Source organism: Symphalangus syndactylus, chromosome 1 (genome assembly GCF_028878055.3).
Source record: "Symphalangus syndactylus isolate Jambi chromosome 1, NHGRI_mSymSyn1-v2.1_pri, whole genome shotgun sequence".
NCBI classification, from domain to species: Eukaryota; Metazoa; Chordata; class Mammalia; order Primates; family Hylobatidae; genus Symphalangus; species Symphalangus syndactylus.
Genome location: NC_072423.2, coordinates 121,999,667 through 122,143,845, shown reverse-complemented (window position 1 = coordinate 122,143,845; position 144,179 = coordinate 121,999,667). Strand labels below are relative to the sequence as shown.

At 40.7% G+C, this 144,179-nt stretch overlaps 1 protein-coding gene across 1 annotated transcript; it reads right to left on the bottom strand.

Moving 5' to 3' along the window:
- Positions 1-32,045: 32,045 nt before the first annotated feature.
- Positions 32,046-129,623, bottom strand: SCN11A (sodium voltage-gated channel alpha subunit 11). Its single transcript, XM_055294803.1, has 26 exons — positions 129,357-129,623; positions 125,732-125,850; positions 124,354-124,455; positions 111,963-112,091; positions 110,572-110,666; positions 106,229-106,408; positions 104,816-104,882; positions 94,955-95,096; positions 93,903-94,100; positions 92,853-93,026; positions 90,120-90,249; positions 88,790-89,028; positions 84,833-85,012; positions 81,795-82,172; positions 79,483-79,914; positions 71,310-71,423; positions 70,473-70,587; positions 68,414-68,568; positions 65,130-65,303; positions 58,135-58,236; positions 57,387-57,650; positions 56,641-56,694; positions 53,273-53,414; positions 49,149-49,249; positions 35,886-36,156; positions 32,046-33,094 (listed from the first exon to the last, which is right to left on the bottom strand). The coding sequence occupies exons 1-26, from the start codon at positions 129,621-129,623 to the stop codon at positions 32,046-32,048; spliced, it is 5,373 nt and encodes a 1,790-aa protein (XP_055150778.1).
- Between the last annotated feature and the right edge of the window lie 14,556 nt (positions 129,624-144,179).

Below are 144,179 nucleotides of genomic sequence, written 5' to 3'. Positions count from 1 at the left end.
TGAAAGACCCTTTACCACCATTTACCATTACAGACCATTCTCAGCTTCCTTTTTCATTTCCTTCTGTTGATTGTTATCTCAAAAATCATCCTTACAGGTATGTGCTCTTTCATATGCTTGGGGCAAAAACAGGCTGATGTTTCCATTTATATGCTTGTTTATTATTACTATTATCACTACCATTATTTGACTGAGTGGACAGGGAACTAGGAAATTACTTTTTAAGGCCACTCTAAAACCTTCCTAACATTCCAAACCAACTTTATGCCATTTCAAACCAAAAATTTCCACCAGTTTAAAAGCAATTCATTTATCTGTCTCATTTCAAACTTCCTCCCACAACATGTGGCTAGAAAGCTCAACCTTTGGCTTCTGTTACTTAAAATATATACATGTGGTTGCTTCTCCCTGCTTCATTCTGCAAGTCCAGTAAAGCTGATTCAAACTACGTTTTAAAATCATAGCAAGTGTTTTCTCTTTTCTGGCACAAATCTAATCAGGTAATCTCGAAGAGCAAAATCATGATCAAGAATCAAATTTACACTAAGTGTGCTAGAGGTATGGGGAAAAAAAGCCAAACAAAGCCAGAACCACAGAAATTTCTGAATGAGGCATTCTGGACTACAGATTTGGGGTTAAAAACAAAGATTAGGTGGCTTTGGTCCTGCCTGTTGTCACCTCTCTGAACATGTATAAATGCTACACTGAAGGTTGAATAATACCCTTGGATACCTGGGCTTGTCTTTTTTTCATCACAATATCTGAAAACAAAAGTTTCTTAACCTTGTTGTCCATCCGAATTTTCTGGAGAGCATTGGAAAAATACAGATTTCTGACTCTCACCCCCTAGACATTCAGAGTCAATAGGCCTGGAGTGGGGTCCAAGAGTCTGTGTTTCTAAAAAGTTCTCCACTTTATTCTGATGTGTGACTGAGAATGAAAACCACCGCTCTGATCCTGATCCTTACTTCTCTAACAAGATATCTTGTTGCCTTGAGTTTGAGGCAAAATGTCTTGCTGAAGCTCTGTATCACCACTGACCTGCAGACCATGCATTCTTTGCTTTCTGTGCCCCTTTTCGTTTAGTTTTAACAACTTCATCAATACTACCAGGACATTTGACCTCTGTTATCACAGTTTTTGTTAAATGTCTGAAATCACATCTGCTAATAAAACGTCTTTTTATATCAACACAACTCTTTGAAGAGTATAAACTTGACGTTGATGTAGCATGTAGAAATTGATAGCTTTTGGATTTAGCTATATTTTCACCCTTATCCTTCAGAGGAAGAGATGCAGTGGGAGTCTTCTATGCATATAGATTAATAGTATTTTTCCAAGAACCATGGGTGTTTGAGGAAGGTCCTATATTAAAACATCCCACAAAACATGCTTTGTTTTTGGTCTATGAATAAAATCTGTAATCCCCCTCAAAATACCCAAGCACATATCTTTACACTGTTAGCCACAGACTAACAAAGTCGCACAGCCAAACCTTTGCTGCTCAGTCTTGCTTGTCTTCTACGTAAGAAATATCTTCTCTTCTATCCCAGATTGCCTCTACTGGAGACCACGAGCTCCTGGAACATACGTTCAGCTTAACATTCAGGCATAGCAAGAAGAAACTCCATCTGATGTCTGTTCTCTAGCCAAGAGGCTAGTGTGTGAAGCAAGGAAGGAGAGGCAAGTCTGAGATGCTAAGCTTTGCAAAGATGCAAAGCTTTGCACTTGTTTGTCCTCCTCAGTGACAGTGGCTCAGCTTGTCTGATGGGAGCCTTGCTGTCATTCACGAAACTATAGAAATCATGCTTTCTTGGGTGCCATTCCCATTTCCCGTCACGAGTTCCACCCTGGTTGCTGGTGCTCCAGAAAGTGCACTCCTTGGATGGAAACAGGGCGGGGGGAGTGTGGGGAGAGGCTTATGTGTGATTAGATGGTAAAATAGCAAATGTGATTTTAAATGATCTCATGGGAAATGCTGAAACCTGAGGAAGCAAAGAGGCTGCACTTAGATAACAATGCCTCCAGCATCCACGATAGACTCATAGCCTGGGCAAGGCTGCCTTGACTGTGGGACAGGCTGTTTCCTACCATTGACCCAAGAGAGCAGAGGTGCACCCATTCACATGGTACCTTGTTTGTCTCTATATTCCCATTCTGGAATAAACACTTTCATTTATTAAAATGTTTTTGTTCCCCTTCTTCCCCTGAAATTTTAAAGTTTCACTTTTTGCATCTTGAAAATTTCATTTAAAAAAGTTTTGGAGTAATTTTCATATTCTGCCTGCATACTCAGTAATAGGCCAAGTCTTATAAAATAATAGTTTGAAATGAAATTACAAAAAAAAAAAAAAAAGATCTGAAACCTCCGATGAGATTAAACAAAACAAAGAGCAGGATAAAATAACCTGTCCACAGGGCCATAGGACCAAATGGGAGGGGTAGGTAGAGGAGGTGCTGCAGGGGGTCCCAGGACAAGCCAGCTCCCCTGCAGCTGCTTGATTCATCTTGTCTCTCAATGCCAGTTAGTAGAGGAGGAAACTGGCTTGGTGCTTTATTACGTTACAACTCTGTTTACTCAAAACCTCTCAAGTCAAGCAAAAAACAGCTTCTTTGAGTCAAGGTTCCATTCTTGTGAAGCCTTGGCCTTTTCCTTAAGGGACTGCAATTTGTGAGGGGACAAGCCAAGGACAGCCACATCCCTGCTCCAAGGCACAGCTCAGCAGAAAGGGTAGAGGTCAGAGGGTATGGGCATCAGAGAGCTCCATGGAGGGTAGAGAGGAGGAGGAGGAGGAGGGTGCTTCCCCAACCCTGGCAAGCTTTTTAAGGTGCTTCTGCTGTCGGTCTATCCACACAATGAAAACTGAACTGCCTCGAAAGGTGATGGTTCTGAAATATTTATGGGTAGAATGACTTGAGGTCTGGAATTCACTGCAAAATAATTTATTGGCTCTGAGTAGATAATTGTAGAATTGGAGTAGGTAAGAATTATTATATTATTTTTTCTACTTTGGTATATTCTTGAAATTTCTGTAACAAAGTGTTTTTAAATTGTGATGCTCATGCAAAGGCATTAACACTGGGCTGTCACATGAAAATTGAATTGTGACACTTTGTTGATTCTAACTTTATGAAAACAAAATTCTAGGTATATGCAGAGAATACTGTCTGGAAGGAAAGACACTCAAAGTTTGAGTGTTTGTATGTGTGTAGTAGAATTATGGGTAATTCTAATTTGTTTTCTTCTCCCTTTTTTTAAACTTGTCTCCATATTAAACTTGTTAATTTCAGAAAATTTAAAGAGCATGGTGAGGGCTCTGTCAGGATTTCTGCCCCCCTTGGTCCGGTGAGTAAGAAGGAGCAATTGCTGGTAGTGTTGACTGGGAGAAGGGAATCCTTCCTTCAGAGGGTATCCCCTGAGTGCCCCTGGACATACATTAAGCCCTGTCGTCTCCCCTCAAATGAATCTGCACAGCTAGAAAAGGGCTTCTCTGTGGTTTTTGGAACCACCGTTTCCACTTGCTCTCTCTCTTCCTCCCATCCTAGAACCAGGGCTTCAGGGTTCTCAGAAGGGGCATCCTTAAGGGAAATAGCTGTGGAGTTTGTCACGGAGGGTCAGTGCTGCCACTGGTAAGTTTTGTGTCTTAATTTCTCTGGATCTCATTTTCTCCACCTGAAAAATAAACATGCTGTTCAAGGAGACCTCTTAGCTGCCTTCTGGTTTTGTAGTTGGGTTTGAACTTAGAAATGTCATAGAAATCATTAACCATCTCTTTCCTTGCAGATGTTCAGAAGTCTCACCACACTATTGGTATGATGTGATCTTTCCCCTCCTGTAACTAATTACCACATTCAGGGTTCATCTCAATATACTTGCAGATTGATGGTTCAGGAGAAGCTGCCAATTTTGTTGTTGGTGTTTTTGTTGTTGTTGTTGGGGTTTTGCTCTGTCTCCCAGGCTGAAGTGCAGTGGCATTATCATAGCTCACTGAAGCCTCAAATTCCTGGGCTCAAGTGATAGCCCTCCTCAGTCTCCTAAGCAGCTGGGACTACAGGCGTGCATCTCGATTTGTTGCCCAGGCTGGACTTGAACTCCTGGCTTCAAGCGATCCTCTCGCCTCAGTCTCCCAAAGTGTTGGAATTACAAGTGTGAGCCATTGCAATATGACCGCTTTTATGGTGGTTCCCTTTGGATGGAAATACTTTTGCTCTTTGATGTGCAAGGTCTGTGCCAAATGCCTTCACCATCTGAGGCAGAGTGGAAGCTGAGGGCACAGAGAGGGAAGGCACGTGGGGAAAGTCACCTACTGGAACTTCATTTCAACCCCCACAACTCCCCTCCTTATTCTTGGACCACTTATGGATGCTGGTCAGAGTCGTGGGGGTGCATCTGACAGAGTGAAAAGAGCCATTCCAGAGAACTTTAGATGTCTCACTGGAGGAAACTCTCTCAGCTCTGCACTGGATACTCATTCAAAAATATGTTGCTAGAATATTGTTCAGCCATAAAAAGAAATAAACTACTGGCCGGGGCCGTGGCTCATGCCTATAATCCTAGCACTTTGGGAGGCCGAGGCGGGCGGATTTCCTGAGGTCGGGGTTTGAGATCAGCCTAGGCAACATGATGAAGCCCCCTCTCTACTAAAATACAAAAAATTAGCCGGGCATGGTGCCGTGCCCCTGTAGTCCCAGCTACTCGGAAGACTGAGGCAAGAGAATTGCTTGAACCTGGGAGGTGGGGGTTGCAGTGAGCCAAGATTGGGCCATTGCACTCCAGCCTGGGTGACAGAGCAAGACTTTGTCTCAAAAAAAAAAAAAAAAAAAGAAAGAAAGAAATTACTGATAAGTGATACAACCTGGACAAAGCTTAAAAATATTATGTTAAGTATGGCACATGTATACATATGTAACAAACCTGCACTTTGTGCACACGTACACCAGAACTTAAACTATAATAAAATAAATAAATAAAATATAAAAAATAGTATGTTAAGTAAAAGAAGTCAAACAAAGAAGGCCACATATTTTATGATTCCATTTATATGAAATGTCCTTTCATAGACAGAAAATAGACTAGTGGTTGCCAAGGAAGGGGAGGAAAAGAATTGAGTGCTAATGGGTATGGGGTTTCTTTTTAGAGTGATAAAAATGTCTGGAATTAGATAGTGGTGATGGTTGCACTACTTTGTGAATATATTAAAAACCACTGAACTGTACACCTTAAAATGGTAAATTTTATGGTGTGGGAATTACATCTTAATTACAAAAAAAAAAACAACAAAAAAAACTGTGTTAAAGTTATATGGAACTCTAGACCCTCCAAAATAATAAGACTAATAAAAAGAAAGTACACATATAGCTGGTGCACACCAAATAAAGCTTATACCTGAGTTAAAAATATTGTAGCCATGTCCATTTCCTGTTTTATACAATGTGCTATGATTATAGAAGATATTATACTTGGGAAAGGTGGGTAAACAGCACATGGAAACAATACTATTTTTGCAACCTTTTGAGAGTCTTTCAAAAGCCTTTCAAACTATTTCAAAATAAAATGTTATGTATTTTTTATATTTATTTATTTAGAGACTGAGTCTCACTCTGTCACCCAGGCTGGAGTGCAGAGGTGCGATCTCGGCTCACTGCAAACTCCGCCTCCCGGGTTCAAGCGATTCTTGTGCCTCAGCCTCCCGAGTAGCTGGGATTGCACGCACCACCATGCCTGGCTAATTTTTGTATTTTTAGTAGAGATCGGGTTTTGCCATGTTGGCCAGGCTGGTCTCGAATTCCTGACCTCAGGTGATCTGCTTGCCTCGGCCTCCCAAAATGCTGGGATTATAGGCGTGAGCCACTGTCCCCAGCCCAAAATGTTATATATTTTTAAAGATATTAAAGTAAGCCTGATAACAGGTGGAAGAGTGGTGGCATACAGGGAGGGTAGGGAAGCTCTGGATTCATCGAGCACCCATGCAAGTGGCCTAATTCCTTTAGTGCCAGTTATTCATGGTGATACCTAGCTTTCTGTCATAGGTTCCAAGGTTGTGTGTGTAAAATGTCATAGGCAGCCCTAATTAAACCTTCTTTCCCAATGACCTACTGCTGGATAAGAGGCCAAATCTTACGTGATGAATCTCTTTAAGCTATCCAGAAGTGCTTCGTTTAAGGTACAAAAGAGCAAAGGAGGTGGGTGTTTAACATTCTGATGATATCAGGGCTAGGGGGTATTTGGTCCACTTTAGTGAGCCTGTCGGAGGTGGACGGAGGCCCATTTCTGAAGGGCCCAGCTTCCTGTTTTAGGAAACAACAGGAAGTGTCTATAGTAGTGATAATGTATCATGATGAAAATTATTCCAAGGGACCTCATAGTGCCACCAGCTACTTACTCCTCTCACCCCCTCCAAACTCCAGTTAAAGGGGGAAATAGGCTGACTCTTGAATTCCTATCCCGAGGGAGAAAGCTGGAAGAGGGAGAGGAATGGATATATCCAAGGAAGGAAGAAACTTTCGTGGGGGACCAAGATGAGACCCCCCCCCATAATCCTGAGGGATTTCCATTTTTTCCCTGTAGACTCATGAATCTCCTCAGTTGATCCTAATCATTGGTGTTCAGCATAATTGGCCACATTCACCTTGCAGAAGCAATCCCTTCCCTTGGCTTTTATTGGCAGAAGATCCTCTTCAGCCTCCATAGCTGGTTCTCCATCCTCTGACTATTGAATCATGACATTGCTTAAGGTATTGTCCTAGGCCCTCTTTTTGGTGATTTCGTTCTCTCCTATAGCTTCAATTACCTCATACCTAAATGGCGTCTAAGCCCTTATCTCCAATACAAATCTCTCCCCTACATTCTGGATTCATATATCTGTGAATGTAGAAAAGTCTCAAATCTCCATTTATGGGTATCTCATAAGCATCTCCGGTTGAGTATGTTAAAAACTGAGCTAGATATTTCTGTTCTCACGCCCCACTCCAAAATGATTCTCCTTCAGAGCTCCTCCTCAGTCACTGTCTACCTGGACACTCAAGCCAAAAGTCTAGAGGTTATGCAGGAGTCCCTCCTATTCCTCGCCCCTACCTCCGTTCCCTACCGAGTCCTCTAACTTGAACTCCCAGAAACTCCCTGGTTCTACCTCCCTGGCCACCAACACGATACATCACTATCTTCTCTCCTAGATGACATTGGTGAGCGCCCAGCAGGTTTCCCCACTATCATTTCACCACTCTGCAGCACATTCTCCAGGCATGCTCTTTATGAAAATGAACATCTTGTCAGAAGACACCTCTACTGAGAACCTTCAAGTGCCTGCCCACTGCTGTTACAATGAAGTCCCCAATCCCAGAAGTAGTTTATGAGTTCTCCATGATCTCTCTTTAACAATGCCTCACCTTACCCATTCTTTCATACCCCCGTGATATTGGGCTGCTCTCTTATGCTTGAACACACCACACTCTTCCAATTCAGAGTCTTTGTAAATGTTCTTGCTTGTTTTCTCAGATCCCATTTGTTCCCTTCCCTTCACTTACCAATTTTGAGTCATCCTTCTCTCCTCAAACTAAACACTCCCTGACCCTCCAACCAAGGTGGAATACTCATGTTTTCTACTCTCCTATGAATTCATTTATTCATTCACTCAATACTTATTTATTGAGCACTGCCCATGTATGAGGAGCTCACAGTCTAGTAGGGAAAAAAAGACTGAACAACTAATTCTGAAAATGACCACGTTAATGCCTCTTGCAGTGACATTTCCTAGAATAACACAAACTCACACAGACAGCAGTTGGCAATTGGCTGTCATCCTTGGTGGTTGGCACAGCCTAGTCACTTCGTGGACCTCATGACAATGCAACACATAGTCTCCGCAAATGAACTTTTTGGGCCCCACATAGGGCATCGTGGCAGGATTTTACTGTGCTACCAACTGCAATAAGGGTTTTGGGGGTAAAAAAGAAGTACTTATGTCACTGTGGATAGAAAGCACTTCTTCAAGCAGCTTGTTGAATGCCTATTGTCCCTACTATGTAATTATTTAGGTAGTGCTTAATGAAAATCTGCTTAATGAAAATCTATGCTCAGGGCTGAAGATATGAAAATGAAAAGAGGAAGTTCTGCACTCATGGAGTGACAATAATATTAAATATTAAATATTAAAAGACAATAATTATTCCTCAGAAGGCAACATATTTTGCAAAAATTTTTTCTTCTCTAGCCACCCAGAGACTTTTATAATGCAGACTAGTGTTTGCCCCTTTGACTCAATCTCCTCTTTCCACGCTATAGTACAGGAATCTTCCTGTACCTACTGGAGACATGTGTTAGAGCCTTCTTCCCAGATAAGTTACAATCTTCCTTCTCTGTTTCATAGGTGTATGTCTTGTGTTCATCTCCCTGAAAAGTTTTATTTGGGCTCCTTAAGAAAAGTGTGACCATGTCTATTCTGGCATGCTTCACAGTGCTAGGCACACAGTAGGTCAACAAACAACACTTCTGTGAGGCCAGGAGTTCCTCCAGAGCAGGGCTCATGGCTTGTTTCTAGATCTCCAGCCCTTAGCACCAGGCCTAGCTAGGTAGAGAGGTTCTGAGCTAAGACTTAGGAGAGGAATCCAGCAATTGCTCCTTTTAATAATTCATCAGCTTTTGTCACATGTGCATTGGTTGAATTCTTTTGAATACAGGTTATGTTTTAACCTGGATAATAACAACCCCTTATACACACACAGTCTTTGTAGCTTGCAATTTATCTTTGAGTAATAAAACCCGATGAAAATCTGGTGGATAAAACGGTCCTTATTTTATACGTGGAGAAACTGGGCTTAGAAAGGTTGAGAGGCTTCACCGTTGACATCAGGCTATGAAATATCAGAATGAGGTCAGAATAAGATTTCCTGGTCCAAGGCTCCTGACACCAAAATTTCCCAAATGTGACTCTGGTCTTCTTTGGTTACTACCCCTTTGGTAAGTCAACTCCTTTCAGGTGGCAACCTGCACCGGGAACTGTGGCAGTGGCCTGATGAGGTGGCAGGGAGAGAATCATGGCCAGTTTCTTGGTTCCTCTGCTTTCCCTGCACCTCTCAGACTCTTGATACATCTCTGTGTTCATGATGTGCCCTGGACATGGGCTGAGAGGTGGAGGAGGAGCCCAGGAATGAGGATGCGTTGGTGGAGCCTGGCCTTCCTGTCAGAACTCCAGACACCAGGGAGAGATGAACAGCTTAGTTTCCATGGCAACCTGCCCACCCAGATCCCTGCAGCTTCAGCCCCTGTGGGCACCTGAAGTGGGGGCTGTGGGTGCCCTGCTGGGCCCTGGGGCTGCAGTAGGCAGGAGGGAGTGCAGGCCTGAGGCAGGCTGCTCACTCGGAGTCGGAGCTTCGCCTGACACAGTTCCCATGGGGACGGCTGTGGGCACATGCTGCCTGTGGTCAGATACCCGAACTAAAACTGCTCCGTATTTCTGGTAGCTCCTCCTGGGCTCAGGGCCTTTGGAAGAAAGACTGAGTTTTGGGTGCACTAGCCTCTCAAACCTTCCCCGCCCCAACCAAAGGTAGATTTGAGAACTTGGGACTATGGGGCTTTCTGTTTCATGACTGGAGCATTCCCTCTGTGCCAGAGCCTAGAGACACCAAGACAGCTGAAGTGCAGTTACCATCCTTAGGGAAAGGCGAGAAAGAAAGGCCATAGAGCTGAAAATTACAACACAGTATGGCCTGGCAACAGTGGAACTCAGAGCAAGAAACAGAGGAGGGATCCATCAGCTCTGGGGAAGTTTCAGAATAGGAGGGAGCTTCGCTCCATGCAGAGGAAGGGGCTCCTGCAAACACTGGATGAAAGAACATCCTCTGTGAAGTCACAGAGTATGAGGTGAAGTGGAAAGGGAGAAAGGGGGAAGCATGGCTGGGGGATGGGCAGGAGATCCAAACTGCAGAAATTGTGAAGCTTGGGTTGTATCCATAGGGAAAGAGGGGGTCATTCTATGCAGGGAAGGCAGCAGTGGGGCTGGATTCATGATTTAGAAAGATCTCTATGGATGCTGTCAGAGGTCTGATTTAAGGCGGAAGAGGCATAGTTGCAAAGGGGCACTCATTGGAGGCACAGTTGCAAAGGGTCCTGAGACCCTTCAGGATCTTGAATAACCATTGTTCTGGAAGAAAGTATAATGTGATATTTGTTTGGAAGGCCTGGGGTTCTATAGGCATGAGATTCATTGAACCACCTCCCACCCCAAACTCCTGAGACAGGAAAGTTTCTGGAATGAAAGAGGGACACTCTGTATAGGGGTCATGAAGTCATTTGGGAGGAAAGGGTTTAACAGAGTAATAACACGGCAAATTGATACCTTGACCCTCGGGGTTCCAAATTACCATCACATGGATGGACCAAGTTCAGTGAATCATCAAGATTCGTGAACTCTGTAGAGCAAGTAGCTCTGGGGAAGAGGGACACCCTCACAGTGAACAGAACAGAGCTTGAAGTCATACTGATCTGAATACTAAAAGAGATGTGATTTTGTTTTGTACCCCAGGCTCCTAGTTCTAATAGGATTGGATGGGGGTGGTGCTGCTGTGAGAGATGCACTGTTGCTCACATTATCTTCCAAATGGATTCACATTCATTAAAATGACAATTGTTTTACAGTCATAATTGATATCTGTTTTCGTAATTTCAAAGTAAGAAAAAAATAGGTAGAAAAAAAGACGCTTAAATCAGCAATGGCAGTGAAATCTGTAGGCACCGTTCTTAGACAACAGCATTTCATTTTACAGAGAGATGTCTTGCCCGATGTGGATCAGCACAAGCTGGACAGAAAGGTTTTTAGAAGAAGAGAAAACATTTTAGATCTCAAACCTCTTAGCCCTCAGCTGGAGGAAAAACTGAGAGATGGGCTGAAAGAAGTGGGGTGTGTTCTAAGAGCTATGCCATGCCCAAGAGAATCAGGAGCTTGGAATTAATCTAAATGGACAGAGGAAATACGGAATGGATGTTAATGGATATTTCAATTTAAGATGAAATATGAGTCCGAGGAGCATTTCAATATAATATATATTTAATTGAAATGAACTACATATCTTAAATCAAAAATGATGTTAGCATTTCCACACAGGGTGAGAATTGCTCTGTGACCTGTATTTTCTCCCTCTCTAACGTTATTTGAGTAGAGAACTGTTAGCTCAAATATTTGCTGGATGAATGATTGAATGAATGAACAAATGAAGTTGAAATTGGCAGAGGAGAGTTTCAAAAATGTACTTTTAATAATGCAGTTAATTTCCTGTACTTTCCAGGTTTTCTACAGTGAAAGATATTACTTTGATAAGTAAAATAAGATGAAAAACTCGGTGGGGGGACTGGTTAGGAGTCTGTTCTCTTGGACAAGAGTTTCCTGAGGGGAGCCCTGAGGTGCCTGTTCCCCCAGGCCAGAGATGGTACTCTCCTGATCCATGAATCAACCACTTGAGAGATGAAGGCAGGTGCTGGCCATAAGGCTAGGTCAGTGAACTGGCTGGGAATGTGTTTCTCAGTAATAGACGTTATATGTGGAGCTGGCATTCCGGGAGAGGGCAGTCAGATGGCCTCCCCCTCAAAGAGCTCACAGTTTGGCTAGGAAGGCTCATGCACTTGACACCTGTAACTCCAGAACAATCTGTCTGTGACTGTGGCCAATAAAGGACAGAGTGCTGGAGGGGAGATGGCAGCTATGTGGGAAAGGTGTCTTTTGAGAAACCACTATGGTGGCATGGAAGTGTGCACCTGCCCACAACCCCTGTCACTGTCAGAGATGACTGCACACAGCAAACGTCTCTGCTCTCCCTAGGTGCACTTTCTGGCACTCAGAGCAGAACATCCATCCAGGGATCTTCCTGGAGGGGATCAGGGTGGGCTGGAACTTTCCTGGAAGGGGCAGAGTTGTGCCTGGACTCCTTGGGGTATGGAGGGTGGGGAGGGGAGATAGGGAGACCTAGAAATGAGTGCCTGTCAAACTTCAGAAATTGCCTGAGGTGATCCTAAAATGCATACTCCGGAGTCCCATTCCTAAGATCTTATTTTTTTTTCCTTTTTGCTTTTTTGGAAAGTTTGAAGTTGATTCCAAGATTCTACATTTTTGACAAGTACTCTGGGTAATTCTGATATAGACGGTCAAGCATTGCAGCTTGGGTACTGCCTAAACAAAATACCACAGACTGCGTAGAAGAGAGATCTCTCTTCCCCTTCTAAGATAACAAATCCTATCAGATTAGGGCCTCAACCTTAAGGCCTCATTTAACCTTAACTACCTCCTGAAGGCCTCATTTCCAAGTCCTGTTACATTGGGGTTTAGGCTTCCATCTATGAATTTTGGCAGGACACAATTCAGTCCTTAGTAGTACCACTCCTTTAGGAGAGTGAGGCCTGCACACCTGGCTGAGGGTGGTAGGGGATGTTCAGTGACGGGGACCAAAACCCTGGTGAAGGATCTTGTGCAGGGAGATGACTGGATACCATGCTGCCAGCCTGCCTCAGATCATCTGAAGATCTGTGTGTAGAAAGTAGGGATTTTACTTCACCACAATGCTCTGGTGCTAGAAATGCTACGCTACTTCATTTTTATAAAATTAAACTAAATGTCCCTCTGAGCCCTCATTCTTCCAGGGGATGAGAAGATCTCAGTCATCCCTGGAGCTCTTTCTCTCTCCACCTCCTCTCAGAAGCAAACGAAGATTTCCAGGCCTGGCTTACTAGTTCTGAAACACTTGGGGAAGGTGCTCTGGTATGCCAGTCACAGTGGACATGCCCGTTGTCAAAGCCTGCATGGTTTCTTGAAGGCAGTAGGTTCCTGCTTGGCAAGACATCTTTTTTTTTCTGGCTGGGACACCTGGGGTCTGCAACCCAGCTTCCCTTTTATATCAAAAGGCCATGTTGCTCTGGTTCTGCAATTTTCCTTGAACTTTCCCACTACTCCTAGCTCAGAATTTCTCCCGAGCCAAATTTAACAGGATGCACAAAATACTGAGGTCTCTGCCAATCAAGAAGGTCCCCTTTCTTCTTCCACGCAACGTCCACTTCATCCTTGGTCCAACAGAGTCCAACTCCACACCTTCTGGGAGTATCCACAGAGTCTGTGTCCAGTAGGCCTGTAACGGAGTAATATTGTCCTTCCCTGGGGATGGGCTTGGAGAAGAACAGAGTACTAAAGCTGGGTGTTTTGATGCCCACTGAAGTTTCAGGACCACTGCCCTGTGGAATTTAATGGTTTACCCTTATCAAATTCCTTGCAGTGTTTTGGTCTTAGGGACTCAGTGTGTGGTATGTGGCATCACTCAGCCCTGGAAGGCAGGAAAGAGCTAGTGGGCATATTTCTTAACCATCTGCAAAGTAACAGGGCCAAAAGAGATCTAGAGTGTCTCCACAGGGTGAGTAGATCAAAGAATGTCAGCACTGGGAGAGACCACAGAGCTCATCTCATTGCCTTTCTTGTTTCACAGATGAGAATCAGAGGGTCAGAAACGGGAAAGGACTTGCCTAAGGTCACACAGTAAGTCCATGCCAGGGCAGGAACAGATTCTGAGACCCAGGCCTCCCATTCTGGCGCTGCTCCTCTCATTCTCATCTGGCGTGGTCTGGTTCCTCTGCTTTAACCAAATCTTGTAATTTATTTGGTTTTGTTAACCTTAAAAGTTATCAGATATCAGAAAACTAACATTACATCTGGAACATCTAGAAACCCTAGGAAAACACACACACACACACACACACACACACACAAACACACACACACACACACACACACACCCCACTACCACCACCACCACTCCTAGGTAACTGCTGCTAACATTGTGAGGCATATTCTTCCAGGACATAGAGGAAAAAAAACCCAACGTGGAGCTCTGGCATGCATCTTGGGGAAGCAGCTTTCTCACCTCCCAGCCTAAGCATTCTCCCACCAAGCTTGGAATGGTAATGGATGTCCACAAAGGGAATGCTGGCAGACCACAGAGTGGAGGGAGAAGATCCAGAGACTACGTCAGCAGCACTAAACCTACTATGCTCTGGGGAGAGTCCATGAATCACTAGGAAAGGCACTTGGTGCATTTCTCTAAGACACAGGAGCTGTGCATCCTGACCTGGGCATGCCGCAGCACAGGCAGAGAGGGCAGGGCATCTGGATGTGGCGCTGGGTTCCTTCATCAGCAATGGCCTTCTGCAGTAAGCTGTTCTGGGCTATGAGGCCACAAAGGATGGTGTGAGCCAGGGAGAATCACACTAATGCTACGAATGACGCCAGCTGACCCTGGTTCTTGTCATGCATAAAAAGCCTTACAGGATTGTCTTATTAATTCCCAGAATGAGGATGTCTGGGCTGGGGGTGCAGAGGAGGGGCTCAATGTGTGGCATGTGGGGGGCTGGGATTGCCAGTGTTCACCCAAAGATCAATGGGTGGCTCAGGGGGAGGAAGGGGCAGTGGTGGCTCCCAGGTTCCTCTGATAAAATTTTCTAAATGAGTTCCGGGCCTTCCCCTGAACTTATCCATGAACACTTACCCCATCAGCTGGGAGCCAGTCATCTGGTAAAAAGCAAGTATGCCTGTGTCCTGTGGGCCACAGCTCTGAAGTGAGAGGAGAAGGAGAGTGAGAAGGAGTCTGTTGTTAGGACCCCTTTCCTGCCTGACTCTGGCCCCTAAGCCACATTCTCCCCTCCCCACCTTCCTGATCCAGGCTGGTGGCAGACGGGCAGCTACGAGGAATTGAGGGCAGACCAGTCAGCTCTCAAAAGAGAGAGGGGAAGAAAGGCTCACTTCCTCCAGTTCTTTCTCTGAGGCAAGTCCTGGGCTGAGCACAGACAGGCCTCATACAGGCAGACCTCGGAGGCAGCTGCTGCCCTCCCTGCCTTGCAGAGTCCTGACTCATTAATTTGGATAAGTGGAGGTTTGCTGTAATTATCCATGGGACTCCTCCTCCTCCCACAACTCCACACCCAGCACCAGGAAGGATACTCCCGTCCCACATGAGCAGTCTTCTGCAAAGCAGCGCATGGGGCTGGCAGCTGGACCCCTCAGCATAGAGGTGTAGAGAAGGGATCTGAATGAGGACAGGACCAGCAGGTGGACCCCATGAGGGAGGGACAGCCATGGACCCGACGGTTGGCAGCACACCTGACCCCTTGACCTGCAAGCCCTCACTGAGTTCTCCCTGAAGCCCTGGGAGATAAGTGGCTTTATCTTTCATATTTTAATGATGAGAAAATTGCGTTAGGGACATACTTTTCAAGAGAAAGATCAAGCTAGGTGCTGAGGCAGCCAGTTCTCTGCACACTGTTGGGTGTCTTGGAGAAATCCATTTAGAACTTACTCCTGGTAGAATGTCCACCTACAGGCTTGCAGAGGCTGAGTCTTAGGATATATCCTCACCTTCTGGGTTCTTTGGCAGCATCTAAACGTCTTCCTGACAAAGGCATGGAACAACTCTCTTCAAGGAATGAAATTGGGAGGTCCTTGAGGGAATAGGGCTACTCTTTTCGTCATCTTTGTGTCCCCATCTCGGCTCTTCAAAATTTAGTAAATATATGTACAATAAATATTTAATAAATAGTAATAGTAATCAATGCTAATTGAGCTGTGTCTCATTTAAGGATCACAGCAACCCTAAGAAATAAGCATTTTCATTACAGTCTCCTTTTCTTTTTCTTTCTTTCTTTTTTTTTTTTTTTTGAGATGGAGTCTTGCTCTGTCACCAGGCCAGAGGGCAGTGGCACGATCTCAGCTCACTGCAACCTCCACCTCCTAGGTTCAAGCAATTCTCCTGCCTCAGCCTCTCTAGTATCTGGGATTACAGATGCCCGCCATCATGTCCTGCTAATTTTTTGTATTTTTAGTAGAGATGGGGTTTCACCATGTTGGCTAGGATGGTCTCAATCTCCTGATCTCGTGATCCATCTGCCTCAGCCTCCCAAAGTGCTGGGATTACAGGCGTGAGCCACCGCACCTGGTCCCTCCATTCTTTTAGATAACTAGAACCTAAGAGGGATTGACAACTGGGTCCATGGTCACCCTGCTGCTATTTGGTAGAACGGATGTGAGACCCAAGCAGCTTCTGTTTGCCATAGTTTACACACAAAGGGGGCAATAAAGAGTCCTTGCAATGAGGATGTCGTAGGCATGGAAGCAGGCTGCACACACCCACCCATAGATGCAGTGGCACTCTCTCTAGCTCATTCCACACAAATTTGTCCACTTTTGTTCATTTTAAATCCAATTTCAATTCCATTATTTCTTTCTGGGAATGGAATATGTAAATGTATTGTTGCATCACTTTTCAGGATTGATGACAGAATCAGAAGTTCCCCACAACTGCTTGAAACAGAGACTCACAGAAGAGTGGCTTAAAGAATATGTGGGTCTCTTTTACTGTAACATAATTTGTGATATGCAGACGTAGGTGGTTCAGGGTTAATGCAGCAGATCCGTGATTCCATCTGTACTCATGTTGTTTCCATCTTTTGACTCTGCCATCTTTAAGATATAGCTTCTGTTCTTCAGAATGCCTCATAGACACAAGATGGCTATTGGAGCCCCACCTTCACATCTGCATTCCAGGCAGCAAGAAGGAAGAGATGGTGAAGGATAAAAAGGCATATACCAAGTGATTTTTCTTCCTCTCTTAAGGATCTTTTCTGGAAGCCTCATCCAGCAATGTCCACTTATAATTCATTGGCCAGAACTTAGTGAAAGTCTATTCCTAGCTTCAAGGGAGAATCGAAATGGCAGTTTTCAAAAACTGGGTACTTCGATGCCTCCAGTAAACTCGGATTTCTTTTAATAAGAAAAAGGGGGGAATGTATATTGAGCACACTCACCCCCATCTTTGCCACAGCTTTACTTTGCCTTGCTCTAGCTTTGGTCTCTGTAGCTAAAGACAACCCTTGAAAGCATTTCCACAGAAACTAAGCTGTACGTGACTTCCACTATCAGAAATCTTAAAGTCTGTCACTATTCCAAACTTTTTTCTCTTTTCAACAGCAGCCTTAAGAGCACAGCTCCTCTCTGGGCTGACCTCAGGTAGGAAACCAACTAGGTATGGGGGAAATAAATACCTTTGGCTTGGCTGTGCCCCATGACAGCTGTGAGCCTCAGGGAAGTGAATGCATGTAACAGCCAGTCGTAAACTACTTATGCATCCTGATGTCACCAAGTCAATGCTCTTACTGCCTATCTTAGTTTGTTTTGTGCTGCTATAGCAGAATACCCAAGAGTGGGTACTTTATAAAGAACAAATTTATTTCACCACTGCTCTGGAGGCTGGGAAATCCAAGATTAAAATGCTGTCATCTGGTGAGGGCTTTCTTTCTGTATCATCACATGGTGAGAAGGCAGAGAGAGAGAAAGGCAAAAGGGGGCTGAATTCACCCTTTTGTAAGGGCATTAATCCCACCTATGAGGGCAGAGCCCTCAGGGCCTAACCACCTCTTAAACGTATGCCTTTTAAAACTGTTACAATAGCAACTAAATTTCAACACAAGCTTTGGAGGGGACAAACATTCAAACCATAGCACTGCCATTGTCCGGGACCTTATTACTCAAATGAGATCCATGTACCAACAGCATTGGCACCACCTGAGAGCTGTAACAAAATTAAGATTCTGGGCTCACCACAGATCTACTGAATCAGATCTGTGTTTTCACAAGATCCTGGGTAATTCATGTGCACATGAAAGTTTGAGAAGCACTTTCCTAAAGAGCTGGGGGTCTGTATCATGAGTGAGGTGACAGAAGGTAGGTGAGACTACCTGAAACACTTCCTCCAGCCTGATTTAAGTATCACGAGAGAGCCATTCTCCTGCTCCTGGCTCAGTCTTCCCACCTATAACATGAGGGGTCTGACTCAGATTCCTGCTCCATAAATTATGGTGTTGGACCAGCAGCATCAGCATCACCTTGTTAGAAATGCACTCAGGCCCCACCCCAGAGTGACTGAGTAAGAGTCTGCATTTTTGCAGGCTCCCTGGTGATGCATCTATATATTAAAACTTGAAAAATCTTGCATTCAATGCTCTGTGTGCCCTGGAGTGAGAGAAATCAAAGTAACTTAGGCGACTGGTTCTAAGTTCCCAGACTATGATGTGGGTGATGGGAAATGACTGATTCTTGCAGCTTCATGACATAGGTTGAGTGGAGATAAACTCTCTGTGAAGGCTCAGTGCCTGGCTAACCACAGGGTCAGGGAGCAGCGAGTGTGGTGAGCCACACCGCTGGTACTGTCCATGCCTGGGCTTGGTCTGGAGTGGGGATCAGGCTTGAGAGATTCCTCCTCTGGCGCTTTTCTGGAGCTAGATGGGTACCTGAAGACAGAAGCAGGAGCTGCAGGCAGGGCCCTGGGGATGGCTCTTGATCGTGCCTTCCATCTTCCCTTCTCTCTCTCCAGGGTAGGTGGGCACACCTGAGGTGCATCTGTGAGCAGTGGGCACACCAGAGTCAATATCACCTGCATTTTTCAGCCAATAGACACATGAAAAAATGCTCATCATCACTGGCCATCAGAGAAATGCAAATCAAAACCACAATGAGATACCATCTCATACCAGTTAGAATGGCGATCATTAAAAAGTCAGGAAACAACAGGTGCTGGAGAGGATGTGGAGAAATAGGAACACTTTTACACTGTTGGTGGGACTGTAAACTAGTTCAAACTAGTTGGTGGGAAGACAGTGTGGCAATTCCTCAAGGATCTAGAACTAGAAATACCATTTGACCCAGCCATCCCATTACTGGGTATATACCCAAAGGATTATAAATCATGCTGCTATAAAAACACATGCACACGTATGTTTATTGCAGCACTATTCACAGTAGCAAAGACTTGGAACCAACCCAAATGTCCATCAATGATAGACTAGATTAAGAAAATGTGGCACATATACACCATGGAATACTATGCAGCCATAAAAAAGGATGAGTTCATGTCCTTTGTAGGGATGTGGATGAAGCTGGAAACTATCATTCTCAGCAAACTATCGCAAGGACAAAAAACCAAACACCACATGTTCTCACTCATAGGTGGGAATTGAACAGTGAGAACACTTGGACATAGGAAGGGGAACATCACACACCGGGGCCTGTCGTGGGGTGGGGGGAGGGGGGAGGGATAGCATTAGGAGATATACCTAATGTAAATGACCAGTTAACGGGTGCAGCACACCAGCATGGCATATGTATACATATGTAACAAACCTGCACGTTGTGCATATGTACCCTAGAACTTAAAGTATAATTAAAAAAAAATATATATATATATATATCACCTGCATTTTCAGCAGCAGAAGGAAGTGGAGCTTACTTCTCCAGTCGACTTGCCACTGAACACTTGGTTGTTAAAAAAGAATCCTTTAAAACCGTTTGATGTTTTGGACTAAATAAAGCTATGCTCCCACTCCAATTGAGCTTATAATGGAGCCTAATTTTATAAAGAAGCCAATTAATGGCTTTGTAAATATAAAAGAAAGGATCCCTGCCTTTTTCTCTTGACCAAAAGGCCGCAGAAGTAAGTCCTGTAAAAATGTCAAATTTTGCTCTAAAGAATGGCAGGACTTCTTCGATGAGAATAACAGGAAATGACTCACAGAGGGCACCCTGAGGCCACACAGCCATACAAAGGGGCCCCCTGCGCAGTAATGCCTGGCTGCTGGCCCCGGCCAACTGCAGAGAGGAAAGTGCCCCGCCCACGATGGAGGATGCTGCCCATCTCCTCTAGGCAGGGGCTTCTCGGTGGGGCCCCAGGGACTGCTGGCATGCTGGCTTGTAGAGATGAGCAACACGTGAAGCTGAGAGCTGAGGAGAGTCAGGATTTGATGCCTCAAGGAAAACTCATCTAGAAATAATGCTAAATTACCCACACAGAACTATCAGTCTAAGGACTATTACCTGTATTGGACTCTCTCTAGCTCTCATCTCCATCCCACTGGGCAAGTTGGGTAGGGTTTATTGCAGAGCAGGTGAAGTTCTGGAAGATGCCACTCCTAATTTCTTGTGGACTAACTCAGGCCTGAATCTTTTATTCTGCCATCTAGCTCCCTATCTGCCTCCCTTGTACTTCCCTTCTTCCTTTTCTCCTCTAACCCTTTTTTCCTATTCCCTCCTCTATCCCTGGGCTCTGCCCCATCCAAGATCTCATTGAGCTTGGGGGCTCCACCCTGGACTTCCCTGATCTTCTAGTGATGGGTCAGAAGATATTCAGAGGGAACATACCAGTGCAACCATAGCATTGTTAAAATATAGAACTTTTTCCATAGCAGTGGTTAAGTGGCAGCCACAGTGAGCCTCAGTATTAATCAGAAAGCAGAATCTGTCTCAGATGGTTCAGGAAACTTTAGTAAAGTGACTATTTCCAGAAGTATAGATGGAGTTACATTAATTATCTGTGCTATGTAACAAATCACCCCAATAAACTGCAGCTTAAAGCAACAAATATTTATTATCTCTCGCAGTTTCCAAGAAGTGAGAATTTGAGAGTGACTTAGCTGGGTGGTTCTGGCACAGGGTCTCTCTCACAAGGTTGTCGTCAAGCTGTCTGCAGGGGCTAGAGTCATCTCAAGTCATCTCAAGACTTGCCCGGGGGCTGCAGGAGCTGTTTCCAAGCCCGGAATTGTTAACAAACTGCAGTTCCTTGCTGGCTATTAGTTAGACTTCATTTTTTTTTTGCCATGGGGGCCTCTCCATAGGGCTACTCACAACCTGGTGGCCTGCCTTCCCCAGAGTGAATGATCCAAGAGAAAGCAAGCCAGAGGGCAGTCAAGACAGAAGTCTCAGTCTGACACCCCCATCACTACTGCTGTCTGCCTCAAACCAAGGCATACAAAACAAACCAGGGATGATGTGGGAGAGACTATTCAAAGGGATGAATAGCAGGAGGCAAAGACCAGCAGGGGCCATCCCAAAGGCTGGCTATCCAGGAGTTAAGGATGTTAGGCACTCAGAGACTAGCAATAGCAGGAAACCATTTCCATCCTTAGACTGGAAGGGGAAAAGGGAAGACAGCATTGCTAGAGCCCAGGAGAGCTGGAATAATGGAAAAGGAGTGCAGGACAGGATTTGTAGCGTTGGAGGAATATATCCACTGCTAGAAACACAGCCTGGGGCAGAGAGGGAGCAGGGAAGAAAAATCCTGACTGCTTCTCTTCCTTCCCTTCTATCTCTTGGTGGTGCCTCCCACTGACTTAACCCAACTGGAAGTCAGTCAGCAAGGAAGTCCAGCTGATGCAGCCTGAAAGGATCTGTCTCTGTGGACACAGGTCAAGGAAGAGAAAAATAGATAATGGATCTGAGGTGGGAGTGTGGGTAAATGGATTCTAACCAGCACCCCTAAGTGTTCCCTGGCTGCCCGAGCTGCCTGGCTCCTCTCCTGATGCCCTCACCCCCAAAATGTCCTGGGATCCAACCTCTAAAGGGCGACACCCAGCTACATCTCTAATCCAGCCACCCACTGCCTTCCTTTTGGCCAATCTCAAGGACCCTCTCCAGCACTCAGTGACATTCCATTCTGTTTGGTCAGTGCCCAAGCCTCACCAGAGATTAAATATTTTTAAATATCACCTCTGGTTAAAACAGACAGCAAAGGAAATAATTTTAACTAAAGCAGAGAAGGATGGCCCAGTGACAGTCAAATGAGGGAGTTCGGTCTTGAAATAGGGAGAATCCACGTTTCACACACTAAAGCAGCCTGAACCAGGGCAGAAACAGGCTCTATGTCCCGTGGGGAAGGGTTCTCCTGGCTAAAAAAGAGCCGCCATTTTGGATTTGGAACAAATCTCTCAGCACTACCAGCATTTTATCTGTGGTTTGGCATGCTTTGTTGGGTTCCAGTGGTGGGGTGGGGGGCAGGGGACAGATCAGCACACTAAGCCCATGTTCTCAGACAGAACGTCCTCCACACCTTTGTCTGAAAGGTGTTCTCTGCATAGCAAAAGGCTATGGAGAACTTGAGGGATGACAGGAGTGGTACTTAGCTTGGAATGAAGTTAGGCAGAGAAGCTTCCCCAGATTGAGTCCAGAGCTGCACTGGGATTCAATGAGAAGGAAACGAGAAGCAGAGGACATTCCAGTGGAGGGGATTGTTGTGAGGAGGATGTGGAGGCAGGAAACACAGGAATTATGCAAAGAACAGCCTGGGGGCTGGCAGAGCCTGAATGGGACGTAATGAGTTCGGTGGATTAGAGGGAAAATGTCCATCATGGCCTGCAAAGGAAGACACAAGTGGCCTCATTCTTTCTCTCCCCTGGGGCTGCCTGAGCCATTTATCCTATGCCCGAGGCCAGCTGTGGTACATCTGGGCCAGCTGATGAAAAGTCCATGATGGCAGGTGGAGTTGGATGCCATAAAGGAAAGGAGGCCAGGTCACTATAACTTGTCCTGTGCTTTTGCATAATTATTTGCACATTGATTGTAACATGTTTACTGTCTAAATAAGCATAAACTCATCAAGTATTTCTCCGTCTTTTCCAACACCTCTGGTTTTTGGCATTTCTGCCCTTGGCCATTCCTTTACAGACCTCCAACCTGGCGCGTGTCCCCTCTTCTTGCTCTGCTCACCCAGAGGTAAGGGCTCTTGAGGATGAACAAGCAGAGCACACACCTCAGAGAGCATTTGAATCAGCCCTTCCGTTTTATTAATATCAAAATCGGGCCTAGAGAGGGGATGGGTCTTGGTGAGGGTCACATAGCAAGTTGGTGGAAAAGCAGGGACTGTGAGGAAGGCAGGGAGGTTTTCTCAGCATTGAGGGGAGGGAGCAGGAAAGTAGCTTCAGGCCCCAGCGGCTCTGAGAAAAGGCTGCTGTTGGGCTCATCAGAGCATTCTTAAGTGTAATTGACTTTTAGGCATTAAACTTTTACCAGAATGAGCTCACACAAGGTCTGTAGGGAGAGGGAAAGTGCCTGGCGTTTCCTGCCTCATGGAGCAGTGTCTGTAGGGAAAGCCCCTCCTCCTGGCTACAGGATGTGGCCCTCTCCTGGGAGGGAGAAGAGAGGTGAGGTCCCGGGAGATGGTGCAAGCTAGGAAGCAGAGTGTTCAGTGCCCAACTTGTCCTCTCCAATGCTGGGTGGAAAGAGGACAGGGGTTTAGACCACCCACCCAACAGCTGTCAAGCACTCATGCTCTGTGCAGTGAGAGACTACTGCAGGGGTAGGGAAGAGGAGACAGAGAACTCAGTCCCTCCTCACAGGACACAGCCCTCTCCTCTCCTGACCAGTCTTGCTCACTGGTTTGTCCCTGAATCTGTCCTGCCATCAATCATGAACCTTGTTTCAATCACTACCAATCTCTGGACATCAGTGTTCTCCTCTGTGCAATGAGCTGAGCCAGATGATGTCTTGAAGCTTTCTGAGTGTGGCCATTCCCTAATGAGGGCGTTATCTTCATTCTTAGGTGGGCAGGTGCCAAGACATAGCAGCCATCCCTGGAACAGCTGCAGCCCCTCAGTTTGACTTCAGAGCTAAAATGAGGGATGCTGAGGTTTACTGAGACTTCCATTTAAACCCCCAAACCTCAAGGGCAGGCTTTTTGTTACAAGTTTGTTGAAGTTGACACACTGTGAACTGCACACATTTAAAGCATACAACTTGATAAATTGTGACCCATATTATTCACTTGAGAAATCATTACCATGAACAAGATAGCAAACATATCAACATCCTCAAAAGCTTCCTCCTGCCTCTCTATCCTTCTTTCTTGTCAATCCCATTCTCATCCTCCAGATTACCATGGGTTTACTTGTCACTACTGTTTAGTTTACATTTTTTAGAATTTTAGATAAATGCAATCATGCAGTTTATACTTGTTTTTGTCTAATTTCTTTCACTCAGCATAATTCTTTTGAGAATCATTCCTGTTATTGCTATCAACTATCAATAGTTCATTCCTTTGTGTTTACTAGGTAGTACAGCATTGGATGGCTATCAATTTATTTATCCATTCACCTGTTGATAGATATTTGGGTTGTTTGCAGTTTGGGTCATTAAAAATAAAGCTACTGTTAGTGTTTGTGCACAAGTCTTTGTGTAGGCGTGTTTTCATTTCTATTGGGTAAATAGCTCGGAGTGGAATGGCTGAGTTGTGTGATTGGTAGGTGTACGCTTAACTTTACAAGAAATAAAAAAAATGTTTCCCAAAGTGGCTAGCTATTTTATGTTTCTACCAGCAATATATGACAGTTCCAGTTACTCAACATCCTCAACAAAACTTGATAGTGTCAATTTTTTTCTTTCTTTTCTCTAAAGTCCACTTTATTGTTTTTCTTCTTCAAAAATTGGTACTTTATATGTTGTACTTAAGAAATCTTTGCCAACCCAAGATCATTCTCCTATGTTTTCTTGTAGAAATTTTTAGTTTAGCTCACATTTATGTCTATGATCTATTTTGGTTAATTTTTGTATACAGTGTGAGGTAAGAATCAATGTTCGTTTTTGTTGTTTTTGCTGTACATGAGTACCCAGTTATTCTAGAAACATTTTTTGGAAATGGTTTCCTCATTGAATCTCCTTGACATCTTTGTTACATATCAATTGAACATTTATGTGTGGTTCTATTTCTTTTCTGGATTCTGTTCTGTTCTGTTCCATTGAGCTATTTATCTATATTTATGCCACTAATACACCATCTTGATTACTATAGCTATATAATATTTCTTGAAATCAGGTAGTATTGACCTCTCCAACTTTTTTCTTCTTTTTCTGTTATTTTCGCTATTCTAGGTCTTTTGTATTTTCATATAAATTTTAGAATCAGCTTATTAATTTCTACAAAAAACTTTCAGGGACTTTAGGATTGCTTTGGGGAAAAGTTATGTCTTAACAATATTGAGTCTTTTGATCCATGACCATAGTATTATCTTCTTTAATTGTTTAGATCTGTTTAAATTTCTCACAATGTTTTGTAGTTTTCAGTACACAGGTCTTGCACCTTAGTTGTCAAATTTGTTTCTAAGTATTTCATATTTCCCCATGCTATTGTAAATAGTATTTTAAGTTTTAACTTACAGTTGTTCTTTGCTAGCATATAGAAATACAATTGATTTTAAAATAATGATTTTGTATCCTGCTGCCTCCCTAACCTCACCTTTTTTGTAGATTCCATAAGAATGTCTATGTAGTCAATTATGTCATTTGCCAACAAAGACAGTCTTACTTATTTTCCAATGTATCTGGATGGCTTTTACTTTTTCTTGCCTTATTTTCCTGCTTAGGATTTTCTATACAATGTTGGGTAGAAGTTTCATGAGCAACCTTCCTTGCCTTGTTTCAGATCTTCGGGGGAAAGTACATCATTATGTAGTTAGCTCTCCTTTATTTTATGCTCTTCATCAGGTTGAGGAAATTCCCTTTTATGCCCAATTTGCTGGAATCTTAGAGCATTTTTTTTAAAAAAAATCAGGAATGAATGTTAAATTTTGATAAATGACTTTTCATCTTTTGAGATAGTCACATGATTTTTCTTTTTTAGTTCATCAGTATGGTGCATTACACTGATTGATTTTCAACATCTGACCATTCTTGTATTTCTGGGATAAATCCCATTTGTTGTAATGTATTTTTAAAAACATATTTCTGGATTTGATTTGCTAAATGTTGTAAAATATCTTTGGATCTATGTTCATGAAGCTTATTGGCTTGTAGTTTTCTTTTCTTGATACGTCTCTGTCTGGTTTTCATACCAGGGCCTCATAGAGTGAATTGGAAATATTTCTACTGCTTCAATTTTTTGCAAGTTTGCGTAGAAATTGAATTATTTTTTCCTTTCCTGGAGTTTTCTTTGTGAAAAGAATTTTAACTAAAAGTTCAATGTTTAACCTAGATATAGTACTATTCAAGTTATTTCTTCTTGAGTGAGGCTAGTTTATGTCTTTTGTGGAATTTATTCACTTCATCTAAGTTGTTGAGTTTATCAGAATGTAAGTGTTCATGATAATCTCTTATCATGTTATTTTCTGTAGAATTTATTGTCTATAGAATTAGTGGGTGATTCTACAGACAACAACACGATAATAAGGGATTCATTCTATTCTCATTCCTGGTATTGGTCATTTATATCTCTTCCTTTTTTAGCTGGAAATTTTTCAGTTTTATTGATCAGCCCAAAAGCCAGCTGTTGGTTTTATTGGTTCTTTTTATTATTTTTCTGCATTCCATTTCATTAATTTCTCTCTTATCTTTATTATTAATTATCTTCTGATTAGGAGCATGTTTTTAGTTTCCAAAGCAGCTTTAGGGAGTTTTCAGGTATCTTTCTGTTATAGATTTCTAATTCAATTCCATTGTGATCGACAACATATTTTTATGATTTGAATATTTAAAATTTATTGAGACATTTTATAGTCCTATCTTGGTAAATGTTCTATAAGTACTTAAAAATAATGTGTATTTTGTTCTTACTGAGTTCTATAAAAATCAGTTAGAGCAAGTTGGCTGATAGTTTTGTTCAAGTCTCCTGTACCTTTTTATATTTTCACTCAGTCCTGGAGTGGTCACTCTCAACTCCAGGCAGGGCGTTTCCCTCACTTGATGTCTCCCCTGATTGGTGGTCCATCCCTTGAGGCTCTGGTGCTCTCCCATGGAATAGTAGAAACCTCTCTTTTCAAACTTCAATGTGAAAATGGATGATCCAGAATGTTACTGAGACCTTCATTTAGATCCGAAGCAATTTTTTTTTCAAGTATTGCTCTTTAAAACATTAATTTAGGAGAAAAACTCTGTAGAAGTCTAACTAAGGCTCATGAATCAATAGAATATGAGTCATCTGTATGATTTGGCTGCAGGTATACTTCCTATAGTCCTATAGCTCCAATATACCACCTATACTTAAAATATAGGAAGAACTTAGAGTATGGAAAGGGGGCAGGGGAACTTGAAGCTGCACTGGCACCACTGACACAGTGTTTTTACTTAGCCTGTATGCTCATTCAGAGTATCTTGAGTTGGGGGATTGGTGAGCATTAAAGGAAGCTAAATTAGTACCCCCAAGATACCTCTTGGTAGCACTACAGTCTGACCAGTACAGCTGTAGTCTACATTAATAGAAGTCTATTGCCCGAAAGGAAAAGATGTTCCATTGCCCCCTGGGCACCTGGTTTTAGAAGAGATAGATTAACCATAGTTTGCCTGGAGAAGAAGGGAGAGAATAGAAAAAGGATGGAAGCTCTGTCAAAATATTAGGGGACCAAATACATCTACAGAACTGAGTATATTAAATTTGGAGAGGGAGCACAGCGTCTCCCCAGTGTGAGTTTCCACATTGTAAAGATAACTTTAAAAACATGCATTATTTTGAGAGAAAAAGAAATGGATGCAAAAGGTTCACAGACACTACCAAGAAAACCCTGTACCTTCTATTTAACATCAAGCACATTGTCTCTTTTTGTCTGAGAGGCAGTGCAGTATAGTGGTTGATAGCTTGAGACTTAGAGCCAGAATGCTTGGGTTTGAATCCTGACAAAGCCTCTTACTGGTTCTCGAAGAAGCCTCTTATTTCCTCTACATGACTCAGTTTCCTCATCTGTATAATGAAGGTTACAAGTAGTTTCTACCTAATAGAGATGTTGTGAAGAGGTAAGGCTGGTAAAGTGGCTACCTGGCCCAGAGTAAGTGCTCAACAAATGTTAGCTCTTGTTTTCTCAGTGCCACTTTGATTACTCCTTGTGTATCAAGGGACAGGATTGCCCATTCAATGACCCTGGAGGTTTTATCTGGGTTGCCAGGCAACAAGCAATCTGGGATCAGTGGCTTACCCTCCTTGAGCAGGAGGAGCTATACAGGATTTCAGCTCCCCAAGGGCATTGGGTGTTAGAAACTGACATTCCAAGACTGCTCCCTGGAATAGCTGGCTCCCTGGCCCAATTGTTTATAAGGCAAGCTCTCATCTTCACCCTATAAAAAGGTAGAGCAATAAGGGGTGGGATTCTTTCCTGGATCCTGCATGCTGCTTGGTGGAAGGGATGAAAAGGTGGGACTGTGTATCTCATCTTGTTGACTGAATTTCTCCAAGGAAGCCTGCTCTGTTCCCGCATTACATGTCATGATATTTACTGTCACCTACTACCCCACATTCTTCTCTGAACTGTCTCACTCTTCTTCAACTTCATTCCCTGAAAACATACCTTCAGGGCAAGTCCCTTGCCTGCTTCTAGAGCTGGGTATGCTCTCTCTCTCCCATGATGTCATCTGCTCCTGGGATTTCAGACATCACCTTTGCACTGAAGACTCCTGTCCACACCTTGTCCTCAAGTTCAAGTCCTGGCTGGGCGTTGTCAGTTAGACCTGACATCTTAAACTTTCAAAATATTTAAAATTAAATTACGTTTTAGATTTTCTTCCTCATTAGCCATTAAAACAAACAAACAAAAAACTCAAACCCTTGCTCCTCCTATGCTATTAACTTAGTACCCTTTACTGTAATCTATCTTGTCCTCCCTCATGGTCAGGCAGCTGGCACAAGCATCTTGGAATCACACCGCATTGCCCTCACCTCCTTCCTGGCTCAGTGTGTCTTCCCCACCAGGATCAGATCTTGTTTTTCTCCATTCCACCTTGCACATTCTATCCAGTTATTTTTCTTCCCTGCTAAAACACCTTCAATGCCTTCTGATTATATAAATACACTAGAACTCCTCACTCTGGCATTTGAGGCTCTCCACAAATGTCTGTGTCTAAGATTCAGTTGCTGCTGCTCCACTCCCTATACGCCATGTCCAGTCAATTGGGTATTCATACTTCCTCACACTTTCTAGTTGCCATCGAGCTGCCTGTGCTGTCTCCCCGACTTCTAACACCCTCCAAAACCAGGTTCACCTGTCAAAATCCTACACACCTGTCAAGCACATCCATCTCAGATGCTCCTCTCTCAGGAAGCCTTTCTGTGAGCTTGCTTCATTCATGTCCTCAGAGCAGAGGCATGTTTCTGGTTTATGGCACTTGTTATGTTGTATTGCATTATTATTGCATGGACACTCATCTAATTCTCCTGCCAAAGAGCAAATATGCTCTTGAGACTATAGTCCTATATTCTATTTGGTTAGAAGCAGTTTACACAAAACACACTGCATTCATCCTTGGAGCATGTCTGCCAGTTGAATTGCACGGGGGCTGATCTACCTGGAATAAAGAAAACTCAGAGAATAAGGGGACTGGATTCATGTGCCTGGAGGGCTGTTTGCAGTGGAAACTCAGTATGTCCCAGGGAAACAGCTCACACCAACATCTCTGCCTTCTGAGGGTGTCCTGGATCCTCTCACAGTGAGCAATATTTCTAGGGATATTACTATGAGCTTCCTATCACCCATCCAGGGTTTAGATAATTCACCATATCCTGCTTGGGCTCTTCTCCCTTCAACCCTATGGCTTTCTAAGTGCCAGGCCTGCGTACAGATGATGTGCAGCCCTCTCCGAAAAGAACATGTTGGACATTTGCTGCCATCTAGTGAAGGTAGAGTGGTCCAACCTCTTGATAAAGCTAAGCAGATCTTGTTCTCTCCCTAGGAAGTGGCCCTTGGAAACCAGCCCTGGTTAAACAGAAGCATGTCAGGGTATACAGGTGTGTACGGAAGGGAGGAGGGTGAAGCCTGTTTTATTATTATTTTTATTTTGTTCCACATGTTCTGAGGGTGAAGCTTCTATACAAAACAGATCACATTCAAGCTCCTGCATGGTAGTCTGGAATGGGCAAGACCATATCCTTCCAGATCCTCCCCCTACCTCTAGCCAAAAGGTACCCTTCTTGAAATGATGACTAGCCATCTTTTTTTTTTTTTAGAAACTTGATAGGGAATCTATAAAACACCTAAAGTTTATAATCAGAGCTTCTTTTAAAGGCGCCATAGATTACTTCCAGTACCTCAAGGAGAACGTGGCCATGACTTTGCAACTAGTGATTTCCACGAGGCCCTCCCAGTCCTGCACAGGAGCCCTGGTAGCCCATCTCAAAGCTTCCCTGGTCCTGAGCCCACCCACTTCCCCTTCGCAGCATGGCACACAGGCTCAGGCTCCACCAGGTGCATGATTGTATGCAGGTCACTCAACTCCTCTGAGCCTCAGTTTTCTCCTTTTTAAATGGGGTATATCTTCCTCATTGGGTTGGTATGAGGTACAAAAGAGATCATTCATGACATATGCTTAGCCAGTGCCTGATGCACAGCAACCATTAAATAAATATTAGATAATGATATTATCACTATTTTTACCAATGCTTCAGAGCACAAGGCTGCCTACAAAACTCAGGCCCTTGAAATGAATACATTAAGTCATGGTAAGATCTTACACACTGAAAATAATCACCTCTCAGCCCACCACAGGATCCAGTGCTGCCATTCCCTTTGCTGGGCAGTGTGGGGCAGGTCAGAGGGCCCAACCTCAGACTCCAGGCTGCTGACAGACACATCAGTTCTTCTCACCTGTCTGAGCTACAGGGTTCCAGGGCTATTTCTATGAGGTTTTCCTCCACTCCTCAATGATCACAATGTAGGTTCTTTGTCCCTTGCCTAGCCTTTTGGGGGATTGAAAGCCTAATGCCTGTTTGACCTCTTAGCATCTCCAGTTTTTAGGGAACTCCTGGGCTCCTCCTGCTCCCAAGCCCTTTTGATAGGTCTGGGTGTTTCTTTGAAACAGACATCAGCCAAAACTGTATGTAGGGCTCATCAAATAGCTAAGATCACTGGTTAAGCAGTATGTCTATGGATCTCTCACCCTGTGCCCCAGGTGTTGCTAAGAGGGTACTCTCTCTGCCCAAGGTGTCCACTGCAAATATCTTAACCAGCCAAGTGGGGCTCTCTTTTCAGTTTCAGCAAGTGATGTGCTGCAGTCAGCTTGAGCCAGCTCTCAAGAACTTATTACGAGCATCTCTTCTCAACTCCACGTCCAGTAACATTATGTTGATAGCTTGAAATCAGCCATAATGGGAGTACTCACACCACAGAGATTAGTGAATGCTATAAAGCATGGCTTTCCTTTTTCCTGAAGGGTCAGTTGTTAAACACTTGTCAGATACACCACTGGCTCTAGTCTTTAATTGCAAGCAAAGCACCACATTTAAACCACTACTCACAGAACCACTGAACGAAAGGGGAATATTAGTGTACTATCTGAAAGAAACACAAACAGAAAGCTTTATTGAATTTATATATATATATATATATATATATATATATATATATATATAATATATATATATATCTGAGATGGTAGCTTGTGAAAGGGTAGTAATTGACAAATCAAGATTGTGCCTCTAGGTTTTAAACAAACCCGAAATATTTAATGTTGGTAAAAAATGTCTGCAATAAGCTATTCATTTATTGGCAAGTTTTGAATTTTCATTTAGCATGCAAAGAGCTACATGTGATAAACCACATACTTGCATCAGGAAAATATCAAACAAAAATGATGTACCTAGAAACAGAAAATACAACTTAAAATTTTAATGTGTTTTTTTGTTTCGTATTCTTTTTTGTTTAGATATAATTTGAACCATGTTTCTTTTCTTTTCTTTTGAGACAGTCTCACTCTGTCACCAGGCTGGAGTGCAGTGGCACGATCTTGGCTCACTGCAACCTCCATCTCCCAGGTTTAAGCGATTCTCCTGCCTCAGCCTCCCGAGTAGCTGGGACTATAGGCGCATGCCACCATGCCCAGCTAATTTTTGTATTTTTAGTAGAGATAGAGTTTTATCATGTTGGCCAGGATGGTCTCAATCTCTTGACCTCGTGATCCACCCGCCTTGGCCTCTCAAAGTGCTGGGATTACAGGCATGAGCCACTGCGCCCGGCCTGAACTATTTCAATCCTAACATTGGTATGTCCTTTTACAGTCCTTCCTAGTGTCTTCTTCCTTATTAAAATTGTACCAGTGGTTGTCAAGCAGCCTTATCCTATATCTTTGTAAGTATCATTTAAAATGAAATTGAAATATCACTTATTTTAGCCAGAAAAGAAAATGGAATGGCTAATTTGGTGAATCCGCTCCCTGTTCATACACTAAGCTGCTGACCCCTGGAGCTCAGAGGCTGGAGGCAAGGCTGTGAAGCTGTGAGGTAGGCGCGGAGGTGAGGGCTCAGTCACAGTGGACCTTGCCCTTGGCCACCCCAAAGCTAGACAAGTCTCCATTGCAAAGAGTCTGGAGTGGTGAATGAGGCCTGTTTTCCAAGTCATTTTGGTCACCTTGGTCACCCCTGGTCACCTTCATCATGTACTTTCGAAAGGCCTTTTGAATAATAGCAGCACCTCTTTCCTCTTCCTTTCTCTTGGTGGTGGTGACTATGGGTTCATACAACTTCTTGAGAGGATTGGCTTCCATGAATTTCTCTTCCATCATTGCTTTCATGCTATCCAGGCCATCAGAGCCACCGAGTACCCTAGCGGTGAAGGCGAAAAGAATATCCATGCAGTGGAGGCGATCTCCACTCACCATGGGCAAGTCCATTACTAGAAATTGATATTTATTTGGCTTTGCGACACGCAAAGGCTCAGGCAAGGCATCAGCAAAGTCAGAAAGGGCAGCATATTTGATAAATTGTGTTGCTTCTGGGTCAAACTTTTCCCACACTTCATAAAATATGTCAAAGTCATCTTCACACAAAGGGTCCTCACTTTCTTCAGTGGCTGTGTTGAAGTTCTCTAAAATCACAGCAATGTACATGTTGACAACAATGAGAAAGGAGATGATAATGTAACTGACAAAGTAGGATGTGGCTATTCCAGGGAGGTGGCAGTTTTCTGAGGAAGAGTTACATGATTCTTTTGATCGCAGCATGGGGCTGAGCAGGGAATCCCAACCTGCTGATGTGCTTATCTGGAAGAGACAGAGCATGCTGCTGGCAAAAGTCTTGAAGTTGAATATATCATCAATTCCAGACTCTGGATTCACTTTGGAAAACCAGTTCATACCCAAAATGGCATAGATAAACATAATCAGAAAGAGTAGAAGACCAATGTTGAACAGAGAAGGAAGTGACATCATCAGAGCAAAGAGGAGAGTCCTGATTCCTCGTGCAGCCCGGACAAGCCTCAGGATTCGGCCAATCCGAGCCAAGCGGACAATTCTGAAGAGCGTCGGAGGGAAAGGAATGTACTCCTGATTTTCCAAGGTAGAAATCATTGTACCTCAGGAGAAGGAGAAAAGTAAATAAGTTTCCAGAAGGCACACTGGTTTCAGATCCAGCCTGTCTCCTGCCTCAGAATCCTATGGAGGCCGACTTTTTATCAATATTTTGTAGTTCATGTACAAAACTAAGAATTTCTTTTACCACTATCAGGGAAAATACCTATCTGCATCTTAATTTGGAAAATACTTTCCAAGGGCCATACAATTTTTCTACATTTGTGTGTAGAAGAATTTAAACACAGCCCTACTACAGGTGTAGAAGGGCTGTATTTATTTGTGTAGAAGAATTTAAATACAGCCCTACTACAAGTGAGGACAGCTTATCTGCTGAAAGAGCCACAATGTATGTAGGGCCAGAGGGAAATGGTAGCATTAGAATGCTCACCTTTAGGCTGAAGCTGCCCATGGATCTTTCATATTTGTCATCCTCATTCCAAGGACTTGTGAGATCCAAACTCAAAAGGCTCAAGGGACACAATTTGGAGATACTTTCTCTGTTGCTGCAAACCCCATAAATGTCATTTCAGAGGTTTGATCAAACAGCTGAATATTTGACCTAAAATGTCGCCCTGCTCTTCCATTACCTGCTCTGCAGGCGAGTGACGCAAGGATTTAAGACAATTCACATTTTGGCCTAAACATTATAGAATGGTTGGAACATGCTTGCCTTGTGTAGACATGGCCTTGTTCTTGCTTTGAGTGTCTTCTAGGGTCGTTAGGGGTCATGGGCAGTCTTTGAGTGCCCATGACCCCTAATGACCTTGAGTGTCCTCTAAGGTCATTGGGGTCTATTAGGGTTCATGGGCAGCAGAATGCTCTGCTGTCACCTAATGACTAAAGAGAACTAGTTGATTATATACTTCACTGACTACCCAATTATGCCAAAGAAGTTTAATTCATACTTTAATTGGGAAGTCAACCCTGGAAAGATGTAAAATTTATTAAGTGCCAATTCAGCAACAATTGGAGGAGCCCTATCATTTAAGATCTATCTCCTCTATGAATATTTCTTGGGCTGATCAAGCCCATAGTAATCTCTTCTTTCTCTGAGCTCATTTCTGTTTTGCATCATGTGATTTGGTGTTCAATTAATTTCCCTATCTTTTTTTGGCACTTTAAGATGAGTAAGCCGTAATACCTCAACTAGATTGTTAAATCCTAGAGAGAGATTCATTTCAACTCACACTCATTTTGCATTTCTCCAAAAACTTAGGAAAGAGCTTGGAAAAGTATTGAGGCTAAGCGTTGGACGGCAGAAATATTGGCAAAGACATAAAAAACTCTGTCCACATTAGTGAGTAGGATTAATATATGGATTAATCCTACTGCTGAGTATTATTTGGCTTAATATGTGGATTTTCTCATCCACTGGGGCAAATGCCATACAGCATGTGTAACTGCAATTGCCTAGCAGTTGTTCAAAGGGCAAAAGTCAGAAACATTTCCACAAAGTGCATGATGCCTGGCACTGCATGGAAGGAACTGTGGAATGAATGAGCTGCTCTTTTTCTCATCAGAGGAAGGGCTCTTTGAGTTCTTAGAGGGCCTCCCCAGACATCCGACCACCATTTTCTAGCTTTTTTTTTTTTTTTTGCTGCTGTCAATTTCACCAAGACTTGTGATTGGAATTGACTAATAAAAATTAAAGGTCTACTTGACTGTAAACTCATGGAAGAATCTATTGCTAAGCTTTATCTACATTAACATCATGGCTTAGAAACCAGAACACACTATGAACTGTAGCATATTTTGTTGTTGTTCTCTGAAACATCTGCAATGCTGCAGTAGCATTAGGAACCAAAATATCTTGATCCAATATATCCGTTTGATGCATTCTTTCTGAGATCGCACAAAAGCTTCCACTTGGAAAATCAGTTTTCTTTGTCTTCATGGCGTTTTGAACAGTGAGAAGGGCTCCGGGACAGTTTTACATAATTATAAAAAGTCAAGTTAACAGTTTAATTAAAACCAGACTTCAAAAACCCAGAGTAAGCACTTATGGTTTAGCCATGAAGAATTTAATTTTAAAGTTGATGTGCATATGTGTGTGTTTTATAAGAAGGTGTATGGCAATAACCTTCTTTCTTTTGTATTCTTTTATAAACCTTTTAGTTAACCCTGCCTGTGATTAGAAAAAACATACTGACTAGAGAATGAGGCTGGTTGGTAAGTGGGGTCAAAGAATCTGAGACAATCACAGTTCACACTGTGGTTTAAGTTAACATGGGATATAGAATAGAAAAAAAGCTTTGATTGTCTGAATGATATACTCTTGGAAGCCCAATCTAGAGTGGGCCATGGGGCCTTGTACAGGGGTTGAAAGGGGGCACAGTAGTGCCACAGGGGCACAATAATTGTGATCTGGCATCCATGTGGATTTTGAACAAAGGAAAAACATGGGCAGTAAATCCTTAAAACTATAAAATGCTCATAGGGCTTATAGTTGCACAGGAAAGGTAGAACTTTGACTCAATTATCTGAATAAATCAGGTTACCACCACAAAAACTTCTGAGTCATTTTAATTTTGTCTATTTCCATTGAATACATTAGCTGCATAATTATTGAACTCTATTTCAGTTGTGTAGTGAGTTAAGGGAATGGAAATTACTCTCTATCTCCTAGCAACTTCCCGGTAGAGAATGGCATTAGTACCCCTGTCTATTCTTTCAGAAACTACACTAGGCCCAGTTTTCTGCTTTGTGGATAGTTTGAACAAACTTCAAAAAATGATAAGATTTACAAACTTACTTCTGGTTCTTAAAGTCCCTCTGACTGCTGATTTTACTTACTAACAATGGAAAGAAGCACGACCACACAGTCAAATAAATTCCAGCCATTGGTGAAGTAGTATTGCCTCAAAGCAAAGATTTTGATGAGACATTCTAATGTAAAGATGACCACAAAGACCAAGTTGAGATGGTCAAGGATGGATTTCATGGCTTCGGGTTGGTTATTTGATTCAGCCATCATGCTAATCATGTTTAGGATAATGAGACTTATGATGACGATGTCAAAGATCTGGCTTGTGACTACATCGAACACGAGACCTTGACATTTGTTCTGAGAGAAAAAAGAAATTATAAATCATTTTGAATGCAAGAATAAAATTACATACAATAAAAAGAACATAAATACAACAGAATTTGTTTTTCCTTAAAATTAAAGCAGTTCCTTGAAAAATACACAGACCCTTTTCAAAGGGCAAGAAATTCTTATAAATCCCCAGGGTTGCCTTATATATTTTCATTCAAATGTAATTAGTAACTGGTTTTAAGTGCTTAGGCTTATAGTTTTAATTCCATTTTAAAACAAAAAATATTAAAAAGTCTTAGTAACAACATAACTTTGACGTGATTGATGATGTGCTTTGCTGAAATAAAACAGTGCATGTTGGATTTAATAATAAAAAGATGAATCTTGGTCTCTATATTTTATCTCTTTCTGTATTCTTACTTCAACAATATTAGTGCAGAGAATACCTGCTCACATAAGTATGTTGGACAAAATGGAATTAGTATCTTCAATGCTCCATTTGCCAATTCACAACAATCAGAACTTAACCAAAATTCTGTATTCAAATAATTCTCCAATGCCAATTTTAAAAGTCTTGTTCACTTGAAGATAAAGCTAATAGATGAGATTATAATCCAATAATTACTAAAACTGAAGACAGAAAAAAGATGATTAATTTATATTATAACTGAGGGTGAATTTACATGTGGTTTATATACAGATGGCCATACTGCCCAAAAAGTGAGTATATGCTGATTGTTCTGGTACAGGTCCTAACTCAAGTTTGCATGCCAAGTCTACCATATGCAGTGAAATTACTAAATTATTCCATGATTTTCTTTAATACAACTGCTGTGAAGCACTACTTTGTTCTTCACTTTGTGGAAAACTATTCCTAAATACAAACCCAGACATTGAAATTTTATAGCATTCTTGACTATACATTGGTTGCTTTACAATCTGTGTACATATTGTTTTATATTATATTATCATCAAATCAAAGTGGCATACACTATTATCTTTAGAGAACTCACATACTCCTAATAATACATCTTTAGACACGCAAGGGATCTGTTATGTAATCCAGGCAAAGATCATGTTGGCTTGTGGTGGTGACAGCAGATAAAGATAAAAGCATATAGGCTTAAGAGCTAATGTGAGGTGGAAGCAAGAACCGTCAGAGAATTCAAATGTAGTGGGCTTTGAGAAAGTTAAGACTGAGAATATAGTTTCTGGTTGATAAAACCATTTAACCAGCCAGAGAACAGAGGATGAGGAATATTAAAGGGAGATGATAGATCTGACCTGAGCAGGTTGAGTTGAGGTGCCAGTGGGGGATCCAAGGGCAATGGGCAGGTAGAAGTATGAGTTTGGAGTGCAGGTGCAGAAGCTAGAATACAGATGACATTAATACTGATATGAATTAAAACCACGGGAGTGAATTATATATCACATGGCGAGAGCAAGGGCAATGAGAGGAAGGAGGGTAGGGACAACACTGGAGGACACTACATTTCAGTTGTGATTTTCAAACCATGTGCTGGGAGCCCCAAGGCTTTTATCAAAGAGCCAGGAGAAGACACTAGAAAGTCAAGTGCCTTTCCTATTTAAGCATGAATTTGGGAAGTCAGAAAAGAGCTGGAGAAAAGACACTTTCAAGGGTGAACTCCAGGGAAGTGGAATGAAGGGCAAAAGGAAATATGAGGGAGGGTGAGTATTGGTTTTATAGTTAACTCTAACATCTAGACAAATAGAGGAGATTAAGAGCATAAATGTCCTAAAGTGTTGGATTACCTAAAGTGTTGGATGATCAAAAAGCATTCTATGTCACTTCAGAACATAGAGTGACTCCTATACCTCAGTATGAATTTTAAACCAAGAAATGAAGCCACCCTGTGAAGATGCTTCAGGAGAAATCAGAAGTGATTCCAAACCCCTTGTTCTATTACTGGAAATGAAATGCATCAATGCTCAGGCCAAAACAGCTATGTTTTCCTCCTATGCAATTGCTCTTCGTTTTGAGGGTCAAAAGCTAATATTTGGATTTTAGAGATGGAAAAAAAAATCTCTGGGGAGATAAAGTTGTGGGTCAATGGCTAACTGTTGATTTGAAGTCTAAGCCCAAACTCAGGGACTTCTGGTGATATGATGTTGGATTTATGTCATGCGACACTACTCTGGAATATAAAAGTCAAGACAAACGTGCAGTGTTAAGTGGTGAGATTGTATTTGATTACCAGAATCATTCACTGAAGGCTTGAGTTGTAGCTACACAGGGAGAGCTGTGACTTTGCACCTACTCCCAGATAAGCCACGTGATAAGCATGCTATAAAAGATGGTAAGGAATGGAGGTGACAGCTTTCCTATGTTAATGTAGTCTGCACCCACTTTCAGTTCATCTCTTACAGCCTAGCATGCTCTGTGCAGTGCATCTATGTGTTGCAACTTCTGCTGGGCTGTGTGCTGTGTTGCTTGAAATAAACTGATAAATATATGGGAACATATTGTGTCTTGTGACTCTTAGTTAATGCCAAACCCAAGACCAACTGGTAATGAGTCAGTGGCTGCATAGCATGCATATGTAAACAAAAATTCTCTCTTTTCTTGTTGTTGGCTCAAGTTCAAGTAAGAACTTTAAAGTGAAATCAGTACTAGAAAGTGAGATTGGTATTTAAAAGCTAGATTCAATTTAGGTAAACTGAAGTCCCATAAACCGCTGGCAGATTAAATCTTCCCAAATATAATTTTATTATGAACCCTGTGGTCAAAAATCTCTCACTACATAAAAGATAAATTCTAAATTCTTGGCCCTGACATTTATTGACATTTTTAATGCATCAAAAATACTTCATTTAAGTGTGGTGGACTCTGTTTGTGCCTTATAACATTTTTTTTATTCAATAAATAATTACTGAGAACACATTTTATGCCAGGCCCTATTCTGAGTGCCGAGAATAGCAGTAAGTGAACTGCATTCATCATTTAGAATCTCATGTTCAAATGGAAATCTCCAAATTATCTGCATGCTTCCCATTGCAAGCCCCTCTTTCATCTGGCTTTCCCTGATTTTTCAGCACCCACTGACCTGCTCTGCTATGGAGCTTTCAAACTCACTTGTCAGAGCTACCAACTCTGTTGTGTCTGTTGTACTACTTTATAATCCAATGCTCTCAAGTATGTATACAACATCTCAGCTCCTCAATTAGACTGCAAGCACGGAGCTGCCCGGCATGCTGCTTCTATCATGCCCCATAGTACCTGATAAAGCAGGATTCATAGAGTGCAGGTATCAGCAAACCATGGCCTATAGGACAAATCCAGTGACCTATCTGTTATTGTACAGCCCATGAGCTCAGAATGGGTTTTACATTTTTAAATATTTGGTGAGAAAAAAGACAAAAGAAGAATAAAGTTTAGCGATGTATGATAATTATATAAACTCTAAATTTCCATGTCCCTAAATAAAGTTGTGTTGGAATACAGGCATGTTCATTTGTTCTATATTGTATATGGCTGCTTCTGTGCCACAATGGCAGAGTTGAGTACTATGACAGAGACACATAGCCAGCAAAGACTAAAATATTTACCATCTGGGCCTTTAAGCAGAAGTCTGTCAATCCCTGATACACAAAGTTTATCATAAATACTTGTAAAGTGGAAGTAAGTATGCATGACCTTAACCTCACACTAACAAAAACTGGTAAAAAATATTACAAGTACATTTTAAACTCATCAAAATTGAAAAAAGCAAAAACAGGAAGATGGCAGATAGGAGGCAGGGCTAACGTGCATCTCCCACTTGGATGGACAGAACAGTGTGTGGAGACTCACACTGTGGACTTTTGCTTCAAGAACCACCACAAGAACGTAACAGGAAAACCAGAAGAATTCACAGATCCTTTGAAAGAAGCGACATGCCACTGCAGACTGCACAAGACAGGTGAAAAGCCGTGAGTTCCCAAAGTGTGAGTGAGAGACGGGAAAACCTGCCTCCAAACACACATCCCCACTGGGGAATCTGAAAATCCAGATCACGAGAGAAGGATGTAACCTCACCTAGAGCTGAAATGACTTTAGGGAGCTGCATGAAGTGCAAAGTAGAAGAAGCAACAGGAACCTTGAAGGCACTCCCAGTCTCCAGCTTGAGCCCTGGAATGCCATTCCTGACTGTATCTCACAGGGGCCTTCTGAGAAGGCAGCCAGCCAAATACAGGAGGGGCTATAGGGTGAAAGAAACTTCCAACTAGATTTTGTGATAATTTCGACTGGGCACAAACTTCCTTGAGCAGAATCCTGGGGGCTAACGGGAGTTGCTGCAAATACGAGTGCAGGAGCTGCTAACGTTGTGGGCAGACAGGGAGGGATGTGGCCTGAACGCCATGCTTGCTTTGTCAGCAGGGAAGCTTATGGCCTGGGGCAGGTTTGAGATCCCTGAGTAGGCTGCCTGGATCTAAACTTGGTGCAGTTAGTACGGCACTGCAGGAGCAAGACCAGCCTCACCAAGTGTGTGGGAGCTGGGCGAGGCCTTTCACTACTGGCTATCCCCCACTTCTCTGGTGATCTATACTGCACAGCAGAAGTAGCCATAATCCCCTCTGGAACATAACCCCATTGGCCTGAGGACCACTTCCTCATCCCCCACAGTGGTTATGGCAAGCCCCACTCAAGGAGAGTCTGCACTTGGACGTGCCTAACCCTGCCCTCACCTGATGGTTTTTCTCTACCTGTCCTAGTAGCTGAACACAAAAGACATAAACCCTTGGGGGTTTTATGGCTCTGCCTATCACCTGAAAAGTCAGAATACTTCCCCTGGCCAACTTAGAGCAAGCATATATCCCACTGCTAATAGCACGGTGGTGCTCTCTTGAAAGCACCGCCTCCTGGCTGGAGGTCAAACAACTCAGGACATGACCGCAATTCATGACAGAATAGCGCTGATCCCAGGAAGGAGAAAACGACAGCTAATTCTACTGCCTGCAACATCCTGGCTAACCAGAGGTCCTGAGTCTGTCCACATGACAACTTCACTGCTAGCATAACCGGCATTTGAGAAAGCCAGCATACTTAATGTATCTACAGCCAAGGACTCTCACAGAGTCTACTTCACTCTCCTGCCACTTCCACCAGAGCAGGTGCTGGTATCCACAGCTGGGAAACCTGAAAACAGATCACATCACAGGACTCTTTGCAAACATTCCCCAGTACCACCCCAGAGCCTAGTAGCCCTGCCAGGTGGCTAGACCCAGAAGAGCAATAACAATACTGCAGTCTGGCTTTCAGGAAGCCCCATCCCTAGGGAAGGGGGAATGCACCACATCAGGGGATCACCCTGTGGGACAAAAGAATCTGAAGAGCAGGCCTTGAGTTCCAGATCTTTCTGCTGGTGGGTAGTTTCTCACAGCAGAAGCACAATTACAGTGCTGGCACAGTAGGGAAAGTCTGCACCTCTAGCCCAATGGGCAGGCATCCTCTGTGATTGTGAAGGGTCTTAGAGAAGACATCCTTGTTTTCCCCTGGCACTCCACTGCAGACACGGCTGGGGCTTCCCCCACAGGAACACAGTATGGAGGCATCTATAGACAGCCTGTCTGGAACAATCCAGGGTGAGTGCAGCCCCACAGAAGGAGCACACCCCAGATTCAGACTGTGTGAGAGGCAGAGTCACAGTTCCTCCCTACTTGGAACATCAACATTCCTACAGATGAAAAGAGGTGGCTGTCTGATCTGAACAGCCAAAACACTGGGACAGGAGTGAGGCTGTGAGGTGAATAGCTTTCTAGCTGACCTGGCAGAGGAGCTGAGGTAGCTTCCACTCTTCACCCTGATAAAACCTCAGCGCATCTAACTGAGAGCTCTCCCAGCCACATTCATCAAGGCTGGGACCTCAGCCTACTGTTGGGTATTACATTTACCCACCTGCCTTAGCCATAGCTGGTGCCTACTCAGGGATGCCTTCCCTATTGGCCTGAAGCCTGAATCATCAAGTCAGTAAATAAAACACTAGGAAAAAATTAAATAAATAAATAAAAATGTACACCATGAGAGAACCAGATAAGCTGCAAGAGATCCCTGCCATTCCAACTCCATAGGAGACTGTGAACTTGCCAGCACACAAAGATGATAACTACTACAACCAGCATCAGGGAAAGCCAGTGCACAATGACTCTCTATAACTAAGGATCTCATACAGAGTCTTTACTCCTACAAGGACCAATAATCAAATTAGGCTAAAATACACACTGTCCTGATGTTAAAGAGGGAAAATATTTTAAATTAAGAAAAAACACAGTCCAATTAAAAACAAATCCAAGAACAATTTTAAGTAATAGTCTACCCAAGTGAAAAGGAACCAGAAAAGTAATTCTGGTGATATGACAAAACAGGTTCTATAACACCTCCAAAAGATCATACTAGCTTCTCAGCAATGGATCCAAACCAAGAAGAAATCTCTGAATTTCCAGATAAAGAATTCAGAAGATTTATTATTAAGCTAATCAAGGAGATACCAAAGAAATGTGAAAACCCACTTAAAGAAATTTAAACAACAATACGAGATATGGACAAAAAAATTTTCCAGAGAAATAGATATCATAAAGAAAAAATACTCACAACTTCTGGAAATGAAAGAAACACCTAGGGAAATGCAAAATGCCATGGCAAATTTCAACAATAGACTAGGACAAGTAGAAGAACTTTAGAGCTCAAAGACAAGGCTTTTGAATTAAAAGCCAATCAGACAAAGACAAAGAAAAAAGTTTAAAAAATGAACAAAGCCTCCAAGAAATTTGGGATTATGTTAAATGGCTAAACCTAAGAATAATTGGTCTTCCTGATGAAGAAGAGAAATCTAAAGTTCATAAAACTTATTTGAAGAAATAATTGAGGAAAACTTTCCTGGCCTTGTTAGAAATCTAGACAACCAAATAAGAAGCTCAAAGAACTTCTGGGAAGTTCATCACAAAAAGATTATCACCTAGGCACATAGTCATCAAGTTATCTAAAGTCAAGATGAAGGAAAGAATCTTAAGAGCTATGAGACAAAAGAAATAGATAACCTATAAAGGCAAACCTATCAGATTAACAGTTAACTTCTCAGCAGAAACCTTACCAGCTGGAAGGAATTGGGATCCTATCTTTAGCCTCCATAAATAATATAATTGTCAGCCAAGAATTTTGTATCCAGTGAAACTAAGCTTCATAAATGAGGGAGAGATAAAGTCTTTTTCAGACAAATAAATGCTGAGAGAATTCATCAACACCAAACCAACACTACAAGAAATGCATAAAGGAATTCTAAATTATGAAACAAAACCTTGAAATACACCAAAACAAAACAAAACAAACAAAAAAACCTCCTTAAAGCATAATTCTCATGGGGCCTATAAAACAACATGAAACTGGAAAACATCATTCTCAGTAAACTATCGCAAGGACAAAAAAGCAAACACCGCATGTTCTCACTCATAGGTGGGAATTGAACAATGAGAACTCATGGACACAGGAAGGGGAACATCACACTCCGGGGAATGTTGTGGGGTGGGGAGAGGGGGGAGGGACAGCATTAGGAGAAATACCTAATGCTAAATGACGAGTTAATGGGTGCAGCAAAACAACATGGCACATGGATACATATGTAACAAACCTGCACATTGTGCACATGTACCCTAAAACCTAAAGTATAATTAAAAAAAAAAAAAAGAAATACAGCGCCCCCAAACATGCCCATTCATGGACTTGACTTAGTAAGTCTGAGTTTAGACAGCTATCACAAGTTCTCAGATATAATGATGCAAATAGATACAGATCAATTTAAATAAAACTTTGTGGATAATACAAATTAAAAAAATTATTCCATTGTAATTTTTAAGCTTAAAAAAAAAACCCAACAAAGTATTTAGGCAACAACTAACATGATGAATAGAACAGTACTTCACATCTCAATACTAACATGGAATGTAAATGGCCTAAACACTCCATTTAAAAGATACAGAATTGTAGAATGGATACCAATCCACAAACCAAGCATCTACTGTCTTCGAGAGACTCACCTAACACATAAGGACTCATATAAACTTAAGGTAAAGGGTGGAAAAAGATATTCCATGCAAATGGAAATGAAAAGTGAGCAAGAGTAGCTATTCTTATATCAGACAAAACAGACTTTAAAGCAACAAAAGTTGAAAAAGACAAAGAGGGACATTATATAATGATAAAATGATTAGTTCGACAGGAAAACATCACAGTCCTAAATATATGTGTACCTAACACTGGAGCTCCCAAATTCATAAAACAATCACTATTAGACCTAAGTAAGGAGGCAACACAATAATAGTGGGAGACTTCAGTATAGCACTGACAGCACTAGACAGATAATCAAGACAGAAATTAAACAAAGAAACAATGGACTTAAACGATACCCTAGAACAAACAAAATTAACAGATGTTTACAGAACATTCTACCCAACAACTGCAGAATATACATTCTATTCATCAGCACATGGAGCATTCTCCATATCACATGGAGATAGACCATATGATAGATCACAAAACAACTCATAATAAATTTAAGAAAATCAAAATCATATCAAATATCCTCTCAGACCACAGTGGAATAAAACTGGAAATTAACTCCAAAAGGAACCTTCAAAACTATACAAATACATGGAAATTAAATAATCTCCTCTTGAATGATCTTTGGGTTAACAATGAAATCAAGATGTAAATTTAAAAATTCTTTGAACTGAATGATAATAGTGACATAACTTATGAAAACCACTGAGATACAGCAAAAGTGGTGCTAAAAGCAAAGTTTTTAGCATTAAATGCCTACATCACAATGTCTGAAAGAGCACTCACAGACAATCTAAGGTCAGATCTCAAGGAATTAGAGAAAGAAAAACAAGCCAAAGGCAAATCCAAACCCAGCAGAAGAAAATAAATAACAAAGATCAAGCAGAAATAAATGAAACTAAAACAAAAAAAAATACAAAAGGTAAATGAAACAAAAAGCTGGTTATTTGAAAAGATAAAAATGATAGACCATTAGTGAGATTAACCAAGAAGAGAGAAGATCAAAATAAGCTCAATTAAAAATGATACAGGAGATAGTACAACTGATACCAGAGAAATACAAAAGATCATTCAAGGCTACTACAAACACATACATGCACAAATTAGAAAATCCAGAGGAAATGGATAAATTCCTGGAAATATACAACCATCCTAGATTAAATCAGGAAGAAATAGAAACTCTGAACAGACCAATAAAAAGTAGCAAGATTGAAACAGTAATAAAAAAATTGCCAACCAAAAAAGTCCAGGACCAGATGGATTAACAGCTGAATTCTATCAGACATTTAAAGAAGAATTGGTACCAGTCCTACTTACAGAAACACATTTGCAAAATTATAACTGAGGAAATTGTGATAGTGAAAGAAATCACAACTAATGGACTCCATCTTCTTCTAACCTTTAAGCTGTCCTTGTTCATTCCTGGGCATAGGCTGAACTAACTTTGGGAAGGAATTCAGTTCATGGCCTGACTTTGAAACAAAATTGATAATAGATCTTTCCCCAAAAGACCCCTCCTCTTGCCTGGGGACCAGTCTGCCTTTGCAGGACTAACAAATTAGCTACAAGATTAGAAATTAAGGTTTAGGGGTCATGCAGCCCCTGGACTCCAAGAGTCTGAACCTCCTCAAATTGCTCCTGGGGATAACATCAGTATTGTAAAACCTAAGATCAGTGCTTGAGATATTTTGCAGACCCTGCACTAGATGGATCAGCTGACACCACCCAGACCCATAATCTGCCTCAACCAGGTCTGCCATTCCACCCAGGAACAGAAGACAGCAAGAAAACCTAATTTTGACCCCCTATGATTCCATATCAAACCTGGCCAATTAGCACTCCCCATTTCCCTAGCCCCTACCCGCCAAATTATCTTTAAAAACTCTGATCCCTGAATGCTCAGGGAGACTGATTTGAGTAATAATAAAACTCCCATCTCCCACACAGCCAGCTCTGTGTGAATTACTCTTTCTCCATTGCAATTCCCCCATCTTGATAAATTGGCTCTGACTAGGCAGGGGGCAAGGGTGATTACACTAAAAGATAGAGAAAGAGGGAATCCTCCCTAAATCATTCTATGAAGCCAGTATCACCCTAATACCAAAACCAGGAAAGGACACAACAAAAAAGAAAACTACAGACCAATATTCCTGATTACTATAGGTGCAAAAATACTCAAAAAATACTAGCTAACTAAATCCAACAGCGTATCAAAAAGAAAATCCACCATGACCAAGTGGGTTTTATATCAGGAATGCAGGGATGGTTTAACATACACAAGTCAATAAATGTGATACATCACATAAACAGAATTAAAAACAAAAATTATATGATCATCTCAACAGACACAGAAAAAGCATTTGACAAAATTCCGCATCTCTTTATGATAAAACCCTCAGCAAAATTGGCATAGAAGGAACATAGCACAAGGTAGTAAAAGCCATCTATGACAAACCCACAGCCAACATCATACTGAACAGGTAATGGTTGAAAGCATTCCCCACGACAACTGGGACAAGATAAGGATGCCCACTTTCACCACTTCTATTCAACATAGCACTCAGAAGTCCTAGCCAGAACAATCAGATAAGAGAAAGAAATAAAGAGCATTCAAATTGGAAAAGAGGAAGTCAAACTATTGCTGTTTGCCAAGGATATGACTGTATACTTAGAAAACCCTAAAGACTCATCCAAAAAGTTCCTAGATCTGAAAAATGAATTCAGTAAAGTTTCAGGATACAAAATCAATGTACATAAATCAGTAGCACTGCTGTACACCGAAAACCAAGCTGAGAAACAAATCAAGAATTCAATTTATTTTACAACAGCTGCAGAAAAAAATAAAATACTTAGAAATATACTCAACCAAGGAGATGAAAGATCTCTACATGGAAAACTACAAAACACTGCTGAAAAAAGTCATTAATGACACAAACAAACGGATGCACATCCTCTGCTCATGGATAGGTAGAATTAACATTGTGAAAATGACCATACTGTCAAAAGCAATCTACAGACTCAGTGCAATTCCCAACAAAATACCACCATCATCCTTCACAGGACAAGAAAAAAAATCTTAAAACTCATATGGAACCAAAAAAGAGCCTGCATAGCCAAAGCAAGACTAAGCAAAAAGAACGAATTTGGAGGCATCACATTACCTGACTTTAAACCATACTACAAGGCCATAGTTACTGAAACAGCATGGTACTGGCATAAAAACAGGCATGTAGACCAATGGAACAGAATAGAGAATCCCCCAAAAAAGCCAAATAGTTACAGCCAATTGATCTTTGGCAAAGCAAACAAACATAAACTGGGGAAAGGGCACTCTATCGCACAAAATGTGTTGGGATAATTGGTGATTTGCATGTAGAAGAATGAAGCTAGATCCTCATCTCTCACCTGGTACAAAAATCAAACCTGCACATTGTGCACATGTACCCTAAAACTTAAAGTATAATAAAAATAAAATTAAATTAAATTAAAAAAGAAAAAAAATCAACTCAAGATGGATCAGACTTAACTCTAAGACCTGAAACCATACAAATTCTAGAATATAGAATATAACATCAAGAAAACTCTTCCAGATATTGGCTTAGGCAAAGAATTCATGACCGAGAACCCAAATGCAAATGCAACAAAAACAAAAATAAATAAATGAGACCTAATTAAACTAAAAATCTTCTGCACAGCAAAATAAATAATCAGCAGAGTAAAGAGACAACTCATCAAGTGGGAGAAAATATTCACAAACTATGCATCTGACAAAAGACTAATTTTCAGGATCTACAAGGAACTCAAACAAATCATCAAGACAAAAACAATTCTATCCAAAAGTAGGCAAAGGACATAATCAGACAATTCTCAAAAGAAGATTTACAAATGGCCAAGAAACACAGAAAAAAAATGCTCAACATCACTAATTATCAGGGAAATGCAAATTAAAACCACAATGGGATGCCACTTTACTCCTGCAAGAATGATCATAATTTAAAAATAAAAAAAAAATAGATGTTGGCATGGATGTGGTGAAAAGGGAACACTTTTACACTGTTGGTGGGAATGTAAACTAGCATAACCACTATGAAAACCAGTATGGAAATTCCTTAAAGATCCAAAAGTAGAACTACTATTTGATTCAGCAATCTCACTACTAGGTACCTATCCAAAGGAAAAGAAGTTATTACATGAAAAAGACACTTAACACACACCACATGTTTGTAGCAGCACAGTTCACAATGGCAAAAATGTGAAACCAACCTAAATGCCTGCCAACCAAAGAACAGATAAAGAAAATGTGGTATATCTACACCATGGAATACTAGTCAGCCATAAAAAGGAGTGAAATAATGGCCTTTGCAGCAACCTGGATGGATTTGGAGACCATTATTCTAAGTGAACTAACTCAGGAATGGAAAATCAAGTATTGTATGTTCTCACTTATAAGTAGGACCTAAGCTGTGAGGACATAAAGGTGTAAGAATGATATAATGGACTTTGGGGAATCAAGGAAATGGGTGGGAAGAGGGTGAGGAATACAAGACTACACACTGGGTACAGTGTACACTGCTTGGGTGACAGGTGCACCAAAACCTCAGAAATCACCACTAAAGAACTTACACATGGAACAAAAAACCACCTGTTCCCCAAAAACTACTGAAATAAAATAAAATAAAACTGGTCAAAATTAAGTTCAAACAAACCACTAAGTTCATATGGTTGCAATAAGTATTTACTTAAGCACATACTGCCTGGCTCACTAAAAAATAAATTTAAGTTGTTGTCCAGGCTCTTACTTTTGAATTTGAGTATCTAATTTTCCTAAGTGTTTGAATATGTCTTGACTTCTGTTGAGTCCTTAATGTCTGCAAATTTTAAAAATAAAGAAGGATGGCATTGCGGAAATTTGAGTTCCTTACAGTAACTCAACTGTTCTACATATTTACAGTCATTCAATTGCTCTCACCAGAGGCCGTGGAATGGGTTTTTGAGGTTTTTTGGATCCTAATTTTTTCATTGCATTATAGTATTTCTTCTGTTCTTCTGTCATAAAAATGTCTTGGCCACCTAAGTATATGGAGAAGATAAGAGCTAATTACCTTTAACAAGTTTTTTTTGGAATCTAGTTCTGAATTTTTTGACACAATTTTGAAATTACATTACATTTCTATTAACAATTCCTAAAATTTCAATGGTAAGCTTAAAAGACTGGACCATAGCAAAATGCTGTAAAGAAACAAGATTTAAGTTAAGGTGTACAGGAGAAATAAAGTTACCTTTATCAGTTATTTTTCACTTTTTAGAACAGAGAGGTTACAAATATTTGCAAATATACACAGAATCTTTACAAAAATTTGATATATTTCAGCTTGCATAAATCAAACCGTGATGCAACAAAAATAGAAATTAGTACAAAAATTTAGACAAACATCTCATAAAGGCAATTGAATTTCTCTTAAATAATGAATACACATAACACTACTAACAAAGCTGCATAAAATCTGTTCAGAGCCACTCTCAGGGAAAAAAAAAAGTTCTAACTATTTTCACTACTGAGCAAGAAAGAACAGAAAAATGAACTAGGATTCTCATATCTGGAAATTTGGGGGCAACATATTTAGAAAGGCTAGATAAACTAGAACAGAATTCTTTTAAAATGTAAAGCTGAACTTGCATAAAAGTAAGAAAAAAAATTGGGGGTCTGAAAATTGAGAGATCAAAAACATAGACTAGTAAATCAGCCCAAAGCCGTGGCTGGTCTTAGAACATTTAATAATCTCTGTAAACTAGAATCTCAGTTTTTAGTAAATGTAAGGGGGTAAATGGGAAATAAGGCCTATGAAAAGGCAGGATAGGCACAGACGTCTTCGCAAGAATATGGGACTATCCAAAGGCAGCCAACAGAATGGTAAAGAAAAAAAACCCGAATCTTTCTGTTGGCAATGGAAGACAACCAGAAAATTGTCTCAATCCAGACTATGAGTAAAAAGCCCGTCTTCCCTGATTATTTGTGACTCCAGGCTTACTTTGATGAGGGTTTGGGGGCTGACTTTACTCCACCAGCACAGATAAAAATATGTAGCCCTAGAAGTCAACCTAAAAATTAATCAAGTTGTTCTAGGATGCTGGGAAGAAATTAGTCTTTTAGTAATCATATATGTCATAATAGTATTAATACCACTATTCTGAGACTGTAGTGTGTGTATGTGTGTTGTGAGATAAAGAAAATGAGTAATTGTGGAAATTTTAAATTCTATCGTTTTTGCCTTTGAGAATAAGGTTTCTCAGTGTGGAAAAGGGGAGATATAGATGTTAAGTGAAAACTTTGTAGTCCTGAATTTGAGTTATCAGTATGCAAGCTTCCACTTATATATTTCCTTGTAGTCCTGAATTTTAAGCAACTCTGTCCACTCAAAGGCTTAGAAACAATGACAATGAGCATTCTAGATTGTGGTCTTCGAGACCGTTTCCCACAAAGAAACAAACAGTTTTTAGAGAAATGGCTGATTACAGATCTAGGGCAGGAAAGGTACAACCTAAACTTGGAACATTGTGGCATTTCAGAGAACAAGAAAGTTGTCAAACGGAAAGACCTTATGTGTTTGAATCCTGATTTGGAAACAAACAAACAAAAAGCTTCAACAGTGAAACACAGAATTAATAAATAAACATTTTTCTTTTAAATTAAAGGCTCAGACCAATTTGAAAATAGACTGGGTATTTGATGAATTTAAAGAACTCACATTAAATTTTTTGGTGTGCTAATGGAATTGTGGTTATGTTTAAAAAGACATATGTTCTAAAATATTTATGAATCAAATGATGTGATGTCTGTGGTTTGCTCCATAAAAAAATCTGGTGGCAGAGTTGAGTAAGGGCATATATGGCTTAGAACAAGGACATTCCTAAGTCAATAAATGTTGTTCTGGGTGATGGATATTTTAGGTTAATTCTAGTACACTCTTGTGCATGTTTGAGATTTTCTGTAATAAAAAGTAAAACAAGACAAAACAAAAGGATATAGTAGATTGATCAAAACAATGATTTCTAATGTAAGCTTAAATCTAAAATCACAAAGGCTGACATCCAAATTGCAGGTAGTGATAGAAATCAAGATGCATATTACAGAGAGGATGCTACATCACACACTCCTGAGTAGCAGAAGCAATACAGTTTGTGTAACAACAGGGAACAACTTCCCCAGCAGATGCTAAGAAGGCCAATTGGTATCAAGGTACATTTTGGATGAATTATGAGAGTCCAGAGGAAAAATAAAAGAAAGCCATAAAACAATTAGGAAAACCAAAGGAGAATACTTAGTTACTTGATTTGGGGATTGAGAAATGCCTTTAGTTCATAAGTACAATTAAAAAAAAATCCAAAAACAACAAGATTGGGAGTTTGACTCTGAAAAATACTAATGTCTATAAGTTAAATATGTTATTACAAAAATATAAGATGCATGTCACAAATTGGACTAATTATATAAAAATGCATACAAAAAAGATGGCAATCTCAGACTTAAAAATAGACAAATGATATAAATAAAAAACTCTTAAAGGAGAAATACTTGTGGCCATCAATCTGTGAAAAAGTGTGTAACCTCACTAATGATCAAATAAATAAATATAAAACAATGAGATAACACTTCCCCATCAGTCTAAAAAAGATAATAAAAGTATAACAATTAGAATGATGAGATCTCAGTAACCACGCATTTTCATATTCTGCAGAATAAGGGTACCTAGCACAGCATTTCTGGAAGGTATTTTGACAATATGTCTTCAATGATTTTAATATTCTAATTCTAGGAATTTATGCTGAAGAAATAATCAGAGATACACAGAATTTAAAAAATGGTCATAATTGTTTTAGAAGAGCAAGAAATTTAAAAACAACCTATAAATGTCCAAAGAGGGGAATGATCAGGATAAATTATGGTCTATCCATAATATGCAATGTAATTCAGCCCTGAGAATTCTTTTTTTTTCTTTTTTTTCTTTTTTGAGATGGAGTCTGGCTCTGTTGCCCAGGCTGGAATGCAGTGGAGTGATCTCAGCTTACTGCAACCTCTGCCTCCCAAGTTCAAGCAATTCTCCTGCCTCAGCCTCCCAAGTAGCTGGGATTATAGGCGTGTGCCACCACAGCTGGTTAATTTTTTTGTACTTTTAGTAGAGACTGGGTTCCACCATGTTGGCCAGGCTGGTCTCGAACTCCTGACTTCAAGTGATCTCCCCGCCTCAGCCTCCCAAAGTGCTGGGATTACAGGTATGAGCCACCACGCCCTGCCAGGGGCTCTGAGAATTCTTATAGCAAAGATAATTTTATGACATAAGCTTATAACTAATGAGGTCAAAACTACAAAATTAAAAATATACGGTAATCCTAACTGTGTAAAAGTAATACAAAGTGACTGGAATGGATTATACCAAAATCATAAGAGGCATTGTCTAAAGTGGTTATCATTTGGTGGCCACCTTTGGGTGATTTAAATTTTCTTTTTATCTTCCTTAATTTTCCACATTCACTACAAAGCTCCTGTGGATTTTAGAATCAGCAAAATAAACATGTGTTTATTATAGTGCATGGGGAAGAAAACCTCCCTAGCCCTGCCTCTTCCCCAGTCATCTTCTTTCCAAGTAGGGTGGATAGATCTGCTGAGGCTTGGGTGCTGGGGGCCAGGACACACTGGCTGAAAAAGGAGAGTATATTATTTTTACAGTGGATAATAAAGTGCATTTGAAAGGTTATTAAAATATGACCCTAGTGTCATATTTAATAAATACTAATCCTGGTGGTTGTTGTTCTATTAGGGTTCAGTTATTAATGGGTTTCATCTCAATAGTAGCAATGTCCATTGATTAAGAAGGTAAAAGAAAATAAAAGTAATGACTTAATTAAACCCAGATGTTTTCAGTCTTCTTTCAGCCTCATCTTTGAGGATCATCTCCAGGCAGACATGGGAGCTCCCTCCTTGTTATTGTGCAGATCGTAAAGGCTAGTTTGTATAATATTCTAGGCCAGAATTATGTTTTATTAATGCATTGGGAGGACAGAGATAAAATTACCAAATCAAGACAATCCAGATACTTATCTTTTTCTGCTGTTGGTTGAAGTTGTCAATAATAACACCAATGAAGAGATTCAGAGTGAAGAATGAGCCGAAGATGATAAAGACTACGAAGTAAATGTAACCGAGTGAATTGCTCTCAAACTCTGGCTGTTGTTCTTTCTGTTAGAAATTTTTTTAATAAGAGAAAAAAACAATTACTGGAGAAAAACATAAGCATTCTAACTACCTTATCTAGAAGACCAAGGTGTTTCTTAGCAGCAACATTGACTACATAGCCTCTTCCTAACAGCCATGGCCCCTGTTGGGAGCCTGTCTTTCAGTTTTCCCAGCTCAGCTTGAGTGATGGTGTGTGGTGGGGACCTGGGGTGATGGAAAATCGGGCTTTTTACTCTAAGCAAAGGAGAATCATTGAGGGATTGTAAGGGAGAAGAGTGGTATGATCACATTTGTCTTTTTAAAAAGTCATCCATAGGGAATGTCCATATGGGTATGTAATTGGAGGGAACCTGACTGGAGATGAGGCCACCACAGGAGGGGCACGTTCACCTTGGGCAGAGGTGACTAAACCACTAAGTGTTGTTGAACTACTATGACCCCCATATAGAGCCCACTGCTTTACTTAATATGTGGTTATGTCCTTTCACTCTTAACTTCCTAGTGCCTAGCATGCCTTCTGATATGTAGATTTTTGATACACATGGAATGAATATCTAAATGAATGAATGAATGATCGAGCTCTAAAACGGACACAAATTGACTCCAACCAAGCTCTCCCAGTCCAAGGTACAACCCAAATCATCTGAGAGCCCTTTCATCCAAGTCCTTTGCATTGTTATTGGCTTCAAGCACTTTTAGGCAGGTGGCAAAAAGATTTCACTTTTTTTCCCTCTATCACATCAAAGATATAAGTGCTGATAGCTCTGACTAATGTTGAATGCACTTATGGTATTTGTTATTCAACACTCACAATGTAGACTAGTGTAATGAAGGTAATTATTTGAAAATATTATTTCTCTCTTTTGCTATGAAGACTACCTGACCTTAGTCCAGGTTTGCTTGAGGCATCACTTATTTGAACAAAAGGTAGACATTAGTACAAAAACAATGTAATGGAAAGAATATTCAGCATTGGACATTTAAAATAAAATTGCCAATTGGGCTAATAGTCTTGCATGTTAGGTTACTGCTTTGAGATATAGGAATGTCTGTACTCCTTCATGTCCCTCTTTGTTAGATAAAAGGTGTGAAGGTGGAGAGTTTTATTGGAGGGAGATTTAGACAAAAAGATGAAATTATCAAAACTCACCCAATTTGTCCATAGGAAATGTAGGAAAAATAAATAGAGACAGAAAATCAGAGCTACAAGATGTGTGTCCTGATTATCCCTCTTTGGGTCTGGAAAGGGGGGTTGGAATGCAGTAAATTGAGGGAAACATGGAAGGCAAAGAGGGTATTCTTGCTTTACTTCTGCATTTTCTGGAAGGAATTACTACTGGGAAGGCCTGAGATATATTAAGCAGGCAGGCTGACTTAAGAGATTTGAGTAACATAACTGAACAGAGAGAAGCCTCTTGAACCTCTCAGTTCTCATGTGGCTTGGACACGGAGTTGATAGCCATGGGCCTGTCATGTTGGGCCTTGTAGCAAGGAATGGGAGTAGACTGCCAGGGACCATGTGGAGGATATGGCAGAGAACCAGTATTTAAGGCCAGGAGGAGATGATGGGGAGAATGCCCACATCATCAACAACCACAACTTCAATATTTGAGGCCAGCAGGGTGCTGGGTGACTACATAGACAACAGCCATCAAGCTAGAAGCTAGCATACAACAACCAGTACATATCAGGACCGGCATCAAAACAGGCACCCATCCACACACTTCCACCCACCTGTCACTCACTCTGGGAGCATCTGCAAGCCACACACTTTGTCTACTACACATCTGCAAAACCTTTCCTCCCCACTCCCCATCTCCACCTCCGTGCAGATGGATGTCAAAGCCAAACTAGAGTGAAGACCACGTACTCAAAAAGACAAAAGAAATGAGTACATTAGTATTTTTAAAATATTTCCTTTGCTATAAATTGTAATTATAAAATTATGTTGTATATATAATTATGAAATTACATTGTATATATAAATATCACAATGTAAACTATAATTGTTATAAACAGTTAAGTATCTACTGTTAGCTTTGCCTTTCCAGAAAGTTGATTTTATTAACACACCCAGAAGTAAGCAAACTCAGATTTGTTGCTATGCATCATCTGTATATTAACTTATAATGACAATCTGTGAATTTATAATGACAACTGGAATGGCCATAAAGATTAATTCTCATCCCTCGGTGCTGCTATAACACTACTCAAACCACCTCTACTGCTACTACAGGTTGAGCATCCCTAATCTGAAAATCCAAAGTCTCAAGTGCTCCAAAATCTGAAACTTTTTGAGTGCTGACATAATATGCAAAGGTCATGCTTAAAGGAAATGTTCACTGTGGCATTTTGGATTTTCAGATTAGGGATGCTCAACTGTATTATGCAAATATTCCCAAGTCTTACAAACTCCAAAATCCGAAACACTTCTGGTCCCAAGCGTTTCAGATAAGGGATACTCAGTCTGTACCAGCTCACAGGTACTGAATACTTTTTAGGTGTTAGGCATCAACTCTGCAGACTCCCAAATAGGTCAAAATACACACATGTGCTATAATAGAAAACAATAATTTCTGCCATTGACTTCATTATTGAGCCAACCATCTGCTCACTCTATGGCTTTGGGAAACTCTTTCTTTTTATCCCTCAACTTTCCAAGCTGGAAAATAGAAACTAGGCTAGATTACTGAGTACACTTCCAACTTTGGGAATCCGTGATTACCTTTTCTTTAACTAAAATTCAACAGCTGGCCACCACTAGAAACTCTAAAATTCAACAGTTGGCCATCACTAGGGAGTCTGGAGCCATGCGAGGGTCTCCCTTGCAAATTTAGTGCAGTCTTAAGGTTTCCCACAATCTAAAACAGATACTCTTTGAAATTTGGTTTCTGCCTATCCAACCATTTGGAGAAGAGGTAAGAAGAAATCAAGGTATCCTGTGATTCTGCCACTTCTGCCTCCATCTCCTGTATGAGTGGTTTTTCCTTGGCCACCATGGAGAAAGAAGACTGGACTTTAGAGAATATTGGGGTATCAGATACTCACTAGAGGATGCATAAGAATCCTTTATATTAGGCAGTGGTATCTCACAGCGTTTTGTTCCAAAGAAAACAAGGCAGAGAACCCCGGCTGCTGGAACTATGATGCCAGTTCTGGACTGTCTATGTAGTCATGATATCTCTGACTTGACCCTAACACTCCAGAACATGGTAGAACACTGACTCACCTCTCTGGAATCAACAGCTGCATATATAATATCCATCCAGCCCTTAAATGTTGCCTGCAACAAAAGCAGAAAAACATGAATAATACAAATGTAGACTTGCCATCAACAGATACATGGCATGGAAAAGCAGGTGAGGCCCAGTGGGCTGAATATATAAGATGATACCCCAACCTTCTAGGACAGGATGCTCAGATGAAAGAACAGTAGAAGGGAACTCAAGGATGTGTGTCTTGGATTTTTTTCTTCTTCTTCATTTGTACAAGATACAAAGTTTAAAAACAAGAAATTTCCACCTTAAAAGTTACCAGAGAAGCTGAAGCTGTGGCCCAACAGCTGAAAAGAGACTGGCTAAGGGTTCTTTTCTGATGCCATATTTATTTGCACTGCCTGTTCAAGACCTGGCAACTGTGCTTTAAACAGGGAACTGTTCAAAGTGTCATGACCTACGCCTGAGGCTCCACTCCTCTCTGCCTGGAGTTGTGGAGAGCCAGCAAGGTGCCATACAGGACAATGTGAGATGTATAGATCCTCAAAGGGGCATCACTAGGAAGCTGAGGCTCAGCAGTCAATGAAGTTGCAGATGCTCAGTAGAGGACAATTCCAGAAGGCATTGGCTTTCATATAAGGAATTAGGATTTGCTTCTATTATCACAATGGAGTCACCGCATTTTTATTAGCTGAGAAACAATTCTTGATTCTCTGAAGTTTTTTCTCCTCAGAGTGAAAAACATACTGACTGTACTTACCACTTGCAGCAGAGCGAGGTAAGCATTTCCCACATTGTCAAAGTTGACTTTCTGGTTGATCCAAGAGAAATTGCCACTTTCACATTGACTTTTATTTGTAATGATGGTAGAATTTATAACTGAGTCTGTTCCATTAACGCATTTCCCAAATTTTCCAGAAAAGAAGTGTACTCCCAGAATACAAAATATGAGCCAGAAAATGAGGCAGACAAGCAAAACATTCAGAATGGCAGGTATGGCACCTATGAGAGCATTGACCACCACCTTATGGAAACAAAAGCAAAGAAAACCATAACAGATGGGTAGGATGCACCAGGCTCTTCGACTTCTCAGCATGGGCCTGATGTGCAGGGCTTGATCTCTTGGAGCTATGTCCTTAATCTCCACATACATGTGCCCCATCCCCATGACAAGCCCTGCTCTCGGCTCCCTACATAATAGGTCCTCTCTGTTGCCACTGAGGATACCTTGAGAAGTGCCCTGGTGATGACAGTGTTAGAGACTTACAGACACCTACCCCAGGATTCTGAGAGGAAGCTAGAGCTCATCTTGGCTGTCACAGAAGCTTTTAGGGTAGAAACTATATATTAGGCTTTTCTCTACCTCTCAAATTCTAAGCACTGGGTAGGCTGGGAAGTAACCCAGGAAAAGCTTGGCAATTTAAGGAAATCTCAGCCCAAAAAGAACTGTTGGTCTTTCCACCTTTCCCTGTTAACTGAACTTCTACCCATTCTTCTGCAGAATGTACCTTCATTCCTTCAAACTGGGACAGCGCGCGAAGAGGCCTCAGTGCTCGTAGAGTCCGGAAGGACTTCAATTCCTTTGAGTTAATGAGGGTGGTCACAGAGATCTGATGGGAAGAGAGGCCACAGATAATGCACCTGACTTGGTGTCCAGCTGGAAAGTCCATTTTTCTCCTTATCTACCAAAGCTACAGTCCATAAACGTGGGAACAATGCACTCACATTATTTGTTTAGTGAAAGACAAAGAAAATCTGAGAAATTGTTGTGAATTAAAGGAAACCAAAGAGATATAACAATCATGTAATATGGGGTGCTGAATTGGATCCTGGATTGGAGTGGGGGCAGGAGGTGGATGCATAAAAGGAGTTAACCATAAAGAATCTTGTTATGGCAGTCAATTGAAATTTATTATGACAGTCAATTGCCATAACAAAGCTCTTTATGGTGAATTTGAAAAATTTGACAATGGATGTGGATTTTAACTGAATCAATGTTAAATTTCCTAACTTTGATCACTGTATTGTAATCATGTGAGACATTGTCCTTGATAGGAAATATACATTGGCATGTTTAGGGGTAATAGGTTTGATGCTTACAACTTAATCTCAAGCAGTTTAAGGGGGAAAAAAGAGAGAAAAAATGACAAAGCAGATGGGTGACAATAATTGACGAACCTGCAGAAAGAATATGTGGATTTCATTATACTATTTCCTGCAACATTTTTCTTAGTTTCAAATGATATCAAAATAAAAAGTTACACGGAAAAAATAAATTATTTGCTAATATTTCCCCTAATCCAAATAGCTCCTTATTGGGGAATTAAATGCTATTTTCTCTCCCAATATACTTCTCCTCAATAGGACAGAACTGAGTATTAGAAGCTCTGTTAAGTATACCAAATTAAATCTTAACAATATTTACAGATGCTCAGTAGAGGACAATTCTAGAAGATATTGGCTTTCATATGAGGAATTAGGATTTGCTTCTATTATCACAATGGAATCAATACTGAGCTTGAGTTGAATCTGCTTGCTGCAGATCTTCAGCCATCCTTATTATGGAGAGTTTTCAGAGGCTCAACTTGGAAGAAGAGTTGCTCAGCTGGATAGGAAGTGAATCAGGATAGTCCTGACTAAGCTGGTGTCGGAGTTCACTATTACCTAAAAACATTCCTCACAAATCTTGCCAACCTCATTGTAGTAGTGAAGAGAAATTGAGTTAATATGACAGAATATTAAGATTTTGAAATTTATAATCAATTTACAGTGTATTTATAATGTTTTTAATGGGCTTTTTGTTTACAGTGGCACCACTTTTGGAGAGTTATTTAAGTTATTAAGTTATTAAGTAGCTTTCTCGCAAATACTCCACTTATTCCTAGCCAGATGAAAACAGATGGCAAAGTTCAGCAATTCTTCTGTTTTACCAAATCATTGTCATAGTTGGTGAGAAGAGATGTTCCTACAGAGACCTTATACACCTCTTTACCTTAAACCTTACCCCAGTTTCTGTTCCATCAGAATTGCAGGTATCAGTGAGACACATAGAAGCACCCACATTCTTTCCCACCATACTGTACTCTTCAAGTGAGAAGTCTTCTACTAGTTTTATCTTATTTTTTAAATCTAACATGCATTTATCACTCTGCACTGTTTTTGAAATCATCATGTTGATTATATTCTTATGGTTTGCTCCTTGTAACTGTTGAGGAATAGTACAGCATATAAATCTTCATGTTTTACGGATCCACTCCTCCTTGGTGAATACCTAGGTTATTTCCATTTCTTTGCTATTATGCAAAACAGTACACTGGACAGTATTACGCACAACAGTACACTGGGGAGATGTGTGCATTTTTCTTGGGTACATATGCAAGAGTTCTCCTTGGATCTACAACAAGTGATATTTGTGGATTGTGAGTTGGGTCATTTGTGATTTTTACTTAATAGTGCGAAATGTTCCCTACAGTGGCTGTATCAATTAAATTATTAGCAGTGGTTTGAGATCGCATTTTCCTATATCCTTCTAAATATCGATGTTATCCATCTTTAAAATTTTGCCATGGCTGGGCACAGTCGCTCAAGCCTGTAATCCCAACACTTTGGGAGGCTGAGACAGGAGGATAGCTTGAGCTCAGGAGTCCGAGACAAGCCTGGGCAACATGGTAAAACCCTGTCTCCACAAAAAATACAAAAATTAGCTGGGCATGGTGGTAGGTGCCTGTAGTCCCAGCTACTTAGGAGTCTAAGGCAAAAGGATCAATTGAGCCTGGGAGGCAGAGGTTGCCACTGCACTCCAGCCTGGGTGACAGAGTGAGACCATGTTTCAAAACAATATATTTTGTTTTCCAATCTAATGAGTAAAAAGACGCTTCTCAGCACAGAAGTGCATATTTCATCATACATTTATTCCTTTCGTGAATTGGCTGTTTGCATACTTCTCCCATTCTTACTCTGGGTTGTTTTTTTCCTGTGAATCTGTAGGAAATTTTTATATGTTGTGAATAATAATGATCTGTTGTGGCAAATACTGTCTCCCAGGTTCTAGTTGGTTTGTAACTGTAATTAGAGCATTGTTGAATAGAAAAATAAAAGTTTTACTACATTTTGATGTAGCTGAATTGTGTATCTTTCTGTGGTTTATGCTTTTCTAATAAAAATTATGATGGTAATTTTATATAATCTTGATTGACAATAAACATTATACAATCATTCACATACATTCTCTCATTTAATCAATGAGAGATACAACAATATCCCAAGGGATACAACAATATCCCAAGCTAAGCAGCACTTTGCAACATCTACCATATTATAGATGAGGAAACCTGAAGCTCAAAGGATCAGCAACTTGTTTCAGGTCATACAGCTGATAAGTGGTGAATTTCAGATTCCCACCACAGTCTGCATGATGTCAAGGCTAATAATAGTAATAGTAAACCACATTTGTTGAGTGCTTTATCTGTGATTTGTAAAGATATATAATTGTAAGATTATTTTCTTTTCTTATTTGATTCATTTCTGTTCTATTCATTTTATTATCAAGATTATGTTTATCTCATTAAATAAATTTGCAAGCTTTCCCTTTTTTTGTCTATTCTTTGTAACAATTTGAATAAGATGAGATTAATTCTTCCTTGGAAGTTTGGTAAAAGTTACCTGCAAAACCATCTGGGCCTCTTGATGATATGATTGTATACATAGAAAATCCTAAAGAGTCATCCAAAAAACTCCTAGAACCAGCAAATGAATTCAGCAAAGTTTCAGGATACAAAATCAATGTACACAAATCAGTGTACTGTTGGTACACCAACAGTGACCAAGCTGAGAAACAAGTCAAGAACTCAACCCCTTTTACACTAGCTAAAAATAAAATAAAATAAAATACTTAGGAATATACCTAACCAAGGAAGTGAAAGACCTCTACAAAGAAAACTACAAAACACTGCTGAAAGAAATCATCAATGACACAAACAAATGAAAACATATCTCATGTTCATGGATGGGTAGAATCAACATTGTGAAAATGACCCTACTACCAAAAGCAATCTACAAATTCAATGCAATTCCCATCAAAATACCACTATCATTCTTCACAGAACTAGAAAAAAAATCTTAAAATTTACATGGAACCAAAAAAGAGCCTGCATACCCAAAGCAAGACTAACCAAAAAGAACAAATCTGGAGACATCACATTTTCAGACTTCAAACTATACTATAGGGCCATAGGCACCAAAACAGCATGGTACTGGTATAAAAATAGGCACACAGACCGATTGAACAGAATAAAGAACCCAGAAATAAAGCCAAATACCTACAGCCAACTGATCATCGACAAAGCAAACAACAAATTGGGAAAAGAGCACCTTATAAATTGGGAAAAGAGCACTTTATTCAACAAACGGTGCTGGGATAACTGGCTAGCTACAGGTAAGAGAATGAAACTGGATCCTCATCGCTCATCTTATACAAAAATCAACTCAAGATGGATCAGAGATTTAAGTCTAAGACCTGAAACCATACAAATTCTAGAAGATAACATGCGAAAAACTCTTCTAGACATTGGCTTAGGCAAAGCCTTCATGACCAAGAAGCCAAAAGCAAATGCAACAAAAACAAAGATGAATAGATGGAACTTAGTTAAACTAAAAAGCTTCTGCACGGCAAAAGAAACAATCAGCACAGTAAACAGACATCCACAGAGTGGTTGAAAATCTTTGCAATCTATACATCTGACAAAGGACTAATATCAAGAATCTACAAAGAACTCAATCAAATCAGCAAGTAAAAAAACAAATAATCCTATCCAAAAGTGGGCAAAGGACATGAATGGACAATTCTCAAAAGAAGATTTACAAATGGCCAACAAATATAGGAAAAAATGTTCAACATCACTAATTATCAGGGAAATACAAATCATAACCACAAAGCGATACTACCTTACTCCTGCAAGAATGGCCCTAATCAAAAAATGATAGATGTTGGCGTGGATGTGGTGAAAAGAGAACACTTCTACACTGCTGGTGGGAATGTAAACTAGTACAACCACTGTGGAAAACAATGTGGAGATTCCTTAAAGAACTAAAAGTAGATCTGTCATTTGATCCAGCAATCCCACTAATGTGTATCTACTCAGAAGAAAGGAAATCATTATATGAAAAAGACACTTGCACACACGTTTATAGCAGCACAATTCACAATTGTAAAAATGTGGATTCAGCCCAAATGCCCATCAATCAACTAGTGGATAAAGAAAATGTGATTCATATATAAATATATAGAGAGATAGATGGTATATATATATATGGTATATATATGGTGTATATATATGGCATATATAGTATATACCATATATAGTATATGTATATGGTATATACTATATACGTACACCATGGAATAGTACTCAGCCATAAAAAGGACCAAAATAATGGCATTCACAGCAACCTGGATGGAATCAGAGACTATTATTCTAAGTGAAGTAACTCAGGAATGGAAAACCAAACATTGTATGTTCTCACTCATAAGAGGGACCTAAGCTAAGAGGACACAAAGGCATAAGAATAATACAGTGGACTCTGGGGACTCGGGAAACGAGGGTGTGAGGGATAAAAGACTACATTAGGTACAGTGTGCACTGATCAGGCGATGGGGCACCAAAATCTCAGAAACCACCACTAAATAACTTATTCAGGTAAACAAACACAACCTGTTCCCTGAAAGCCTATTGAAATATAATAAATAAATAAATAAAGCCACCCATCTGGGCCTGGTACCCTTTTTTGACAGTGTGGCTTTGGACTACTGTTTTGATATTTTTAATGGCGATCACTAGATTTCTAGTGAAACTATCACTTGTTTTCTATTATGTGTTCAGTGAATTTGGGCAATTTATAGTCCACATCCTCATTTTTACCTGTGAGAAAACTATTGTCAAAAGAGGGGAAATTTTTTGCTTAAGGTTACACAAAAAGAGGGTAGACCAATTAGTTTTAGGACCCAGGCTCCTAACTGTAGGGCTTGTATCCGGTAAAACAGAGGTCCCTATAATGGAGATAACAATCATCTGTTCACACAGTTTAAAGGGTTTTCTTTTTACTATAATCTATTAAGATAATAGGTACAAGTTATTTGCTCTCTAGAAATTAATAGGACTGACAAACGTGGATGTTTTTATTCCCATCTTTGAATCCTGCTGTAGTTTCTATGGCATTTATGCCTTTCTAAAATGCCTGAACCACAATGAGCTTCTGTTTCCTTGCCTCTGAGCTTCTGGTTTTCTTGTTAGCAATGTGGTAGATGTCATGTAATACTGATTAACTCAGAATATTGATGTCCATATTAAATGAACACATGGTCTATTTGTGCTAACCAACAACATTATGGTTCTCCAGTGGGGTTTGCTGACCACATGGTTTATGCTCAGGTATTTGTCTTATCTACTTCCTTACACAGCAAGGACAAAGTTTAACTAATTATATCATTATGGAAAGAAGGTAATGTTAAAATCAAGGGCCCTGGAGTGAGACTTACTAGGTTCCACCAGTTTTAATTATATAAAGGTATTACATAATCACATGTATCCTGAAAATAGGTCTATCTACTATGTATCAGTAAACATAAAATTAATCTTAAAAAAGGGATGTAATGTTAAATCAAGAGCTTTGGAGTGAGGCTTACTAGGTTTGCATCTCACCTCCACCCCTTCTAGCTGGGCAATCTTGAACATGTTTCTTAGCCTCTCTATGACTTACTTTCTTTCTCTGAATATACAAAAACAGTAGCACCTGCCACAGAGTGGCTATCATAACTAAAAGAGAGAAAGCATTTGGAGCATATGGAAGAGTACTTGATACAGGGAAAGCACTCAATAAATGTGATCCACTAATACTATTATTAGCTTTTGTGTCATACAGCTAGACATGTGAATCCCAATTTCACCACTTATCAGCTCTGTGACCTGAAACAAATTGCTAATCCTCTGAGTTACAGATTTCCTTGTATACAGTGTGGGAGGTGTCATACAATGCTGCTTAATTCAGAACATTGTCATGCATATTAAATGAGAGACTGTATGTGAACAATCCTCGTATGTTGCTTGACAATTAAGATGGATATTAGCTTAGTCTATTGGCTGCTGACCAGCTTTGAGAAGTCTTGAAAAGAAATAGAAAGTTGGAAGAAGAAAAAATCAAGGATACTGAAAGTTATTCTAGGTACATATTATACATAAACAGTGCTTATGGAGAGAAGTGAATGAATCCCATCATGGGAAAGGTTGTAGTGGTGAGCATATAAAGTGTAGTGTATGAGGAGTGGGAAAGGCTAAACTGCTGATAGACAAATGACAACTACTTACAAGTACTGTGAAGAGGCAATGATAACAAGAAAAACTATTTTAGACAGACATCCATATGAGGCACACAGGAAAAGCAGCCCCCACATGATCCCTGCCTTAACCACTACCCCAGCCTGTGTGGGACACAGAGATGGTAAACTTACAATCACAATGATGAAATCAAGGCAGCACCAGGCACTGGTGAAATACTTTCCAAATCCGAAGGCTACCCATTTTAGTACCATCTCCCCGATAAAGATATATGTAAAAATCATGTCAGTACAATTTATTAATTCTTGGATTTTGGGTTGTTTCTCGAGGTGAACATCTTCAAATATCTGAAATGAAAAAGCATAGCCATAGGCCAGGTTGAATATTTGCAAAGAACTCCTTGGTAACTTTACTTTTTGTTTTTCTTCCTTATGTGAATAAAAGCTGGTATCTCTCTTGGTAAGGAGGTTTTGCTCAAAAGATATTAAGGCTAAACTTTTCCAATGGAATCCATTCCTTGAGTAAGTAAAAATGGAAGAAGGAAAATCCTCTTTCTTCTGTTGTCACAATATTTCCTCAACTTCTTATCACTGGTCCCCTGAATATTAAAACATCTTCCTAATGGATCACCACATTATTTCCTGGGCTTCCTCATCCTTTCAACTCCTGCCAAATATGTCTTGTCAACATTCCCAGGACCACCCAGTGGCATAGACCATCTCTCATCCTCCCAATTGCCTTGGTGGATTAATTCAGTGTCTCTTTATTGCTTATAACATTGAGTCCAAGTGCCTTAGCCCATCCTCTAAATCCTGCCAACCCCGATTCCCCTCATCTCCCCCTACAAACAGCCTTATCCATTTACCTTACCATTCCCTACCAATAGTGTCATTTCGTATGTGTGCCATGACATTAACAAAATTTGGAACACTCTAGGCTAAAGCTCCCAGTGTAAATTGCTTTGACTATTAAACATTGTTATCTGTAATTATGAAAAAGAGATCCTGGTTTTCAGAGAGACCCTTTTTAATGCTACATCCAAACACTTCCCTCACCCGAACTGTATGTGATTCTACAGGGTCTATATAACTAGCATATAAGCTGTCCTTTTGGCCTTTACAGAGTTACTGAGAATGAAAGAAAGGAAGAGGCCCTGTTACTAAAGCTGCCCATGAAATTTACGCCAACATTGAAGGCAGGAAGAGAATCATCCTTGCTGTTGGGGACTAGGGTAAGCCCATAGCTCCAAAGTCCTGGGGTGAAAAAAAGAATGCAAAAGGGTAAAACAGTCTCACTTCCAATTGCCAAGTTGGTTTTTGGTTGAAGAAGGCCCTCTTTCTCATCCTCTGCTCTTTCAGCTCTTCTTCAGCTTTAAGATTTCAGCTTAGCTGATATTTTCTATAGGAAACCGTCCTGTTCCAGCAGGATTGGGTTAGGTTCCCATCCTACATGCTCCCATGTCTCCCACTGCTTCCCTGAGTAGGCCACTTAATTGCTCCATCTATCTTGAGCTATACTTTCTGGTCTATAATCACTCCCGCTTATCTTTTCTACTAGACTTCAGGCTCCTGGAGGTCAGGGACTTCGTTTGTTTGCCTATTGAGGATAACCAAATCTGAATGGTATTGGGTGCTCATTTCCTCCCTTATTTGGGAAGCTTCCCAGTAAGCTGGTTCAGCAGATCTGAGTTAGCTCAATGGATGAGCAGGCTTATACCTGCAATTGAACTTCAGAGGCTTCCACATTATATCTAGACCATTTTCTGACACAGGAAGCTCTTATTATTACATAGTTGCCTAGACCAGAGTTTCTCAAATTCTAATGAACCCCAAATCACCTAGGGAACTTGTTACAATGGACTGCTTGTTACAATGTAATACTCTGCGTTTCTAACAAGCTTCCAGGTGATGCTGCTGCTGCTGATAGACACATATAGTGGCAAACGACTTGATGTCTATTGTTCTCATTCTCTACAAATATGTATAGAGAAGTATGGGCTGGGTCCTTCTCCTGGCACGCTCTGCATTGTGTGTTCAGCTTTGCTCTGCCCAGCCTACACCTGCCTTTCTGAAGGCAAGTAAGAATTGGGGTTGTGTGCCCTCTGCTACATTTCTGATCATAAATTTTCTTTTTATGGCACCATGGGGCATTTTTGCTGTGGCCTTTTGGCACTGTCACTGCTTTCCCACTGCCTATCATAAGTATCATTTGTGGAATAAATACAAGAAACCCTACCACTTGAATAAGAGTAGACAGCCAGTGAAAATGTAGTCACCAGAAAGTCTACAGGTAACCCTGGACCCAAGATTAACAATAAAAATTGATCAAGGGAATTCTCTGGGATGGTTTTAGAGAAATCTGCTTTTCTATTTGAAGAATAATTTACACTGTAGTAAGCAGACAAATGGAGATGTATGTTGATCACAGTCCCCGGTGGGCTCTGGTATGTATTCATCTCTTTTCACCTAGAGATCACACATGTGTAAAACACTAACCAGAAGCTATGGGGTGTAGGAGCAAGACATTTCCTTGTCTTTTTCCACTTGCTAGTGATTCGCTGTGAAATGTTCTGTCACTCCTAGCAGGGGAGAACCCAAGACTCCTGGGTTTAGTAATATGGAACCAAACTCTCATAACAAACTCATAACTGTTTGTTATGTCAAACAGTAAGAGAGTTTGGTTCCATATTATTTAGCTACACATTACTGTATGATCATTTTAAGGGGAGATGCATGATAGAAAAAAGCAGAAAATAGAAAAGGAGAGGGAGAAATATGCAGGTGATAAGAGAAAAGATACTATCCCCCCCAGCAGGGAGGGGAAAGGGAGACGAGAAGGGCCAGAAGGTGTGGAGAAAGAGCATAAAGGAGTGGATAGCTCTATGGCTATGGAAGCTGATGGGTTCAGAGTTATTTCTAAACCTCGTTGGGACTCATACCACACTTTGACCATGCATATAAAGCAACAACTCCTTGTCCTTTCTTTCAAGGGATCATGAATTATAGAAAATACCAAGGCAACTTATTATATCCTAATCTGGTCCCTGTAACTCCCTCCCATAATATTTTGCCTTTCAGAAAACAGCACTATGGCTTATGGTAACAGGGAGAGTCGAAGCATTGCTGTCTAGAGGAAGAACTATGTAGGATACAGTGAAAATGTCTAGAAATCCCCCAAAAATGAGAGGTAGATGATCAAGGACCAGACTCTAGTGGCCACTTTAAAGTGCTGGTTTTCGTTACTCTTCCACACAGATAAAGCATCTTTGCTTGGGGATATCCCAGTTGAGCACGACTTCAGAAGTTGTGCAAAACCCTATCCACTGTGGGAACCAGCAGCACCAGAGACCACTTCTGTCTGGTCTCCCATATTCACAGTCCCACGAGAAGCCAGGTCAGAGTGCAGCTTCCCCAGCTGCCCTGATGCCCAATGTCTCCACAACACCATGATGATTTACCAGTGCCCCACTGCTCAGCAGAATCACAAAGATAATAAAGCTCTCAAACCAGCTGTGTTTCACTATTTGGTAGCAGGTTTTCCGCAGGTTCCACCAAATGACCCAGGGAGGCTTTCTCTTGTCCAAGCTACAGCATGGAAAGCAGCAACCAAAGCCTGAAAGGAATTAACAGTAGCACTATCATTAGTGTCTGTAATAAACTGCATTAAAATGCAACTCTTCACCCCTTTCTGTGTTCATGCCCCTTGCCATGTGACCTGCAGTTGCTCCCATTAAAGAAGTAGAGCATCTTTTTCTAACCTCTTAAATCTGGTCCTGGCCATGTGACTTACTTTGGCCAATAGAGTGGAATGGAAGTCACACTGTGCCAGTTCTGAGCCCAGGTCTTGAAAAGCCTTGCATGCTTCCACTTGCTGTCTTGTGCCATCTCCACAAAAAAAGGCATATTCAGGCTACCCTATTGGGTCTGGAAGGAGGATGATAGACATGTGGAGCAGAGCCATGTTGTCCTGTTGAGCCCAGGCTAGATAACACTTGTATGAATGAAGCCAACCAAGATCAGCTGAATCCTGCAGGCACATGTTTATTATTTCATGCCACTGAGGTTTTGTAGTTGTTTGTTCTGCAGCAATTTTTTTTTGGTAATCATAAAGAGATCATGTCTGGAGGACTCCAGGAAATGAGGTAGGATGGCCACAGGCTTTGTGAACCTCTCAGGTCATACACAAAAGAATTTGATCAAATGTTGAGATGTTTACAAAGAGCTGAGCATTTGTTCTGAACACACACAGGCCTTCAGTATAGACCACATTGCCCTTTCCACCTTTTCTCCTCCTCCCCTTGTACAAATTCTGCTGATCCTTACTTCATGATGATTATAACATTCTGCTCTTTTCCTCATCTTCTTAAACCACTACGGGCTCTCTTCACTCTGCCTCTTTTCTTCTTCCAAGAACATCAGTAGTTTCATCTTCCTAAAAGACTACACTCTTTTCCTGGCTTTTATCCCACTCCTCCCTTCTTTGATAAAACCACCTTTCTTTCTCATCTCCACTGTTGACATCATAGGCACACCTCAAGGGCCAGTGCAAACGTAAATCAGGAGAACTGCAATCTACTGGAAATCCTTAATCCAACTCCTGTCCAGCTTTGGAGCTGTTAAGCAACCTGGAATGTGAGTTTGAAACCTGTTGTTTGTGTTCTTTCTGGACCCAATTTAGTCCTAAACTTATAGATAATTTTTTTAGATTCATTCATTAATTTGTTGTCACTTACTTATTTATCAACATTTGTTGAACCCATTTCTGGGCCGGTTTCTATTCTTACACTAGAGATACAATGCTGATGAAGTCACTGCCTTTGTTTTTAAGGACCTCATGGGGGAAACCAGTGCAAATAAGTTTACTACAATGAATATAAGAAATAGTAAAGGCCTATAGGAAAAAGCCACTACGTTCACTCAAGGAATTAGGAAAGCTTGCATTTATTGATTGCTTATTTTTGTTCCAGATGATCTTCTAAGTGATTTATATTCACTCATTTAATACTCACAACAACTATTTGCTTTGTATACTATTATTACCCTCATTTTAGAAATAAAGCACAGAGAGGTTAACTAAATTGAACAAGTCACACAGCTTATAAGTGGCAAGGCCAGAATTTGAGCTCAGGCAGTTTCGCTCCTAAGCTAAACATCCTGACTACAATGTCTAAACTCTTTTCTTGGTCTTTCACCTCAAATATACCCTGACATTGAATGCCCTGGGAACCACAGAAAGTGGCAGACATATTGGCCCAGTGGGCTTTCTAAGACAGTTTTCTGGAGTGTTTACCTGGCATGTTGGGCCGTGTGAGAGGAGCCCAATTAAAGCGAAAATTTCCTGAAATCCCCTCTGCCTAGACCCGACAATCGCCCCAAGAATCTATGGGTGCCCACTCATTGCTTTTGTCTCCAATAGAAGTAGAAAGATGATATCTACTAAAACCACAGAGCTTCAAAGAAGAACAGAAACCCCATCCAAAGATTCGGTGAACTGGATGCAGAAATACTGCCACTTACCTTTGGGCAAACATCTCTCTGGTTCCTTTTTGGGAACCATCTCAGGTAACCATCCAAAGCCATCCTGAAGATCAATGGTGCTACATTCTGATAGTATACTGGTAACATCAGACTTCTGCACATCAGAACAAAAGGAAGGGGGTGCCTTTTACTAAGACCTTCTTTCACCATGGTAGTATGGAGTTTCTCATTGTCTGATTTTTTAAGGATGAAAGGAACTAGGCAAAGGTTTCTAGGATGAGAGGTGTCAAGAAACACCCCTCCTGCTGGGTCCTTTTCTAAGTGCTATGACCAGCCTGACTTCAGAAGAGAACTCTCTAGCTCATCTCTATAGCTGAGGAATAGCAATGCATATGAAGATACAGTACCTCCACGTTTTCTCCCTACAGATCATAACCCTGATAGGCTGCCTAACTCCAATTATGTGATGAGAAGAAGGCTACTTTACTGAGGCTATAATTTTCCACTGTCTCACCTCCTGGAATAATAGGCCGAGACCAGTGGTTCTTATTTCTTTGGCTCTCCAGGAGACATTTTGGCAATGTCTAAAGACATTTTTCATTATCTTAACTGGCGGATGCTACTGGCATCGAATGCATAGAGACCAAGGATATGGATAAACATCTTATAATTCACAGAAAAGCTCACCACAACAAATAATTGTCCTGCTTCAAATGTCATACTAGCAAAGTTGAGAAACCTGGCCTAGACTTTTGCTCAAAACTCGATTCTTGCACTTTTCTCTGCATTAATTGTGCCATTTTTCCATAATAACTATCCTGGAGAAGGTGTGTGGATGAGCCACAAGTTCCTCTGACAACATCCTAGGAAAATTACCTTTCGGGGATCCTGTATGGTCAGATGAGGCTCATCTTCAGAGAACATGTCAATTTCCACACTTGGAACTCTCTGGCTGGTGGGCTTCTTGTTCTCCTGATGGAGCTCATAGGCCTAACACAGAGAGCCCAGAATAGAAATAATATTCCTCCTGGACATGTCACTTAAAATGAAAGAAGTTTGAATGCTATTTGGTTTTCTCTTTGTCATGAGAATAAGCCTTTGACATTATTACTCTTTTTGCTCTTTAGAAACTGCTCCTGGAAAAACTTAACATAATATAACTCTGGGAAAACTACTAGAGGAAACAGATACTGAACTTGTTGCAAAGATATGTAATCAAAACAGTATGGTTCTGGTACAAAACTCCACAAGTAATTCAGAAATAAAACTTATATTGGGATTTAATATAATTTATATGGGGATTTAATATATTTTAAATGCGCTCTTTCAATTCAATGGCTAAATAATGAATTATTTAATAAATGGTACACAATGCCATAATACAGTAAAAATAAAATATATAATCTTATGATATTCTGATGTAAAAATAAATGGGTAAACATTTTAAAAGAAAAATTTGAAAAATAACTTGCTATCATGTGGGGTACAGAGAGTTTCCTTAGCAAAACAGGAAACTAAAAGACATAAAGAAAAATAAGAAAATATATCACTACATAAAACTGAAAAATACATTTGTTCTGATGAACTACAGGAATATCTAATAAGGATGTGTACAGTCATGTAACCAAGCAGCTTGGCAGCTGAGCCTCAAACTGTGTTTTAAACATTTTTTTCTTCTTTTCCTCTTCCTCTTTCCCCTCCAAGTCTCAAGATACAACTTTGAGACAAACTGCATATGTGTTACCTCTTACCATGAAATACAGCCTTGGAATGTGCTGTGAGCCTCCACTGCCTTTCCTTTCCCACACTATATTCCCATACCCTATGCACATTGATTTACCTAAATGCTTTTTAAGGACACACCATGTTCTTTTACGTGGTCATATGTTTTCTTAGAAGCTTCAAGAGTCAGATCCTGACAGGGACCAGGTACCTCTAGAATTCTCTCCCCAACAAGATTACTTCAAGAACGGAACATACTTCAGGCTGTAGAGTGACTACAAGATTGACCGCAACTAATTTATAACCTGGCAGGATCCATGATGGCACCAGCCCCTTCACCACATGGGACAATAATTCAAGAGGGGCCACTGGAGCAAGTCACACCACCTGGCACCTCCTAGCCCCTCTTGCCTGTTCTGCATCTCAAACCCTTTCTTTAAAAACCCCCACATTCCTTCCACAAATTGAAGAGTAGAATGGGTCTCTGCTCTTCCCCTTGCTGGCACAGATAATAAGGGAATATTGCTCTTTCTTATCATAATTTGTTATTATTTTGAATTCTTTTCATAAGCAACTAGCAGCCGGACGGACCCTTTTGCCGGTTACAGTCACATCTTGGGTAAATGTTTTATCCTAACATCTATGTGAAGACTCTTGCAACTCTGACATGATAAGGTCATGATTCAGGAAAGTTTCTCCACACATGTAATAGCATACGTAAAAATACACACACATACAAATATAGCCACAAATATACCTCACAAACATACACATACAAAAAGGGGCAATCTGTCTGTGGACTAGACACAGAAAAGAAATATAAAGTAGTAAGAATTTAAATAAGATAGCAGGTAATGGTGTCTAAAAGTACTCTAGATGAGGAAGGGAACTAGAGCTATATTTAAGGCTTGAAACTGTGGGCTGAGGTAAAGTTTTTGCACTTAAGAGAGAAAGCCAAAAAAAAAACAAATGCTGTAGCAAATGCTTATAATTACAATTGTACAAAGCTGCATACGTAGGGAGACAGGAAGAAGTACAGCCTCAGAAATAGGACCTGGCAAAGGTACCCACTGGTTCAGTGACTGGATCTGCAATGTGACTTGTATCATTATTAGACAACAACCCAAAGTTGGCAATATAAGACATGGATCTGAAATGGATGTCACAGAAGGATTTATTGCAGACAATCACAGAACTTAGATCGCAAAGAGAATGACAGATCCTCCCACTAAAGATGAGCTTTTAAGCTAACATTCCAAAATATATGAGGAAACAAACATAAAATCAGTAGACTTCCTAAAATTAACAACTAGGAGGTGAATTCACTTGAGAAAAAGATGAAAGTAACATAATAATCTGAAAATGTCTTTAAATTAATACATTTAGAATTTGATAAAGAAGTCACATAGAGTTTCACATCCTGGATGATAGCATGATAATCTCTGTGGACGTTCTCCCTAGGGAAATAAACATAAGTGGTGAAAACTGTTTTAAAAATAATTTAAAGTCTCTGGAAATTATTCTGAGTGTGCACAGCAAATGAAGAAACATTTGTTCAAGAAAATCCACCGAAATTCAGTAAGAACGGTAGAAATTGATGACACTTAAGCCTTGATCTGACCTCTCCCCCCGGCCCTTCCAGCCAAGTTTTATGGAGGCCCCACTCTAGACTGAGGTGGCCAAGAAGATAGGACTCCCTCTACCCTAGCTCTCAATCAAGGGATGTGGTGATGGGTGCACCAAAATCTCACAAATCACGGCTAAAGAACTTATCCATGTAACCAACAACCACTTATTCCCCCAAAACTACTGAAATTAAATTTTTTTAATGAAATTGAAAAAAAAAAATATTGAGCCTTTTGAATGGAAAGGCACATCAATGATATCTGCATAAAGGGAAAATCTTTTTAAATGCTTACATTTAAAAAAATACAGCCTACATGTTAAATTACCTATTGCAGGCCAGGCGCAGTGGCTTATGCCTATAAGTCCTGCACTTTGGGAGGCCGAGGTGGGCAGATCACCTGAGGTCCGGAGTTCAAGACCAGGCTGGCCAATATGGTGAAACCCCATCTCTACTAAAAATACAAAATTAGCCAGGCGTGGTGGTGCATGCCTGTAATCCCAGCTACTTGGGAGGCTGAGGCAGGAGAATCGCTTGAACTTGGCAAGCAGAGGTTGCAGCGAGATGAGATTGTGCCATTGCACTCCAGCCTGGGTGGCAAGAGCAAAACTCCGCCTCAAAAAAAAATTACTTATTGCATACTTATTTTATTTTAGTGCAAGGCCTGTCACATGGTGGTCATTCAATGCATTTGAAATAAAGAAATGCTGGCCCAGCACGGTGGCTCACACCTGTAATCCCAGCACTTTGGGAGGCTGAGGCGAGCGGATCATGAGGTCAGGAGATCAAGACCATCCTGGCTAACATGGTGAAACCCCATCTCTACTAAAAATACAAAAAAATTAGCCGGGTGTGGTGGCAGGCGCCTGTAGTCCCAGCTACTCGGGAGGCTGAGGCAGGAGAATGGCAGGAACCCAGGAGGCAGAGCTTGCAGTGAGCCGAGATCGCGCCACTGCACTCCAGCCTGGGCAACAGAGCGAGACTCCATCTCAAAAAAATAAAACAAAATAAAATAAAATAAAATAAAACAAAATAAAGAAATAAAGAAACGCTGTTTAGTATCATCAAAAATAATCCCATTTTCCAATACATAAATGATTACACCACCATGAAATGCCTACCAATAAAAATGCATGAGTTATGGAAAAAACAAAAAAAGTAGCAGCAGCTGCAGGCCACCAGCATTTCTTATCTCTTCCAACTCTGAGTTAAGGCCTCTAAATTTCTAGTGAGTGTGGCCAAAAAGTTGGCTCCCTTTTTGCATCTAGCCCTCCACTCATAGGGCAGAGACTTTATCCCAGAAGCGGCAGCCCAAGAATACTAGAATCACCCTCATTCCAGCTTACTTGTAGGGCAAAAGCTCTGGGGGTGGGGAGGATTAAGGAAGAAGGAAACTGAGAAGTTGAGAGGCTACTGCCCCTGCCCAAGTGCCTGGAATTGTGCTTAAGAGAGTTTGCCCAGAGTGGGAGGTAATTCATAAGAAAAAAGAGCTCTGAAGCTCTCCATAGAACTGACTTTATTTGAAACAAAGTGGTGTGGGGAAGTAAAAGTCTAAGAGTGCTCTTGAAAACAATGGATATTGGATATTTTGATCATAAGCAAATAAGAAGAGACTGGTAGCTCTCCTTCATTAAAGGCAACAAACTAAAACATAGGTCAGCAAATTCACCACAAAGAACTATGGAAAGTGATGGCTAAGGAGAGTCCCCCTGGGGTCAAAACAAATCTCAAAGACTGCGCTTAAAAGCTATCACTTGCTGAATTTAATTGAATCAGACAGTTGAGTAATTTATGCCCCATGGCATTGTCAAGGAAAATAGAGCAATTATCTAGCAATTAGTTGAGCCTAAAATCGAAGTGTAATACCAAAAGAGGCAGACAGCTTAACAGAGAGATCACAGAAGGAGACAAAGATAGCCTTGCTGAAACAACAGTCATCCTAGACTGACCGTGTGCACATCCAAGGATGTACTCTCCTAGGAGTGACACCAAAGCTTTCACATTGTGTGTGAATGGAGGGGGATGGATTGGAGAGGGAGTGGATTCCACTAAAATAGTCTAGCCAGACTACCATTTAAAAAAGAAGCTTCAGAGAGGAGAAAAGTGAATCAATTATAGAGTTTCCACAATACGTTACTGAAAATGTCCAATTCAAAACAAAACAAAACAAAATTATGAAATGTGCAAAAAACAAGAAAGCAGGACCCATACAGGGGAAAACAGTCAGTAACAGAAACTGCACATGAAAGGGTCAAGATGTCAGAGCTAATAGAAAAAGAATGCAAAGAAGCCATTATAAATATATTTAAAGAATTAAAAGGTACAATGCTTAAGGAAATAAAAGATACTATGACAATGTACAATCAAATACAAAATATCAATAGAAATTATATTTTAAAAAGAACCAAATAGAAACTTTGGAGTTGAAAATTATCATAACTGAAATGAAAAAGTCACTAGAGAGACCAACAGTACATTTGAAGAAAGAACCAGTGAATTTAAAGATGAATCAACGGAGACTGTGCAATCTAAAGAGCACAGAGAAAACAAAAGAAAGAAAAATAAAAAGAGCCTCAGAGAAATGTGGTGCACCATTAAGCACACCGACCAGAAAGGAAAGAGAAAGGAACAGAAAAAATACTTAAATAAGTAATGGCTGAAGACTCCTCAAAATTGATCGAAAACATTAATCTACACGTCTTAGTCCAATTTATGCTGCTATAATAGAATTCCTGAAATTAGTAATTTATAAAGAACAGATGTGTATTTCCTACAGTTCTGGAGGCTGGGAAGACCAAGGTCAACAGGCCAGTATCTTGTGAAGGACTTCTTGTTGCATCATAACATGGCAGAAGGCATCACATGGCAAGAAAGAGAAAGGAGGGAAGGGGGCCAAACTCATTCTTTTATTAGGAACCCACTTCCACAGTAACTAAACTACTCCCACAATAACAGCATTAATCCATTCATAAGACCAGAGCCCTCATAATCTAATCACCTATTAAAGGGCTTACCTCTCAACATTGTTACTTTGGGAATTAATTCTCCAACATATAAACTTTAGAGGACACATTCAAATCCTAGCACTCCACATCTAAGAAGCTCAATGAAACCCCAAGTAGAAAAAACACAAAGAGATCTACACCTAGACACATCATAGTAAACGGGCTGAAAGACAAAGAAAAGAGAAAATCTTGAAAGTAGCAAGAGAAAAGTGGTTCATCATGTACAAGGTGACATTGATAAAATTAACACTGACTTTGCATTAGAAATAATGGAGGCCAAAAGGCAGTGATATGATATATTCAAAGTGCTGAAAGAGAAAACAACAGTGAACCAAGATTTTGATATCTAGTGAGGCTATCTTTCAAAAATGAAGATGAAATAATCACATTTCCAGACAAACACAGAGAATTCTTTGGTAGTTGGCCTACCTTATAAAGAATACTAAGGGACATCCTCCAGGCTAAAAACAAGTGACCCTAAATGGTAATACAACACCCCCCAACACACACACACAAGTATGGTAAAAAATATTTATTTCTTTTCCTTTCTTCTTTTAGCTGATTTCAAAAGCAATTGTGTAAAACAATATGTTTAAAATTGTATTGCTGGGTATGTAACATATAGAAATAAAATATATTTGCTAATAAGAGCACAAAGGATATGGGTGGGAGCAAAGTTGCATTGGAGTAAGAAAATCACACCTGCAGGTAACTCACATTCACAGGAACAAATGAAGACAGCCAAGAGTAACTAAGAAGATTGTTAAAATAAATCTTATAAATATACACTTATTTTCTTTTATTTTCTCAGCTCCTTTAGTAGACATCTAGTTACATTAAGCAATAATAAAAAAAGTTGTTTGGGTTTTAACATATATGAATATAATATGTAGAATTAAAAACAATACAAAAAGAGGAGAGAGGAAATAGAGCTATATATGAGTAATATTTCTATAGCTCACTGGAATTAATATAAATCTGAGATAGATTCTGACGAGTTAGATGTATATGTCAAATTTTAGAGTACCCAAATAAGGAAATAATTTCAAAAAGATTTTGAAAAAACTAAAGTTATTAAAATGTTATACTAGAAAATATTTTCTTAATGCAAATGAAGCAGTAGAGAAATAATAAAGGAAAAAACATGGAAGACATATAGAAGACAAAGAGGAAAATATGAGAAGTAAATAAACTGAATTAACAATAGCATTAAATATGAATGGGTTAACCAATCCAATCAGAAGGCAGAGATTGCCAGAATAGATAAGAAAACAAGATCCAATTATACAGTGTCTGCAGAGGACGCATTTTAGGTTCAAAGATATAAATAGATTGAAAATAAAAGGATGGAAAAAGACATGTTATGCAAACAGCAACCATAAAAGAAGCTGGGATGACTGTATTAACATCAGACAAAATAGATTTAAAAACAAAAAACTTACTAGAGATAAAGAGGGACATTTTGTAATGATGAAAGAGCCAAAATATTGGGAAGATATAGCATTTATAAACATATATACACCCAATGGAAGAGCCCCAAAATATATGAAATGAAAATTGACATAACTGTTGGAAGAAATAGACAATTCAACAATAAACATTGGAGATCTCAATACCTCATTTTCAGAAATGAATGAATAACAACTAGATAGAAGATCAACAGGGAAGTGGAATATTTGAACAAAACTATAAGCCAGTTAAACCTAGCAGACATCTATAAGACACTTAATTCCAAATGGCAGAATACACATTCTTCTCAGGTACACATGGAACATTTCCAGGATAGACAATACACTATGCCACAAAACAAGACTCAAAAATTTAAAAGGGCTGAAATTGTACAAAGTATGTTCTCTGATCACAATGGAGTGAAATTAGAAATTAATAACAAATAGAAATTTGAGATATTTATAAATATTAAACAACACATTTATAAATAAGCAGTGGTTCAAAGAAGAAATCATAAGAAGAATTAGAAAATAAGATAAAATATAATTAAATATATAGAAAATAAAATGTATTTGATACAGCTAAACACTGGTTAGAGAGAAATTTATAGCTATCAAATATGAGTCAGTAAACAGGCCCTCCTCAGACATCAAATCTGTCACTACCTTGATCTGAAACTTCCCAGCCTTCAGAGCTGCGAGAAATAAATTTCTCTTGTTTAGAAGTTACCCAGTCTATGATATTTTGTTATAGCAGCCTGAACAGAGTAATACAGTATCCATTACCCTCACACTCCCTGACAGCCCTCATCTCCCACCACTCCTCACCCACAAGATTGGTCTCTGCAGAAACTGAGTTTGTTCCCAGCACTGCCTTTTTTTCCTAAAACAAACAAACCAACCAACAAACAAAACATGCTATTCAGTTTACTTCCCAATCCCCTTTTCCTCACTTTTCAGCCAGTCCAAATTCTACATTTCTTGTAGAGTTCAACCAAAGGAATTCCCCGTCACCCCAGCCCATTCTGATTTTGCTCCCCTCTGAACTCTTCTGACACCTCCTATCTGTGCCACACCTGCAGGACCACAATAAAGAACCTGTCCTGAGATGTGTACATGGGTATCAAAGGGCAGCCACATTTTATACCCTTACTTTCCTTGCATAGTGCCTAGAAAAGGGCAGGCTACCAGTGCCCCTGTGGCAGCTCCAGCTTTGTATGACCTTTAAGTCTATGTGTGAACCTTCATACCTGTTGTTCAGCCTCAGGTTGTGTGATGCGCTGTGCATTATCTTCACCAGAAAATTCAACATCATCTTCCTCCTCCGCAAGTGGTGCCAACCAAGTCCAATCATGCCTGACGCCCAGGGTCTTTGGTACTGAGGTTAGTATACCAAGCTCCTCCTGGGTCTCTGAGCTCCTTTTCATCTCCATGACCAGGGGAATGATGTCTTTGCTTTGTGCAGGACAGCCTCCTGTCACCTCTTTTTGCTGTGGTAAGTTTTGCTTCCTGCACCACTTGTGACAGAAATGCTCAAGAGTGTGCCTCACAAAACAAAAAGCCCGGCGGAATCGATCCAGTGCTAACTGGACTTTAGTTTTCCTGGCCTCTCCTTCTAAGTTTCCATTTCTTTCCTCATTGCTAAAGGAATTGAGCAGTAAGGCAATGAAGAGGTTGAGCACCTGGGAATGGGGTGGGTAGCAAGAAGAAAGGAAAGTTTAGCAAAGGAAAAGATATAGTCGGTTTCCAGGACAACTTTTCCCCAAGACTAAAAACAGAATCAAATGAGAGTTCTATGCCCCACTGTCTCCTAAGAAAGTTCATCTATCCAATAAATAAAAGATTGAGAAAGAAATAGAAACAGGAAGACGAATAAAAATTGAAATTAAAGGGTGCAAATAGCCAAGTCCACTTTCCCTACATATAAAGAACATGGATGAGTAGACCCTCACCAGGGTAAAGCAGAATGGGATAACCATATGGCAAAATTAAGAGTACATTTCTTGAGGAACAGCTGGATAGTGAGCTTTGATTTTTGCTGGAATTTCCCACAAGGATATGAATCTGATATTCAAGCCCAATGTACAGTCCTTTCTTATTTGCATATTTGTGAGATGATGTACTTTACAGTTTCTTTAGGTCCTGTTGCCCTAAACTTAGTAACGTTTTGGGGCCAAGCCAAGGGAGTTGGACCAAATATGCAACTCTTCCTCTGAACCACATATCACTTCAAATTCACAGAATCCCAATAGCTTCCTACCTGGGTTCTTTGCTCATAATTACACACTCTCTAAATCATTGTCTTTACCTCCTCAAATTCCTTTGTTTGTGGCTCTCTTCAGCTTGACAATAGACAGCCTTTGGAGAGAAGTGCCTGGTGGGTGTGAATGGGTCTAGTCACAGTTCCTCAGCTGCACTGTGAGAATTCCCACCTCTGGATCTTTGCTTAAGCTCTCGTCTATCTGTCTAAGTCCTCCTTACTGTATAAGTGGTCTTCTCAAGTTCTGTAATCTTCCACGAATCCTTTCTCAGTGCTCTCCTCCCACTCCCACTGGTGATGCCCTGTTCTTCTGAGCTTTTGTATGTGTCACTTACTGTCTAGGTACACCATTTATTAGGTACTTAGGATAAAGCTATCATGTGTAGAGAGTTAATTATATTGCACTATAGCCCCAACTTGATCCTGAAGATCTTGTGCAGTAAGGCAATGAAGTGCACTTAATTAGCCTCCTCATAAATATCTATGCTTCCAGCTGCAAGTAACAGACTCAAGCCAGCTTATACAACAAAAAACTGTAGCATAACAAGAAGTTCAAAAATAGAACAGCAGGCCAATTATGACACGAATACAGGTTTGTTCTCTCTTTTCACTCTACCTGCCTCAGTGTTGGCTTTGTTTTAGGCTGGCTCTTCTCATGGTTGCATAATGTTTGCAGTTTGGTCCAAACCCCTCTGGCTAGGCACCAATACCTCATTGAAGTTAGGGGAACAGGGACCTAAAGAAACTGCACAAAGTACACCATCTCTCAATTTGTGCAAACAGGAGAGGATTGCACAGCAGTCCTGGATATCAGATCCATATCCCTGTGGGCAATTCCACCACAGCTCCAAGCTCATGATCTGGCTTTTCCAGGGGTCACAGTCATAAAAAAGCCCAGAGGAAGTAAAAGGATCATTTTTTAAAAACACATATTTCTTAAGAACAAAAGATAGTTCCCAAATTTCTCCAGTGGACATCTCTTTACATCCTATTCATCAAATTAACTCACAAACTCCTATTTCAGCCAATCACTGGGGAAGAGAATACTATTGTCTTAGAATAATCATCTGGAATAAAATAAATTTGGGGGCATCAGTCAAATGAGTAATATGTGTCAAAGAGGTTTTTTTCATGCTTATCATACTTTTCTCAAACAAAATTTGAATGAATATTTCAAATATTTATTTGGCATTATATTTAGAATAATAATTTTTACTAGTAAAGTTTTGCAAATGAAGTAATGCATTTGAGAGGCATGTAGGATCTTTTTCCCTTTTTTTGAAAAAAATCTAAGACACATACCACAAGTTTTCCTATCACCGTGATCAATATGAAGACAATAACACACAATGATGATGATGATGATCCATTCGCTTCTTGCATACATTCCCACATATTTTCGATCCATTCCCCGCAGAGGATGCGGAATACCACTAGGAAGGAGTGCCAGAAATCCTCCATGTGCCAGTGCCGTAAACATGAGACTGTCGGGTCACAGAGTTTTTTACTCTTTCGGGAATTGAAGCTATGGCCAAAAAGCTGCATGCCAACTACTGAGAAAATAAAGATCACAATGACCAGGACCACAGTCAGGCTTCCAAGGGCTCCGACAGAGTTGCCGATTATCTTAATTAGTGTGTTCAAAGTTGGCCAGGATTTGGCTAACTTGAAGACCCTGAGCTGTAGAAAAAGACAATAAACAAAAATGGAAGAAAAGCCAGTTAAGGACAAACTCCATCTGCTCATCTATAAAGCAAATGACATATATCCAAACTTATGACATCCAAAACTCTCTTCTAAGTTAAATCCATCCTGAACATAGCCATCAAATCTCTGTCATAATCTAATGCTCACCTGTATCTACTTTCTTATTTGAAATTGGAAATATTGGCCGGGCGCAGTGGCTCACGCCTGTAATCCCAGCACTTTGGGAGGCCAAGGCGGGTGGATCACAAGGTCAGGAGATTGAGACCATCCTGGCCAACGTGGTGAAACGCCATCTCTACTAAAATACAAAAAAATTAGCTGGGCATGGTGGCGCATGCCTGTAGTCCCAGCTACTTAGGAGGCCGAGGCAGGGGATTCGCTTGAACCCAGGAGTCGGAGGTTGCAGTGAACTGAGATTGTGCCATTGCACTCCAGCCTAGAGACACAGCAAGAGTCCATCTCACAAAAAAAAAAAAAAGGAAATATTTTGTTTTCGTTTTTTAATCATAAGAACTTTGGGATCAGCATGGTGACTGAGCTACATAATTATTATATAAAATGAATATTTTAGAATTCTATGTAATATACCAAGTGTCAGCAAACTCTGGCCTGAGAGCCAAACCCAGTCCATTGCCTATTTTTGTATGACCTCAGAGACAAGAATACCTTTCCACATTTAAATGATTGAAAAATAATCAGGCCAGGCACAGTGGCTCACATCTGTAATCCCAGCACTTTGGGAGACTGAGGTGGGTGATCGCTTGAGCACAGGAGAGTTCAAGACCAGCCTGGGCAACATGGTGAAACCCCATCTCTACAAAAAATACAAAAATTAGCCAGGCGTGGTGGCGTGCGTCTGTAGTCCCAGCTGCTTGGGAGGCTGAGGAGGGAGGCTGGCTTGAGCCTGGGAGGCAGAGGTTGCAGTGAGCTGAGATCACGCCACTGTACTCCAGCCTGGGAGACAGAGCCAAACTCTGTCTCAAAAAAGAAAATAACAATGATCAAAAGGATATTTCATGATGCATTAAAATCATATGAAGTTCAAGTTTCAGCATCCACAAATAAAGTTTATTGGAACATAGCCATGCTCATTGGTTTTTGAAAGTCTATGGCTTCTTTTGTGCTACAATGGCAAAGTTTAATGGTTGCCACACAGACCTCATAGCCTGTAAGGCTGAAAACATTTACCATGTAGCCCTTTACAGAAAAAGTTTGCTAACTTTTGCATTATGTAATTCAGGCCACGAGTTTGAATCTAAGCCTTATAAGAATGATTAGAATAATACGGCACTTGCAGTCAGGAGAGAAAAGGCAACCAGCTATTCAAGACTTGTATACTTTTTCCAAAGAGAAATTTTATCCTAGATCTTCACAGACTTTATAGGAAACAACCTTAGAGAAAACATAGCAACTTGTTTTATAGGTTGTTTCTTATATTAACTTTTGGTATAAACTGACGGTTTTACTCCAAAGTACAGTTTGGTTAAGCACATCCCCTATTTGGGGATGGAAACATTGCAGGTCAGTAAGGCTTCTGCTTGAAGAGGACGGTCATTGTCTACTCAAAGGGGAGCTAGGAGCATCCCAGGAAAAAACTGTGGTTCCATTCTCATACAGAGACAATGCCACAGATTTCCGTGCATTAGAGCCTGGCTGAGATAAGCCTAAACAATGATAAAGCAAATGCAATTTTGCTTACCTGAGTGCTAATAAAACATTAGTAGAAGAGCTTAATAACACCTGACTTTGAGCAGTGTAACCTCTTACTATATCCCAAGTATAAAAAATATAAAATGTACATTTAGGTAACTGAATGAAGTGTCTTACACTATAGGCTTAAAAATCCTATCTGAAAAAAAAAAAGGTAAATATCTTTGAAAGGGGACAAAATCCCACCTTGGAGGTTTTCTAGTTCCCCTTCTCAGACTGGATTTCTCTGTAGTCCTCTGTCTATACCTTTTCCTGGGCTCTGTCGCACTGTACTGTGCATGTAGCCCAGTCTTGTATCACTCCTGTGCTGCAGACTTCTCAAAGACAGTGATGTCTTCATCTTTGTGCCTTCCCTCATGTCAGTTTATATTAGGTACTCTGTAAAGGTTTCCAGAATGCTTCCAAACTGGATAGCGGGCAAAGACTGCAGAACAGGAATGCAGCACTGGCAGCAGTGAGAAGGAAACTTGTGAGATAGCACCTGCCGTCAGCTCCCCTGCCTTACTTCCCTGCATTCTATAGTCTTCAACCCCCTTGGCAAGCCCAATATGACCTGAGAGATAGGAATATTTTCCCTTATATATTTATTGCCTCAGAGCTCCATGGGAAAAAAGAGTGTTGGAAGGGTTGTGCACAGAGCAAGGAGCAGAGTCCTCACACTGGGAGACACAATTTTGTACCCAATTGCCTAAAGGCTCATCTCTGGCAGGAAGGGGCTGAGGGTATAGGGGTTCAGTTAAGCGAAGACCCCCAGGGACTTGCAAGGCTATTAAAGACCTGTGCAGGAAGAGGAGTGCAATTTTGGTTCTGGGGTTAAGGTAAGATAAATTAAAGTTTAGTCCAAGATAACCATTGAACTCGCTCAAAACTTTTTTCCCACTTAGGCAGCTATGTTTATGCAGTAAAATAAGAAAGTGCCTTACCACTCTGAAGGAACGCAAGAATGGCCAGCTTCCCTTTTGAAATTTACTGCTTATTACATCTGCAAAACTCAGAAGAGCAACAATGCTGTCAAAAATGTTCCAGCCTCGGCGAAAGTAGTGGTAGGGATCGAGCGCAATGATTTTTAGGCACATTTCTGCTATAAAAATGCCAGTGAAAACCTACAGCGGGACAAAGAAGAATGAGAGAAGGAAGCTGCAGAGACACACTTTTAAGAATGGCCCAAGAGAAGTACAGAAGTTACAAAGAAATGAAAAGTATTCTCATGATTGATACACTATACCCTAAAGTCCACGCAATAGAAACATTTATTATTGTAGCATGAACCTCACTATGACTTTGTTCCCCTCTCCATCCCTCTCCACGGTGCCCACAGCAATGTAACCAAGCTCACAGACACCAGAATGGAAAATGAATATTATTTCTCATTCTGTTGAAGATAAAGCAAAATGGTATTACTGGTAGATTGCAGGGTGACAGAAAGTGTCAGGCAATTTCTCCTCTGAATTCTCTCTAGAATACCAATTAACACAATTAAAATAGCGAGAGAAGGAATGTAAACAACAGCCCTGAAAGCTAAGGATAAATACCCCCCATAAACTAGAATCCAGGATGAGTTCACCTGACCACCTAATTTCAACACCTTGATCAGAAAAATTAAAAATAAAAACAAAAAAGGGGCACAGATCATAGAATTAGAAAACACTTCCAGAGACAAAAAAAAAAAAAAATGTCTTTGAGCAACTCAATATATGGGATAAGCCTTCAATTGGTTATGGTTGAAAGGAGAATTAGTGAATCAGAATATAATCCTAAAAACTCATTCAGAATGCAGGGCTCACACTTCCAGAACAAAATATCAAAGAATAAAAAGAAGAGGCAGTAATTACAAAAAGTACTGAATTTTGTATTTTCCATGGGCAAAATAGTTTTGTCTTTGTCTTCAATAATCAGATAAATACAGACTTAAGAAATATGTAAAAATGTTGAATGTAGTAGCCAATTAAAAACTAAATCTGTCTTCCATATCTTTGCAAAAAATAAAGCAAATCATTTCTTCACAGCAAATAGCACAGTCTTATCACATACAAACACAAATAAATAGAAATGAAAAAAGCAAGAATATAAAAATAATAAGGTAACATTAAAAGGATTAAAGTCTTTACAAAGATTGTTATAAAACTGTCTACTACAATTCTGGGGGGAACCTACAAATGACTAAATTTGATTATTAAAAATAAAGGATTATCTGTTTTTTATAAATGATTCAATGATTTACTATTTATTTTTTAAAATGTCTGAAATAAAATGGCACAAGTTAAAGACAAAAGGATAGCAAAGATAAATCCAGGGTAGAAAAATAAAAATAAATCAAGAGTTACAAAGAAAATTCAAGTTTATTTTCATATTCCTCCTTTAAATACTGCTATCTACTTCTGCTCAATGTCACCACCAGTATCTAAAAGCATACAGTGATGCCTGTCCTAGATAATTGTGTAGTCATCCCCACCTCTTTTTACTCACTCCTCCTTCTTGTATCTCCTTTAGGCTTTAGGCATCAAGCTCTACAGCATCCCCAGATACCTTGGGACCATTAGTTTTGTCAATTCAATCCAACTTTTCTTTACGGCTTCTTGGCATTCAGTGTATCCCTCTGATTACAGCAATCTCTATCCTAGAGAGTTAATTTTCTAGTCCAGTCCTGCAGCACCCCACAGAGTGGCTTAATCCTGGCCCACACATCAGAGGAGGGAAGTTTTGATGTGTTCTTTGGAACTCGACTCCAAGGCTTCTCACCACCACTACTACCATGGGAGCAGTAAATAGTGTGGCTGCCATTTTGGTATTGTATGTCCAGGGAGTAGGCACATGGAATGGAAACACAAGCTATGTGTATGGTTCTACATATTTCCTGCCAATTTTTAAGAGCTAGGGTGCAGCTGCTGCCTGTGTACTTGGAAAACAACAATGTCCCTGTGGCTCCTCCTGCTCTGGAGGAAGTGAAGAAGAATGTCCATCACTCAGTTTCCAACTGCAAAATATAGCTTCACCTCCACACTCAGGATGTCTAATCAGTGGGAAATCTGAGATGGGGAGGTTTTCTCATTTTCTAAATTTGGACCAGCAGATCAAAACAGATCACCTTTGCAATTGGGAAGCCGTGTCCACGGAGATGACTCTGGGTTTTTGAGTGTTCTCTAGAACTTATTCAGTAACTCCATTCCACCAGGAGGTGCTAAAAGGTGGAGTCTGCTGACCATGCCCCTGTAGACACAGCTTTCTGCCTTCAACTGAAACAATTTCAGCTCATTTCTGGGATGCCTCAGCAGAGGATAGATGAATACATGGCCAGGAGACCCTGATCTGTTACAAGGAACTATGTGTTAGGTTTGTCAAGCAGCGTGGAATCTAGTCTAACCCATTTACACCCACAAGGCATTTATTCCCAAAGGCAGCCTGGAGAAACGAATTTATGTGCTATGTGCAGACTGCCTGTGAGGAGAACCACCCAGGTTTTATACTACAGTTCCACTGTATCACTGCTCCTTGTGGAGGCTGTGGAACTGAGGATGACAGGTACCTGTCTCTAGTGCAGTGGGTTCTTTTTTTTTTTTTTTTGAGATGGAGTCTAGCTCTGTCACCCAGGCTGGAGTGCAGTGGCACAATCTCGGCTCACTGCAAGATCCGCCTCCTGGGTTCACGCCATTCTCCAGCCTCAGCCTCCCGAGTAGTTGGGACTACAGGCGCCCGCCACAATGCCCAGCTAATTTTTTGTATTTTTAGTAGAGACAGGATTTCACCGTGTTAGCCAGAATGGTCTCGATCTCCTGACCTCATGATCTGCCTGCCTCGGCCTCCCAAAGTGTTGGGATTATAGGCGTGAGCCACTGTGCCCAGGTGCAGTGGGTTTTTAACAATGTAAAACAAATTTTTAAAGACATGTAAAAAGACATCACAAACAAAAAATATGCCAAAAAAGGAGAAAAAAATAAATAAAAATACATACATACATACATGCTTACATACTGCTTGGAAATGTTCTGCTATGCTAAAAATGATCATCTTTGTCAGTAGTTACATGGGACATTAATTTCTTCTATTTCCCTTATTTATATTTTTCCTTATTTAAAAAAAATAAAACAGCATTTACTATTTTTTAAATTAGAAAAATAAAACAAAAGTTTAAGAAGAAAAGGCTAGACAGTCTGGTAAGGTTTTTAGCTCATTAACCCATCAGCTAATTAGGGTAGATCATCCCGTGGGCAATTATTTGTTGTTTCTGATATTCAAGGGACTAATTTTTCCTTGAGAAAAATGCCTTCCACAAGAACCATAAACTGATGTGAACAGTCCTTGAAAAGTCGGCTCCCCTTAGTTTTCCCAATTTAACTGAGACTAGATCTATCCAATGAGAAACATAGTGAAGCAGGCTCAAGTCTGGAAATTCACCCCACCCCACCCTGACCACCCCCGAAACAACTCCTCCCAAAAAAGTGAAACTTCCACAGCTGCCAGGCCCTGATTCATCTTTCCAGGGAGAATAACACCTAGTAATAGTAGTCACATCATTTTGTGACAAATTATGTCATGAATATCACTGGGACCACAGCAGTCATTACCATGGTTCTCCGGATATGGTTAACATTTTCTTGATTATCTCAGAGAGCTGACCTTTTAGGATGTCTGCTTGTATCTGGCTTACCACCGAATGACTAAAGAGATACCTGAACATACCAGAGGGCCAACTCAGGACACACGGACAATTTCTGAAATGAACCAGGTAACAGTAAAACCATAACAGCCATATTTTCCCTCACTCCACTGAAGAGGACCAAAAACCTAGGTTAGGTTAGCTCATTCACAAAATGTTTAGACTTTGAAAGAGTTATACTTTAAAGTTTGAAATATGTTTTTTATTTTTAAAAGATTAATGTTACCAAATTCCCTGTATTCAACATCTTCTCGAAACTGTCCTCCATCTTGTGATGCTCCATGGCCAAGAAGACAGTGTTGATGATGATGCAGATGGTGATGGCCAGCTCAGTAAATGGGTCAGTCATTACCGTTCTCAGGACCTTCTTAATGCACAGCCACTGGGGGCAGCAGTTCCACACGAGGTACTTGGATGCCAGGTTTTCTCCACAAGGGAGACAAGGCTCTTGTGATTTTTCTTGTTCTGTAGGAGAATGAGTGAGAGGTTGAGGAGTTAGCTCTGAAGCAATCCAGATGCCCTTTGCCTGAGTGCATTCCTTCCTCCCTCTTCCCCAGGGCCTCCTGATACATGATCAGTTGTGAAAGGTTTTGATTTGTGTAGCCAGAAAGGTTTTTCCACCAATCATAGTGCAGAAGAGACAATGTTCCACATACAACTAGCATGCGGCACAGTCAAGTCCATTAAATATTTACACTCTTACTGAGCATCCAGGAGCTGGCCTTTGCTGTTAGATATACAGATGTGGAAGTCAACATTGGCTGGCTGTGAATCCAAGAGAGAGATAGATACAGGCCCAAGTTATGTCCACTCAAGACAGACCATAAGGTCAGCCGTAACAGAGGCAAAAGGGGCAACCAGGGCTCAAGGGAAGGGGCATCTATAAGCACTGAAACAGTAAAAGGGACTCTATCCATTAGTTGAGTTCAGACCACCCCTGATTTCCCTGGCACCACTGCAAGGACACATGCAGGGCAAACGAGATGATGCACTAGGCTTAAAAGTGCTAGAGGACCTATTTGAGACCCCCCTTGCAGGGAGTAAATCCTGCTCCTGAACACCAACCCCTGGGGTGGGGTCCTGTTACCTGCTGTTAATTTGGTCTATCAGATGGTTCCAGCCTGTCTACACAGGTCTTCTATTGCCCATGTGGGGTTTCTGACTGTAACTTCAACAACAACTGCCACCTCCTGGAGAATTCAAAGTCTTCTGTTCTTTGACTGACTATTGTTGTCACTTGGATCTCTTGTGACTCCCTGGCCTGGTTGTGAGGCCGTGTTTATGCATTTGGTCAGAAGTCCCATCCCAAGTCTAGGCAGCTTCCACCTCTACCCAAGTGCCAATTTAGAGTGGGTCCACAGGGAAGGTCTGCTTCCTGTGAGCCACTTTGTTTACATGCTCCAAAGAGGCAAAGGAAGTCACTCTTTGCAGGACGGTACAGTGGGTTGGTTCCAAAACAGCCTCCTTTGCAGAGGGCTTCTAGGGGATTGGGAAGAAGAAGAATGGAAGGACATTGTTGAAGTAGGCTTTCCCTTGGATTTGGAGGTGGAACTTACCCTTCATGGTGATGGTGAGGATGCTGACAGCACTCAGTGCTCTCTGCCTTTGGAGAGGATCTCCATGCTCATCAAAGTGGTCCAGTGATAGATTCTGGGACAGTCGTTTGGTTTGTTCTAGGAGCTGTGGCTGTAAGAGAAGGCACGGCGCACCTTCTAAAGACAGGGGCTGCCTCTCCTCAAAACTTAACGAGCTACTTTGTTCCAGTGCTACATGTAACAAAAGTGCTCAACATTTTCTATAGGTCTACTCACCTCATCTTTACAGCATGCCAAATATTCAGTTTTCTTATTTCATATTTAACAAATAAGAGAAATCTGGTTTGATCATTCATACTTCCTATGCATGCACATTTCTAGAGTCCTACCTACAGAGATTTTACTTTCTCTGTGTTTTATTCACTGCCAACAAAGAGCAAACAAAATTTTACAAAAATTAGTAAGCAATGGTTCCGGGTATGAAAGCAATATAAAATCCAATTTGAAAACAATGTTTAAAGGGAAGAAGTGGAGTATAAATTTAGGAAGGTGGACTGGAGCCAGACTGTGAAGTGCTGGCTCCAGTTGTGAAGTGAACAACTGCCTATACTGTTTTTAAAATGGTCAGTAACTAAAAAGAACAGTCCCACTAAATATCACAAAATCTAGATCCTAAACCTCAAGCACACTCTCAAGCTGAGCCCAAGGGCTAGCTCACTCTCTCACATCTACCTACAATTCTAAAGTTACTGGAATTAAAGAGTGCAAACCTCCAGCTATCCAGAAAATTTGGGTTTTCCTAGTGGCTTATTTTCCAAGGGTTCCGACTGACCAGGGCCCCAGAGGGAACTATCCTTTTGTGATAAGCCAATCTAGATAGTCTTTCTATGAGATCTCTCCCTATTACTACAGCAGAGAACTGATCATATCAGTGGATGGGATCCTTCTACCTACTTCTGCAAAGGCCCCTTGATTCCCTTTCCCCACCACATTATCAGACATACATATCCACCTTCTACCTACTACATCTCCCTCTATCTCAGGAAAGTGGCTCTTGCCATCTTTACCTGTATCTTTAGCATCTTCCTCTCTCTGACTTTTCTCTGGACAATTAAAATATGTCTGAACATCCCCCACCTTAATGATAAGAATAACTTTTTCCGCTGCCCATCCCTCCCCGCCACCACCCAACCAGCTTCATTTCTGCACATCACGCTGCCTAATCAACATCCCTGCTTGGAGGGCCCATAAGCAACTGGAAATTGGCACATTCAAAACTGAATGAGCCATCTTTCCACTCCCAAAATGTGTACCTTTCCTGTCTCCATAAATTACCCTCCATCAAGTTAGCTAATCATGTCGGAAACCAGGCCTTATCCCCACACTGTCCATCAACTCAACTGCTAAATTTTATCTTCTGCAGATCACGGTCGTCTGTTAATTGCTCTTCATCCTCACTTCCCTAACCCTGGTTTAAGCCACAGAAACCTCTTACTTGGTAACTGCAACAATCTCTTAACTGGTTGCCTCCAGTCTTGCCCTCCTCCAATCCCCTGTCTTCAATGCATCCAGGATTTCATAAATCCAGTCATATCCTTCTCTTATATAAAACTTTCAATGCTCTTTACCTCTAGCCCTCATTGAAAAGGGTAAACCCTCTAGCTTTGTTTTCGAGGTCTTTTGTGATCCCCAAACTGATGACTATAGCCTTGTGCCACCCACCCTCCCCCAGCCTCATCACACATGAGCACGCATGAGTGTACATGCATGCGCATACACACACATACACACACACTGGCAAGTTTTCTAATGGGTCATGTTCTCCTGCTTGCCTTCGCTTCTAGGCTTTTGCACATTCTGTTCTCTCTGCAGATAATGCTCTCTTTTTCCTTTTACTGGTGAATTCGTCCTTTCAGCTGACACACTGCATCTTCTGGGGACCCTTTTCTTATCCACTGCTTTTCCCCCAGGCCCCATGAATTCTGGATGCTGTTGGTTTTCCCACCCATATGTCCTTACTTGAGGACTTTCTCTGATGACTCAAATCCCGTCTTCCTTAGTGCACAGCAAGTAGGAAATTAGAGAGAAATTATTGTCTTCCGTCTTCAGCAATCTTTAATCTATGATGGACCAAAGTTGGTATATATACCAACATATATATATGTGTGTGTGTGTGTATGTGTGTGTGTGTGTGTGTGTGTTGATGCCTCTACTTCAGAAGGATTAAACTCCAACTACCTGGCTTCAGTGGTAACTGGCTTGATAATGCATCTTCACTCGTTACCTTTCATTCCATATAGCACTTCTTCCCTCCTTTCCCAGTGCTTCCTGGGATCACTTCCCAAATAATCTACTTGCATTGTAATGTCTTTGGGTTTGCTTCAGAGGGAGCCCACACTGACACATAGTTCCTCCTCTGTTCTCCCACATCAATCAGCACATCAGTCATCACATTGACTCGTAACTGCCTTCTTATCAGTATATCTTCATCATTAGCCGTACACTCTGTGGAGTATAAATCACGTATCCCTAGTACCTATCCCAGTGCCAAGAAGATAGTAAACACTGTAAACACTCTAAATTGATGTTTACAAATAAATGGATAATTGAAAAGACACATGGATGCATGAAAGTATGTGCAAATGGATGAATGAATAAATGAGTAACTGAATAAATGAATTCTTTCACTTTGGCAATTGGATCTGTCCCTCTGGACAGCACTATGGTATCATTAATTCCCTGGAAAAGACTTACCTTTTTTTGGGAATCTTCATCAGAATCTGACCCTGGAGGCTGGTCTTTCCCAGACTCTCTCAAAAAGAAGGACTTCCTTTTCTTATTACCAAAGAGCTTTCTCTTTTTTGGGGTAAAATATGATGTTTCAAGGGAAGTAAGTGAACTTCTGTCAATTCCCATGGCAACCAGAGCCTTCAAATTGAACAAAAGCAATTAAAGAACAGATTACACCTCCTCATGAAACACTGCAAATGACCCCGACCTGAGAGTGGTGAAAATCTCTCTTCTGGTAGCTCTGTATCGTTTAAATTGCTCATCATCTACCTGGGCTATGCTAGCTCTGTTATTATTTATCTGGGGAAACATGTCCTGTTTTTGCACAGAAATTGCAGCCACCGAAAGCAGCACTGACTCTTTCATATCTCTGTGTCACTGCCCCTTAGCACAGTGTCCAGTATGCGCTAGGCACTCAATAAATACTTATGCCTGATAGTGCAGATGTTAAGCACTTACAATGGCATCCTTCTGACAAATCTTATAGAGGATCGGTGCGAGTATAAAACATGGTCCCTGTCCTGAAAATCTGAGACTTGAGCTGGAAGAATGTGAAGATTCCAAGGAAACTGTTAGAATGGCCTATAAATAAGACAAGGATTGCAGACAGGGAGAGGTGAACATTGTTCTAGAGTCCACCTCAAGCAAAGGCCCCGAACACAAACATCTCCAGATTTCCACAAGAAAGCCTGGAGCACAGCCTAGATTTACATATACTTATGTTGTATTGTCTAGTCAGTAATTTGGGGCATGTCTTAGAAGGCTTAGACTTCAGAAGGTCAAAAAGCATCAAGACCAAGCATTCCCCGTTTTGAAGGGCCTGGTGCCTGGACAATTTTGTGAAATATAGCAGCACAGTCATTCTTCAAGTGACTTATATTCTCAGAAAAGCACCAGTAGAGAAAGCACTGAGACCAGGCCAAGGATGGCAGCCTTGAGTCTCAGGTCACATTGCCTCTGGGGACCCCTTCCCCGCCCCAAATCAGATCCCACTGTCTGACCCCATGTCCCTACCTCCTTTTCCTCCTTCAACAGCTGCTGGGCTTCCTGAAACATCTTTTCCTTGGCCTCTATCTCTGCAGCTACATTCTTGTTCTGCTCCTCATACGCCATGGTAACAACAGCCAGAGTTAAGTTAATCAGGTAGAAGGAGCCCAGGAAAATGACCACAATGAAGAAGAAGACTGAGTAGAGCCCAGTAGTACGCAGGGTCTGCGAAGGACAGAGCATGTTCTTGAATCTCAAATCTTCTTCCACAGGAGAGCGACCATCACCTCAAGCAAAGACCACACAGTAGCAGACAATTGCACTGGTGGGCTCAGTTGACCACAGAATCATCTATAGCTTCCCTAATACTCCAGGGATTCCTGATGCCCTGCCTCTCAGGGCACCTTCACATGGAAGTTTCAGTGACTTTACTATCTATAACTCTCTTAAGAGTATCTGCATTTTTAAAATAAAAGTGGCAAGAGAGAGGGCAGTAGGGAATCTGGAGGGGGCTAATATTTCTAGGAAGAGGAGGGGTTCTTTGGAGTCTTCTTCCAAATATTGCCTTTAAAATTTTCTTGAAGTTTCTTTTTTTTTTTTTTTTTTGAGATGGAGTTTCACTCTATCACCCAGGCTGGAGTGCAGTGGTGTGATCTCGGCTCATTGCAACCTCCGCCTCCTAGGTTCAAGTGATTCTCCTGCCTCATCTTTCCAAGTAGTGGGGATTACAGGCACCTGTCACCATGCCCCGCTAATTTTTGTATTTTTGTATTTTTAGTAGAGTTGGGGTTTCACCATGTTGGCCAGGCTGGTCTCAAACTCCTGACCTCAAGCCTCAGCCTCCCAAAGTGCTAGGATTACAGGCATGAGTCAGCATGCCCGGCCAATTTTCTTGAAGTTTCTAACAGAATTAGTAAGGCAGAATTTAACAGTACAACTGTTAAAGATGAGACAGATGATAAAAGTGGGGGATGAATGGTAGTTATAAATAAATGGTAAATAAATAGGTAAATGATAGAGGGGGAAGGAAAAGGATGGAGGGAGGGAGAGAGGAAAAAGAGAGACTATAAATAGACAACCTGTTGATAAAGCTTCTCCCAGGAATCTTGGGTCATCAGCCGGAACATGGCAAGAAAAGACCAGCCAAAGTTGTCAAAATTCGTATAATTATAGTCAGGATTAATTTTGGTATGGTTACATTCATATTGTATGGAACAGGTGCTAGATATTGGAAACAAACAGAGAAATAATTATATATGCCACCACCAAGCTTCTCTTTCCTTCCAATGACACTGGTTTTTCCGAGGGCCATGGGCTCACACCAGGAGCCCTAGAGGAAGGGAGTATTTATTTGTAAAGTGGCCACTGCTCTGTCTGACAAGACTCTTTTGATAATGAACTGATTAATAAATTCATATAAGATAGTTTTTCATTGAAAAATTGAGTACAGTGACACATGAACAATGAATGGTAAAAAAGCGCATACAATGAATATTAAGTCTTCCTCTCTTCCCAGTCTCCTGATCCCACTTCCTAGAGGCAATAGTTAACAGTTACTTTTGTAAATTTCCAGAAGTTTGCTATGACTATACAGCACATCTATATCTATACACAACTTTTATAACACACAAAACTGGGAACATGCTTTGCACACTCTCCTGCACCTTGCTTTTTTTAATGGAACAATATAGTTTAGAGCTCTTTTCATATCACCATACAGGGAGATATCTTATTTCTTTTCAAGTCTATAGTTCTATGATTTATTTAACTGCTCTGCTAATGATGAATATTTAGGTTTCAGTAATTGACAGTCCTTCACTCTTACAAACATTTGGGCAATGAATATCTTTGAACATAGGTCTTTTCGCATATTACCAAAACACAAATTATTGAGTGTATCTATAAGATGTACTAAGGATATGTATTTCTTAGTTTTTTAATAAATAGTATTTTAATCAAAGTAATACATGCGCATGGCTTAAAAATTACATGCACCAAAAAGCTTATAATGAAATCAATTGTATAATTCTTTAACTGTCATTTATAAACCCCAAATTCAACAACTGTTAACTCTTCTACCTCCGTATGTCTAAATAGTGCTTACACTGATATTTGATTTATCAATTGTAGTTCGCGTTGATTAACTTCTTGCTATGGTAGACATTTTTTCTTGGCTTTTTCGTGTTGCTTTTTCATGTTTTACTCCATCATTCTTCTGGAGCACCTCTCAATTAGCTTCTTAAGAAGACTGTGTAATCTTCACATATATGAATATATATTTATTCCATTTTCACAATCAATTGGTAGTTTGGCCAGAAATAGAATTCTGAGTTGAAAGTTTTTCCTTAGCAATATGAAAGCACTGCTCAGTTATTATCCTGTGTTGCTATTAAGAATTCTTATGCCAGTTTGATTTTTGTTCCTTTGTGGGTGACCTTCTTTTGCCCATTAGTTTTAAAATCTTTTCCCAAAAAGTTCTGAAATGCCATGATAATGTCCTTGGCATGGTCCTTTCTCATTCACTGTGTTGGGTACTTTCTGGAGCACTGAGGGACTTCCATCTTTAGTCCCAGGTAAATTCTCTGCATCATTTCTTCACTAATTTCCTTCCTTTTGTTTAATCTGTGCTCCAGTTGTAGAATTCCTACTTAGTCAAAAGTTGGGACTTTTGAATTGACATTTACTCTTAGATTTTCTGTTCTCTTTTTCCTGCTTTTGGGGCTATTTTGTCAACTTTATCTTTTAGTTCTAATATTGATTTTTGCGTAATAATGTTTAATTTCTAGTAAGTTTTTTTTTTTTTGCTGTTCTTTTTTCACAAGCTGCTTTTTGTTTTATGTATATAATATCTCTCTTAATTTCACCAAGAACACTATTCAAAGTTTTCAGAGCCCTTTCTGGTTCTCTTGTTTTGTTCATGGCCACATTTTCTGTGGCTTTATCTTGGCCTCCTTTTTACCAAAGATTTTCTTCAGATGCCTGGTGAGCCTGAGCTGTTCATGTGTTTTAATCAGAGGACCTGACAAGCTTATTGGGATTTGCCTGGTGGGCAGAGTGGGAATTTGTGAGTGGTAGGTTTTGCTTTAGGGTGACTGAGGAGGAGGGCATCCATTGCGCCCTCTTTCTCACCAGAACTGGAGGAAATTCTGTGAAGTCCCAGTGCCCTCTAACTTCCAGGAGTCTGTTGAGGATGGACCTACCATATTTAATCTCCCTCATTTCTTGGTCACCATTCAAAATATCAGCCTGTTTTGTTCAATCTCCTACTCTCTGGGTGCACCCTCTCATCAACTTACACAGGTGATTACGCCTCTCTGCCAGCATCCCCATCTCAGCTAATGACATTATCACTCACTCACACTGACATGAGAAACATCTGTAACAGTTTTCTCTCCTTTGCACTTCCCGCTACTCTCTTACACAAGGCTTTGTACACACAAATACACACCAACATCCCCTCTTCAATCTCCTATTTTTTTTCTTTCTATTTATTTATTTTTACCTATTATTTTAGGTTCTGGGGTACATGTGCAGGTTTGTTATATAGGTAAACTCATGTCACAGGGGTTTGTTGTACAGATTATTTCATCACCTAGGTACTAAGCCTAGTACCCAACAGTTATTTTTTCTGCTCCTCTTGCTGCTCCTACACTTCATCCTCAAGTAGGCCCCAGTAGCTGTTGTTCTTTTCTATGTCTGTGAGTTCTCATCATTTAACTCCCACTTACAAGTGAGAACATGCAGTATTTGGTTTTCTGTTTCCTGCTTTAGTTTGCTAAGGCTAATGGCCTCTAACTCCATCCATGTCCCCGCAAAAGACATAATCTCGTGCTTCTTTATGGCTGCATAGTATTCCATCATGTATGTGTACCACATTTTCTTTATCCAGTTTGTCACTGATGGGCATTCAGGTTGCTTCCATGTCTTTGCTATAGTGAACAGTGCTGCAATGAACATGCATGTGTGTGTATCTTTACAGTAGAATGATTTATATTCCTCTGGGTACCTACCCAGCAATGCGATTGCTGGGATTAATCCAGCAACAGTAGTTCTGTTTAAGGTCTTTGAGGAATTGCCACACTGCTTTCCACAATGGTTGAACTAATTTACACTTCTACTAACAGTGTATGTGTTCCCTTTTCTCCACAACATTGCCAGCGTCTGTTATTTTTTGACTCTGTAATGCTAGCCATTCTGACTGGTGTGAAATAGTATCTTATTGTGGTTTTGATTTGCATTTCTCTAATGGTCAGCGATGCTGAGCTTTTTTTCATATGCTCATTGGCTGCATCTAAGTCTTCTTTAAAAAAAAAAAAAAAGTCTATTCATGTCCTTTGCCCACTTTTCAGTGGAGTTGTTTTCTTATTGTAAATTTAATTTCCTTACAGATGCTGAATATTAGACCTTTAACAGATGCATAGTTTGCAAATATTTTCTCCCATTCTGTAGGTTGTCTGTTTACTCTGTTAATAGTTTTTTGTTTTTTGTTTTTGTTTTTGTTTTCTGTGCAGAAGCTCTTGTTTAGTTAGATCCCATTGTCAAATTTTGGTTTCATTCTGATTGCTTTTGGCATCTTCATCATGAAATATTTGCCCATTTCTATGTCCAGAATGGAATTGCATAGGTTATCTTCCAGAGTTTTCATAGTTTGGGGATTTACATTTAAGTCTTTAATCCATCTCGAGTTGATTTTCGTATATGGTGTAAGAAAGGAGTCCAGTTTCAATCTTCTGCATATAGCTAGCCAGTTATTCCAGCACCATTTATTGAATAGCATGTTTTCCCCATTGCTTGTTTTGTCAGCTTTGTTCAAGATCAGATGGTTGTAGGTGTGCAGACTTATTTCTGGGCTCTCTATTCTGTACATTGATCTATATGACTGTTTTTGTATCAGTACCATGCTGTTTCGGTTATTGTAGCCCTGTTGTATATTTTGAAGTTGGGAAACGTGATGCCTCCAGTTTATACTTTTTGCTTAGGATTGCCTTGGGTATTTGGGCTTTTTCTTGATTCCATATAAATTTTAAAATGGCATTTTAAAAATTCTGTCAAGAATGTCGTTGGTAATTTAATAGGAATTGCACTGCATCTGTAAATTGCTTTAGGCAGTATATCCATTTTAATGATATTGATTCTTCCTATCCATGAGCATGAGATGTTTTTCCAATTGTTTGCATCATTTTTAATTTCTTTGAGCTGTGTTTTGCAATTCTCATTGTAGAGATCTTTCATCTCCCTGTTGGCTGTATTCCTATGTATTTTATTCTTTTGTCACAATCGTAAATAGGATTGCATTCCTGATTTGGCTCTCGGCTTGGCTGTTGGTATATAGGAATGCTAGTGGTTTTTGTACATTGACTTTGTATCTTGAAACTTTGCTGAAGTTGTTTATCAGCTGAAGGACCTTTTGAGCTGAGACTATGGGGTTTTCTAGATACAGTCATGTTATCTGCAAACAGGAATAGTTTGACTTCTTCTCTTCCTATTTGGATGCGCTTTATTTCTTTTTCTTCCTGATTGCTCTGTCCAGGACTCCCAATACTATGTTGAATAGGAGTGGTGAGAGAGGGTACCCTGTCTTGTGCTACTTTTCAAGGAGAATGCTTCCAGCTTTTCCTTATTCAGTATGATGTTGGCTGTGGGTCTGTCATAGATGGCTCTTATTATTTTGAGGTATGTTCCTTCAATATCTAATGTATTGAGAGTTTTGAACATGAATGGATGTTGAATTTATCAAAAGCCTTTTCTGCAACTATTGAAATATTCACGCATTTTTTGACTTTAGTCCTGATGAATCACATTTATTGATTTGCATATGTTGAACCAACCATGCATCCCAAGGATGAAGCCTACTTGATTGTGGTAGATTAGCTTTTTAATGTGCTGCTGGATTAGGTTTGCAAGTATTTTGTTGAGGATTTTTGCATCAATGTTCATCAAGGTTATTGACCTAAAGTTTTCCTTTTTTGTTGTGCCTCTGCCAGGTTTTGGTATCAGGACGATGCTGGTCTCGTTGAATGATTTGGGGAGGAGTCCCTGCTCCTCAATTTTTTGGAATAGTTTCTGTAGGAATGGTACCAGCTCTTCTGTGTACATCTAGTAGAATTCAGCTATGGATCCATCTGGTCTCGGGATTTTTTTGTTTGGTAGGCTATTTATTATAGATTCAATTTTGGAGCTTGTTATTGGTCTATTCAGGGAATCAGTTTCTTTCTGGTTCAGTCTTGGCAGGGTGTTTGTGTCCAGGTATTTTTAGTTTGTGTGCTTAGAGGTGTTTTTAGTAGTTTTTGATGGTTATTTTTATTTCTGTGGGGTCAGTGGTAACATCCCCTTTGTCATTTCTAAATGTGTTTATTTGGATTTCCTTATTTTTTGTCTTCTGCTAGCTTTGCTCTTGCTTCTCTAACTCTTTCCATTGTGATGTGACGTTGTTATTTCTAAGTTTTTTGATGTGGGCATTTAGTGCTATGAATTTTCTCTTAACACTGGCTTAGCTGTGTCCCAGAGATTCTGGTATGTTGTATCTTTGTTCTCACTAGTTCCAAAAAACTTCTTGATGTCTGCTTTAATTTCATTATTTACCCAAAAGTCATTCAGAGGCATGTTGTTTAATTTCCCTGTAATTGCATGGTTTTGAATGATTTTTTTAGTCTTTTCTTCTATTTTTATTGTGCTGTGGTCTGAGAGTGTGTTTAGTATAATTTTGGTTATTTTGCATTTGCTGAGGCTTGTTTTATATTCCATTATGTGGTCAGTTTTAGAGTATGTGCCATGTGGTGATGAGAAGAATGTATATTCTGTTGTTTTGGGGTGGAGAGTTCTGTAGAGGTCTAACAGGTCCATTTGGTCCAATGTTGACTTCAGGTCCTGAATATCTTCGTTAATTTTCTGCCCTAATGATCTGTCTAATACTGTCAGCGCTGTGTTGAAGTCTCCCACTGTTATTGTGTGGGAGTCTAAGTCTCTTTGTAGGTCTCTAAGAACTTGCCTTATGAATCTGGGTGCTCCTGTCTTTGGTGCATGTACCTTTAGATTAGTTAGGTCTTCTTGTTGAATTGAACCTTTTACCATTATGTAATGCCCTTTTTATCTATTTTTTATCTTTGTTGGTTTTGTCCGAATTAAGATTGCAACTCCTGCTTTTTTTCTGATTTTCATTTGCTTGGTATATTTTCCTCCATTCCTTTTATTTTGAGCCCATGGGTATCATGACATGTAAGATGAGTCTTTCAAAGACAGCATACCATTGGATCTTGCTTTTTTATCCATCTTGCCACTGTGTGCCTTTTAAGTGGGGGCATTCAGCCCATTTACATTCAAGGCTAATATTGATATGTCCTGTTCTTTCTATCTCCTAAATGTCTCTGGAATGCATCCATCCATCTTTCTTCATCACCACTATACATCTTCATGATCCTTATTCTTTCTACCACAGTCTTGTAATTGGCTTCCTCATCTATTCTATATATCCATTCTCTACACAGAAGCCAGAGTGGCTTTTAAAATATGTCTAATCTGCCCAGTCGTCCACCTGCCCTAAAACCTTTCCATGTCTCCTGCTTCCTTTGTGATCAAGACCAAAATTGTTGGCACTGATGAGCTATCAGGTCCTTCATGGTTGTCTCTTGTCTCTGTTCCTGCCTGCTGTCTTGCCTGTCTGCCCAAAAGTTGCTGGGCTTCTTATCATTCCCTACATGCTCTTGTGCTCCAAAGACTTATGCTCACCCTTGCTGTGCCTACTGTCTGGAATTGTTCACTCTTTCTCTTTATCTACTGGAACCTCCTACTTAGACTTCAGATCTGAGTTGTAGTCACTGTGAATTAGTCAGCAGTGGAGGAAGCAGTGACTGGAGGGTGAAGACTAGCCTGGGCCCTGAACAGACCCAAAGCCTGCCTGGGAAGATGATCACAGACCTGCCTTCTCAGAGTGCCATCTCCTCAGAAGCAAGCATGTTGTGATCAGTGTGGAATGCTGTGTACTAGGAGTTGGTTTACCATAAAACTCTGGAGCATTTATATTGTACCTAGACTGACAGAGATGTGATGGCACATAAACTTAGAGACAAGAGCCCTATAAAGACCAGTTGTACATCATTGATCATTAGAGAAATACAAATCAAAACCACAATGAGATACCATCTCACACCAGTCGGAATGGCTATTATTAAAAAGTCAGAAAATAATAGATGCTGGCACAGATGCAGAGAAAAAGGAACATTTATCCACTGTTGGTGGGAGTGTAAATTAGTTCAACCATTGTGGAAAACTGTGACAATTCCTCAAAGACCTAAAAACAGAACTACCATTTGACCCGGCAAGCCCGTTACTGGGTATATACCCAAAGGAATATAAATCACTGTATCATAAAGACACATGTGAGTGAATGTTCATTGCCACACTATTCACAATAGCAAAGACATGGAGGCAACATGAATGCCCATCAATGACAGACTGGATAAAGATAATGTGGTGCATATATGCCATGGAATACTATGCAGCCATAAAAAGAATGAGATCTATTACTTTGCGAGAACATGGATGGAGCTGGAGGCCATTAACCTTAACAAACTAATGCAGGAACAGAAGAACCAAATACTACATGTTCTTAGTTGTAAATGGGAGATAAATGATGAGAACACATGGACACACAGTGGGGAACAATAGATTCTGGGACCTATTGGATGGTAGAGGTTGAGAGAAGGAAGAGAATCAGAAAAATAACTAATGGGTACTAGATTTAATACCTGGGTGATGAAATAATCTGTACACAAATTTACCTATATAACAAACCTGCACATGTACCCCTGAACTTAAAATAAAAGCTAAAAAGAAGACCAGTTCATGCACCAAAATCTCAGAAATCACCACTAAAGAACTTATTCATGTAACCAAGTACCACCTGTTCCCCCAAAACCTATTGAAATAAAAAAACACCCAAGTTTGACTGCTGTTAAGCATGGCATGTGTCCTCTGCCCTCTACTTTCCCCACCACTCTCTATTGTCATATACGCTTCACACTTGATTCATTTTGTGCCTGATGTTATTTGAGTTTTCAACAGCTACAATAGTTTTTTGGACTTTTTATAGCAGTATAGTATTGTAATAAGAGACTTTGGAGGCAAAAGACTTGGGAAAAAAAAAAAAGGACTAGTTGGAAACAAGTCTGCTCCTTCTGCACGTCTAGGTTATACACCCCATGTTGGATTTTGCCTATGGTAACCACACATGTCTGCCTGTGTGAGGGGTAAATAAAAGTGCTATATGCAGCAGCTGTCGGGCTCCCTTTAAGACAGGGTTCCCCAAACCCAGGCCCCAGACCAGTACTGGTTCATGGCCTGTTAGGAACTGGGCTGTACAGCAAGTGAGCAGTGGGCAAGTGAGAATTACCGCCTGAGCTCCAGTGGTTAGCATTAGATTGTCATAAGAGTATGAACCCTATTGTGAACTGCACATGCAAGGGATCTAGGTTGCACGCTCCTTATGAGCAACTAATGCCTGATGATCTGAGGTAGAACAGTTTCATCCCAAAACCACCCCCACTTCCTGCCCATGAAAAAATTATCTTCCATGAAATCGGTCCCTGGTGCCAAAATGTTGGGGACCTTTCTGGCAACAGGGACCGGTTTCATGGAAGACAGTTTTTCTTTCTAGAATGATCCTCAACAAGATCAGTGCAGTGTGTTCCGTTGAGAATCATTCTAGAAAGCTCAGTAAGCCTCATATTAGATTAAAACCTATTGTGTCTTACAGATGGAATGAGAGAAGCCTTCCCTAATTCTCCAGACAAGGTCACACCCCCATCATACCTCTCAGCACCTGCACATCACCCTTATAACACTCATCACACTTTCTAGTAGTCATGCATTGCTTAACAGCAGGAATACATCCTGAGAAATGTGTATTAGGCAATTTTGTTGTGTAAACATCATAGAGTGTACACACAAGCCTAGATGGTATAGCCTCTACACACCTAGACTATGTGGCATAGCATATTGTTCCTAGGCTACAAACCTGTACAGTGTGTTACTGTACTGAATACTGTAGGCAACTGTAACACAATGGTAAGAATTTGTGTATCTAAACACAGAAAAGGCACTGTAAAAATACAGTATTATAATTTTATGGGGCCAGTGTCATATATGTCATCCATTATCAATCTAAATATCATTATGCAACACATAACTGCATTTTCTGTGCATCTGTCTTCCCTATAAGACATTATCAAATCCAAAAGCATGGTGCTGCCTTGTTCATAATTGCATTCCTTGAGGCTAACTCAGGGCTTGGCACTCTGTAGATTCTTGTTATCTATTTGTAATTTAGGAATGAATGTCATGTATTTCATCACAGTACCTTGCATATTATCTTAATTTGAAATACACTCAATAAATCTTCACCGAATTGAATCTTTCACAACAGAAAGCACTGCTATCCTGAAAGAAAAAAGAGTTTCCCCATAGAAGCAGAGGGCCAGCAGCTGTTGGGACAAGTGTAAGTGGATGTATGTCCAACTGTGTTTGTAATTAGAGGCAATAGTTGTCAACAGGTCACCAAAGAGAAGAAGCATGCTCAGATACTCTTGCAGCAGGGCAATGCCACTGAGCAGGAAACAAGGGCCTCACAGGGCTCTCAGTCATAATATCCCTTCTCAGCTTTGAAAGTCTTGAATAGCTACTCCATAAAGTTAAAATATCACTGTTTCAGTAGGTTTCTTATAAGCTTCCAATTTAACATAACTAGGGAGGAAAGCTGCCTTAAACACCAGGAAATTATTTTTAAATTTAATAACACAAGTCTCAACCTGTTTAGACACATGAAATAATTATTTGAGAACTATCATCACTGTGTCCACCAGTCATTAAAGACTATTTGCCACACCATTCTAAAAGGTCTAGAGGTACTCTTCTTGGGAGAAAAATGAAAATTATAAACCTCTTACCTGTTACCCATCCAGGTGCCACACATTTTGAATTCAGTCGAATTTTCTTTCTTTTCAAAGCAATGGTCTGAGAGAGGAAAAAGTCATAAATTCAGATTTAAAAAAAAAAAAAAACATCGAAAGGAAAGAGAATAGTAAGTATGCAGATTATGCTTGAAAATGGATGTTTCTACATCTTCTAAAATGATTAAAGGAGGTGTGTCCAGAGAGAAACTGGGGCCCAAGACCTCTGGAAAGAGCAAGAAAAAAGGAGGAAAAAGAAGAAAGAAGGAGAAGGTAGAGGAGGAAGCAGTGACATCACCACCACCACTTTGCCTCTCTTAAATAATACTGAACCGAAGATCCTCCCTGGGGAAGCTGAACACAGACCCATCCCATGAGAGACATCAAGAGAGTGTAGTTTGGGAGGCCGAGGCGGGCGGATCACGAGGTCAGGAGATCGAGACCACGGTGAAACCCCGTCTCTACTAAAAAATACAAAAAATTAGCCGAGAGTGGTGGCAGGCGCCTGTAGTCCCAGCTACTCAGAGAGGCTGAGGCAGGAGAATGGCGTGAACCCGGGAGGCGGAGCTTGCAGTGAGCCGAGATTGTGCCACTGCACTCCAGCCTGGGTGACAGAGTGAGACTCCGTCTCAAAAAAAAAAAAAAAAAAGAGAGTGTAGTCACATGAGATTCATGACACATGGAGTAGGTGTAGGGTCAACCTCAGCATGGAGAGGGTGGGCACTGAAAGAAGTATTGTTGGCTGGGCATGGTGGCTCATGCCTGTAATCCCAGCACTTTGGGAGGCTGAGGTGGGCAGATCACGAGGTCAGGAGATGGAGATCATCCTGGCCAACATGGTGAAACCTCATCTCTACTAAAAATACAAAAATTAGCCTGGTGTGGTGGCACATGCCTGTAATCCCAGCTACTCGAGAGGCTGAGGCAGAAGAATCACTTGAGCCTGGGAGGCAGAGGTTGCAGTGAGGCAATGTCGTGCCACTGCACTCCGGCCTGGTGACAGAGCTAGACTCCATCTCAAAAAAAAAAAAAAAAAAAGGACATGTCATTGGAGAAATACTTGAGGAGTGGGGCTGGGAAGCTGCTGATTATCATTAGCCAAATCCAAGCATTCTGAAAACTTCTGCGAATCATTACAAAGAAGTGGGCAGAGATCTAAATGGCAAAGGGATGGGACAGCATAGAATTGCTCTTGTGGATGTGGTTTCAAGACTTTCCTTCTCCGTAGCAACCCAAAGAATGAGGCAATTCTCTAGGAAATGTGTCTGCCCACAGGAGCACCCTGGATTAATGAAGTCCTCCCTTGCTGCTAAGAGACTCTGTAAGGGAAGTGTGAAGGCAGGACAAGTGAGGATAAGGAAAAGTTAAGCATGCAAAAACCAAGGAGTGAAAGAAAGGTTGGGTATTTACCATAAGCTTCCATGTTACTGATATTTTTACAGTCCTTCAAGATGCATTTCAGGTTCAGACTTCCCATGAAGAGCTGCTGACCTACCAGGGCAAAGATGCTGAGGCAAAAGAAGGTGAGGATAATCACGTTGACCAGCTTCTTCACAGAGCGCAGCAAGGCCCCCACGATGACCTTCAGACCTGAGAAAGAGGACAGGCTTGGGGAGAAGCCCATCTCCCTCAGCCAGATGCTCACAAAGGCCAAGTAAGGAGCAACTGAAGTTTCGGAAACTGTCAAATTGCAGGCTGGAACTGGACTCCAGCCTAGCCTACGATTCTGATGCCTTGAGTTTGTGCTCCAACTCTGTGCCTTGGAAACTGAGTGTCATCAAAGCAGTCAACAAGCTTGAGACTCAGTCTTTCTATTCCTGCCCTATGCCTGCCTCAGTGCTGCTATGAGGAGCAAGCAAGGAGGCTTTGAATAGAAACATGCCACACGGACTCAAGGCATAGGTTGAGGACAGTTGCAAAGGCACCACCTAAGCTGGGGCCACACTAGAGAATGAGATAGACCTGTATTTAACATTTAGTAGATACTGTCTACTGTCAAAGTACATGAGTACCATGAGACACAGCTAAATTGTGGGGTATAGGGGATGAAGATTTGTCTAGCCCCAAATTATGAGGATATCCTGGGAGGGAAAACTCAGATTACCAGTTAGAATAGGGTGTTTTATTTTCATTCATTCATTCATTCAAGAAGTATTTATTAAGCACCTACTATGTCCATGGCACACTGTTAAGCTGCCCAAGTTACAAAATAAATAATCTTGTGGCATGCTAGTAAATGTTTAAAACTGGCTCTTCAAGCAGGAGGCAGGAGAGCCCTGATCTATAGCATTTACAGGTTTCCTTGTTTTCTGAATTCTGTGGTATAGATCCTGATCCCCACTCACCACCATAGTAGATTTCAAGCTACCAATATGACGTCGCTGGACAGAGCTGGAAAAAGAACAAGTCAACTTCGGCAATCTACTGAGTCTCAAGATAGCTGGAGAGATAAACTCCCAGATGTGATTGAAATGCATGGAATGACACTAAGTGACAAAATTTCAATTGATCAGTGTAGAGGTGAGAGCACATGGCAGCGTACAGTGGGAGGCCAAGCCCTCAGTGGATGGGCTTCCCACAAAGAATGACACCAGATAGCAGGAACCTGGAAGCCCAGCTGGGACACTCACTATATCACCAATTGAAGGCAAACCAGAGGTTACTACAGCGTCACCCAAGGCAGATTTTAATCTATAACAAGAGGCTTCTCCAAAGCAAGAAATGTGGATGAGTGATGATTGTGATTCCTGGGTCACTTTTTCATAGTCTCATAAAAGATTGTACCTCGCACCCTTACTTCCAGAAAGCATCCAGGCATCTCAGTGCATTTAATGGGCCAAAATAGAGACCATATTCACCTGTGTGGAGATGAAGAAGGGGACATGAAAGCTGCTAAATGACTGCCTGAATGTGTATTTACTTACGTGAAAATAAAAGAGGCTCAGCTCATGCAGAAAGCTCCTAAATCTACCTGGGAAAACAAAGTCCTACTTAAGGAGGAGGAGGAGGAGGAGCAGGAGGAGGAGGAGGAGGAGGAGGAGGAGGAGGAGGAGAGATAAATTATACATAAAGTGTCCTCTAACTACCAGTTTCTTTATCACTATTCAGTTGCTTTTCTGAAGTTTCAAAAAATAACCTACTGCTTCTGTTTGGAAGGACTGGAGTTTAGGTGTTGGGGCCATATGGTATAGTTTATGTCTATGTCATCAGCACAACTAAATAGTTCCCATGTCTTTTTATAGTTTGCCAAAGCCACTGATAGAAGAGAAAAGAAGGGAAGGGGAGAAGGTGCGGGGAAAGGAGTCCAGAGAGGGAAGATAATAAACTGTTTGTTTTAGTAAAGAAAAGAGAGGAAAGGGGAAGGAGAGGAAAAGGGTGTGCTGTAATAAGCTTATTTTTAATAAACTGAAATTCATATTCACACCCAACCTTGGCTTCATCCTGATCCAAAGGGCTAACGTGACTTCCTCACCTGGCTTCCAGGAGACCACCTTTTGTTCCCCTCCTACTTCACAGGTGGCTGCTGCTCATCTCCTTCCCTGGTTTCTCCTCTTCTCCCTTTCATGTTTCAGAGCCTTGGGGCTCAGGCCTTGGTCCTCTTCTATTCTCCATCAATGTTCATTCCCTTGGTGATCTCTTCAGATCTCACAGCTTTAAATATCTATAGACTCTTGATTCCTGAAATGGTATCTCTAGCTCTGACTTCTCCCTGGACTCCCAGACTCATATATACCTAATTTCCTACTGAATCCTTTCCCTTGGTGGCCTCACAGCCATCTCAAACACAACATGTTCAAAGCTAGCTTGTAATCTGACCCCAAGGCCTGCTCCTCTCACAGCCTTCTCTGTCTCAATCAGTGACATCACACATAAAAGTCATTTTGGACTCCTCTCTTTTGCTCACACCATGTATACAATTGATCAGTCAGGAAATGCTATTGTTTCTACCTTCAAACTGACACAGAATCAGACCAATGTCTACCAACGCCACTACCACTACCTGATCAGAGAGCACTGCCATCCCTTGCTTGGATTATGGTCTCTTGTGTCAGTTTGGGTTTTGAGGAGCAGATATTCTGAGATCAGATGTGCAAGAGATTTGTGGCGGTTGGGAGGATGCCTGTGAAAGATGAATGGGGGAAGCAGGAGTGGGCAGGGAGAAACTTCAGACTGCAGCTCAGGTTTGACGTCTGAGAGAGAGACAAGGGAGGAGGATTGGATAGGAAGAACCTCAGACTGCAGGGCAGCTGTCGGAGTCTCAGCCAGGTCGCTGGAGAGTCCCTGAGCCAAAGTTTCCTATTAGAAGAATCCCATATGCTTCAGGAATGGGCCAGCACTAGAACCCACACACACTGTGCAGGGCAGGCACGATCTTGGCATGTGGATGAATGCAGTGGGGAATCCAGAGAGATGGAAGCCGGGATCTTTAGTCCACCGTGCTCCCTGTAGCAGGAGGTCTTCCTGCTTCTCCCATCTCCCCTACATTCCACTTTCCACACAACAGCTCCCATTTCTTCAGAGTGAAGCCCAGATCCTCCCTGTGCCTACAAGACTCCCCTTCAGTTCTTCTTTTTTTTTTTAGACCTTAGGCTGGAGTGCAATGGCACAATCTCGGCTCACTGCAGCCTGCAGCCTCTACCTCCCAGGTTCGAGCAATTCTCCTGCCTCAGCCTCTCGAGTAGCTGGGATTAAAGGTACTCACCACCACACCTGACTAATTTTTTTTTTTTCTGAGATGGAGTTTTGCTTTTGTTGCCCAGGCTGGAGTGCAATGGGGCGATCCAGGTTCACCGCAACCTCCCTCTCCCGGGTTCAAGTGATTCTTCCGCCTCAGCCTCCTGAGTAGCTGGGATTACAGGCATACACCACCACACCTGATTACTTTTGTATTTTTAGTAGAGATGGGGTTTCTCCATGTTGATCAGGCTGGTACCAAACTTCTGACCTCAGGTGATCCACCTGCCTCAGCCTTCCAAAGTGTTCGGATTACAGGAATGAGCCACTGCGCCTGGCCTTAACTTTTGTATTTTTGTAGAGATGAGGCTTTACCATATTGGCCAGGCTGGTCTCAAACTCCTGGTCTCAAGTTATCTCCCCGCCTTGGCCTCCCAAAGTGCTAGAATTACTGGCATGAGCGACTGTACGCAGCCCCCCTTCACTTCTATGATCCCACTCCTACCTGGCCCCTCACCCTCTCCTTTCCAGTCCCATCCTCATCCTTGCTACTCAATCTCTGTGCTGTCTGTTTCCCATGCTCAGAATACCCTTTCCCATATATCTGCTTGTGTCATTCCCTTGCCACCTTCAAATCTCTGCCACCTCTCACCTCAATGACAACTATCCTGATCACTCTGTTTAAAGCTGCAACCTGCTTCCCCTATACCCTGTGACTTCCCATACCCTCCGTGGTGTCTACTTTTTCTTTGTATTTTCCCTGGCACATAGCACTTGCTCACATGCTACACAATGTACTTATTTATTATAGCTGTTGCTTCATGTCTGTCTCCCCACCCCCTACCCTAGAAGGTAAAACTCCATGAGTCTGTATCTATTTGCTTACTACTAGATCTCAAGCAGTTAGCACAGTGTCTGGACATATTAAGTGCTCAATTATTATCAGTTGGACCATCAAATAAATTTGTAAAGCAGGGTTTGTTTGTTTATGGTTTACATGATGACATTTTGAAAAGATTTAAATGTAAATTAACATCCTTTCTAGATAGGAGCCAGCGTGGGAAGTGAGAGTGACTTACGTGAAACTACTGAAATTGCTTTCAAAGCTCTGAACACACGGAAGGTACGCAGGGACAACACTTTGATGGTGATTCCTGGAATATATGACACAATCCTACAAGACAAAGCACAGGGAAGCATGGGCTTGCTCAGTCCTACAGCTGCACTGCACATCTCCACAAAAGCCACAAGTAAGCTCAGCCTGGGGCCTGTGACCTCCAAGGTGAAATCGACAGCCTCACCTTTCCAGCCCCACCTTTATCTTAGGATCTGGCAATACCACTGTTCTTGCTATGAACTGCAGAGGAGGCTGTTCTCAGTTCACCTTCATACATGGACACAGATGAAGACTCTTTGACATAGTTCATGTAGTTGTGGCTACATCCATGAATAATAGAAGTCCTCTCAAATATTTACTGAGTGGCTGACAAGTTCCATGCCCCAAGGCAGTTCACTGAAGTCTCCAGCCACTACATGGTCAAGCCTGAATGTGTAGCCAGGCAGTGTAGCTTCAGAGCCATACTCTAAGCCCCTGTGCTTCACCACCTTTCAATAGCTAAGAGCACATAATCTTTGAACTTCAAATGTAAAACTCTGAAATTACTAGCACCTACCTCCAAGGGCTTTTGTGAATATTAAATAGGAAAAAATATGCAAAGTGCTTAACATAATGCCTGGTACAAATTGAATGATGCTAGGTTTACTATTGTTGTGCTGGCAATGTGTCACTGCATTTCTTATTTTTTCTTTTGCTGACTCCATTTCATCATTCAGATTCCAAATCAGTGTCTTTCCTTCAGAAAGAGCTTCAACCTTCACCTTACACCTTACCCCATACATAATAATTAACTCAAAATGGACCACGGACTGAAACATAAAAGCCAAAACTACAGAACTTCTAGAATTAAACAGGAGTAAAGCTCTTTGTAACCTTGTAGTAGCCAAAGATTTTTTAGACTGCTTTGTTCTTCCTATATTCTCTGACAGCTTAATACATGTATAGCCCCTATCCTGGTACTCATCATACCATATTTTCAGGGTCATTAATTGCCACTCTTCCCCTCTGGACTGTGAGCTTCATAAGATTGAAAACCATGTCTTTTTTTATTATTATTTCATTGGCACACCCCTGTATCTTGCATAGGGCCTGGCCCATAACAGGCCAGTGTTGGTGAGTAAATGGCTGAAGGAACAAGAACTTGAGTGTTGACCTAGAAATGGCTTTGTGTGTGGAGACCTCTGGCCAATTGGCTGCATGTGCTGTTCAGGGCCAACCAACACAGCACTCAGAGCTCTAGGCATTACTAGGCCACACTCAGCCACTCAAATGGATCCACACAGAGCTCTGATGGAAGCAAAGGGGCTTCTTTCCCACTCCAAGTCTCTTCAAAAACATCTTTAACATTCTTACGTTATTCCAATGACAATGGAGTCCAGCCAGTTCCATGGATCTCGAAGGAAAGAAAACTCATCCAGAATGAAACCTCTTGCCAATATTTTGATCAAAGCTTCAAAAATATAAATCCCAGTGAAGACACACCTAAAAAGCAAATCATTTACAACAGGAAGAAACATGATAAACAGTGTGAAAAGCAAAGAGCCCTTCTATCTTACTGGCCTTGATTTTTTTTTCCATTTCAATGTGACATTTAACATTCTGGTCTTCAGCAAACCAGAGTTCAAAAGTGCAAGCTTTTTAAGCAAGTTCTGGTATTTAGAATTTCAGAGAAGCAGGCCTAGAGATAAATTGTGAAGCTGCATTTCAAGGCCTAGCTTTATGTCCATATTCTTGAGAATAGTTTCAGGTAACATGAGACTCAAGCACTGGAGGTTGTAGTTTGTCACCACCATTCTAGAGCTGTCACTTTGATGTACAGAAGGAGACAACGGTGACAGAACAATGAAGAGAGTAAATGACACGCAAATAGCTGAATTTTTTCATATCTGTATTCATGGATTGGAAGGTTTAATATTGTTAAGATGTCATACTACCCAGGGTTATCTACAGATTCAGTGCAATCCTTATAAAACTCCCAATGACATTTTTTACAAAAATATAAAAATCCAGTCTACAATTCATATGGAATTTCAAGTGACCCCAAATAGCCAAAACAATCTTGAAAAAAAAACAAATTGTGAGGTCTTACACTTCCTGATATCGAAATTTATTAGAAAGCTACAGTAATCAAAATAGGGTAATTTATCATGGAAAGAGATTTAATTGACTCACAGTTCAGTTCAGCATGGCTGGGGAGGCCTCAGAAAAATTACCATTATGGTGGAAGGGGAAGCAAACATGTCCTTCTTCATATGGCAGCAGGAAGGAGAAGAATGAGAGTGAAGCGAAGGGGAAAGCCCCTAGTGAAACTATCAGATATCATGAGAACTTACTATTACAAGAATAGCATGGCGGAAACCATCCCCATGACTCAATTATCTCCACCAGGGCCCTCCTACCACACGTTAGGATTATGGGAACTACAATTCAAGATGAGATTTGGGTGGGGACACAGACAAACCGTATCAAGGTGGTACTAGCATAAAGACACATATAGACCAATGGAATAGAATAGAGAGCCCAGAAGTAAACTTTTGCATATATGGCCAAATTATTTTCCACAAGGGTGGCAAGACTATGGAATAGTCTTGGCAATGTCCTTGGAAAAAGGACAGTCTTTTCAACAAATGGAAATGGGAAAACTGAATCTCCACTTGCAAGAAATGAAGTTAGAATCTTTACTTACACCATATAAAAAATTAACTCAATATGGATTAAAGTCCTAAACGTAAGACCTGAAAAACATAAAACTCATAGAAGGAAAATTTGAAAGTCATATACCTAACAAGGGGTTAACATCCAGAATATGTAAATAACTCCGACAACAGAAAACCAAACACTGCATGTTCTCACCCGTAAGTGCGAGTTGAACAATAAGAACACATGGACACAGGGAGGGGAACAACACACACTGGGGCCTGTTGGGGGTGGGAGGTAAGGGAAGGGAGAGGATTAGTACAAATACCTAAGGCATGTGGGGCTTAAAACCTAGATAATGGGTTGATGGAGCAGCAAACCACCATGGCACACATACAGCTATGCAACAAACCTGCATGTTCTGCACATGCATCCCAGAACTTACAGTAAAATAAAATAAAATAATAAAATAAAATAAAATAGAACTCCTACAACTCAACAATAAAAAATTAAATGACCTAATTAAAAAATGGCCAAAGGATTTGAACAGATATTTCTCCAAAGATGAAATACAAATGGCCAACGCACATATGAAAAGATGCTCAACATCACTAATCATTAGAAAAATGCAAATCAAAACCACAAAGAGATGACCTCATGCCCATTAGGATGGCTACTATTTTTAAAAAAACCTAAAATAACAAGTGTGGATGAAGATGTGGAGAAATGGGAACACTTGTGCACTGTTGATAAGATTGTAAAATGGTGCAATCCCTATGGAAAACAGTATGAAGACTCCTCAAAAATTAAAAATAGACCTGCTATATGATCCAGCAAAGCCATTTCTAGGTATATGTATAAAAGAATTGAAAGCAGGTTCTCAAGGACATATTTGCCTACCCATGTTCATAGCAGCACTGTTCACAATAGCCAAGAGGTGGAAGCAACCCAAATGCCCTTTGCCAGATAAGTAGACAATCTCCTAAAAAAAGAAAATAGCTTATATCTTTTTTATATTCCCACGCTGTCAAAAATACTGGGTCTGCACACACACGCACACACACACGCACACACACATATGTTTGGGACTGAAACAAGTAATTTAGTCAAACAACCTGTGAGTTCAGAGTAAAATGTGGTATATACATGTGATGGAATATTAATCAGCCTTAAAAAGGAAGAAAATTTTGCCACATTCTATAACATGTATAAACCTTGAAATCATTATGCAAGGTGAAACAATCCAGTCATAAAAAGACAAATACTGTGTGATCCACTTATATGAGGCAGGGGTTGAGGGGAAGATTGAAATGGGGAGTTCGTATTTCATGGATGTAGAATTTCAGTTTTGCAAGATGAAAAGAGTTCTGGAGATGAATAACGATAATGTTGTGCAACACTGTGAATATACTTAATTCCACTGAACTTAAAATAGTTAAGATTGTATCTTTTATGTTATACATATTTTGTCGCAATTTTAATAAAAACTGGGCCCTTCTTTTTCCTTCCCTGAATCTTCCATCATATTCTATCCTTGCTATGGTTTGAATGTTCCCTCCAAAAGTCATGTCGAAATTTAATTGGCATTATTATGGTATTAAGAGGTGGGACCCTTAGGAGGTGATTAAGCCATGAAGATACTGCCTTTGTGATATATTAATGCCAATATCTCAAGAGTGGGTTCCTGATAAAAGGTGAGTTCAGGCCTCTTTGCCCTTGCTCTCTCATGTGCACATTTTTGCCCTTCTGCCTTCTGCCATGGGATGATGCAGCAAGAAGACCCTCACCAGATGCAGACCCTTTGATCTTGGACTTCCCAGCCTCCAGAACTGTAAAACATACATCTGTATTCTTTACAAATTATCCAGTCTGTGGTATTTTGTTATCACAACATAAAATTGACTAAGACAATTCTCTAATTTATTTCCCTTTTTCTCTTCTGTCTCAAAAAAAAATCTTGTATCTTTTGTTATAATCCCAAGCTGCAAAATACTGAGTCTGCAAGCACAAACACATACACACGCTCACTTGGGACAGAAACAAGCAATTCAGTTAAATAACTTATCAGTTCAGAGTAAAAGAAGTGGACCTTTTCTGGTAAACTATCCAGTCATAGTAGCCCTGAAAGCTAAAGAACAAAGGCCTTGAGGACTTGAAAAAACTCAAAGCAGCCAAGTCCAAGAGCAGAAATGGTCATGAGACTGCTAAGGCAAGAGCTCCTCCTTGCTTCAGGCTTTTTCTGAGCTGCTCACCTTTTGTGTGACAAATGAGCGTATCAGATTAAATAATGTCTGTCCTAAAATATGTGTGTGTGAATGTAGGGTTGCAGGAGGTTGTTAAAAATGTCCTCATATAAACAGGCATTAAAAGAGTTTAAAAAGGCAACATCTTTTAATATCAGTTTTAAATTATAAAGTTATAGATGCTTTGATAAAAATCTGCAATTGCAGATTTGTGGGATTCTTCAAGTCTTCATACAGATCTTAAGCAAATGAGACAGCAGACTGTCGCTGCTATTTCTGCCTGACATTCTAGTCTCCCACCTCTTACTTCCACCATTCTCTCTTTTCCAGCTGAAGCCTGACCAATGATGGGACAGGCAGATCAAAATGACATCTGATGTGGAGTAAAGCCATGCCCACCAGGAGGAAATTACATGCCTCCTTGTATGAAGACATTTTTAACAGCCTCCTCCCACCCCACATTCAGGTATCCACTGTTCATCCAAAACTTCCAGGGGAGAGCAACAGCTTTCCCCACACTTGCCTCCTGCCTCTCTGCTTAAAAAGGGGTTTTCCTCCCTGCCTTATGAGTATTTTAATAGTAAAAATGGCCTCAGAGCAAATTACCTTCCCATAATAGAGAAAGAAGGCTCCTTGCGTCTCACCACAAGGGCTAGGCAGAGCAAACCACTGCTGTGGAAACAATGCACTCTCCTGTTCTGTCTCCTCCATAGGTCCTGCCCTCCCGATCAAAGGCTTCCAGGAAGCTGCAGTAAGCAACGAGTAGCAGCCCCTGCACTCAGTTAGCACCTCATGCAACAGCCAAATCTCCAAAGGGGAGACCACATTCCCCAGGGACACTGCCAGGATGGCATCTATTCCTGGGGCTACCTGTGCCCTCCTCAAGGCACAGCCCCTCTGCTGGTCAGCCTTAACCAGGTTCCAGGTTCCACCCAGCAACAGAGACAGATGGTCCCTACAAAGACACCACCTAGGAGGGAGAAGAATTCTCCAGAGACAAATAGACCAAATCAGACCTTGTAGTCAAAGAACGGGCAGTTTTCAAAGTCTGACCTCTAACTGGTGTCCCAGAAACCACTAGAGCCAAGTAAAGGAGAATAGATGTGTATATGATTTAGAGAACACTTCCAGGAAAAAGGTAGGGTGGAAGTGACTGGAGACTGCCTTCCCAAATTCCCATTTAAAATCTATGAAAACATTTGAAAATAAAAACATGTTCTAAAGAAGCATGACGAGAGTGGGCATCGCCCAGAATCCAGGAGGAAAGCCTCCCAGGGTCCTCAGTCCATCTTTCCTTGGAGCATCCAACCTTGTTCACATAGCTCCTTTCCTGATAATGTTGTATTCCCTAATAAGTGTCTGCAAGGTCTGGGAGTCCCCAGTCCTACTCCCCACTAGAGGCACAAACAGCTGCTAGCCAGCTTTCACCATCATACCTCTAGCAGGAGTGATTTTTTGCCTGTGTGCCCAAGTTCCTCAAGCCTTAGAAACAGTAAGTCATTGCTCCAGTCATTTTAGAAATATTAGATAAGCCATTCCATTCACAAGAAGCTTCTTATATTTGCCTGAACCTGAGTGGGTCTCTTTGAATTACTAGAGGATGTGAAAGGAAACGTACAGCTATAAGGGTAACTAAAGTGGGAAATGTAGTACAATATTTGAAACTTGTCAAGTCAGATACCACAAATGTTACTATAAACATCCTTAAAGAAGAATCTGCAAGAAACTGAACCAAAGAGTAAGGGAAAATAAGAATACAAAAGACATTTAGAAAATATTAAAAATTGAAATGCCACATATTAAAACCTACAAGACAGAGACAAAGCTGTACCCCTAAGCATTGTCCCTATAAATATTTTTATTATTTACAACAAGAAGGAAAATGCATGAACTAAACATTCAAATTCGTATTTTAGGAAACATTATGTCCTATTGAATGTATAATGAAGAAAATAAAATATTATATATATATATATATATATATATTTTTTTTTTTTTTTTTTTTTTTTTTTGAGACGGAGTTTCACTCTTGTTGCCCAGGCTGGAGTTCAATGGCATGATCTCGGCTCTCTGCAACCTCTGCCTCCCAGGTTCAAGTGATTCTCCTGCCTCAGCCTCTGGAGTAGCTGGGATTACAGGCATGTGCCACCACACCCAGCTAATTTTGTATTCTTAGTAGAGATGGGGTTTCTCCATGTTGGTCAGGCTGGTCTCGAACTCCTGACCTCAGGTTATCTGCCCTCCTCAGCCTCCCAAAGCGCTGGGATTACAGGCGGTGAGCCATGGCGCCCAGCCAAAAATGTTATATTTTTAAATAGAATTTAAGGCCAGGTGCTGTGGCTCACGCCTGTAATGTCAGCACTTTGGGAGGCTGAGGCAGGCAGATCACTTGAGTCCAGGAGTTCAAGACCTGGGCAATATGGCAAAACCCCGTCTCTACTAAAAATACAAAAATTAGCCAGGCGTGGCGGTGCATGTCTGTAATCCCAGTCACTTGGGAGGCTGAGACACAAGAATCGCCTGAATCCAGGAGGCGAAGGTTGCAGTGGGTGGAGATTGCTCCACTACACTCCAGCCTGGGCAAGAAATCAAGATTCTGTCTCAAAAAATAATAATAAAATAAAAATAGAATTTAATACATAAATAGAATTTAAGATATAGTTTTAGAAAAACAGAATTTAAGACAAATAGAATTTAAGACACAGTTTTAGAAAAACTATGGAATAGTTTTTAAAATAGAATTTAAGACATAGTTAAAAAAACATAAAAATAGGCAAGCCTCTGGCAAATCTAATCACAGAAAAAAGAAAACATGAACAAAATGATAAATGAGAAGAAGAATATAGCAAAATATTCAGAGAAATTTTAAAACTGAAAAAGATTACCAATGAAAAATGAAAAAGCTATTAATAAATGAATTCCTTCCCATTTCACTAATTCCTTATGTCCCTCTCCAAAAGATTTGCAGATATAAATCACTTTACTGGATAATTCTCTCTTTCTTTCTCTCAGAATACCTCATTTCCATGCTATTAAAAACATTTCAAGGCCAGGCGTGGTGGCTCATGCCTGTAATCCCAGCACTTTGGGAGGCCGAGGCAGGTGGATCATCTGAGGTCGGGAGTTAGAGACCAGCCTGACCAACATGGAGAAACCCCATCTCTACTAAAAATACAAAATTAGCCAGGTGTGGTGGCACACGCCTGTAATCCCAGCTACCCTGGAGGCTGAGTCAGGAGAATCGCTTGAACCCAGGAGGAGGAGGTTGTGGTGAGCCGAGATCGCACCATTGTACTCCAGCCTGAGCGACAAGAGTGAAACTCCGTCTCAAAAAAAAAAAAAAAAAATTCAATACATGGGAAAGATGGGGGGGAGCCATACAAGTCATCAGAAGAGTAAACAAATGCTGACAACAAATTTTATCAAAGATAGCACAAAATTTTATATATATATAAAATATTGATACGTATAATACTGATGTACATACATACATATATATATAGTTTTATTTAACAAGGCAACTAGTTACAAGGTATAATGAAAGAAAAGACCACATTTATAATAGCAACAAAAAACAGTAAAATTCACAAACAAATTTAACAAGAATTGTGGAAGATCTGTATGAAGAAAACTTTAAAGCAATTAGAGGAACACAAAAGAAGATTTTAACAAATGAAAAATATGTCATGTTCTCAATGAGTTCCAACCTCATAAAGATGTCAGTTTCCTCTAGGTTAATTTATAAATCCTTTCATCATGTCAATAAAACTAACTAAATTGATTATAAAATTTACATGAAAAAATAAACCAACAAGAGCCATAAAAATTCTCAAAAGGAACCTCTAGCACTCCTAGACATTACAACATTAGACGATCTTGATAGTTAAAAAGTGTGGTTCTGGCATATGAAAACGCAGACCAATGGAAGAGAAAAGAAAGTCCAGAAATAGATCTGAATACCTAAGTAACATTTCACATCAGAGGATAAGAGGTGGACTATTTAACAAATGGTGTTGGGACAAATGGATAGACATCTGGGACGGAACTATGAAGTCAGATCTATTTATGACACCCTACCCTTGAATGAATTCCAAATTATTCAAGGATTTAAATTTTTTAAAAAGGAAACTATAAAAGCACTGTAAGAAAATATGAGAGAGTCCTTTTATAACTCAAGGCTAGAGAAAGTGTTTCTAACTATAAATCAAAATCCACAGGCATTGAGGAAAGTTTGTTAAATTTAATACAGGAAAAGAAAAAAATAATAAGCAAAATTAAGAGACCATTGATGCCTGCTTCAATTGTGATGAAGACATAAAATAGTTGGGCAAACCCTCCCACAGATAATGAGTATTAAACTGGAAAAAATATGTATAAGGACAATTATTTGAAGGCCCTGGAAGGTGAACAAAAGGAGGCAGAAACTGGGGCAGAGTTTCCTCTTAAAAGAAGGCACCTGCAATGCATAAGAATTATGAAAATGTTTAACTGTTTTGGTCTGAGAGTGTTTTCCAACTTCCCCACTCCCACCCCAACACTGGCAAATGGCTGCAGTCTTGAAGATTTAAGGTGGCTGAGGGTGGGGTTCAGAGCTGGCAGAGCAGCTGGAAATTTAGGGAGGAAATCCTAGAAGCATGCAAGAGAGAGCTAAGCAACAGGAGGCATAAAACATGGAAATGACATACTTAAAGTGCTAGAAAAACAAATTGTCAAGCACTGATTCTATATACAATGAAACTCTACTTCAAAAATGAGTATGAAATAAAGACATTTTCAGATCAATATAAACTGAGAATGTGTTGCCAACAGAACTGAACCACAAGATATATTAAAGGAAGTTGCTCAGGCTAAAAAGAAATACTACCAAAAGATAACTTGGATCTACAAGAAAAAAATGTCTTTAAAAGGCATGTGCCCATTAAAAGCAAAAATGATAAACTGTATTATTGGGTTTATTGTGTACATTAGCATAACTATATGACAAAAAACAAACAGGGGACTAAACTGTGGCATGGTTCCTTTTCTACTTGAAGGAATTCAACGTTAACTCTATTTTGCCAATTTAACAATGCATTGTTTAATATCTGAAGAAACCACTAAAAAATGCAAATAAGTAAAGATAAAAGGCCAGTAGAGGATTAAAATGAAATACTAAATATACATGATTAACATAAAAGGAAGCAGGAATGGAGAAATAATGGAGTAGCAAAGGAACAACAATGACAAAAAAAAAACAGATGAGATAAATAGAAAACCAATAGAAAAATAGCAGAGCAAAATCCAATTATATAACTATATTAAATGAACTTTAGTCCATCAAAAGTCAGAGACTGGATTGATAGACTGCATAAAAAGCAAAAACCAACTATATGTTGTTTACAAGATATATGCTACAAATACAAAGACACAAAAGGGTTGAGAGTAAAAGAACGGAAAAAGATATACCATGCAAACAAAGAGCGTAAGAAAGCTGGAGTAGCTATATTAATATTAGACAAAACAAATATTTAAATGAGTATTATTAGAGACAAAGAAGACATTCCATAATAATAAAAGAATGAATACATCAGGAGGATAATAATAATCATCATAAATATGTATGTACCTGATAATAGTGCTTCAAAATACATGAAGCCAAATTTGACAAAAAGAGAGAAAGAACAGACAAATCCACAATCATAGATAGAGATTTTAAGCCTCTCTTTCAGTAATTCACAAAAATGCTAGGTAAAAATCAGGAAAGGTACAAAAGATCTAAATGACACTATCAACCACCTTAACTTAACTGACCTTTTAAGGAGTATTTAAGAATATGGCAGAATCCACATTCTTTCCAAGTGCATGTGAAACATTTCCCAAGAGAGACTATAAAAGACGTTTCTCTTTATTTCAAAAGATTGAAATTTTACAGAATATATTCTCTGATCATAACTGAACTGAAATTAGATAATAATCAGACAACCAGAAAACAATTAGAAAAGTATAAAATATTTGGAAATATTAAAAAACACACTTCTAAATGACATATGGGACAAAGAAGAAATCATGAGAAAATGTAGGGAATATTTTGAACCAAAAGGTAATAAAAACACAGTGTATTGACATCTGTGGAATGCAGCTGAAGCGGTTTTTGGACAGAAATGTATAGCTTTATACAATTGTATAAGAAGAAAAATCTAAAACCAACTAATTAAGCTTCCAACTTAAGAAGCTAGAAATAGAAGAGCAAATTAAAATCAAAGCAAATTGAATGAAAAAATTAATAAAGACTTTGAAACTTTCATATATTGCTGATATGAATGTAAAATTATGCTGTCAATTTGAAAAAGGTTTAGCAGTTTATTAGAAAGTTACATATACACTTATTTCGGGGCCCAGCAATTACACACCTAGGTATTTATCCCAGAGAAATGCAAAAATATCCACAAAAGATTTTTATATGGAAATGTTCGCAGCAACTTTGTTTATAATAGCCCTAAACTGGAAACAACACAAATGTGCATCAATAGATAAATGGGAAAACAAAACGTGGTATATCCATTCAATGGAATCCAACTTAGCAACAAAAAGAAAAAAAAATGTAGAAATATACACAACATGGATGCATCTCAGAGCATTATGCTAAATGAAAGAAACCAGATACAAAAATATAGTATCATACATAGAATATGAAATGTATATGAAATTCTTAAAAAAGGCAAAACAAGTCTAGAATGACAGAAATGAGATCGATGTTTGCCTGGGGTTGGGAGTGGGAGTCGGGGATTAACTGCAAAGAGGCATGAGATGTTCTGGGGGGTAATTGAAATGGTCTATATATTGATTGCAGTGGTTTATATTGCATAATTAAATAGGAGTTAGAAAAAATGGTCTCATTTATTCAATTTGCATTCAATTTGCATTCAATATGTTCCTGAAAGATTAAAGCAGTAATTATGTTAAACTAGAAAAACTGGAACTTTTGATAAGAAAATATTTATATAAATATAGAACTTGTAAGTTAGAAGATTAATTCATATGTCTGAAAAGCCAATACAAATGATAAAAAATTAATATTTTAGTTATACAGAGAACTCAAACTGATTAGAAAAGAAATAAAAATGATACAGAAGCAAAGATGGAAACACACAATTCAGAAATGAAAACATTAAGAGTCTAAATTAAATATTTCATGTTGTCATTCATATATGGAAACGAAAAAGTGGATTACATGGAGGTAGAGAATGGAATGGTGGTTACCAGAGATGGGGAAAGATTGGGTGACAGGTGAGGAATGGAGAGAAGTTGATTAATGAGTACAAAACACAGATAGAAGGAATAAATTCTAGTGTTCAATAACACAGTAGGGTGACTATTTAGTTAACAATAATTTATTGTATATTTCAAAATAGCTAGAAGAGAAGATTTGAAATGTTTCCAATACAAGGAAATAATAAATGTCCAATTGGGATTGATATCCCAATTACCCTTAAGCGATCATTACACAGTGTATGCATGTATCAAAATATCACATGTACCCTGTAAATGTGTATGATTATTATGTGTCAATTAAAATTGTTTTAAGTCTAACCCATCTGGAAATTAAAGAAATGCAAATATTTTTAACTCCATAAATTAGAGAAGAAAAAATTTAATGCTAGCAAGAATGTGATATAATTGGTTATTAGAATACACTGCTGATGGCAGAGCAAATTGATACAAACTTTTTGGAAAATATTTTGTCTATATATATTATTAAAAGCATTAAAATGTACCTTTTTATCTAGAAAATCCTTTTTTTTTTTTTTTTTTTGAGACGGAGTCTCACTCTGTCGCCCAGGCTAGAATGCAGTGGCTCACTGGGCTCCCTGCAAGCTCCGCCTCCCAGGTTCACGCCATTCTCCTGCCTCAGCCTCCCGAGTAGCTGGGACTACAGGTGCCCGCCACCACACCCAGCTAATTTTTTGTATTTTTAGTAGAGATGGGGTTTCACCATGTTAGCCAGGATGGTCTCGATCTCCTGACCTTGTGATCCACCTGCCTCAGCCTCCCAAAGTGCTGGGATTACAGGCATGAGCCACCGCACCCGGCCTAGAAAATCCATTTCTAAGAATGTATCTCAGGAAAATAATAATTTAACAATAGGGCTGCGTACAGTGGCTCATGCCTGTAATCCCAACACTTTGGAAGGCCAAGGTGGGCAGATCACCTGAGGTCAAGAGTTCAAGACCAGCCTGGCCAACATGGTGAAATCCCGTCTCTACTAAAAATACAAAAAAATTAGCTGGGCATGGTGGCAGGCACCTGTAATCCCAGCTACTTGAGAGGCTGAGGGAAGAGAATTGCTTGAACCTAGGAGGCAGAGGTTGCAGTGAGCTGAGATAGCACCATTGCACTCCAGCCTGGGCAACAAGAGCAAAACCCTGTCTCAAAAAATAAAAAAAATTAAAAAAAGAATAGCTTTATTTTTGGCATAGTGAACTGGCATAACAATTTTTTACAAACAAAAACAAAGAAAAAGTAAATACATAAATATAGCTTTATGCAAAAAGATTTTTATGACAATGTTATAATCTACTAAAATGCTAGAGTGGTTTAAGTACATTCTGGTTTATTCACCTGATAAAATATTATATAACCATCAAAATGGATACCTATAAAACTTATGTAAACACAAAGAAAACCACTTAAAATGTGAACATAACATATGTGTGCTGTTTATTACAAATTGTAAAAAAAAAAAAAGGTCAAAAATAAAACTGATTCTGCCAACATATATGTTAGAATTATTAGTGACTTTTTCTTTCTCTCCAGTGTAATCATTAACTGCCTTAGGTATATTTGTTTAAAAACTTAGGACAGGTGAGTGAAGGAAAAATACTTACTCTGCAATGTCAGTATTGTTGCTGTTGCTGTTTTTAGCAGGCCCTGTAGCCATGAACACACAGTTGATGATAACGGTGCCAATAATGAACATGCTGAATAATGTGGCCAGCATCCATTAAGGCAGATATGTTGCAGGATGGCATGTGTCATTAGCTACTGGGTAAGATTGGGAGTGCCCTGGCTGGTCCCCTTTTCTGCAGGTGCATCTGTCTTCTGACTGTGAGTGTTGGCTGAGAACAACTCACAACTGTCCCCTCCTGTGGAGAATTGTCCCCTGCTGAATGGCAGCCTCCTCACTTGGAGAGCTACACACCCCCTTCTACATGTCTGACTGACTTAGGCCCTTGCTTCAAAGTGGGACAATTCTGTGGTGCAATTCATGCTCCAGAGTTCCTCATGGGATCAGGATGAAGCCGACTCAGCTGAGACCATATCCTTGCTTGGCTCTTTGTTTTCCCCCCTTCTGCTTCCCTTTCTCCTTCTCCAGAAAGCACTCCTCTATTAAATCACTTAAATAAGAATGCCCATATCAGGCTCTGCTTCTAGGAAACCAAACCCAAATAGTTATTCATTGCCATTCTCCTCAGTATTTTACTAAATCTACCAACCCATATCTTTTTTTCATTTCCCTGTCTAAAACTTCCTAGTGTCTCCCCCAACCCTTGCATACATCAGAAATGCTTAATAATTCCCACCTGCCTTTACGCTTTAAGACTGACATTGCGAACCCCAAGTTTTAAAAGCCTGAAAAGGCATATAAATGGGTAAAATGGGCTGGTGTTCAGCCACAAGAGAAGTGCAGAGGTGGTGAGACAGAGCTTACATGCCCCCTCCAAAGAGGCAGCAATTCCTTACTCTACTGATTTTCGTCAGGTATTAACAGAAATGGGAACCTACCCTTGCCAGTTTCCATCTTTCAAGAAAAGCTGGAAATCTGGAGTTTTCACGTTAGAAAGTGTTTTTCAAATTTTTAAGTACTGTGTAGGTCCAACACAACACATTATCAACTCAACATGGTGCACAGGTTGCCAGTTTACAACTCTTTAGGAGTCAGCTTAGATGCACCTTCCTCTAAGAAGCCATCCTTGATGCCTCTAAAGCACAGCAGTACCTCTTCCTGCTACCACTTTCACATGACCAATCTCACTAAAGAAATTGCCTGCCTTTTATTCTATGCCCTTCTGAGGCCGTAGGACCCCAGAGAAGGAGATGACATCTTGCTCACATCCAGCACAGTCCCTGCCTGCAGCAGTAGGCACTCAGCCAGTATTCGTAGAAAGAATTAGCTATTTGCTTCCATTCAATAACATGAACACCGTGGGGCGTGTGCGCTTTTCAAATGATCTGGACTTAGTAAAATGTGCAATGAAAGGATATGAATGGACTGAGACTCTAATGGCTAAACTTCTGATTGAATTGAAAGGCCCAAAAATGAACAAGGCACGCTTGGCACTGAAGCGGTAGATTGTCCTCTTTTTGTTTAACACCATGAATGTCTGCAAAACAAAACAAAACAAGAAAACACACACATACACAACAGGAACTAAATGCAGTGACAAAACAATATTTATCATGAATTTATTTAGAGAAAATTATAACATAACTGTTGGGCTGTGGAATATTTACCCAATGGGATACTCCAGAGGAATCAGAGATTGAAAACATGGGACCTGAAAATACCAAAATTAGGAGTATAGAGGAATAACTGGGGAAAACAAAACCCTTAATATTGTACTCCATGGTATGTATCAATGGGGAAAGGGACTAGGAGAGAACTTGAAGAGACAGAAATTAAGTTTGGAAATTTAGATTCAGCAGATTATTTTAAATTATTTTGATTATTAATGAAAACTTTGTAATGAATCTTAGAATGATAAGTGACCTAAAGGGTCCATGTTTGCTATGCCACAGGTCTGAGAAGCACTGTGTGAAATAACTAGTCAATTCTAACCTTGATGATCTTCAAGAAAAAAGTCACCAAGTTTCCTGGATTTGCTCTTTCTTTACCTCTATGGACAGAGGGGCAAATTTCCCTGTGGTTCTTAACCAGCAGGGGAGGTGGGCATTGCCCCTACAGAAGGCATTTGGAAATGTGTGTGGGTATTTTTGGTTGTCTGCTGTAATGACTGTGGGCTCTACTGGCCTTTACTGGGAAGACCCAGGGATGCCAAACAGGACAAACTTGCCAACGGTACATTATGACCCCCCAAAGTGCCCAATGGAGTCCCATTAAAGAACACTGAACCTCTGCCCATTTTCTCCTAGCATGACTCCCTGGGCACTGGGAATGAAGCAGCCCCTGGACAGCAACCTGTCACTAACATGCTTCTAACATCCACCTCCAGACCTCCCTCTTTCCATGTAACTGTAATCTAGCTATCCCCATATCTGTCCCCATGGCTGTCAGTTACAAAAGCCTTCAGAAAGTAAGAGTCATTCCTTTCTCCCCACCTCATGGCTCCTTTCAGATTTGCAAAAAGTACTACTTGGCAATGTAATACAGCACGTTCTCAGGCAGGAGAGACAGACCTCGGCACCCAGGCCCAACGTCAGCACTGTGAGTGCTACCTTGGCTCAGGTGCCAGAACGTCAGCCACTGCCAACCATCAACCTTCCTTTAATGAGTTGCTGGGATTGACTGGTCTGATGGTTATCTGGCTGCAGGGAAAACTGTGCTAGGATATTTTTCTTTGCCCCCATAATAATGAAATGAGCCACGGAGTTTTTTTTAAATATGAGCCAGGAGCCCAAGACCTGCTTTGGAAATTCTGTGCCTTTCCTTGGACAGACAATTTTAAGGCAGAAACAAACTTCTCTTTGAGGTGAGTCACCCCACATTAATAAGTGGTACAATATGGCTCTCCTTCTGTGCCCTTTGATTTTGATATTTTATTGATGCCTCTTCTTACTGCTTTAAATATTTTAACTAATGGTGTATTTAACTACGTGCCAGGGTTTTAAGCATTAAAATGATAGGTACTAGCTCCTCCTGCCTTCTTGCTGACACTTCTCTGCTTCTTTCCCCTGTTGCTCTTCAAAATGGGGCTTCTAAAGAAAAGTAGCCTGTGATGATAAAAAGAACCCTTGGGTTTGCATCCTATCTCCACCACTCACTGGTTGCTTGACGTGGCTTAAGCCACTTTCCCAGCTAGGCTCTGGTTTCCTCATCTGTAAGGTAGAGTGCTAATCATGATCACACATACCTCACATGGCTGTTGAGGGCACTGGTCATGTGAGATCATGGGTGTGCAGAGCTCTAAACAGATACCATGTCTTCTTATTTAAAGGGAGGACCCAGGCTGAGAAGTGGTGGTCCTAGAATTACCACCCAGGCTGGAATAGTCCTGTTCTCCCAGAGCTGTCAGCTGCACACCAAACTGCTGCCTGACTCATGGGTCTCCTCTCCAGCATTGAGGCAGAAGGAGACCTCTAAAGTTAACTCACCTCCAACAACTGTACCTCCAAGAAGGCCCTGGAATCCTGGGGCATCAGAAAAAGGAGAAACATTGGAATGTTTTTGCTCCTTCACTTCTTTCCCCCTTGCTTGTCCTTCCTACTTATACTCTACTTTCCTCTGTACATGTGGTCCTCATTTGGCCTGAGAACCCTAAGTCTGTTCCAATTGAAGGACATGCAAATCAGGCAATCTTTCTTTGAAAGATCAGTTTCTTATGGATGCCAGCCAAAGATGCTCTCAGCATCCCATATTTTCTAGGGCTTCCCCAAAGCTCCCAGTCTCCTAGGCCTCTAACCTCAGTATGGCAAGGTGGGGTTTCCAACCTCTGCTGGATCACACTGTGAGGTGATGATGGCAAAATCTTCTTTTTTTTTTTTTTTTTTTTTTTTTGAGGTTCCATACACATATTTCTTTATGTCCCTTTGTTCACAGAGACCCCCAAGTTTGGGTGATAATGTCTGACTTTAGACCCGGCGTTCACACCACACATAACGATGCACAAAGCTGGGAGGTGGGCAAGTGTCCCATTTGAGCCTCCCAAAGAGCCCCTCAGTGCCTCTCCCCGTCCTGTGGGTGATGACTTCCATCCCCAGGTGTCCTGTGCTATGTGGTCCCTGGCTGCCCAGAGCTCCCAGACGAAGGGGGGTTCTATTACTAAGGTAGCAGAAAGCAGATATTAGGGGACAACAAGCAGTTTCGATGGCAAAATCTTCTGAGCCTTTCCTGAAACAGCCAAGTGTTCTCACAGCCTCAGGCTATAGAGCAGTCATGTGGGAGCTCAAAGCTTACATTTCCTCACTCAGGAGCCCCTTCAAGAAACCTTTACTAGAATTTCCCTGGAAGAACTGCATCCAGGCAGATAAAGTAGCAAGGCTTTCACATATTTGCATTGAGTTTACATACAATCTGCATGTGCCCACTTGGTTACCATTTTCTTTGGTTTCATTTATTAAGCTCCTACTATGCATCAAGTGTTGGTTTGAATCCTATTAGTCTCATTTAATAGCCTAGAAAGCCTATTATCCAGGAGTTTTTAAGGTAAAATCTTGTTGCTATAATGAGCATTTCTGGACCATGATATTAATCCTTTGTATCAGTATAATGCATTACAGTGATAAAGTGCTTTCCCAGCATGTCTATGCTCTAAGGTAGGAACATCAGGCATTATTTCTATTATACAGATTTTAAAAGTGAAGATTAGTAAAGTGACTTGCCCAGGGTCATAAAGCCAATCACTTGAAATGGCCTGTATCTAACTTCTGGGACTACTAGTCCAGTCCTTTTTCCAGACTTCATTTTGTGTTTTCTCTGTTTTCCTTTCATCCTTTTGCAGTCCCTCATCCTCATCTTCTCCTCTAATACATGCATTGCAGAGAAAAAATGAGGCCTAAAAGGGGTTTTCAGGACTATCAAGGCAATGCCAGGGGATGACAGAAAAGAATAGGCACAGCCTGCCTGCTATAAAGCCCAAGAGTGGTGTTTGGAGAACCTGTAACACCAGTTATAACTGCATGGTTGGAACACCCCCACCTCCTCATGAAGTACCTTATGATTTCGGTAGAATGGGTCCAAGTCTTCCAGAGGCTTTCCTATGAGCTCACGAGGAATGTCGCCATAGAGCTTGGGCAACTTCCTGGAGGCCTTTAGGTCAAGCTGAGGCTGAGGCTGGGGTACTTCTCCTGTCTGGTCTTTAGACTTCTTTTTCTCTTTTTGGATGGCAATCCGCTTCTCAATTGCAGCCAGAGAGTCAGAAGTGAAGGGGCGGAAATTCCGCTCATCTGGAAAGATTACTGGGTAGCATCTGTCATCCATCTTCACCCTCAGGGCAGAGACAAGCCACAGATCCTCAGAAAGGCCTCAGGAGGCAGGAATAAAACAGCCTGCCCTAGGATTCCAATCTTAAAGGATGGTGTCATAAGGATCTACAAGAGCTGAGCTGAGGTCAGGGGCCTTGGGAGCTGATTGGCTGTGAAGATCAGAAGAGATGACCACCACTGTAGGTATAGCAGGAACTTTTGGCATAGACAAAACCAAAGCAGGGCATCATTCCTGGAGGACCTGGCAAGAGGCAGGAAGTTGAGTTCAGGAACAAGTGAGCAAAAGAAGCCCAGTCTCTAAAACTGAGACCCAGACATTAAGCAAGACAATAAGGCTGAGCCGGCTGAACTGCTGAAGTGGGATCTGCAAGTAGCAGGCAAGTGGCCACCTTGGCCCAAACAAGAGAAAAAGGAATAGGGAATTGACTGGGCCATAGTTATGGGTTGCAAAAGCAAAACTGAAAGTGCATGGGTCTTTTCTCACATCTAGTCAGTAAAGTTCTTAAAATGTGATGAAATGGCAACAAAAGAGCCATAAACATAGGCATGAACTGTGACCCCATGCCAGCTCTCTCACTTCTAGGACTCCGACCCTAAGAAAGCAGAAAGGGTTTGTTAATAGGGTTACTCTACCATAGGATAATAGCTTCTTCAAGGACTTTCTCTACAGCCCCAGGGTTCAAGCTAGACGCTGAAAAGAAGCAGTAGTGTTCAGGTTGAACGCCTATATTCCCCATGCCAGGCATCCTCTTTCTTTCTTATTTACTGGATGCTAATCTAGGGCTGACTCTTACACCCACTCCAGGAAATTATAGTAGGAAACCCAACATATCACTGGTTTGTTCGTTCAACAATTTTGTGCCCTGTGTCTGTTCTACAAGGCATGGTGCTAGGCACTAACAGTGAAGAAACACAGTCCCTGGTCCAACAGTTACACTGTCCTAGAGTAGCAGAAAAGACAAAGACAGGAAATTAAAATAGAACAAATGCTACTACAGGGAAAAGTAGTGGGGCTATGTCTATGCATAGGATAGGTGTCTCGTCATAGGATAGGCATCTCATCAGGGAATCAGGGATTGTTGTCCAAAGCTTTAATGTCTAGATTGAGACCTGAAAGAGATGTAAGACTTAGGACAAGAGAAAAAGGGGGACATTAGGATGCTGCAGGGAGAGCAAATAGTGTGTACAGGAACCCGCAGCTGAGAAAGAATATGATGTCCAGCAACTGGTTTTGTTTGCCAGGAATGGGGATTTCATGGAGTGGAATGGCCAATAGGGCTTTACTCAGCAGAGGGAGAGAGTGGGCAGGCCTGTAATCCTTGGTAAAGATCATGGACTTCCCCTGAGGGTAACGGGGAATTACTAAAGGTTTGGGTTTTCATTGCTATTATTGTTATTACAGAGGAGAAACACTATCAGATTTTTTTTTTTTTTTTTAAATAAAAGCCACTCTAACTATTGGGAATTGGCAGGGATATGGACGGAGCTGGAAGGCCCCTAGCAAACTAACTCAGGAACAGGAAACCAAATACCACATGTTCTCACTTATAAGTGGGATCTAAATGATAGGAACTCATGGGCACATAGAGGGGGACAACACACACTGAGGCCTATGGGAAGGTGGAGGGTGGAAGGAAGGAAAGGATCAGGAAAAATAAGTAATGGGTGCTAGGCTTAATACCTGAGTGACGAAATAATCTGTACAACAAACCCCCATGACACAAGTTTACCTATGTAACAAACCTACATGTGTACCCCCGAACTTAAAATACAAGTTAAAAAAAGAAAGTCCCTCTAACTGTTGGGGATGGAAAAGGCTTGAGATAGGAGGATAAAGGGGAAGCTAAAATCAGAGAAGTGAGCTTGGAAACTGTTGCAGCAAATCAAACTGCAGGGGATGATCTAATGACATGGATGGATTTCAGAGTTAATAAATAGCCTTGACATGAGATTAATGGGAAGAGAGAGACTTGAGGGATGGTCCTTACCGAGATTCCTGGCTTGGGCAGATGAGAAGACAGTGTGGCCACTCACTGAGATAGAGAGTGCAAGAAAAGGAGGGCACTGCGAGGGAATAAATTTGGTTTACAACACTCGAAGCTGAAGCTGCCTGGGGAACCTGCAAGTGGAGAGAACCAAAAGGCACTCGAATATAGGGAAATCATAGTTCACACATGTCAGGCTCTGAAAACAGCGTGAAAGCAAAGAAATATAGCCAAAATTTCTCTTGAAACTCCCTCAGGAAGGCACCATACTAAAGAGGCATCCCAACTCATTACTTAAACAAGTTCAATACAACCAGCTTTTCTTCCAGGGCCAGAACCAGGCACTCTTTCTTCAGGTTAGCATCAAACAAAGTAGTTGAATTGTATTTCAGGGCCATGATAAAGGCAATGTATGATCCTTCAAGCATACTATGATTAGGGCAAGCAATGATAATACTGTGAGAGCCATATGTCAGCTGAAACTGAATGTAGGACTGTAGATTCATCACATTCTATCCCACACTCATCCAGAGTCAAGCTCATTACTGGTAGGTCTAGATGATGGAATTGCCCACACTATTTAAATTCCCCCCTCCTAATGAACATGTATAATTGAATTTGTATGAATGAAGTGGGCATATAATGAGACTCTGCTGCACTTGACTCTAGAGCTCAAGAAAGAAATTTAATTCAGAGCCTAAGTCTTTTGCAGTGAACACCATATGGATGCTAGTCAATCCTGTAAAACGGAGGTGCTGTGAAAGACCCTGGATGGCAAAACCTGGACCCTATGCTCAGCTACAGCAAGGAGTCCAGTGGCGGGTGCTGCCATTCTAATGTGGCGATTAACGAAGCAACTGGACACTTTTGACCCTGGGAGATATTTTGCCTGGGTTCTTAAGAAAGAGAAACTTGCTAAAAATAAATAACACAAAATAAAACTGACAACCCCTGAAACTGTACACAGTAAAGTTTGTTATAGATGATTAAAAAAAAAAAAAAAAAAAAAACCACACACACCTAAAGAACCACATCTTAAAAGTAACATTGGCCAGGTGCAGTGGCTTACGTCTGTAATCCTAACACTGTGGGAGGCCAAGGCAGGTGGATTACCTGAGGTCAGGAGTTCAAGACCAGCCTGGCCAACATGGTGAAACCCTGTCTCTACTGAAAATACAAAAATTGGCTGGGAATGGTGGCGTGCACCTGTAATCCCAGCCACTTGGGAGGCTGAGCAGGAAAATCAGTTGAATCCAGGAGGCGGAGATTGCAGTGAGCCAAGATTGTGCCACTGCCCTCCAGCCTGGGTAACCCAGCCAGACTCTGTCTCAAAAAAAGAAAAGAAAAGAAAAAAAAGTAACATTGAGGCCAGGCACAGTGGCTTACACCCACTGGGAGGCCAAGGCAGACAGATTGCTTGAGATCAGGAGTTCGAGACCAGCCTGGCCAACATGGTGAAAACCCATCTCTACTAAAAATGCAAAAATTAGCTGGGCGTGGTGGCATGTGTCTGTAATCCCACCTACTCAGGAGGCTGAGGCACGAGAATCACTTGAACCAGGAGGTAGAGTTTGCAGTGAGCTGAGATCATGCTACTGCACTTGAGCTTGGGCCACAGAATGAGACTCTGTCTCAAAAAAAAGAAAGTAACATTGAAAACTGCAAAAATTGATCCAGGAAAAGGAAAACTGAATAAAAATTATGAACTCAAATAAATCTGACAAAATAAAACCACATGCAGTATGCAGTAAAATTTCCTTATTAACTGAAAAAACAATTAATGGAAGAATCAAGTATTCTTTAATAAGTAAACTCAGGAAAATTCAACTGTGAAAATCAAGGCTGCATCCACAAAATAGATAAAATTGATAAATTAATAGAAAATCAATATGGCACAAGCTGTAATTGGTAAAATTTGAAATGACTCAAATCCTTATGGTGAAATTTGTACAGGAATACTTAATTCTGAAAATTTTCTGTACAGAAAATAGATTGCATTGCTAGAAAATTGATCAAAGAATTAAATTAGCTAAGTGCAATTATTTTCCAAGTCCTGCTAACAAATTTGAAGATAAAATTTTCAGATTCTGAATGACTCTTTACAAAAAAAATTACTTGAGTATATGCTCCCAAACAATGAAAAGAGAATTCAGAAAAGCAGGATGCATGGAATCCAAGACATTGTGTCCTTAACCCAAGAGTGCAATAAAATATTTCTGGTCAACCACACATCAATAGGCTTAAGAAGCAATTGCTCAACCACCATGGCACATGTATACCTATGTAACAAACCTGCACATTTGGCACAAAAGCCGGGGCATGGTGGCTCACGCCTGTAATCCCAGCACTTTGGGAGGCTGAGGTGGGCAGACCACGAGGTCAGGAGTTTGAGACCAGCCTGGCCAACATGGTGAAACCTCGTCTTTACTAAAAATACAAAAATCAGCCGAGCATGGTGGTGCATGCCTGTAATCTCAGCTATCTGGGAGGCTGAGGCAGCAGAATCGCTTGAACCCTGGAGGTGAAGGTTGCCAGGAGCCAAGACTGCGCCATTGCACTCCAGCCTGGGTGACAGAGGGAGACTCTGTCTCAAAAGAAAAAGCAAAAAACAAACAAAAAGAAGCAATTGCTCCAACTGACAGAAAAGTCAGAGAATCCTGGGAAAAATATTTCAACTATAAAGAAAATTTTATGTAACAAAAATTATGTTTAAGAAAATGGTTTTTCCACATGTTAAAAGAAAGGTAATGAGAAATTCCATCAAAATAAGACGTACTTCAAAAGTCATGGTTTATAGACAAAGCCAACTAAATGATTTAGCCCTGATACCCTGCCATTTTGACAGGAACCTTGGTAAGGACCATCCTTCAGTATAATAGGGAAAATAAGATAATTCATTTGACCTTGACACTGAATGTGCAGCAGATAGTCAGTAACATCAGAGTCCATTCCTTTACCTTTATTATGGGTCCAAATATAATACAGTTCTTGGTTCTGGAGAATAGTAGCTACAAAATTATGATATAATTCAGGTTATCTATTAGTTTTTAATTTTCACAATCATCCTAAAGATAAAGCAGAATTAATTATAATTATAGAGTAGAATACAAACGCTATAAATGTTATAAAATTTTACTGCAAGCTGAAGTCGGAGAGAAAAAGTGAAGGGAAGATTAAGGATACCAATTTTCTCATCTTAAACATTTAGAGAGTCAAGACACTCTATGAAAAGTTGGTCAAGCCACACAAAAATAAGTTTATACCTTAAAATTACACAGATAAGTACAAAACCAAATTTTAAATACAGATAACAAAAACTGGAAGAATCATGGGGAGCCCAGAAGGATTACCATCAATAAGCTAAATTCCTCATCTCCCAGAGGGACAATTCAAAAACTTCTACTCAAACTTGGTAAATCAAGAAATAGCAGTGTAAGCTAATTTAAAGTTAGAGAGACCTCCTACAAATATATACAATGATTATTTTGTCAACTGAAAATAAAATAGTCCCTGGGCATAGTAGTCCAAAGAAAAAAATAAAACTTAAAAAAAATTAAATAAAGAGAGACAATGACCAGAATTAAAAACTAAAATGGTTAAAAGTTGGACTGAGCATAGGTGAAAGTGGAGACATTTTACTTTTGATGTTATATCCTTCTCAACATTTTCTCCTTCTGAGCTATTTGAATTATGTGCTTGTGTTACTTTTATAGGTTGCAAAAGGATTGTGAAAATCCTTCAGGGGATCAAAACATCTTCTGATTCAAACTAGAGAGACAAGATGTCAAGCATGATGCGCTCCCAATCCCCTTGGGCCATGAAGGAAACAAGCAGAATCTCAACTTGCATGCAGTCTTAAACTGGGAGGCCGGCCACATGTGGGTTATGACTTGACGTGGGGAATGACAGAGCCTGGGAGAGCAGTGAGGAGGCCCTGCAAGACCTTCATGAGCCAAGGGGCCAGTCTTGCAGGGTGGCCAGGGCTGCCTGTCACAGGGAACTCTGCAACTGCTCTTCTGAGGACTGGCCCACTCCTGCCGAGTAGACAGAAAGTGAACAGTCACCGAGGTGAGAGGACTAAGGCCTCACTTTCCAAAGCTGCAAGCTTTATAGAAGCATTTAGGCCTGACCTCCCATGGTTCATTCATTCATGTGCTGGGGGCTGGGGATGCAAAGGGATATAAAACACCAGCCTTCCAGGGTCTTCCAATCTGTGGGGACCAGTTGAAGAAATGACGGAGGATGAAACCACGCCATGTGTACATCTGCACGAGGAGCAATCGTCGGGTGCTGTGGGAGCCCTGAGGGGGGCATGGTGATGAGGAATCAGAAGTCGTTTAGCTGGGAGGAGGAAGGGAGGTGGCCTGGACAATAGGCAATGCAGTGTGAAAGCACTGAGGGTTTCACACAGACTCCTGGTTCTTATTTATGAATTCGCTTGTAGTTATAAAAGTCACATAGCCTCACTGTGCCCTCCAGCTCACTCTCCATCCTTCCCCACTCTGCTCAGTGATGCAAAGCTGACCCACATGTAGTCCCCCATGGGATCTCTCACACTCTGGCTTATGGCTGGGTTTGGTTGGTGAGAGGCATCCAGCAAGTGACCAAGCATATGATGGGAGAGTGAGGGCAGGGATTTCTCCTCCAGCTTTCCCCTGATGGTGGCCGTGGGCCACAGTGCCTGTGAAGTGCCTATCTACAGGGCTCGCACCTCCCTTCCCTTGCCTCTTCTGATGTGGGGTGTAATGGCACCTCACTTTCACCAACCTGAGAAATGCACCATCACCTGCTTCTGTTACGGTACTCTGCCCACACCTTTGTAAAAAGTCCCTTTAATAAAATATCCTCACAATGTCCAATTTGAACTTGCCATCTGTTTCCTGCTGGGGCCCTGGCTGATAGAGTCATTCACTAAATACAATTTAGAAATCAAGAAAAGGAAATTATTACCCACAAGCCATAGCCATCTAATACATGCAAGTTTTAACATTTTAATGTATCTCTTTGCAGTAGAGTTTTTGTCCATATATTTCACATGACTGTCATTGTCCTTTATAACAATTTTAAATGGTGACTTTTTCACTAAACCCTATAATAAGAACATTTTCATAAAGAAAGTTACCATTTCATAGTGTCTATGCTGTTCCAGGTGAAATTTGGAGTGTGTTAACTAACATACATTATCTCATTTAACCCTCAAAACAATTTTGCGAGATATATATTATTCTTGGGGATATCTGAAAGAAATGTTCATCTAGAATTAAGGTGGATTATTTATGGCCTTCTGTTTAAGGTCAGAGACTTTAACCTTATACCTTCCTTGCCTGGTATTTCTAGCTTTCTCTTTTGGCAAAGAGCAAACTGATGCCCTGATTCTCATACTTTATCCTAACCAGTAAGGGAAATCGCAAGACGTTTGCAACTGCTCACCTGGAACATTTCAGCATAGATCTGGTCCACACAATCTGGAATGCCAGAGGTCCACACTGAGGTTAATAAGAGTTATGAATTATGGGCTAAACAAAGGGGCAAATGCTTTAAATGGATTATCTTTCAGAATTTCCCCCAGAAATCTACAAGGTGGGCATGATTACATCATCCCCATTTTTGCAGAAGACATTAGGTCTTACAGAAATGGAGAAAACTTGCTTATGATCACATAAGTAAGTGCTGGAAAATCTCAAGCCGAAACAATTCGTTCCAGGCCTTGTACTCTTAGCCACCATGCAATTCCACCTACGTGCCTAGTTCTTCTTACTTAAAACTAAGATATCCCCAAGGAGATGGGAGAAAGGAGTCAAGAGGAGAAAGCCTCACAAGCTTCCAACTGGGCTGGTATGCGTCTATGGCAGCCTCACTTTGTGTGACATGGCCTCCCAGGACCTCAACCCACTGCCACCTCCTCATTCACATGTCAGTCCTACAGGCATTCCACTGGCCTCACCAGGACACTCTCACCCACCACCCAAGTCAGACAGCTTAATGGTAGACAAGCCCTACAGAAAGCCTCCTCATTCATTTTAGGTGTAACCTGAACAAGTTCTTAACTTTAGTGACACATAATCCATATTTATTAACATAAGTTACAAAAAAAAATGATATCTCTTTCCCTCTTCGTAGATCCCATAAGAAAATCAGAAAGCAAACGAACATGATCAGAGTTTAATGAAATTGATCTCAATTCAAAGTCAATCCCAAGATTAGTTTGCTAGCTCTTCAGTAAAGAAATCATGCATGTCAATTTCTGATTAAATAAATTGGCCATGGGGAATTCAGAAAATATTTGGAGGATTTTTACCGTCGCCTCAGTTGGAGAAAAGATTTGAGACGACCTTTTCTAGCAAGGTCCAATTGCTGACACAAAGTCCAGGGTTGCAAGCGCCTATTAAGCCAGCTGGCCATCTCCTGTCCCTGTGAGCCCATGACCTCTCAGTGCATTTGACAGCAGGGAGAACAACCTGATGGACTCCACCAGCTGAGCCATATATCTCGTACCCGCTCTCTGCTTCTAATTTGATCAGGAAATAATCACAAAAGGCCTGTACTCTACCCTGATGAGAAAAACAAACCAAGTTCTGGGTGGCAGGTCCCAGACTTGAAAGAACAGAACAGGCCTACACCCGGCCCAGAGGACTTACCTGACTTCTTGGTAAGGTGGCTCCAGACAGCAATCCCAGCGATACTTCTTGAAGCTCTCCTCAGAGGAAGTCTCTCAGCAGAGTTCGAGCTTCTGCTCCTGGCAGCTGCCTGGAGCCCTTCTGGGAGGAGCGGCTTGGAAGCTGGGTGGAGAGTGTGGAGGAAGGCAAATGGGAAGAGAGCCAAAGTGATTTTAAAGAATTGTGTAGGAAACCCTGTAACCGGAGAAGTGACTGAGAGGGTACTTACATTTATACTTTGGAAGCATCTGCCTTTAATCAGTGCTTAATCTAACTCTGCAGAAAGCATCATTAATAAAGAAACAGGTTGTTGTTTTTTTTTCTGTGGCCTGATCCAAGTGGGTGAGGGAATACAGAAAAATCTGTGTGAAAAGCCAGGTTGTGCTTCCGCATTCAGCTTAAGCTGCAGGCCTCCTAACCCAGCGTTCTGGGGTCTCACCCCCCACAGGACCCACTGAGGCCTACACAACATGGAATTGCTCACAGCGTGTCCATTCGGCATCTCCTCCTTTCTCTTCTCTTGTGCCATCAACCTTGGGGTTCAGACCTAGAAAAATACTGATAACATGCATGCTTATGTGGTGGCCGTAGGGATGCCAAGAAGAACTTTAGGTCATCCAGGCAACGCCGCAGCAGACCTGTCACCAACCCAAAACTCCCCCAAGTAAGCTCTTAGTTTTTTGTTGTTGTTGTTGTTGTTGTTTGTTTGTTTGTTTTTTATTCCTGGGGAAAATTTAACTCTCCCTGGAAAGTATCACACCATAAGCTATTATCACCTTCAGGAGACTAGCTGACAGTCAGCTGAGATAAAGGGTACAGGGTGAGTGTTTACAAGGAAGTAGGTGCTTACGGGAGAGTGCAGGATGGGAAATACGAAATTTTGGTCCCGCCACAAGAGACGCTGAATACTAGTTTCAGCTCCACCACTTCTCAGCTGAATGTTATTGGAAAGATCACTTAGTTTCCTGAGCCTTAGTTTTCTCCACATTAAATATGATAATTCTTTCAAATCTTTTTACTGTTAAGAAGCAAATGTGATAATAGCTCTAAAAACACCCAGCAAACACTAAATTGAAGTATCTGTGGATTTTTAAGAGGAAAAATGCCTGGTTGCTTTTCTCCCCCTACTAAGCCAACACCCAGGTCCTCTGGAGAGGAATTGAAGCCACAGACGTGGGATCAGCCCCTGGCCTGGCATGGAGCATATGGCTTGGGTTTTTGAAGCAGGAAGCAAAAATTCTAAGCCCTTGTCTGGTTTCACAGTGACTCGCAGAATAAGAGAAGACCAAAGAATAAGAGAGGTACTTAATAAGCAGTTATTAAGAGGTACTTATTAATTAAGAGGTACTTAATAAGGAGTTAATAAGCAGTTTTTACATAAATGCAACGTGTGTGTTTGAACAGGTAAGAGGACTCCGAATCCATTGTCTTAAAGAGCCCTGGCCTTTTGAAATGTAGACTCTTTAAAAATATTATTTTTCTGATGGGATTGTTTGGGGTTTTTTTGTTACTGATTTGTTTGAGTTCATTGTAGATTCTGGATATTAGTCCTTTGTCAAATGTATAGATGGTGAAGATTTTCTCCCACTCTGTGGGTTGTCTGTTTACTCTGCTGAAAAAGCTCTTTAGTTTAATTAGGTCCCAGCCATTTATCTTTGTTTTTATTGCATTTGCTTTTGGGTTTTTGGTCATGAAATTCTTGCCTAAGCCAATGTCTAGAAGGGATTTTCTAATGTTATCTCCTAGAATTTTTATAGTTTCAGGCCTTAGGTTTAAGTCTTTAATCCATCTTGAGTTGATTTTTGCATAAGGCAAGGGATGAGGATCGAGTTTCACTCTTCTACACGTGGCTTGCCAATTATCCCAGCACCATTTGTTGAAAAGGGTGTCCTTTCCCCACTTTATGTTTTTGTTTGCTTTGTTAAAGATCAGTTGGCTGTAAGTATTTGGGTTTATTTCTGGGCTCTCTATTCTGTTCCATAGGTATATATGCTTATTTTTATAGCAGTACCACACTGTTTTGGTGACTGTGGCCCTATAGTATAATTTGAAATCAGGTAGTGTGAGGCCTCCAGATTTGTTCTTTTTTCTTAGTGTTGCTTTGGCTGTGTGGGCTCTTTTTTGGTTCCATATGAATTTTAGAATTGTTTTTTCTAATTCTGTGAAGAATGATGGTGATATTTTGATGGGGATTGTGTTGAATTTGTAGATTGCTTTTGGCAGTGTGGTCATTTTCACAATATTGATTCTACCCATCCATGAGCATGGGATGTGTTTCCATTTGTTTGTGTCATCTATGATTTCTTTCAATTCCATCAAAAAGTGGGCTAAGGGCTGGATGTGGTGGCTCACACCTGTAATCCTAGCACTTTGGGAGGCTGAGGCTGATGCATCACCTGAGGTCAGGAGTTCGAGACCTTGGCCAACATGACAAAACCCCGTCTCTACAAAAAACACAAAAATTAGCTGGGCATGTTGGTGGGTGCCTATAATCCCAGCTACTCAGGAGGCTGAGGCAGGAGAATCACTTGAACCCAGTGAGCGGAGGTTGCAGTGAGCAGATATCATGCCACTTCACTCCAGCCTGGGCAAAAGAGTGAAACTCCATCTAAAAATAAAAAATAAAATAATAGTAATAATAGTGGGCTAAGGACATGAATAGACAATTCTCAAAAGATATATAAATGGCCAACAAATATATGAAAAAATGCTCAACATCACTAATGATTAGAAAAATGCAAATCAAAACTACAATGTGATACCACCTTACTCCTGCAAGAATGGCCATAATTAAAAAATCAAAAAACAGTAGATGTTGGTGTGGATGCAGTGAACAGGGAACGCTTCTACACTGCTGGTGGGAATGTAAACTAGTACAGCCACTGTGGAAAACAGTGTGGAAATTCCTTAAAGAACTAAAAGTAGAACTACCATTTGATCTAGCAATTCCACTATTGTGTATCTACCCAGAGGAAAAGAAGTCTTTATTCGAAAAAAAATATCTGCACATCCATGTTTGTAGCAGCACAATTCACAACTGCAAAATCATGGAACCAACCTAAATGCCCATCAATCAATAAGTGGACAAAGAAACTATATATATATGATGGAGATATATATATGATGGAGATGAGATATATACATGATGGAGATATATATATACGTATTATATGTAATGGAATACTATGCAGACATAAAAAGGAATGAATTAACAGCATTTGCAGTGACCTGGATAAGATTGGAGGCTATTATTCAAGTGCAGTAACTCAGGAATTGAAAACCAAAAATCGTATGTTCTCACTGATATGTGGGAGCTAAGCTATGAGGATGCAAAGGCCTAAGAATGATACAATGACTTTGGGGAGTCGGGGGGAAGAGTGGGAGAGAGGCGAGGGATTTAAAAACTACAAATAGGGTACAGTGTAGACTGCTCAGGTGATATGTGTACCAAAATCTCACAAATCACCACTTAAGAAATTACTCATGTAACCAAATACCACCTGTACCCCAATAACTTACGGAAAAATTTTAAAAAATTAAACAATTTTTTCTAAACAATTAAGTCACATTTAAGTCACTTTCAGACTTCCTGAAGTTTCAAAGAATCTTTCTAGCTTCATCTTTAAGGTAAATGCAAATGATTCCAAATGTAAAGACGTAAGTGACAAAGAATAATACACACACAGGTCACTTGAGTGGAGTTTACATTCAGGACTTTTCTGTCCTGTGGGAAATTAAAACATGTGTCTGACAAATGGAGCAGAGCACCTGTGCTGGGTCCACATTGTAAGAGGATGTCAACATCAAACACATTCAGGAGGCCCCACACATTTGCATCCTCGGAGTCACACAGCACATTGCCCTCCCTTGGTGATGGCAGGCAGCAAGACCCTGCCAGTCTCAGTTCTGCCGTCTGATGAGGAGTCTGGCTTCAGCATCAGTGGCCAGGTAAGGTGCATCAGCTTTAGCGGCAGCAACACCTCCCATCTGCTCATTTAGCAAAGATGACATTGAGCCCCCTCTACTGCAGAACACCATGCTGTGTCCTGAAAACATTAAAACAAGACCTTAGCTCTTTAGGAGCATGCAGTCTGCTGCATGAGAAAGAACAGGTGTGCGGAGAAAGAACCATAAAAAAGCAAGAGAGCATCAAGGAGCTGCAAGTAAGATACAGAGGCTTTCACAGCATGGGACAGGGAGCAACTTGTTCTGGGATGGCTTCCGAGAAGAGGTGAGATTTAAACTGAAGCATAGAGGATGACTAAGAACTCAACAGGTGGAGAAAGTGGGGATGGGCTTTCCATGAAAAGCAGGAGCAAGGGCACACAGGCTTGGAGGTACGAGCATGTGTAGACAACCTCTAGTGGTTTCATGGAGATGTGGTATTGCCAACAGGAGGAGCATGGAAGAAGAGGAGGCAAAGTTGAAGGGATGCTTTGTATGGCCTTGAATATCTCTTGCATACCACCAAGGAGTTCAAACCTGAACTTGTATTGATTCACACAGCAGGCATGACACTGGCACCATCTCAAGCTCTCAATTACTTTAGGCATAACCACCAAGTCTTCTGTTTCCCTGATGAGGGCCATTGCTGACATCCATGCAAATAAGCAGATGTCAGTCGGCAACGTTCAGTGTAGGATGAGTGCCACGTAGAAGAGTGAATAGCCAAAGTGAACAGAGCATTGTGTGGGGAAACTGAGAGTAAGCAAACGAAAAGAAATGGCTGTGACTGATTCTGCAGAGACAGCTCTGAGGAAGCATAGAATCCGTGGCTAGGAAGCACTTCCTCCAGGGTTCTAATGGAGACTCCTAGTAGATCCTTACAGAAAGGATGCTCATTGAGAAGAGTTTCATGATCTTGTTCACTGCTGTGCCATGATTAAAACAGTGCATGTCACTTAATAGGTGCTTAATAATTGTTTGTGAATAAATAACTGCTAACCTCCTCATAGTCCTTTCTGAGACCCAGCCCTGGCTCCTCAATCTTATATGTCTGGTCCTGGAAAGGAGGCCCTGCCAGGCCCCTGTAAGACAACGTTTGTAAGGTCTGGTTTCTTCATTCCCATCTTTTGTTTCCAGCCAGCTTCGCCCAGTGCAAACCCTTCTCACCTCTCATCTTGACCATCATGAAGGCCTTCACAATCGACAATCTGCTCCAGTTTCCTCCTGGTAAGCTGTCCCTGTCCTGACCACCCCTGTTCCAGCCACATCTTGCTCTTCTCTGTTCCCTGCCCTGACCAGGCCTTGTGGCCACTCTGAGTCTTGCTAAAGTTGCAGTGCTCTCCTCCTGCCTTTCTTCTCACTGCATTTCCCAATCTCTGAATTTCTGCTGCTCCCGTGAAGACTTTCTTTTTCTTTTTCTTTTTCTTTTTCCACATGACAAGGTGTTTATTGGAGTCTTAAGAATTGCAATTTGGAAGACACAGATTCGACTAGAAGTCAACTTGTGTTCCAAAGAAAGGGAGGGGAATATGCGTTTTTAAAAGGAAGCCGAGGCCTGGGTATGGTGGTGCACACCTGCAATCCCAGCACTTTGGGAGGCTAAGGCAGGAGACTCATGGGAGCCCTGGAGGTGAAGGCTGCAGTGAGTTAGGATTGTGCCACTTTACACCACCTTAGGTGACAGGACAAGACCCTGTCCCTAAAAAATAATTTTTGAAAAAAAGAAGCTGAGGATGATTATGCAAGTTGTTTTGAAAAAATATATATCATTGGTAGAGGCAGCTGGCTTAGTACCTGAGATCATTGGTTGTTTCTGTTCAGAAGTTGCAGCACTGGTGAAATTCAGCTGCTTTCCAGAATGTTGCCATCAAGGTTGTTTGGCCCAACCCAAAAATTCGAGGCAAGTTTCTGAGGGTTTTTTTTGTTGTTGTTTGCAAGGTTGCAGGTCGTCAGTCCTCACTAGAA

Excerpts from the sequence above, each read along its gene's own strand:
- SCN11A (XM_055294803.1), bottom strand. The coding sequence starts at position 129,623 with ATGGATGACAGATGCTACCCAGTAATCTTTCCAGATGAGCGGAATTTC. Across the intron at positions 85,013-88,789 it reads TGTTGAATACAGGGAATTTG|GTTTTCACTGGCATTTTTAT; the intron begins GTAACATTAATC and ends GTCCCGCTGTAG. Across the intron at positions 33,095-35,885 it reads CGTGCTTCTTTCCATTGTTA|GTACAATGATTTCTACCTTG; the intron begins GTAAGTAAAATC and ends CCTTCTCCTGAG.